This window comes from Vipera berus (genome assembly GCF_964194415.1).
Source record: "Vipera berus genome assembly, chromosome: Z".
Taxonomy (NCBI): Eukaryota; Metazoa; Chordata; class Lepidosauria; order Squamata; family Viperidae; genus Vipera; species Vipera berus.
The window spans coordinates 29,996,654-30,140,832 of NC_138205.1; the positions used below are offsets into that span (position 1 = coordinate 29,996,654).

Below are 144,179 nucleotides of genomic sequence, written 5' to 3' on the forward strand. Positions count from 1 at the left end.
AAATCACAACTCCCCCCTTCACACTATACAGCATAAAACATACTTAGCCAAAGATAAATATCATTCCAAGCTGCAATGTGGGCTCTCATCAACAAAGGGCATAATCAGATAGTAATTTCTATCTGGAAGGGAAACAGTTAAAAGTGCTATAATCTTAATTCATTCTTTCCAGTATTTTTTTCTGTGCATCCAGATCTCTAGTTTATTCAGAATTGTTCTGCATTCATTCATTCATTCATTCTGCCTTCCTACAAGGTGACTCTGCACACTTTGCAAACATCTTTTAGACATTGAAAAATGAGGTACTGTACTACATTTAATTTCTCATGAAACATCCTTTAATACAGGGGTCCCCAACCCCCAATCCATGGATTGGTACTGGTCTGTGGCCTAATAGAAATTGGGCCATGCAAGTGACAAGGTAACGAGCAAAGCTTCAATGCACATGCGCAGTATGTAGGTTGTGCACAAAACCATCCCCCCTCCAGTGTGTGGAAAAATTGTTTTCCATGAAACTGGTTCCTGGTGCCAGAAATGTTGGGAACCACTACTTTAATATATTCTTATGCCCTTCCTTGATCCATTTGTTGCTATTTTCCTTTTGTTCAATTGTGTCCAATTTTCAGAGACTGCCTGGACAAGTTCCTGCAATTTTATTTTTCAAAAGTGGCTCATCATTGCCTCCTTGCTAGGGTTGAGGGGAAGTGACTGGCCAGTGATCACCCAGCTAGCTTTGTGTCCAAGGCAAAGCAAGAATTCATGTCCTTCTGGTTTCTAGCCTGATGCCTTAACCACTATACCAAACTGGGTCAATGGCTACTGTTATGGATTTTGTATAAAACCTAGTTGCTTTTGCAATACAATCTTGCATGTGGCTGTTCAGAAGTCAGTTTTATTGTTTATAATGCAGTTTGCTCCTTAGTACTCACTGCAGGAAGATAGGTTTAATGAGCATATAAGCTCATATAATGAAAAGTGTAACTTTATATTTGATTTCTTTTCTACAGGTATTTGTGCTGATTCTAGTTTTGTATGCTCTGTCAACAAAACTATTCATTACATGAATTTGTAAATTTCAAAACTAACAGAACAGCTTATAACAACTTATACTTTTAATAAGACACAAAGTTCTGTGGATTCTTCAGATTTGATGATCATAATCCAAATTTGGCAAGACTACAATTATCTCAAGTGTCTGGACCAATGTTTCTCAACTTTGACAGTTTTAAGATGTGTGTACTTCCAATTTCCAGATTTCCCCAGCCAGTGAACTCAATGAAAATGCTATGTTGAAGTTTAATGCTACATTATGCTACATTTAAAACATTTGCTAGTGTTTAAAGTGACTTGAGACACTCTGTATATTGCCCAAGTCCAAGTGGTTGGTTTTTGTCCTAACCATCCCAGCCTTTTAAAGCACGGCACAGCACTTTCCACATAAACGCTAGATCAAATCTGCATTATTTGGTCCCAAGTGCCATCTAATGGGTGTTATTGGAATTGCAAGTTTTTATAATTGGTGAAGGGTTGCAGAACGAAGAATATTAAATGAGTCGGATGCTGGGAAGAAGAATTATCGTAACAAGTCTGGTAACTGAATGAGAACTCGATTGCACTTCAAGCTACGTTTAATCGCCGATCCAATTTCTTGGAAGAATAAATTTAAATAGCAACATGGTTGCGGAAAGGAAAGGAGAGGGGGAGGCAGAGAATAGAGATAAAATATCATGGAAACGAACATTTACTTTTTTTCAGATATTGCTAGTCCTGATTCTCCCCACCCCCCTTCATCTAACCGTTGCACTTCCCTCAGTCGAATCAAAGGAAAAGAGCCACAAAACGTTACGCTGAAGAGTTCTGTTACCCGGGCAACCTTTATCACAAACATTCTAGAAGTCCCACCCCTTTCGTGATCTTGTATTCGCCGCTGCCGCTAAGGCAACACTCCATTAGTAACCATGTCCAAAAAGCAGGAGCAAGCATGGCAGACACTTCCTCCGCCTTTCCCTTCGGTTGGGAGGTGGATTCCGGCGCGCTGGTACCTTCCGAAGGCCGCCGACAAGACTGGAGACTGACTAGCAGTGGAGTGGGGCTCAATTACAGCCCATCATTGCCTTTCCCGCCGCCTTATGCGCGAGTAAGCAAGCTGATATTTAGCAGGATAGCTGGTGCAATCCGGATAGTTTGTAAACACTAAGGTTTGGAGAGGAGGAGGCGGCTAAGATCCCTGGGTTCTCTGCGAGAGGGCTGGAGTGACACCAAAAAAAACAGGACGGGATGCTTTGAGGCAGATCCTGTTTGTATCCACGTGGTCCCCACATTTTTTGATTGTCCATTCTTTTTCTGTGTACTCACTGTTCCTCCTGCAACTTTCCATTGTTAGTCCACGATCCAGGAACCGTTGCCACCTGCCTCCCAGAAAGTATGGCAAGATGAAGTCATTCCCCGGCTGGCTACCACTGCACAACTTGCCCACTGCATGAAAACTCATAGGGAACCGCTAGCTCAACCCCGCTACTCTGTCTCTGCCTCACATCAAGACGTCCGCTATAACAAAGATTTGAGAGAGAAGGTAAGAGATTCTGGGGGAACTTTAGCAATTGGGTGCTCTTAGGAAAGTGTCTTGGAAAAGGCATTAAGAAGCAGATTCCTGATTTTACTAGAGAAATAGTTAAGGTCCTATCTGGTTCCAGGAAGACCTTAGTGCAGCAGGATGAAGAGCTGACAATCAGACACAGAAGGAACAGCTCTGGGAACACTTACAAACACTTGAATCATTTAATGCTGGGCTTTGCTTTTTTCACTTCCCTCCTGACCTCTTTTCCTGTGTGCAAGACTCTTCTATTGCAAGCCTGAAGGCAGAGCCTACATACCAATACAGTACAGAGTACAGAGAAGAGCAACCAAGATGATTAGGGGACTGGAGGCTAAAACATACAAGGAACGGTTGCTGGAATTGGGTATGTCTACTTTAATGAAGAGAAGGATGAGGGGGGACATGATAGCAGTGTTCCAATATCTCAGGGGTTGCCACAAAGAAGGGGGAGACAAGCTATTCTCCAAAGCACCTGAAGGCAGGACAAGAAGCAATGGATGGAAACTAACCAAAAAGAGAAGCAACCTAGAACTAAGGAGAAATTTCCTGACAGTTAGAACAATTAATCAGTGGAACAACCTGCCTCCAGAAGTTGTGAATGCTCCAACGCTAGAAGTCTTTAAGAAGAGACTGGACAGTGATTTGCCTGAAATGGTATAGGGTTTCCTGCCTGAACAGGAGGTTGGACTAGATGACCTCCAAAGGTCCCTTCCAACTTTATTATTGTTGTTGTTGTTGTTGTTGTTATTTAAAAATACCCATATTGCTTGGCTTTATTTGCTTTTTTCAAATTTCCAAAAAAAAAAAAGTCTATCTTGTTTCAATTACCATAAAACACTCTAGGGAACAAGTGATAATAATAAAAATAAAATGTATTAGGCACAAGATATTTTGTCACCAAAAGTAAAATCAAGTTACAAATTACCCTATGCTACTCTGATACAGTAGGTGAAACTGGAGCATCTCACAACTTTATTTATGGTAACCTTTTATATAACATTCAATAATAAAGTAACATTGTTTTGCATAATTACCAGCCAATGATGGTTGTAGGACAGAGGGATTTGTGAATAACACAAGTAACCTTTCTATTTTGAACAATAAATATTTTAAAGTCAACTCTCAATATGAATCAAATCGACAAGGATAATCTTAAAAATAAGCAATTTCTCCCTTCCCCGTAGTCTTAGGAACAGTATTAACTTTCATTACATTTAATCATCTGTCCCTCTTTTTAATATAATTTTTAAAATTAGCTTTTATAAAACATATAAAAAACTAACACAAACTAATAAAATGTAGAAGCAGGAAAGAAAGAATAAAGTGAAAGTGTAGAAAGAATTGGAAAGAACAAAAAGTAGCTTTCAATTTCCTTTACAGAAATAGTTACAAAATTCTCTTACTCTGATTACAAAAAAATGTCCTTTTTTCTATTTTTTTTCTAATAATCAAAACCACAAATCACCTATGCATTTTTTGTTTCAGGCAAAAAAAAAATAAGTGGTTTCTAATTGACCATAAATCTAGATTACATTTTCCTCTACTTCGTCAAAAATAAAAAATGAAGTTTGTTCCTTAGCCGTTGAAACCTTTCATAGTTCCTCCCTTAGTTATATTTTTTGCAAATAAATTTTAAATCTTTAAGCAAAGTCTCTTATATTTCCATAATCTAGAAAGACTAATCACAAAAGATAAGACATCACAAGATGTCTTATCTTTACTGCAAAAGAAAATCTCTCTTCAGTTGTAATTGATTACTTCTTAAAGTGATTAAGAGAATGGGGAGAGTAAGGCTGTAAAGTCCCTAATGGTTCCACTGAAGTGTAGGTGAAAGTCTAGGATTCCCAGCAGCTCAACTCCTGATCTAGCTGCAATACCTTCTCTGTTTTTGCAGTTTAATCAGAAGGAGCTGCCATCAAGTACCAATGTAATTAATCTCTCAATCTCTCTTTGATCCAGAGAGATAAAAGCCAGCCAGAAATCATCTCCCAGCTGGCTTTCAAAAGCTACAGCAGCTTTCCTCACTTTGGAGAATATCAAACTGTCACTCCCTTCAGCAGAGGTCCCCAACCTTTTGGGCACCAGGGATCGGTTCTGTGGAGAGGTTTTTTCTACGGACTGGAGTGCGTGGTTTTGTGTGCTGCCTGCATCTCGCAGATGGGGCTTTGCTTGTTTGTGCAGACCGGTTGCTGGCATGCCGCAGCCCGATACTGGTCCATGGACCGGGGGTTGGGGACCCCTACCCTATAGGAAACAACTCAGCTGTCCTTCTACTTTCTACTATGTATTCTGTTTCCTGAACTCTCAACCTGCTCTTGTCACCAACAGCTGAAGCTTAGAGCCTGGAGGTTCCCCCTAACTATGGGCAACCAGAAGAGTGAGATCCAAGCAAATTTTCGTGGTTGGCCCAATCTGCCGCACAACCCCACCTTTCATGCTGGGCCTCAGCCATTCAGGTTGGCAGCTCATCACGCAGATGGAGCATCCAAGGTATCTGGAATTTCAGAGACAAAAGGAGGACACCCACACTTCTTTTTCCTGAAGAGTCAGCTTTACTTGCCAGAGTCAGGATCTCCAAATTAAGGATGTTTCATTGTGCATGTTTTTGCAAAGTTTTCTTGCATACTGTATGTGTCCCCGTCTTTTTGATACTAAGCAAATGAATGTTTAATGTCCTTTAGGCTCTTGCCAGATCTATGTGCAGCTTGTGTATGTGGAGGCACATCAGCTAGGGGTGGCCTGGGGTTAGGGATGACTTCAAATTTGCAGAGGAACAACTTCCAGAGATAGACTTTGGTAGTTTATCTGACAGGGACAATATATAGCTATTTAAATTTCCTACAGTGCATTAAGTCTACTAAGGGAATTGTGGAAATTTTAAAAAGCGGATGTCATGGGGGAAGGAATTAGGTGGCCTTTCTAATTGATGCTGGACCTGACTGAACAGTCATCTTCTTAAAGATATCTTCTGCAGCAGAGAAAATGTTACTTAGCAAATTCAGAAAATCCTGTCCAATAGTGGTCTTTATTCTTTTCACTATAGTTGGTGGTAGCCACTACACAGAACAATGTCCTCGCTGGAAGACCCTTCTACATCTGTGACAAGGCAGTGCTGAAGCGTAATGAACCCTACTTATCTACCACTGCCCAGGACTTCCGGATCTTCACACAGTTAGTGGAACATCTGTGGTATCTTTTCCCCACTCTTTCAGTGTCATATAGGTAGTCCTCAACTTAGGATCCAAATGAAGCCCAGAATTTCAGTCCTAAATCATTCTGGTTATTTTAGAGTCTCAGTGGTACTACTAGTTTACATAACACCTTCAGAATCTGTATTTACATCTGTAAATGTAATTCTTAATTTACAGCGATAATTGGGATTAGATTCTGGTTGTAATTCATTACTGTTATTAAGTTGAAGCATCTATGTGATAAAAACAATTTTATGACATTTTCTGCAGCAGTCATTAAACAAATCACTGCACTTGCTGAGCGAACTTTAAAGTCATACCTGTAAACCCATTCTTTCCACTGAGTTTTTATCAGACAACAGGCAAAAAAGTCATAAATTGTGGTCACATGACCATTGGACCTACAACAGATCATAAAAGCTGGTTGTCAAGCACCTGAAATGTGGTCACATGACTACAGTGTATGGCATGACATTTTACAACAGTCAAAAGTGTTTTACAGACCATAAAGCATCCTATGACCCTGTCATAATTTTAAATGGTTATTAAACGGTTGGTTGTAAATCATGGATTACTTGTATTAGTTGCAGGGGAGCAAAGTGGGAGGCATATGCTCCTAGGTTCTTCAAAACACATAGCTGGAAAAAGGATACTGGACTCCCCAGGATTTTGCTTTCATTCAAAAAGCTCTACTTTTATAAGACATTTCCATTCTTGCTAACCTGAATTTTCGGTATTCTTTTCATTAGCCCACGGAGACACATTTCACTTTAATCACTGTAAGTTCCATTCTGCCAATTGTGCCAAATATGCTGATCAATATATATATATGACACAATTGAGCCCCAAATTTCCATAGCTAAGCAAGATTTTATTAAGTGAGTGTTGCCCTATTTTATAACCTTTCTTGCCACAGTTGTTAAGTAATTCACTACATTTTTAGTAATACAATTGTTAAGTAAATCTGGGTTCCCCATTGATGTCGCTTGTCAGAAAGTTGAAAAGGGTGATCACATGATCCCAGGACATTTCAACAGTCTTAAAGTCATGTCAGTTGTCAAGCATCCGAATTTTAAGTATGAAAAATGGTCATAAGTCACTTTTTTCAGTGCCACTGTAACTTTGAACAGTCACTAAATGATGGTTGTAAGTCGAGGACTACCTATATCTTGTTCTGCACAATTCATCCTACCTATGCTAGTCTATAACCATAGTAAATTTTGATTCATCCTATTAATTTTGCTAAGAAAAAGTGAGGAGCTCCCAATCTCTCTTCTAAGGTAAAGGTAAAGGTTCCCCCGCACATGCGTGCTAGTCGTTTCCGACTCTAGGGGCCGGTGCTCATCTCCGTTTCAAAGCCGAAGAGCCAGCGCTTGTCCGAGGACGTCTCCGTGGTCATGTGGCCGGCATGACTAGACGCCAAAGGCACACGGAACGCTGTTACCTTCCCACCGGAGTGGTCCCTATTTTTCTACTTGCATTTTTACGTGCTTTCGAACTGCTAGGTTGGCAGAAGCTGGGACGAGTAACAGGCGCTCACTCTGTACGCGGCACTCGGGATTCGACCCGCCAAACTGCCGACCTTCCGATCGACAAGCTCAGCGTCCTAACCCACTGAGCCACCGCGTCCCTAATCTCTCTTCTAGAAGCTTGTAAAACCTGTAGGCATCACCCACAGGCATCGCCACTGTAGTCATAGGGACTAGAAATATTTCTTCTTTGAAATTAAAAATTAGCTTCTTAGTAAGCTGAATTCTAAATTTAGTGCTCTATTTAATGCCCTCAAAGCAGCACAAACAGACTTGAGAATTTATTCTTGCATTACTATATATAAGGGAAATATAAGCATCTGCTTCTAGAATGAAATAAATCTGCCGCCCTTGTCTTCTTATAATTGAGTCTCACTCCATACATAACACTGCACATATTTCCTGCTTTTGTCTACCTTCCTGAAAAAAAATGATTTCTTTTGTTCTGTCTCCATTCCTTCATAGGAAAGAATTTCAAGGGTATACTCAGAAGGAAATTCTCAATTTGAATTCTTATCCTCTGATTCGTGAACCTGGGCCTATGCGAGATCTCCAGATGTTTCCAAAGGCTACCCGGGTACCCCACCTGATCCTGAACCCTGCTGTGCCTCACCGTGGTTTATTCAGCCTGGCCCAAGAAACCTACCAACTTCCCAATGATCACAAGCGAACCTGGAACCGCTTCTGCCCTGTGCAGCAGCCACCCACAGTTTCCTGTCGGGTGCCTGTGGTGGAAATCACGTGTGTGCCACACATGTATGAGACCGAATATAAATGCTATGGAAGTGGCAAACCTATGCCAGTGTGAGATGGAGAGATTTGTACTCACTCACTAGTCCCTTTTTCTACTGCATCCAAAAAGAAGAAGAAAAAAAATATTTTATCATGTTTACCTTTTGATCATTTTGTTGAAATAACTAAAACAAAAACTCTAGATGCGTTCAACAAACAGAACATTTTGACTTATACTTTGTTATACTCAGTGCTTTTTTGTAAAAGAAAAGGGTGCCGGAACTCAAAATTTGTCATACAACCCACCTTGCCTACCCTACAATGTTCCATCCAAAAAAGGTGCCGGAACTCCGTTCTGAGCGTTCTATGACAAAAAAAAGCCCTGGCTATACTGCCTTAGCATTTTAGCTTCAGAAAGCTGTGACCAAACTAGGCGTAAGTTCCCATGCATCTGTGCTCACCTGAAGAATATTAGGCCCACAGCAGTAAGCAAACCAATACAGGATTAATGTGCAAGAATTGATTCTTGCACTACTGTATATAAAGAAAATAGAAGCATCTCCAGAGGGGACTTCTGGAGTGAAATAAATCTGCCCTTCTTGTCTTCTTATAAAGTACTTTAATCTCACTCCATACACAACAATACCAGAACTACATGTAGCCCTCAATTTAAGACCAGTTGTTTAGCAACCATTTGAAGTTACAACAGACTTCCATGAGGATACTTATAATCTAGGCTGCATTAACAGAGGGATAGAATCAAGATCACGTGAAGTACTAATACCACTTTACAATGCCTTGGTAAGGCCACACCTGGAATACTGCATCCAGTTTTGGTCACCACGATGTAAAAAAGACGTCGAGACTCTAGAAAGAGAACAGAGAAGAGCAACAAAGATGATTGGGGGACTGGAGGCTAAAATATATAGGGAACGGTTGCTGGAATTGGGTATGTGTAGTTTAATGAAGAGAAGGGTGAGGGGTGACATGATAGCAGTGTTCCAATATCTCAGGGGCTGCCACAAAGAACAGGGAGTCAAGGTATTCTCCAAAGCATCTGAAAGCAGGACAAGAAGCAACGGATGGAAACTAGTCAAGGAGAGAAGCAACCTAGAACTAAGGAGAAACTTCCTGACAGTTAGAACAACTAACCAGTGGAACAACCTGCCTCCAGAAGTGGTGAATGCTCCAACATGGAAGTTTTTAAGAAGAGACTGGACAGCCATTTGTCTAAAATGGTATAGGGTTTCCTGCCTTAGCAGGGGTTTGGACTAGATGACCTCCAAGGTCTCTTCCAACTTCTTCTTCTTCTTCTTCTTCTTCTTCTTCTTCTTCTTCTTCTTCTTCTTCTTCTTCTTCTTCTTCTTATTATTATTATTATTATTATTATTATTATTATTATTATTATTATTATTATTATTATTATTATTATTATTATTATTATTATTATTATTATTATTATTTGGTTCCAAAGTTCTAATGGTTAGGCCATCGACTGCATTTTGGATGTTCAGAAAGTGGTCCACATCTACAGCTGTTTGCAGTGTCCTGCAGCCATGTGAACATGTTTTGTGATGTTTTCTGAAAACTGGCATTTCTAGTTTTTGGCAAAAAAACACCCAATTGTTTGTTTAATGACCACATTTGCTTAAAAACTGCAACAAAAAAGGTCATAAAATTGGATGTTATGTGGGTGACCCATTTTATGATTGTCACAACTTACAGTGATAACGGGCAAGCTCTATGAGGACTACTGTACAATGACACTGAATTCCAAAACAAAAAGTCATAAGGGAATAGCACATAAGAACTAGCATTTGCTAGGCCTAGCTAATTCTTCAGGATTGATAGCCATAGTCATTTGCTTCAGTTACCCACAAAACAACCCCACCCCCTCTATATTGGCTCTTTGCTTATGTGGTTCACTGATGCCTCAAGCATGGATAGGTCCTCACAGTCAGCAACCAGGTTTGTTACATCATGCCTGCTTCAGACCCCTTTTTGTATAGCCTGAACTGTGAAATGTATTGCTATACTAAAGTTTGCTAATTTTGGCTTAGTCTATTATGTAAAGTCTCCCAGTGTGTGGTTTATTTGAATAATGTTTAAGCAATGAATTAGTGCAATTGTTTGAACCCAACCTGAGAGATAATTTTCACATTTATATTCCAACTTACTTGGTTTATATGAGATTTTCCAATTTTCTCTTCAATATCACTTGGGAAGTCAGCTAGAGAGAAAATGACTTGGCTTGCCTGAGTAACAATGGCACATCTCAAGAAAGAGGCATAGGATTATATTGTTCTAAGCAGCTCTATATTTGGATACAACACCCAGAACAGATATATAGGATTCTCAGCAAGAGTGAGAAACCAATAGCTCTTAAAATGATATTTATCTTCAGCCCCATTGTCAATGATTAGGAATGATGGTATCCAATAAATAACATCTGGAAGGCCACATAATTGGGGATTACAATTTTGGATTGACAATGAGCAGTTGCAGATTCAGTTCCATTGCTAAACTGATAGTCACAAGGTGTCTATCTTCCTCTAAAAATACATGTTATAGGATTGTGATATGGATAATATGTGAAAGACAGAAGCAGTATTTATGATGTGAACTTCTGGAAGAGAGATGGGATATCAATGTATAGGTAGTCCTTGATTTTTAACCACAACTGGGACCATAATTTCTATCACTAAACGGATGCAGTTGTAGTCATGTCTATATTATGACCTTTTTTGATGCAGTTGTTAAGTGAATCATGGTGACTGTTAAGGAAATCACATGGTTATTAAGAGAATCTGCAAGGGACTTTGCTTGTCAGATGCCATTCAGGGAGGTCATAAATGGTGATCATGTGATTCCAGTACATGTTTTCCAACCGGGAGAACCCATCCCACTGATCTCTCACATCAGTGGGTGGTAGATAACCAATCCAGACCGCTCTCTCACCGCGGCCAAACCCAGGACACACCGGACTGTCAATAGGGGTCACAGGAGAGGGGACATATGTTCGTATCAGCCCCAGGTCCGGGCTCCAATCGGGCATTAAGGGCGAATCCTGGATACCATAGGAGCGTCCAACAGCCAATGACATGGGCAGGCAAAAAAAAGCAATCAGGGTAACAGCGACTTTCTTGCTAATTTGACCAGAGCTGACCACCCTTTAGCAGCTAGTGATGGGACCAGTCTACCCTGCCTCTGGAGATCTACAGCAGAATTGGTCTCCTGATCTTTAAAAATATCAGTAGTAAACTGTCCTTGCTGCACACATTTCCTGACACACTGCGGCATACTGTCTGTATATGGTTTGGAGATGAGTTTGAAAAGAAAAAGTAATATTAAAGGATTCAAGTGCAGTTTTTGAAAATGAGTCTTAACAATGTCAGTTCATTGTGGCATTCCAAGCAAACATTTGTGAATGTAGCTTTTGTATTGCTTAGTTTATAAATACCCTAGTTTTTGCACATAAAGAAGAGAAAGAAATCATTGTTAATAATAAATATGGTTTTCTTAATTTTAAAAAGAGGCATAGATGCCATGCTAATCTTAATGTCAACTTTATTAAAAAGCTAATAAAACCTAAAATTCTTGGTAGGTATTCGGAGGTCCTTCCCTGAGCCAGGTCACCCACTGCAGAAATCTGAGAGCTGCAGCCTTCTTCCTTCCGAATCCCTTCTCTGCACCGACCCCGATTAGGGCTTCTCACATTTTTCAGTTATAAATCTCGACCAAGAAGCATCCCTACGTATCCTGCGGCCGAGTAACCGAGAGATGCATAAAACCTGGGACGCGCCCGGGATGTGACGTCAGGGAAACCGTTGGCCAGCCGCGCCGGTTGTAGTGGGAAACCGTTAGCCACGAGCGCCGTTTGGAGGCGTGGCCTCGGGCTCAGCAGCTTCTCAGACAGAAGCGAGAGCGGAGCGGAGAGAGGTCAGGGCGAGGACGACTTCAACAGAGCAGCCTCCCGTTTGCGCTTTAACAGAGTCCTTTTGGGCAGCTGTGGGTTAGTCAAATTGGCAAGCAACATCCACACACTAAAAAAGGACGTGTCGACCTGCAGCAGGCCACACTAGCAGATGGCCCCATGAGTGCCATTGTGAGCAACCGTGAAATTATCTCAGTCGATCTCTGCTGGGATCCAGGAAGGTGCGTGGGATAACCGCCTTCCAGAATTGACAATAAAGATTATCTTAAATCCATTCTGGGTTTTATTTTTTTTAAGCAAGCCGTGGATGAGGTGAAGCATGAATACATGGTCTGTATATCTGTGCGCGATATGTTGGAAGTTGTTAGTGATTCCAGTGTAAACTTGTCTTGGGTTTTTAAAAACATTTTTCAGTTATAAAGATGGCTCAGTTTACTTTCAAACGGAAAAGAGAGAGAAAGATGGGAGAAGTGGATGAAGCAGCAACTCTTATAATTCGGCAAAAAGATGAATTGAAGGAAAATATGTGAATAAATTGCCTGGAGTTGGGTTCATTAAGCTGCTCGTCCATTTCTTGACTTTCACCAAGCTCTTAATTTATTCATCCCATTGGTTTCAATATGATCCACAGACCAATTGCTTAATTCACACCTTCACAGTTACCGTAATCTTTTTTGTTTCCTTTTTTCAGTTTAGATCTTCAAATTGTGCCCTGTAGTGCAAAGTGGTAATAACAGGCTTTACAAAAAACTGGCAGATTTTTAAAATTGCTTTGTCACCTGGAAAGGAATTCTTGCAAACTCAGTGGTTGGTTAAGTTGGTTTAGTAAAAATGTTGGTGGAATAAGAATAAAAGTAAAAGTATGATTTGTTCACATAACACAGCCTCAGATCATATTTATTTATTTAGCATATGTCATATCATACATGGACTAGCAACATAAATTCACATTTCAACTAGATTAATAGAACCCAATAAAATATAAATGCCAAAAAGACCTATGTTGAAATATCAATGTCTAGACCAGCAGTCCCCGATCTTTTTGGGCTTGGCAGAATAGCGGCCGGGGGAGGGGGAAGAGGGGATGGTTGTGTGCCAGTGGCAGATGGCCATATGAGCTCATGCAAGTCCATTTGTGCTACTGGCCCAAATGGAGCTTCCTGAGCACAAATGGCTGTGGCTCAAGGGTTGGGGACCCCTGGTCTAGGGCATCTAACCATTGAAGTGCAGCATTGTTTACATTTTGAAAAATCATACTGGACCAGTATATGTCCTCAGTTTATAGCTGGTCACAATGTATAGTTTGATATGGGACCCCACAGTCGCACTAAGGATATTATGCCCTATTTATACAGAGAGGCCCGGCAGATGCCACGTGAAGTATGAATTCTACTTAGGATTGTCCATTAGTAATTCAAAGCTTGGCACCTTTTTTGTGCAGTCATTTATATGTCTTCCTATAACTGGACATTCAGCAACCCATTTGGCTTTCCATTGGGAATTGATGTTAAAGTTGTTGGGCAGATGTGAAGGTGCCAGTGGGGTCTTGCTGTATTTGAGTCTTCCTGCTGATAAATGAGGAAGGTCAGCATGCACCTGTAGCAGTGAATTTTTCATATTTTTTCTGTATTCTCTCACTAGTACATCTTGCCTTCATACTGCTAAGCTTGTAAGCCGCCCTGAGTCTTCGGAGAAGGGCGGGATATAAATGTAATAAAAATAAATAAAATAAAATAAAACTGGCAATGCAATATGGCTCAGAACAGGAAGGCAGCAAGTTAGAATGGTTTTAATACATCTGTTTATAATCCTCATGATTATATCAGGAGTGTGGTGTCTAAATGGCAGTTGTTAGCCATACAGGGGCACAGTATTCTGCTGAGGAGGAGACCAGTCCTAGGGCTGATGACCTGAGAGTGACAGCTGAAGATCAGATCATATGCACATTTATCTGGAAGTTTCTGTATACAGGTAGACCTTACAACCAGTAATTTAGTGACCAAGTGTGCTGCCCCACTCATACACGTGTAACTGGTTTAGTGAGATGATTAATATTCCCATTAATTCCCTTTACCAATACTCAGAATTGTCCCAATAAGTCCAGCCACAAGCAAGCCAAGATTAATCCACAAATTGGTCAGTAATCCATAAACAAGTGAAAGTTGCTCAAAGAAATGGCTCCACCAAACAAACTTAAATCCAACAGGCAAAAATGAAATATACACATGAAAGCTGCAGGGCACAATTCCAAGCAAGGTGAAGCAGGAAGCACAACAAACAAACAAATGGCCAGCAAACCAATACATTGTTCCCAGCAAAGCCTCCTTCTGCCTGCTGTCATACATAGTCAGCTTCCCATGCAGCCCATCAAGATGGGCGGGGTCTTCTCCCAAATAATCTGGTCTCCATTGCTGCTCAATTTTCTCTGTCCTGTGTGCTCTCAGATCAGGTGCAGAAGGCAGTTCATCTTCCTCTTTGCTGGCTGGCTGCCCCTGCAAGCTTTCCCCAGCTAAAGTCCTTTTTGATTCTCTTCCAGCCAGTTGTTTAGAGCAGGGGTCCCCAAGTCCTGGTCCATGGACCGGCACCGGGCCACGTCATACCAGCAACTGGGCCACGCAAATAAGTGAAGCCCCATCTGCTGGATGCAGGTAGCACACAAAACCACACCCCTTTTGGTCCGTGGAAAAATATTTCTCCACAGAACTGGTCCCTGGTGCCTCAAAGGTTGGGGGCTTCTGGTTTAGAGTTATTAATTAACTGAGTTCCTGACATGCCAGGAATGCCATCCCTTGAGCTTATCTCTGAGGAAAATTCTGGAGTTGTCCAAGGGAAACATCACACCAAGTTACAAAGGATTTCCCCGGTGACATCTTGGCACCATCTTGCCACAGCCATGCCCCCACGCCTGCCTTGTTGCTAACATCTTGGCACTGCCATTTTCGTGCAAAACAAATTGCCACAGGAAACTTGCCATGGGACAACTCAATACAACCCCCCACACCTCCCTTCACAGGAGGTGGCTATCAGACACGGTATTATGATAGGCCATGTCTCTCACCAGGCATGGCCAGTTGGTCAGGTTAGAGTGCACCCACCTGCTTGGCTGTCTGCAATGTCATCATCACTGCCTGCCTACAAGAGATGTGTTCTACCTATTGCTCGCCCACCAGTGTCTGTCAATGACTGCTGCTTGGTCTGCCTTTCCAGGGAGGGGGGTTGCCTTCCTTCTCTGAAGGCTTCATCACCTCACTTTCTTGCGCCACCCGTGCAAAAGGCAGGCTAAACAGGAGTCATTGACATTCGCCAGACAGCTGTCACCATCCCTGCTTGTTCCTCTCCCTGCCCAGGACCTGTCAGGGCCCAGCGCAGCACTCCAAAGGAGAAGTTCAAAAAGCCAAGACTGGCATGGATGCCACCCTTCCATGAGGGTAATTGTTTCTCCTCAATACTTTCTTGGAAGGGTGAATTTTATAATCTTTTAAACAACTGCCAGTTTATTTTGCTTTTGTCTCCCTGTGCTCACTCTTTCCCCCCCCAAAAAAGTCCACTTGTGGGATTTTGTTTTTTAATGCCACAAGATTTCCAAAATGTAAGCAAATCTATGGTGGTGGGGAGGATAGAACACTAAGGGTTAATAGGCTGCTCTAATTCCTTGTTAAGTTTGACCCTTAACACAGTTTCTGTCAGGACCCACCTCAATCCACATCTTAGGAAATAAGAACTCTTGGATGCAAGTTTAGTCCAAAAGGAAAATGTTTACTAGGATGGAATTGATTGTGGCAATACAAGACGGAATCTAACAAAGTTACATTTCAATCCTATATAAAGCATTCCCATTTCAGCCCCTCCCCTCATCCATTTGGTCAGATGTCAGGCCCTTCCATGGGAAAGGGAACTCTCCTTGGTTTTATGGTTATTGCTTCCTTTTTTGTTCAAATGTTCCCTGTTGTTTGAAGATGCCTAAAGTCTATCCTCTCCCCCCCCTTCGGAGAGATGGCAGAATCCCCAGAATAAGCACATTGTTCTACCTATACATTTATGAAATGTGATATAAATGGATTCTGACAGTTTCCTTTTCTGCTGTAGAGTATAATATACAAAAATCTCATGGATTGCCTGCCCCAAATCATCCAGACAAAGGGATTCTGAAGGCGGAATGGGACAACTTGCTGCAGCCAACTTACCATGGCCAACTCTCCATGATACAACTCTGTGCAGGACAATTCAACAATTCATTTTAATTATTTAAAATTATTAAAACATTTAAATTTTTCATTCACATTTCACTTGGTCCCTCCTTTGGGATCCTTTAATTATTGCACTATTTCTTCAATATTAGTGTAACTCTTGCCCCATGGCGAGTTGGCCATGGCAAATTGTCCCGTAGTGAGTTGGCTGTGGTGAATGGTTATACACTTTTCTGAGGGGTTTACAAAGATGAAAGAGCTTCTTCTACATCAAGCCATACACAATCTTCAGCCTTTTCTTCTGGGCTCAGCTGCACCAAGCAAATTTTATTTGGTTTCAGGAGTGAAGCCAGCTATGTGGGGAGGAATGCCCATCCCAATTTCCATATTGCTAGTTATCTCAGGGGGAGACCAGACTTCCCTGGGAGTCAAGCCGGTTTCAGATATTTGATGTTAGCAGGCCGATGACTTTTATTACAATGAACGTTGTTGATTGGCCCTACTTGGCCCTCTTTTCTTTTATGTACTCAGTGTTCGCTTTTCTCATGTCTTAGTCCCCTTCCCTTTCTGGAATAGGACAACTTGCCACGGCCAGCTCAGCATAGCCAGCTCACTACTGCCAGCTTGCCACTGCCAAGTCATCTCTGCCAACTCACCGCCATCAAGTCATCACATGGCCAACTACAGGGAGGCAGGTAGCCAGATGGAGAGTCAGGTGAGCAAGCAAGCAAACAGGCAGAGCAGAATGGGGTGGCAGCTGGGGTATCCCATTTTCACCTCCTCCCTCAGCCATCATTGCTGCCATGCTGACCCATGGGCCAAAGAGGATCAGGGACAGCAACTGGTGGTGTGTGTGAAAATGTGACACTCCTGACTGCTGCCACCTCCCTCCCTTCCATCCTGCCTATCGCCATTGTCCCTGGCCTCTGGCCAGTCCTTGACAGCAGTGGTTGCAGCAACCATGGGGTGTGTGAAAATGGGAAGTCCCCGGCTGCCACCACCACTCTGTGCTCTCTCCATCTGCTTGTTCGCCTGCCCACCTGGCTGTCTATGTGGAGTTATCCCTGTGGTGAGCTGACCGTGTGTAATTGTCCTGCGATGACTTGATAGTGGTAAATTGACAGGCAACTTGGCGGTGGCGAGCTGGCCATAGCAAGTTGTGCTGGACCTTTCTTTTCTATCCCTACAATTTAGGAAGGAGATATCATCTAGATCTTCTCCCCAGAGCAATAATATGGCAGTTACAACTTTTGGATTGAGGAGATAAATGCATCAAGACAAAATCTTTTTTCTGACTTGAATTTTGTGAAAGAACAAAGCACCATCCATCCATTACAGCAGATTGACCACTGTCTATTTGGTAATGGCTCCTGACTCCAGTCATTTATGAGAATTCCCAAAAGCTTTACCCAGGATTCTATTGGCTCATTTGCATTCAGTCTGCAAAATTATAGGGCTTCAATAAAGGTTGAGAAAGAGGTTCCGAGTTTCTCAAACTGTTTCCATGTCAACCAATTACATCCACAGCTAGACTTCATCTATGCCCCTTTTAATTTGTATTACAACTGTTTGGCCCCTAGGTGACGATAGTGTGTCATCTTGCTCTTTAAGATTTACTGTTCCCATTTTCCCCTTCATCTGTATCTCTATACTACTAAAAAATCTTGTGCCTGGGTTTTTCTTTTTTTGGTGTGTGTTTGTGCAACTTTGAATTAGACAAAACGGTACAACATAGGGCAACAGTTTTTGAATCAACATGTCCAAAATGGGATAACTTATAGAATGTGCCCAAATCCAGCTCTCATGACTCCTGAAGAATTGGTATTTGGGAAATTTATGGCCAATTCAGTGTTGCTTTGCTGCCATACTGTCATGATCAGCCACGACCAGATGTTTATCATTTCCAGTGGTTCTGACAGTTTCCCACAAGGCCATGGGGAAACCAACAGGAAAGTCAAAAGTTGCATGGCTAACTCCCTCCCATTCGATATTTATAGCTCCTCTGTCCTTGTGCTGCACTGCAATGTTGTACCACTGTGCACTACTAACAACTCTTGCTGCACCCATATGCATTCTCCCCAGCCCATGCATAACTCCTGTACATCCATCCCAACCTGTGCTGCAATGCCTTCCTGCATGGTACCTGTCATGCACTAAGGATGGACTGTCAGGGCATGGGACAGATCAGGATGGCTGTGGAAGAATGTGAGAGAGATGCTACATGGTTTGGGGAGGGCACATGAGAGTACAGTATGAGTTGGCAGGAATGTGCAGTGGTGCAGGAATGGCCAAATGGCAGAGAGGTGCCATATCATTCAGGGAGGGCATGCAGTGGTGAGGCACAAGCCAAGAAAGGTAAATGGGATGCACAAGTGGCCATCATGGTGTGACTGCAGTGGAGTTGTGGAAGTTGCACAGTGGGAGAGACTTGCCCAAGGTACTTGCAACACTCCCTGCTGGATTCCCCATTGCTTTATGGGAAACTGTAAGGGAGCATTGGAATTACGGTTAGGGTTCACATGCTGCAGCTCCCTGCAGGAGTACAGTGGTGTTGCTAAAATTGAAGCAGCTACAAATTTGCCAAAATTCAATTCCCTTGGGGTCATTATAGTGACATTGTGGAAGATTACTTGATTACAAGGAAGGCAGTAACATTCTTTCACTTTCATGGATCAATGCCTTATCATGGCGAAGGAACTTGTGCAGCTGAATGAAGCTATGAGCTATGTTGTGCAAGGCCATCCAAGATGTACAGGTCAATCAGAGCAATTGCTAGTAGTTCCAGAAAGAGTAAAGCAGATGGACCAAAGCCAAAAGGTGCACAGCTAAGGATTCTGTAAAGCAGGGGTCTCCAGCCCATGGGCCGGGGCCCACTACTGGGCCTTGAGCCTTTCAGAACTGGGCTTTGGAAATAGTGGGCGAGCACATGCATGCACACTTCTCCACTCATGTGTGCATGCTCCATTTGTGAAAATGATGGGTGCATGTGCCCACCAGTTGCACAAGTGGACCTGTGTGTTCATGTTTTCCCGCCACATACATGGGACCATCCCCTCTTTCACACACAAATGCCACTGGTCCACAAAACTGAAAAGAAAGTTACTGGTGTTGCTAAATTCAGATTTTAACAATAAAGGACAGGGGAGGAGGGGTTTTGACATTGACGAGACCTGAGACTGGGAGCGACGACAGAAGAGAAAGAGAGCTGGTTGTTACGGCTTTGGAGACTAGTGGCCATCCAAACTTTGATTGCTGTTACTTGTGGAACTTTGGCCACCTAATGAGAAGGAAAGACTTACTGGAGAAGAGCCTAATGCTGGGAAAGATGGAGGGCAAGAGAAGAAGGGGACGACAGAGAATGAGGTGGCTGGATGGAGTCACTGAAGCAGTAGGTGTGAGCTTAAATGGACTCCAGAAGATGGTAGAGGACAGGAAGGCCTGGAGGAACATTGTCCATGGGGTTGCAATGGGTCGGACACGACTTCGCAACTAACAACAACAACCTGTGCAACTTATAGACGTTGTGGCGAGTTGCCCTTGCAGGGTGAGCTGTTACTGCAGAACGCTGACTACCTTTGTTCATGTTCCTATCACTGCCTGGAGCCGGTGTTTTCCCCACCCCACTTGTTTCCAGACAGTCGCTGTGAAATCATTGACTATTGCTGCTATGACTGCCTGGAGCTGTTAAACACCATCACGCATTGACTATCGGGGCTAGAGGCTGATCATCTTTGTTCTTGAAAGCCCTCTCTTTTGACGAGTGTCTGCCACCTCCTCGCTTCGCATGAGCTTCTGCTAGAAGAGATACTTTACTGACACCTTGAGAGCGCAGCTACAGACCACGACCTGTATGTTTAGCTTTTTAGTAAATAACAAAACCCATATCTTGAGAAGTCATCAACAATTATTAAAGTAAATTTGGCCCCTTCCATTGATGGAGGCCAATTAAATCAGCATGCACTAACTGAAAAATCCTGTCAGATTTCCTATTACTTCTTTGATTTGGCCTCTTTGCAAATAGCACAATCCAAACAGTTGTCATAATTTTTATATTTAAACCTACAGTCAGCTCAGGCATTTTCTATATTACTTCAAAGCTTGCATGACCCAGCCTTCTGTGTAATAAACATGCATACCCATTATGCTTTGGTTCATTAGAAAAGATTGTCTACACACTGCCATCAGTTTCCTTGTGGTTCAAAACATATAAATTGTTTAGTTTCAAACCTTATGCACACAACCTCCTATTCTTTATGACCTTGCATTTACCCTTTGCAAAACTTACTTGTATGAATGTGTCTAAGCAAGACACACTCAGCATATTGTGATCTAAATCTGGTAGACATAAAACCTTATCAAACGACTTACCAATACATGGTACATATGCTGTTCCTTGCCCTTGTACTAAATAATAATAATAAAGTTGGAAGGGACCCTGGAGGTCATCTAGTCCAACCTCCTGCTCAGGCAGGAAACCCTATACCATTTCAGAAAAATGGCTGCCAAGTTTCTTCTTAAAAACTTTCAGTGTTGGAGCATTCACCACTTCTGGAGGCAGGTTGTTCCACTGGTTAATTGTTCTAACTGTCAGGAAATTTCTCCTTAGTTCTAGGTTGCTTCTCTCTTTGGTTAGTTTCCATTTGTTGCTTCTTGTCCTGCCCTCAGGTGCTTTGGAGAATAGTTTGATTCCCTCTTCTTTGTGGCAGCCCCCGAGATATTGGAACACTGCTATCATGTCCCCCCTCGTCCTTCTCTTCATTAAAGTAAAAGGTAAAGGTAAAGGTTCCCCCGCACATGCGTGCTAGTCGTTTCCAACTCTAGGGGCCGGTGCTCATCTCCGTTTCAAAGCCGAAGAGCCAGCGCTTGTCCGAGGACGTCTCCGTGGTCATGTGGCCGGCATGACTAGACGCCAAAGGCGCACAGAACGCTGTTACCTTCCCACCATAGTGGTCCCTATTTTTCTATTTGCATTTTTACGTGCTTTCGAACTGCTAGGTTGGCAGAAGCTGGGACGAGTAACAGGCGCTCACTCTGTTACGCGGCACTCAGGATTTACCTTTTACCCCTAATCATCTTTGTTGCTCTTTCTAGAGTCTCAATATCTTTTTTACATCATGGTGACCAAAACTGGATGCAGTATTCCAAGTGTGGTCTTACCAAAGCATTGTAAAATGGTATTAACACTTCATGTGATCTTGATTCTATCCCTCTATTAATGCAGCCTAGCACTGCTTTTTTGGCAGCTGCAGCACACTGCTGGCTCATATTTAAGTGATTGTCCAGTAGGACAATCTTTATGCAGCCATGTTGTTTACTTTAGACAGCTGTTATTTTTCTTCTTCGTTGGTATTGTGCTAAACTGGCCTTTTATAATCTCACTTTTCAAAATTTCCTAAGCTTATTGAGTTGTTTTCCCCTTGAGGATTCTCATCCATGGAATCCTTCCCAAGGTTTCTCTAAGTTTGTCGAAATTAGCTCTCTTAAAGTCCAAGACTAGTTTGACTGTGTTCTATTGTTTGTGCTTGCATAATGTTGAATTCCAATATTGCATGGTCACTCCCCATCCAAGGTTCCTATGGCTTTAACACCTTCTATCATTTCATCTCTGTTAGTGAGAATTAGGTCCAATATGGCTGATCCCCTAGTTCCCTTCTCTACTTTTTTGGGAGACAAAGTTTTCTGTTAGGTTTATCAGGAATCTGTTTGATCTTCCACTTGGTGCAGAGTTTGTCTCCCAGTTGATGTCAGGGTAATTAAAGTCTCCCATTACTATTGTGATGTGCTTCCTACATACCTTAGTTAACTGACTAGCTAAAAGTTCATCTATTTCCTCTGTTTGGTTGGCTGGCCTATAGTATACATCTATGGCAATGTCATTTCCCCACACACACACCTTTATATTGACCCAAATGCATTCAAGACAGTTTTCATCATTGTTGTGCTCTATTTCTATAGAGATATATTTATTTCTTATATAGAGAGCAACTTCACCTCCTCTTTTATTTGGTCTGTTTCTTTTAAATAATTAGAATCTCTCTAGCTGTGTGTTCCATTTGTGGGTTTGATCCCACCAAGTTTCCGTAATGGCAACAATATCATATCCGCCCTCATTTACCTAAATTTCTAGTTCACCCTGTTTGTTGCTCATGCTCTGTGCATTAGTGTATAGACATTTGAGTCCTTTATGACTAACCCTAACCTGTGTGGTGCCTCCCTTATTTTCTTACCACTTCTTTAGCCAATTGCATCATGCAGGAGCCAGCACTCTCCAACCAATCAACTATAATGTGTGTTCTGGCTCATTGTACAACTCCACTTCTACTAAATTTAAATATCTTAACAGTAAGTAACAAGAAATTAATTGGGGCTCCATGAAGCTTCCCATTTTATACTGGTTGAGGATGAATTCTGGCTTTTGAAATAAAAGTCCACACCTCTTAATTTGCTATGGTTGAAAAATATTGACAAAAATAACAGTATTATGGACTTAGGTTGGCCCTGGCATTAATTAGAATGATTTGCCTGCCTCAGGTAGTTGATTTTGGTGGCATTTTTTTCTTTTTATAATGGGAGTGAGAACAATAGTTGCTGAACTTTCTGCCTAGAGGGCCAATATAGCATGGGTAGCCTTGAGGATTATGGATCTTGAGTATGTGTGGTGCTCATGGTAATATTTGTGGGAAGTGCAGCTTCAACTGATGTTATCAATCCCACAGGTTACCTTTCAGGAGGTCTGCAAGGAAGGTGTCTCCCATGATAATCACCATGATTTGTTCACATTTGCATTTCTACCTTTTGCCAGGGGCCTCAAAGCAGCATAGAAAACAGCTCATTTTACCCTCACAATAACCCTGTGCGGTTAGGAAGAAGGACTTGTCCAAGGCTGCACAATAATCCCCAAGGCAGATATCTCTAGGGAGATGAATGACTTGGAACCAGCTGACGCTTGTCCTGATGTCTTAAAATACATTACCCCACTTATCTGACGTAAACAATGTCTCCTCCACCACTCACAGGTAGGAAATTGCTGCTAGCAACCTTTCTGCAAACCTTCACAGGTGTATTGTTTTTCCTTGGGAGAAATTGCCAAGCAGCCAAGGCCAACTGACCTCAGTTCATAAACCCTGCTGGCTTGGCTTAGTTGTGATGGCAGACTTTTGAAACTGTTATGGTACCCAAAGAGGAACCAATACTATAGCTGAAAATGCAAAACTATGTCTATGAAAATGGGAGGAAATTGTATCCATAGCTTAGTTGTCCTGTTGCTCAGAAATACTTAAGTAATTAATCACAATGGGGACCAGAACAGAACTTGAGAATGAGCCCTGTCAGGAATTGGAGGCCATGTGGCTGCCAAAAATATTAGATACAGTTGGATTTGGTAGTCAGGTCCTTCCTTCCCTAGGTCCTACAATTAACTAACCAGCTCTGGGCCTTTGTGGAAGCAAGATTGACATTTTACCTCCTTGGCAAATGTTTACCTGGATCTCAGCTGGGAAACTGTGAATTTGAGTCAATTCTCACACTGAAGAATGGTTGACAGTTAAAAAGAAAAGAGAAAAAAGCTTCTTCCGTTACTATTGTTTTTCTCTTTGAATCCAAGGTGACCCTTATATACTGAGGAATGGTGTGGTGACTCAGCGCTTAAGACGCTGTGCTTGTCGGCTGGAAAGCCAGCAGCCAGGATGAGCTCCCATCTTCACCCTAGTTCCTACCAACCTAGCAGTTTGAAAGAATGCAAATACAAATAGTTAAATAGGTACCACTTCAGTGGGAAGGTAACAGTGCTCTGTGATGTCATGTTGGCCACATGACTGCAGAAATGTCTTTGGACAGCGCTGGTCCAATGGGCTTGAAATGGAGCCGAGCACTACCCTCTATAGTCAGCAATGACTAGCAGAGTAAAATCTGCAGGGACTCCCTTTCCCTTTACCTCATATACTAAAGAAAAATTATGTGGAGGTAATGCCAAAAATGCTGCATGAAGTTTGAGTCTGGTGTGTGTATGGAAATCTGGAAGATAATCTCCTATTGGGGGAAGGGGAACAGAATTTCCCACAATGCTTTAAGTCAGCTTTTCCCAATCTGGTGTCCCTCAGTTCCTCTGCAGCTCTCTGCTAGCCTTGACTATAGTCCCACTGGGTCCTTGAAGCTCAGTTTGGCATCAAGGACACCATATTCAGCAATCCAGGTGGAAAGCAACCAAGGCAGAAAGAGATTTTTCACCTAGCAACACCTGATGTAGTCCAGAGTGGCAGCCTTGGAGACGCAAAAAGCCATGGTTGATGGAAAATACTGCATGGCTTTATCTGATGCTATTGCAAAACAGAGCTTAGGACAAGGCAACCCCACCATGGGAGGGGGAGCAGCAAACTCTGGGCCCCATCCAAGTTCTTCAGAAACCAATTTGTGGCTCTTACAGCCCTTTTCCTGTGTACTGTAGGCAGAAGTGGATTTTCTTTTTCTTCACATTGGGAAGGAATTTCAAGGAAAAAATGATGCTTTAATTACCAAACTCAGAAAAACAGACTGCCTTGTTCCTTTCAGTGATGTCCCATCAGTGATCATGGACTCAAACCAGGGCTCAAAGTACAGTCTGTAAGCAGGAATTGAAAGTCATGATGATTTAATTCACCAAACTCAGTAAAAACGGCCTGCTGTGTCTAATATCCTCTTCTCTTCCCTTAGAACATGGAGTCACCAATCTAAGCATTTAATACATCAAGAGTAGATGGAGTCAAGAAGTAGCGTCAAATACATTTCCCTCGCCAGCACAAGCAGTTTATTCTTATTCCTTTACCAAGCATGGTCATTCAAAGAACGAAATGCAAAATTTCCACCAATGAAATATTATTATTATTTGGACATTTCATCTTTCCACTAACAAAGGATTGAGGCTTCCCAGGGCATTTCTCACTCTGAGAAGACCTACCTCATGCTTGAAACTCATTTATTCTTGTTATTACCACATATCTTTTGATCCTCATATTCTAACCATCTTGATCCCAATTCCTGCTCATAAAACTTGAGTTCTGTCCTAGTCTTCACAGTATCAACAAACTTCCCAGATACAAATCCTGGCTAGAAGACCATTGTGATCTGACTGTAAATCATTACTAGCTAGCAACAAAAAAGACAGAAAACTCTTTTCCCCCAGTTGGTGATCATCAGGATTTTTGCAGCTCAGATCTGGTAGCCCTACTGTAACATACAGTAGTATCTAGGTTACTGCCCGTAGAAGATTGGGAAGCTTAACTTTTCTCTGGGGTTTATAAATGAACTTGGATCAGTTTCTTTCAGCTATATCCACTTCACAGTGTTGCTGCAAAGATGGAAAAGTAACTAGGGTGGAGGGAGAAAGTGCAGCAGGCTGTGGAACTTTCAGATTAAACGAGGACTTGAAACACCGATTGAAGTGAAATTGGTTAAGTGTTGGCTCCTTAATCTAGGAGCCAATATTTAACCAATATTTCCAGAGGGAACTGTGACTATGTTGTTAAAATCCTTTGTTGTTGCATCTTGGTTATTAATTAGATTTTTGCCCTTGAATCTTTTTTATCAGCTGTATGATGGGAGGAGGAAAGCCCTATAAAAAGCAAGGGAGAGGCAGATACACTGCAATTGGATGACAGCCCTGGAGACGCAATGAAGCTAATGCAGGTATGTACAAATGAGGAGGCAGATAGCTGGGTCAGTGATGGTTCCTGCACGTTAACATGATCTACTGAGGTTGCCAATCAAGGGATGTTGCTTTAGCATAATAGGAAATTGCAAAAAAAGGTTAATTGTTGGATAATAGAGGCTTCCCAATGGTTAGGGTCTACCTATATGAAGAATTGGTGGGCTCGCTTTGAACAGAGTCTAGGCAGCCCATTGTTAGGGATACTATAAATACAAAGCCTTCACTAACAGAGCAAAGTTGAACAATTCTTTCCAGCTCTCACATCCAACAAATCTATATTTACTTTCTCCAACTGTCTGCCCTCTGGATGAGCTGGATACATCTAAATTAGCCATGCAGGCTAGGAATTCTGGAAGTTGTGCTGAACACAAAACAGTGGGGAAAGGTTTCTCTACATGCATTCGGCCAAAAAGTGGTGCTTTTGCTTCACTAGGCGCTACTGAGCAAGCATGGATTGGTTATATGAACTCTTTTGAGGAAATACCTGCTTGAGACAATTGACAAAACAGATCTTTTTCAAAGATTTCGGTATCTTATATACCCAGAAAAACTATATTTTATGTTAAATATTTAGATTCATGTATATTAATTCAATTATGTGGTACTGAAAAATCAAATAATAGATAATGGAAGGACAAGTTCAGGAAGGGCACCCAATCCTTCCATAAATAGTAGGATGCAGATACCCTTTGCCCCCTTCCCCCCTTTTCTTAGTGTAAGTATAGAAATACAATCCTGGCACCTTTGTTCATTCATTAAATAATTTTTGTAGTATTTTAAAAAATCAGCTTAACATCCAGGTGTTTTTTAGGCATACAGTGACTTTGTGGTCAAAAAGATCAGGATTTGTTGGCAGAGGTTTGGGCAATGATCTGGAACCTGGAAATATTCACTATGAATAGTCACAAGAAAAATCAGTAACAATATTTGCATATCTAAATTAGATGCTAAATTTAGGAGTCACTATGAATGAACTTTTGTGTAAAAAGCTTGTAATCTGTGCAGTTCAATATTTTTGCTGACAACAAACGTTTGGGCTTAGAATGTGCTCAGAGGTATTGTCTTTTATTTATGTTTGTCTCTTATGACCATGACTCTTATAAACAATAATAAACCAGATCCAGCAGACAGAAGACTACCTACTGAAGCTATAATAATAATTTATTAAACGTGCAGGCTGCCCAACAATTTCAGTCCCATTTGCACAACATCCCTTAGAGCTTATGCTATAGGCTTATGTTTTGAAACTGATGCCAAAGCTATGAAATTTTTCTCATTTCTTCCCTCTTTTACATCCAGGCAAAGAATCCGTTGCTAGCAACATTCTTGTTCCTGGCTGCCACTCACTGTGCCATTCACCAAAGTGGTTTGGCCAGCAGTAACCAACCCTGCCGCCCTGTCAATGCTACCATTGCAGCTGAGAAGGACGACTGCCCTGTCTGCATGGCCATCACCACTTCCATCTGTAGTGGTTACTGTAAGACCAGGGTGGGTAGACGAGGGAGGAGTGTTAGGACAACATTCCTTGTCCCAAGCTAGCACAGATGGCCATGATGTGGGCTAATGTGCCTGGAAGGCACCTAGATGAGAAAGCTATCCCAGCACCCTTTTAAGATTCAAGACAATGCAATGATCTTGTAGATCTAGATTATGCTCATTGGAACTGTTTGTGGTTAATTTGACAAAATGTCTTGTTGGGGATTCTGAGAATTGTCTGCAATTGATGGGGCTGATGAATCTTGCATGAAGTGCTATCTAAGCATTAGCCCAGAAAGGGGATTGGGAGGAGCCATTTGGGGCCTTAGCATTAAGGCTGAAAGGACATTGTAACCTTCATAAAATAGGACCAATTATTTGACTCAAGCAGTCACTACTCTTCACCTGCTTGGCTACCGTACTACTGGGGGAAAAACTACACATGGCCTCTGAATTATACATTTCCTGTTACATATTACAGCCTAGCAGGATTTGCTTTCCATCTTGGAAGAACAGGCAACCTCTTCCTATCAGAGGCTTTGTGCATCCTTAGTTTCCCAGATAGAAGATATCACTTGGAGAGTATTATTTCTTCATTATTTGCCTTTAGCTGACCACTTTGCTGCCCAGTTTGCCGTTTTATCTTCCTACTACTCATTACAAAGGCAGTCAATGTCCCAACCAATTCCTCAGCTTTGATAGCATTGAGAAGGGATCTCTGGAAGTTGCTAGTAGCAGCATATCTGGAGTAGTGGCAAGCCATACACACTCAAATGGGCAGGTAAGAGAAATTAGGTCAACACTAGGCAGAAGGATGGCCCCTGTGCCATTTTTGGTTGCTGCCCCGTGAAAGAGTAGGAAAGAAAGCCTGTCATGTCTAGCCACTCTCTCTTTTACAGGAAATGGTGTGGAAGCCTCTCTTCTCCTCCTTCAGCCAAAAGGTCTGCATTTACAAAGAAGTACAATATGAGACTACACTTCTGCAAGGCTGTCCCCCAGATGTTGATCCATCCTTCACCTATCCTGTAGCTCTCAGCTGTCATTGTGACCTGTGCAACATGGACTCCAGTGACTGTACTGTTCAGGGCACTGGGCCTGACTCCTGTAGCAACCAAAATCGTCTTGCCTAATAAAGAAGGGTGACTAATAAATGCCATGCTAGGCCAATAACAGTGCATATACTTGTAGAGATGCTTTATTGAATGGAACTCTGGCATTCAAGTCCTTTCATGCTCACTCTATCTCCTTTTCAGTCTTCTAACAAGACCATACATTATAGGAACCCACCCTGACTATAATCTTATCCCATCTCTGCTTCTGAGAACAGTGTAAACTCTAAATTAATTGTAGCATCCTGGTCTGATTTATATTTCTGCTCTAAGAAAGCCTGCATTTTAGAAAGCATAGTCAAGCAGTTATGCATTTGGAAACCTAATTTGATTACAATGTATACAGATGCTATGATTTGGACAGTGGTAAACCAGAAGGGTTGCTGTGGGAAATATAAGGAAGGAAGCGATGAGATATTTGAATTAGGGTTCCAAGCTTTTGAACTCCCAATTATTGAGGAGAATGGGACATGTAGGCCAACACATTTTTCCCCTTTGTCCACCTATTAAAATAGCTCCTTCTCCTTTCAAAGATTTTAGATCATTAAATATACGCTCTTTGAAATATCTGGGATCATGGGCCAGAACTTCAGAACATACCTCACAATAGGATCACTTTTACTTTCCCTTTCCTTTCATTCAATTATCTCTTCATACCAAAGTGAAAACCCACTGGGGAACTTGGAAGGCCGGACTGAACTTTTAGTGTACAATAAAGCACAGCAGAACTGGGAGATATTCCTAAAACTGCAGTAGATGGAGTGAGAAACAGAATTAATTTAAGGAAAGACCAACTTGAATGAAAGTGTATAATATTTCTTAACAGAGAGGAACCCAAAAAAAATTACAAACGAGAAAGAACATTCCCCGGAAAGGAAGCATCTTCCCAGTTTACAGAGATGATTTCAGCACTGGGTAACACTGAAGGAGTATCCTCCTCTGTCCTCAGATGAGGTCCCGGAGGATATCATCCTCCATGATGCTGGGAGCAGGAACCTGCTGCAGGCCTGGTTGAGAAACAGGGCCCCGGGGACCAGCATTCATTAGCATTTGACCTGGGAGAGAAGGGACAACACCAAGAAGCTTTAGAACAACAGTGGAGAACTCTGGTTACAGGATTAGCTGTAGTGCTCTGCTTAATTTTACATCCACTGGGGCATTTTGAACAAATGCTTGACCCAGAAGGGAACCCTAATCAAAGATTTGTGCCTTCATTTCTCTTCCATCTCCAGGAATAGCTAAGATATTGTTTCCATTAGTCAATGAATCCCTCTTTTAAGATAGCCAGAACATTGAGAAATAGCATCACCAGAGCTCTTGCCTCACTATAATTACTGTATTTCACATCTGTTGCCCACGTTCTACAGATAATAAACCCGCTCAATTAGGTAATGATATACGGTCCTCTCAAACCCATCTCTTCCACCTCTGTGAATTAATGTGCCTTGATGAAAAAATAGCTCCTTTCTCCAAAAGCAAGAATTCCACCCCAACTCTCAGATGCAGCTGTTTCTGGGGTGGGAGAAGCGCACCGTACCTTGCAATTGTGGCCGTGGTGCCATCTGGGCTGGCCATTGCTGTCCAGGAGCTTGGTGCATGAGAGGCTGTCCAGGAAGCTGGAGCTGTTGCTGTCCAGGAGGCTGATGCCCAAGGGTCTGCCCCATGGGCTGGTGTGGTAACATTCCTGAAGACCCTTGTTGTAGATGGTGAAGGGGCTGCTGGGATTGAGGAACTCCAGCTTGCGGCTGTATATGGAAGAGAGGAGGAAGCCCATAATTCTTTTCTAGCTATTACAAGTGCCAGAGGAAAGCAGCAAAGCTAAGCCAAGCAATGCAGCCACTTGTCTTTGCTCTTAGAAGCAAAGGAGCTGCGATGCTGGACTGCTCTAACATTTCAGCAAACATCTTCCAATTTGAAAAAGTGGAAAAGTATTAGGGAGACCTTGTGGAGAGGGATTGACAGTACTCACCGGTTGTTGACTCAGAAGAAGGCTTCGGAGCTGAGGGTTGGCTCCTGGGTTTTGGGGCCTAAGCATGGTCCCTCCTTGGGTGGCCTGTGGCCCAGCCTGGGGGGGACCCTGTGCTTGTGGAGGTTGGTTGGTAGGTGGGGCAGTTGGCTGAGGCTGCTGCACTCGGAGCTGCAACTATGAAAAAGAGAAGGAATACTTTGTCGCTTGCAAAAATGTAAACAGCAATTGTTATGAGGGTGAAGGTTCATTCTCCAGGTTTGTGGGTTGGTTTCTGAATGTTTCATTACCAGGCTAGGTAACATCTTCAGCAGAGTTTAGGGCAGTGATGACAAATCTTTTAGAGACCAAGTGCCCAAACTGCAACCCAAAACCCACTTATGTATTGCTGGGTGCTGGGCGGGCGTGGCTCATTGGGTGTGTGTGGCCCATTGGGTGGGCGTGGCTGCAGTGGTAACAGCAGACTGGGTGGGACTAAAAAGTTCAATCAATCAATTCCAACTTTGTGGGATTTTTTTTTCTTGCAAGAAGTTGAAATTGATTGATTGAACCTTTTTTTGCACATGGCGGTGGAGGCCTAAAGTGAAAAGGTTTTATAAAACCAGCCGAAGGCCTAGGACTGGGGCGACGGTGCGCGTGCCCACGGGTTTAGGGGATGTCAGTGTCAGTGTTCTTCTGTTTATAAGGGCTTCAGGTGTGGGTGTGTCAAGTGAGGGTCTGTAATGGATCTTGTGATGGGTCAGGTGTGAATCATCAGTGAGTCTTGTGATGGGTCCTGTGATGGGAAGGTTACATCAGGTCAGGGTCATTGGGAGGTGGAACTGCTGGTGGGAGGGGGTCTTGCGTGGATTGGTTGAGGGCCAGTGCTGTCTCTGGTTGGCTGTGTGGTTGATCTGGATTCTGAGGGGTTTGTAGGCTGGTTGTAGTCAATGTGTCTGTTGATGGAATTGTTCGTGGAGTGCCAGGCTTCGATAAACTCACAAGCGTGGTGGGCGGTAGCATGGCCGATGATTTTTGTGTTGCTCCAATCGAATTGGTGCTCTTTGGTATCAGTGTGGGTAGAGATTAAGGATTTGGGATTGTGGCATTTGACTGCCAGCTGGTGTTTGCGGATCCTGGCTTTTAATTAATGTGATGTTTGTCTCACATTGTTTCTTTCATTCTTCTGTTACTTGTCTTTGATTCTGGATAATTCCTGGCAGAGTGTGGTTGTGGGCTACTGCTATTCCTAGTGGTTGGAGAATTCTGGCTGTCATTTTTGATACCCTTTTATGTATGGTATGGTTAGTTTTTGCACAGTGGTTGGCTGTGTTGTGTGTTGTGGTTTGGATGCTGTATGTCAGAATATGAAGTTTTTCAGATAGCTGTTACAGAGAAAGACCTCAAGCAGATGTTTTTCTTCCACTTTTCTTGGTGTTGTGGTGCTGCAGTGGGTTCTGGCCCTTCTGAAGAGAGTCTGGACACAGCTTCTTTTGTGTGCAGTGGGGTGGTTACTTGCGAAGCGGAGGATCTGGTCCATGTGCATGGATTTGCGGTAGATGTGGGTTTCCAGTTCTCTGTTGACTAGTCTCCTTATGTTGATGTCAAAGAATGGGAATCTGTTGTGTTTCCACTTCACGTGTGAATTTGATCCCAGGGAATATGTTACTGAGTAGGTGGTGTGTTTCTTCAATTTAGGAATGTTTGACGAAGCGTGTCCAGAATTTTTGTTAGCTGGTGGATAGAGCTATGAATGACAACTAGAATTCTCCAACCCCTAAGAATAGCAATAGCCCACAAACGGGGTGGTATGGCAGGCTATGTGCAATGTCCCGAGGTCTTAGCTTGTGTACCACTCAGTTATGAAATGAGACTGTTGAATTAACCCAGAAATAAAGTTGCTTAGCCTCCATCCTCTTTTCAAGTTCAAAGCACCATGCTATAGGGTCAAATAAGTGGAGTTGCATGACAATAATGATTCCAGGATGGCATGAATCCACTTCAAAAAAATACAGCAGTTCCTACCTCCATAAGGGACTCACCAAACCCTGCTGCCGTTCTTCCATGATCCCCACCTGAGGCATACCGGGGCTCACCTGTTGCCCACCCATCTGTAAAAAGATAAAAGGAGAGGCAAATCCAACAAGGAGTGACCAGTGAGGCAAGGAGACAGGCAATGCATTTCTAAGTCCAGACATGCTGCCCAAAACAGGTAGGGCAAAATTTGCTCTGCCTAATGTCTTACCTGCTGTTGGACTCCTGGAGTTACTGGCAAAGTGCCAGGCTGCTTTGCCAGGAAGGACTGTGTGTTGGGTGTGGACCCCATAGGTTGAGAATTCCCCATCTGCTATAAAGAGATGAAGAAGAAATAAATTACAGCCTTCCGGAATTAACTATAGTCCTATAGACACTACTTAGTATTACACAATGCCAGTGTTAAATGTTTATGGAGTGCAAAATATTTTGAATGTACTCCCATGCAGAAGCACAAAGACATTTTGTACACATATGAAAATGTTGGTTCAAGAATTAAAGCTAAAGGTGCAATATGCCTAGAAATGGCATGGCTCCAGTTTATTACCAAGCAAAAAATACTGTAAGAAATGTATTAAATGAGACTTGGAACTACTTACAATACAATCTGAGGTAATTTTTCAGTTATAAAATTTCCATCCTGTTTTTTCATCATAACATGCAATTCCAAGGCAGGAGTTTTATACAAAATGGTTGGATATCAATAGGTCTTATCTACCAGTTTACTAATTAAACACAAAACATGCTAACTAGAAGTACAGGGAAGCCTATAATTTTGGAGACAAGGTGGTATTCCTCTTAAGGAACATACCATACCTGAGGTAGCTCTAGAATTCAACAGATTCAGTCTGCTGAAAAGCTTGAACATATAGCTGTGTGTGTCTGTGTGAGGGGGGGAAATAAGACCAAGCGGATCAACTACTGACCTTTTGCTGCTGAACTTGTTTATGGTTAGTGATGACTTGGCGGATCCCGTTGACAAAACCACTCTGGTCATAAGGAATGAGCCCCATGAAGATTTTCTTCTTGGAGGAGTAGAGCAGCATCAGTACTCGCACCTCACAAGGTGTTGTGTGCGGGAAGTGGACACAGCCAGCCTGCTCATGTGACAAGAAAAGTACATCTGCTAAAGGGGTGGGGGGTTCAGAGAAATGTCTTTCTAAGGTGAAATCTTTTGCCACCTTATTATTTGTATTTGTATGCTGTACTGCTCTTCTCTCAGGGATCACAGAATCATTTAGTATCAGAAAAAAAAAATAAAAGTCAAGAAGAAATAAAGAAAACTACAGTGGCCCAAATCAAATGCATTAGGAAAAACTGAAGAACACAGATAAATAGGTATACCTAATGCAATTTATGAAATTGAGTTTCTAATGCATCTCCAAAATCAGAATCTTGAGAGAATACGAGGCCGCACTGATACATTAATAAGATCATGATTTACCAGCTACAATTCCAGGATTTATACCATCCTAGGCAAGTGAATTCAATTTGAGATTTATAACATCCCAGGTAAGTAACTCCACCAACAAACTAAGACATTTTCCACTAAAATCACTTTTTATGGCTACCATAAAAAGAGTCAGTAATACTGCATTAGAAATTTTATATACTGGAGTACCAGTATATACATTTTATACGACGTATCTTGATACTTTTAATTTAATTTAATTTAATTTAATTTAATATTTGCATTTGTATACCGCCCTTTCCCTGAGGACTTTTGACTATTGTATCAGTTTACTCATCAGGCAGATTTCCAAAGAAAACAGACTGCCTTAACTTGTCCATCATGACCAACCCTCAACTAGAAGCTTCTACTTCTTCAACGTAGTTGAATCTCTTTGACCATGCCCACATCCTAGCAATTGTAGAGTCTTACAAATCCATTGCCCATGATGCGATAGAGTCCCTTGAGGGATTCCAAGTCCTTATTGGTGAAATGGAACTGCACCATGCGAGAATTTCGGAACAGGTGACCCAGAGTTGTCTGTGAAGAAGGAATGGATTAATTCAGGTGGAACCAAATCTTTGTATACTCCAAGCTATGCCAATTTGTCAATAATTTCAATTAAGACAAATTTCTGGGAAATCCAGTAATGCTAAAAGCAAAGGTGAAGGATAAAAACTATTCTATAATACTAATTTTATAGATTTAAAAATAACAAGTTATACATAATACAAGAGATTTCAAAATAGCCAGGGAAGAAGTTTCAAACAATTCCATCAACTTAACAATATATCTTTTTTTTCTTCACACATTAGTACATAAGAAAAGCTTTTCCAGAAGAAAAGCTTGCCCACCTGCGGTGTGAATCTGTCATACTCATAGAAATTCCATGTAAATTATGAATAACACTATAACTTCCTGATATTCTTCAGTACAGCAGAAGCAGACCATCTTTTACTGTTTAATCCTTCTAAAAATTATTCAGCATGGCGAGGCTGTTCCCATATCCATAGTTACAACTAAGATCACTATAGCAACAAGAATAGCAAGCCCAATAAAAGCCATAAATCAGATTTGCCAGACACAGCCTCAGTACTGGAACTCCTTAATTTCCATAAATCTTAAGGACTGGCCTCTTTACCCAAATACCCCTCTGGTCAGGAAAAGGCTCTAGAATAAAGACTGGTGGGATGAGGGTAGATTTTAATTTCATCCAGCAAACCTTGCAGGGCAGATTAAGAGACATGGGAAGAGGGTGAATTTAAACCAGTGTTTCTCAACCTTGAGATGCGCAGACTTCAACTCCCAGAATTGTCCAGTTAGCATAGCTGACTGGGGAATTCTGGGAGTTGAAGTCTGCATATTTTAAAGTTGCTAAGGTTGGGAAACACCAATTTAGACCTTGTCTCCACAGTGATCCCTATAGATGAGTGTGTACAGATCCAAGTTCTAACCAGTGCACCCCAGCAATCTATCCCAAACAAAGTGATGGTAAGATTTTGGTAGTATCAGGGTGCCATTCATTCCGCAAAATGTTGCCCATCCTTGTGAAATATTAGCTCACACTTTGCCTTCAGAAATCACATGCATTTCACTTACCAAGAGCTGTTGGGGAATTAACTGCATAATGAGCTTTTGGGGCCACTGCTCAGCCTTCCTACAACAGAGCAAGGAGAGAAGAATCAGCTGTGCATTTCTCATCTCACCTCCGCTTAAAATCATTATTATCTTACACACATAAATGAGAACACAATTCTCCAAATGTTAGTGTACTCTATATATTATGGTAACATACCGCTCTTAACAGCACTTCCATGCTTCACTTTTATTGGTTAGTTTATCAACAAATATTTATGGAAGATAGTTTTTTAAAAATTTTCTGAGGATTACAAGGGACTGCCTTGGGAGAATATAAGCAGGGTCAGGAATATTTCCAAAATAGTATCAGATAAAGCACATCTTAGTCTGTAGATGAATTTAAAAAAAATCTTTGTTCCCTATAGAGGAAGATAGCTCAGAGAGTTTAGGAATGACGATTGTGAAAAGCGACTTAGGTAAATGAGGAAATTGGAAAGAGTATCATGGAGAAAGACATGATTGACTGAAAAACTGATGACGCTGAATACTGCAACATTTTGTTGCATATCTAACTTGTTTCATCTACTTTAATCACTGCCTATTAAAACACTCAAAACTATACACAATTGAAAATAATAATTGGCACACATTTGGAAGCAATTAAAAACTAAAGTAGGAAATACAATAGCAGGTAGCATGTACAGTATGTATTCCTCATATAGTTTTTAAGTCTTTAGCTTAACCGTAGCAACTTTAAGATGAGTGGACTTCAGTTCCCAAAATTCCCCCAGCACGGGACTTAAACCTGGTTTAAAACACTGGCCTAAAGATTCCTGGTGGGAAAGGCTTCCCCCCCATGATTTAATCTGAGACATAATCAGCAGGGTCTTCAGGGGAGGAAGATCCACAGTTATAATCACCAGAAAGGTTAATTTAAGGATTCTAGTAGTTGTTTTTTTTTTTTTTACAAAAAGGAGAGATAGGGGAACTTGCTCCAGTAACTCCCAACTTTTGAAAGTTAAGTTCCACTCCCTTTGTTACTTCCATTCAGACTCTGTATTCACAGAAGACCGTTTAAATTAGAAGGGTAGCCTGTGGCTGGAAGAAAACTACCACCATCCAAATAGACAAAATGGTGATGTATTAGATTTGACTGCTTCCTACTCATTGCACCGCTGATATATTTTTCTGTCTTCCTCCACCATAAATCCTCCGAAATTCAGCTTGTTTCTACTAGTACCAGGACACCAATTTTGATTCCACCTCCCTGTTCTCAAATCATCAACAACATATCTTTTTTTCTGTTAAATGATCCAGAGGCACTCACAAGTTCTCTCCCTGATTGACATACACTTGGCAAGGCAGGGAACGTGTGAGCTTGGTATTGGAATCCACAGAAGTTGGTTTCGGCTTCTGGGAAAAGAGGATGGGATACATGGTCAAAATGCATCAGGATAAAGAGCTCTTGTGAATCTTTCTTCTTTCTCTTCCACAATTCATCTCTCACCTCCTGCCATTCCAGCACTCCAGTCCATGCCATCACTTTGTTTGGGATAGATTGCTGGGGTGCTCCGATTTGTGCCTGTGCTGGCTGAGTCACATTCATACTGTTGGGAGGCACACCGCTAGACTGAGGAAGAAGAAGAGGAGATGCACAAAAGTCAGTTGGCAAGCCGGTCACATCCAGATGAAGAAAGCAAGATTTGAGTGAACGTCAGCCTCCCACTGCCAAAACTATCAGGGCTCATATGTACCATGGCTGAGGCACCAGATTGTGGGGAAGCTTGCACAGGTGGCTGAACCAGCAGGCCAGAGCCTGTAGTTACTGTGGAGACCAGACTAGACTGAGACGAGGCAGGAAGCTTTTGAGTCAGAGCTGGAACTGAGCCTGTTGGAAGGGTCTGCGTAGGAGCTTGGCTGAAAGCTGGTTGCATGGTATTCAAGGAAGGGACTGTTCAGAAGAAAGAAAACAACAACGTGGATGTGTAACCCACCATAATCCTCACCACTTCTGGTATTATTTTGGGTTTTTTTGTCCTCTGTTCTAATATCCTCCCCACCTCCAAGCCTAAACTTTGAAGCACTGCTTTCAGACCCAATTCCGAGATGACACACAGAGACTCACAGCGGGTGCCTAGGCCAGTCTTTTGGTTCTTGGCGGCTTCCACAGCAGACTGAGCAGCTGCCTGGGCTGCAGTGAGAGTAGTGGGTTGTGTAACCTAAACCAGAGAGAAGTAATCAGAAGATTTTGGAAAGGAAAGGTCCCAACCCACTTGTTACTTGAGGGCAAAGGATGTACCTGATACGGCTGAGAAACTTGGGGCAGAACCTGTGGCTGTGCTGGAGGAAGTGGGGGAGGAACTGGGGGAGGCTGGGATACAGGTTGTTTGGGCTGCAGGTTGTTATTGGTTGCTCCTGCTCCTCCTACTGCATGTAGACAAGAGAGGCTGACGTTAAGTTTACACAACAAGTAATATACAGGATTTGCAAGAGATATTATTCATCATCACGAGAGGCAGAGTCCCTCCTGCCAATTACACCTTGTTCACATACATATACAAATACAAACATGGGAAAGGGGTGAAGATCCACAAACCTTATTTCCATCGTGACCCCAACATTATGGAACATTCCATCATCACCTGTGGTTCAGGAAGCCTACCCTGCCAGGAAACCTACTGACTATTTAATCTTGAGCAGGGGGTTGAACTAGAAGATCTCCAAGGTCCCTTCCAACTCTATTATCCTGTTTTTATTTATTTATTTATTTATTTGTTTAATTTATTCCCCCCCCCATCTTACCATAGGGTAACTCTGGATGGCTTACAGTTACACTAAGCTAAAACATAAAAAGTTAGAATCAAACATTAAAACCAAAGTCACATGGGAAGGGCAAGGACGGTGTGAGGGGAAGATGGGATTTGTTATTACCCAATCAACCACCTCCACTGCGCTGATCCCCCAACTGAGCCCCCCAGGCTGACTGGCATAGCCACATCTTTAGGCCCTTACAAAAAGATAGGAGGGTTGGGGCTGACCTCACATTGGGAAGGGGGGGCAAGATGAATCTAGAGGGTAGGAGCAACAGCAGAGAACGCCCTCCTCCTGGACCCCACCAGCCGGAATAATTGGGCTGACGGGACCTGCAGCCATGCCTCCTCTGTTATTTCATTCCGTTAAACATTTGGCGTTTTGGAACTGTCTTCATCCCATTACATCAGTCTGCCTCACCCAGTCAGGCAGGGAAGGTATGTTGCAGCCAAAGAACTCCAACTGGTGGGATCCAGGAGAAGAGGCTTCTCTGCAGTTGTCCTTGCCCTGTGGAACACTGTCCTCCCTGAGGGTGAGGTGAGCTGCCTTATAAAGATGTAAAAAAAAGTGGCTCTGCACCTTTGCTTGGGGCGCACAGATAAGTGCGCAGCCAAGAGGCTGGCTGGTGCCATAAAATCCCCCCTCCTTTTAATAAATTCTTAACATTCCTTGCCTCTTTGAAATTTTATATATTTTTATGCTTTTAATATTTTATTGTACACTGCCAGAATTCCTCTGTGAGGTTCTTAAATATGACAAACAAACAAGCATAGAAATAAATAAGTTACAGTCTATCTTTTTAAAAAATAATTTGATCATAGGTCATTGTTTTTACCAGGTTTGCTGATACATTGGAACTTGGGAACTATTTTCATATTTTTGGCTCTCACTGTTGTGATAAAATGACTCACTCAAATGAGTTTGCTATAACAATATTTGTACAAATAAAGTAAAATAAAATAAGCAAGTCCTAGCTGTACTTGCAATACGTCCTCCAACTCCCACCAAAAATGCTATGGCTGCCTCTTGGCAACAACAGGTTACCCATCCCAATGCAATAATTGTAGCCAATTGAAACATACTAGCATACTAAACTTAAAATTAATTTAAAATGAAGAAAATGAGCAGGATATAAGATGCACCCAATTAGCTGAAACTGAGACCAACCTTGGTCAGTATTACTTGTAATGCTCTTACAAATTAATAAATTATTTCTAAAAAGCTGTATATACCAATTTTTTAAATTGGAAAAATAGGTGTGCGAACGAACTAAATGAAAGCATTAGAGGTGAATAAATACTATAGTTCCTACTTCTCCTCCTTGGAGGGCTATGTATACTTTTACTATGATATCTGGATTTGATGGCTTGTGTAAGTTCAAATATATTTACATAGCCTGATCAGTCTCCTGTTTAAATCTGCTTCTGCTTATCCTAGTAAAGACAAATCAGAAATAAAAGTTCACTGAAACCCAACTTCTACAAATAGCTATTCCTCCATTTTCTAGGATTTCTTGTTTGGCATTTTGCACAGTGAAACAGGGTGCCATAAAAGCTGGTTATGTGGACTTCTGATAAAAGGAAAACCAGAGATTCCTGGGACACTAAAATCTAAAACAAATGTCATGATTTTTTTCTCCTTAAGTTACTTCATGACTGCAAAAACCCTCTCACCCTCCTGCCACCCCACAAAAAAACAAAAACAAAAAAAACCCTAAACAATTCCTGTTCTTGACTCTGAAGACACGATCCCTTTGGAAAACTAATTTGGGTTACCAGGATGACAGGTCACAAAAGTGAAATGCTTGCTCTGGAAAAAAGCATCATGGATGACGACAAAAAGCACTCCCCGTATCTTTCCCCCCACCAGCTTCAAGGACAAGAAAGAAGATCAAGAAGGTACAATTAAATCAATTGGAATTATATTAGCTGTGATTTGTAAGTCCCATTAAATTTTAATAAACCTGATCTAAATACGAGTGCTAATCTAATCAGATGTCCCAAAGCTTCTTGGACAAGAAGTGAAACATCTTCGAGGAAAAACAAAGTCCAGTTGCCTTTTGGGGAAAAAAAATCACCTTTGGGATAACCAGGGCCTGGATGACTGAGAATCTCCATAGAAATCCAATCAGATCATTACAACAGGAATCTAATGAGGCTAATAATCAAATATTTTGTAATTAATTTCAAGTTATAATAAGAAAAGAGTCAGGCAAGTCCAAGGACCAATATAAAATGTCCTCTCTTCCTTGCCCTCTGTGGTATACTGAAAACCTTATATTCCTCTTTTCATTCTTCTCTAGGTTAAACTTGTAACGATCCATTATGATCTATTCTAGCCCTGTCCACATTTCCAAGACCAGCTCTTACCTGGAAGTACCATGCCACGGATAAGGATCATGTGCCGGGGATCCTGGCTGTAGTCTTTCAACTGAGTCTCCAACATGTTCCCTGTCACAGATTTCTCAAAGAGAATACGCAGAGCTGGTAGTTTCCGTGGGGAGATAATAGAAAAGTGAATTCCCCGCTGGAGAAGAAAAACAAGAGTAGATAAAGAGAGAGAAGATCCATACATCTCTTCCCTATTTAGTTTTGAAGTGGAGACAGAAGAGAGATTTCTACAGGCTATTGCTCCTAATGTATGGGCATTACTTCTAGCTACCAGTAGCCTTCTAGCATATTGCAAAGTGACTCACAACAGGAGACAATTTGTAAAGACATGTTGCATCATATTTGTTAAAGCTAAGCTACTCGTGTTCTGCTTAATTCCCAGATTGTAGACCATCTTGAAGGCATCATTGGTGGAAAGATAAGCTACAAGTACAGTACAACAATCTGCCACTTCCCCAACCTGGAAAGTGTCCAGATTTGTGAAACAAATTCCAAAATTCCCCAATGCCATATGGCTGGCAAACTCAAGTAGCAAGAATCGCATAAATTTTGGATAGCTATCTAGTCAGGATAAAAATGTAATCTTGAAAGAAATAAGTTTCCAATAACTGTAGCTAACCAGTTAAGGGGAAATGTTTCTTTTCAATGGCCCCAATTCTGCACTGTGCTGTTTCTGCCACTTGCTGAACTCCTTATCTTCCTGTGCCTAGTCCTCACAGTCTCTCACTTCAAACCACCAAGCCCATGGCTGTGGAATTTGAAACCGACCAACTTGGTGGGTGCCCAGTTTAGACAAAATGAGGAAAAACATCTAGCCTCTACTCCTTCCCATTTTCTTTATTCAGTCTTCCTCAGTCTTAGCTATTTCACAAAATTTTACAAGGTTATTTCAAATGTTTTATCACGTGGTATTTGTCATTCTTAATTGCAAAGTAAATTTTAAGCATCTTTCTAACAATGTTGGAGGCTGTATTAGTTATAGAAGATTTTATTGTCATCTGATGTGATAATATTTAACAGGTCTGTAGAAAAGAACTAGACTTGGCTTTAACGAAAAAGTATAAATACGGTCAATACCATAAAATATTTCTTGTTTAAGGAAACGTTCACAATAGAAAATGCAAGTGATTCAATTTATAAATGAAAAGTTTTCATAACAAAAGGAGAAATAAAATAAAACCTAGAAGCTGTACATATTAAGTTGATTTGTATCATTACTAAAAGTATGCTCTCAATTGAGGATATATTATTTTAGCAACAATTCATTTATCTTCCTCTCTGGGAATACTAGATTCCTTATTAAGAGACAAAAGGAGACTACTGAGGCTACCAGAGGTAGATAATCCCTATAAGAGATCAGTTCAGACATTTGCTAAAAGAATATTTGTCGTTTTCTCACACCCTGATGCTTGAAAGAGAAAAAGGGGTATCAGAGGATTGATATCCCTCATTACATTAGGCTTTGGCCACTGTTTGCCACCAACTATTGCATTTCATCATAATGCTCCTTCAACATACAAAAGTACTTCTCATATCTGGCTGAGATCTCCATTTTCCTCCAAGCCATAATATGTAGATATTTGAGAAGACTCAGATAGAGGAATGGTCGGCAGCCTTAATACGAGGGCAATTCGGAAATAAACCTCCATTTGGTTATCAATGACAGACACTCGCAGATACTGAAGTTTCATTATACACATTAGAAAACTACAATATTACATTGCTTTTTGACATAATCGCACTTGTCATAACATCTTACAAGGTTTGAAATTCCTTAGCAGTAGTCGCTCAGCGCCAAATTTGGGCAATGGTGTGTGTGTGTGTGTGTGTGTGTGTGTGTGTGTGTGTGTGTGTGTGTGTGTGTGTGATCAAAAACATCCCAACGGAACTGTTTCAAATTTTCTTGAGTATATCTAGCATTATCGTGAACCAACATCACACCAGAAGTGGTGCCACAAAAAATCCTGCCAAATGTTAAAATGGCAAAGGAGTTGTTGTTAGTTGCGAAGTCGTGTCCGACCCATCACGACCCTATGGACAACGTTCCTCCAGGCTTTCCTGTCCTCTACCATCTTCTGGAGTCCATTTAAGCTCACGCCTACTGCTTCAGTAACTCCATCCAGCCACCTCATTCTCTGTCATCCCCTTCTTCTATTGCCCTCAATCTTTCCCAGCATTAGACTCTTCTCCAGTGAGTCCTTCCTTCTCATTAGGTGGCCAAAGTATTTGAGTTTTAGCTTCAGGATCTGGCCTTCTAAAGAGCAGTCAGGGTTGATCTCCTCTAGGACTGACCGGTTTGATCGCCTTGCAGTCCAAGGGACTCGCAGGAGTCTTCTCCAGCACCATAGTTCAAAGGCCTCAATTCTTTGGCGCTCAGCCTTTCTTATGGTCCAACTTTCACTGCCATACATTGCAACTGGGAAGACCATAGCCTTGACTATACACACTTTTGTTGACAGGGTGATGTCTCTGCTTTTTCGTGTGCTGTCTAGATTTGCCATGGCTTTCCTCCCCAGGAGCAAGCGTCTTTTAATTTCTTGGCTACAGTCCCCATCTGCAGTGATCTTGGAGCCCAGGAAAATAAAATCTGTCACTACCTCCATTTCTTCTCCATCTATTTGCCAGGAATTGAGAGGGCCGGATGCCATGATCTTGGTTTTCTTACTGTTTAGTTTCAACCCAACTTTTGCACTCTCCTTCTTCACTCGCAGCAAGACTCTTCAGTTCCTCTTCACTTTCTGCCATTAGAGTGGTATCATCTGCATATCTTAGGTTGTTGATATTTCTTCCAGCAAAGGAGTACTGCTAGTGAATTAATTAATTAATTCAGAAATCTAGTATAAAACATTACAAAAACTCAGACGAGATATCCATAACAAGCGTTGGGGCATGCAGACTTCTGGTGTAGTGTTGGTTCATGATAATGCTCACTGACACACTGCTAAACGTGCCCAAGAACTCTTGAAGCAATTCCGTTGGGATGTTTTTGATCACACACACACAAACACACACTCCATAGCCCAGATTTGGTGCTGAGCAGCTACTATTAAGGATTTTCAAATCTTGTAAGACGTTATGACAAATGCCTCAATTTGAATGATGATTATGTCAAAAAGTAATATAATGTTATAGTTTTCTAATGTATATAACGAAAGTTCTATATCTGCGAGTGTCTGTCATTGATAACCAAATGGAAGTTTATTTCCGAATTGCCCTCGTATATCTTACCCAACCCCTTCATGGATTACTGCCTTGTCGTGGCGAAGGGGCTTGCGTAATTCAATGAAGCTATGAGCTATGCCGTGCAGGGCCACCCAAGACGGACAGGTCATAGCAGAGAGTTCTGACAAAACGTGATCCACTGGAGAAGGAAATGGCAAACCACTCCAGTATCTTTGCCATGAAAACCCTATGGACAGTACCAAAAGGCAAAACGATATGACGCTGGAAGATGAGCCCCTCAGGTCGGAAGGTGTCTAATATGCTACTGGGGAAGAGCAGAGGGCTAGTACTAGTAGCGCCAGAAAGAATGAAGCGACTGGGCCAAAGCCGAAAGGACGCTCAGCTGTGGATATGTCTGGTGGTGAAAGGAAAGTCCGATGCTGTAAAGATTTTTTCTCCATAGGAACCTGGAATGTAAGACCCATGAATCAAGGAAAACTGGACGTGGTCAAACAAGAGATGACAAGACTGAACATCGACATCTTAGGTATCAGCGAACTAAAATGGACAGGAATGGGTGAATTTAATTCAGATGACCATCAGGTATACTACTGTGGGCAAGAATCCTTCAGAAGAAATGGAGTAGCCTTCATAGTCAATAAAAGAGTAGGAAAAGCAATACTGGGATACAATCCTCAAAATGACAGAATGATCTCAGTTCGAATCCAAGGCAAACCATTCAATATCACAGTAGTCCAGGTCTATGCCCCAACCACCAGTGCTGAAGAGGATGAAATTGACCAGTTCTATGAAGCACTACAGCACCTTATAGAACTAACACCAAAAAATGATGTTCTTATCATCATGGGGGATTGGAATGCTAAAGTAGGAAGCCAAAAGATAACTGGAATAACAGGCAAGTTTGGCCTTGGAGTGCAAAATGAAGCAGGGCACAGGCTGATAGAATTCTGTCAAGAGAATACGATGGTCATAGCAAACACTCTTTTCCAACAACCCAAGAGACGGCTCTACACATGGACATCACCAGATGGTCAACACAGAAATCAGATTGACTATATGCTCTGCAGCCAAAGATGGAGAAGCTCTATACAGTCAGTAAAAACAAGACCAGGAGCTGACTGTGGCTCAGACCATGAGCTTCTCCTTGCAAAGTTTAGGCTTAAACTGAAGAAAGTAGGGAAAAGCACTAGGCCACTCAGGTATGAATTAAATCATATCCCTGTTGAATATACAGTAGAGGTGACAAATAGATTTAAGGAATTAGATCTGATAGACAGAGTGCCTGAAGAACTATGGACAGAGGTTCGCGACATTGTACAACAGGTAGCAACCAAAACCATCCCAAAGAAAAAGAAATGCAAGAAAGCAAAATGGCTGTCTGAGGAAGCTTTGCAAATAGCTGAGGAAAGGAGGGAAGCGAAAGGCAAGGGAGAAAAAGAAAGATACACCCAATTGAATGCAGAATTCCAGAGAATAGCTAGAAGAGATAAGAATGCCTTCTTAAATGAACAGTGCAAAGAAATAGAAGAAAATAATAGAATAGGGAGGACCAGAGATCTTTTCAAGAAAATTGGAGAAATGAAGGGAACGTTTAATGCAAAAATGGGCATGATAAAGGACCAAAATGGCAGGGACCTAACAGAGGCAGAAGAGATTAAGAAGAGGTGGCAAAATTACACAGAAGAACTATACAAGAATGAGCTTAACGTCCCTGATAATCACAATGAAGTGGTCACTGACCTCGAGCCAGACATCCTAGAATGTGAAGTGAAGTGGGCCTTAGAAAAGCTGAGCAACAACAAAGCTAGTGGAAGTGACAGTATTCCAGCTGAGCTATTCAAAATCTTAAAAGACAATGCAGTAAAAGTGCTACACTCAATTTGCCAGCAAATTTGGAAAACTCAACAATGGCCACAGGATTGGAAAAGATCAGTTTACATTCCAATTCCAAAGAAAGGCAGTGCCAAAGAATGTTCAAACTATCGCACCATTGCACTCATTTCTCATGCTAGTAAAGTCATGCTTAAAATCCTACAAGCTAGACTTCAGCAGTATGTGGATCGAGAACTACCAGAAGTGCAGGCAGGATTTCGAAGAGGCAGAGGAACTAGAGATCAAATTGCCAACATACGCTGGATCATGGAGAAAGCTAGGGAGTTCCAGAAAAACATCTACTTCTGCTTCATTGACTATGCTAAAGCCTTTGATTGTGTGGATCATAACAAACTGTGGCAAGTTCTTAAAGAGATGGGAGTACCAGACCATCTTATTTGTCTCTTGAGAAACCTATATGCGGGTCAAGAAGCAACAGTGAGAACTGGACACGGAACCACTGATTGGTTCAAAATTGGGAAAGGAGTCCGGCAAGGCTGTATACTGTCGCCCTGCCTATTTAACTTATATGCAGAGCACATCATGAGAAAGGCAGGGCTAGATGAATCAAAAGTTGGAATTAAGATTGCCGGAAGAAATATCAACAACCTAAGATACGCAGATGATACCACTCTAATGGCAGAAAGTGAAGAAGAACTAAAGAGCCTCTTGTTGCAGGTGAAGAAGGAGAGTGCAAAACTTGGGTTGAAACTTAACATTAAGAAAACCAAGATCATGGCATCTGGCCCTCTCAATTCCTGGCAAATAGATGGGGAAGAAATGGAGGTAGTGACAGATTTTATTTTCCTGGGCTCCAAGATCACTGTAGATGGGGACTGTAGCCAAGAAATTAAAAGACGCTTGCTCCTGGGGAGGAAAGCCATGGCAAATCTAGACAGCACACTAAAAAGCAGAGACATCACCCTGTCAACAAAAGTGCGTATAATCAAGGCTATGGTCTTCCCAGTTGCAACGTATGGCAGTGAAAGTTGGACCATAAGAAAGGCTGAGCGCCAAAGAATTGAGGCCTTTGAACTGTGGTGCTGGAGAAGACTCCTGCGAGTCCCTTGGACCGCAAGGCGATCAAACCGGTCAGTCCTAGAGGAGATCAATCCTGACTGCTCTTTAGAAGGCCAGATCCTGAAGCTAAAACTCAAGTACTTTGGCCACCTAATGAGAAGGAAGGACTCACTGGAGAAGAGCCTAATGCTGGGAAAGATTGAGGGCAATAGAAGAAGGGGACGACAGAGAATGAGGTGGCTGGATGGAGTCACTGAAGCAGTAGGCGTGAGCTTAAATGGACTCCAGAAGATGGTAGAGGACAGGAAGGCCTGGAGGAATGTTGTCCATAGGGTCGCGATGGGTCGGACACGACTTCGCAGCTAACAACAACATCTTACCCAAGTGAAATGAGAAATGGCTACAGAACATTTTCTACCCACCTCACCAATCTTTTGAACCAGATTTTCTGTTGTATAGCCTGAATATGTGGTACTTTCCACAGCTGGAAGCAGATAGGGAGGTGAGTTGCAAATAAGGATGCAGACTTTATGTGTGGGGCCTCTGTTTGGAGAGCACAAAAAAAGACAACGAATGAAAACTGGGGAATTACACATTCAACACACAGTGCATTATTGTAAGTAGTCTTTCACTTACCTAACACAATTGGGGCTCGAATTTTCTTTGCTAAGCAAGGCAGTTGTTAAATGAGTTATGCCTGACATTGGCTTGGTTGTTAATCATTGTAATTATCAAGTGAATCGCGCAATCATTAAATAAATCCAGCTTCTCCTGTTAACTTTGCTTATCAGAAACCAGCTCAGAAGATTACAAATGGGGATCAGATAACCAGGAAGTTGCAACTGTCATAATTACGTGCTGGGTGCCAATTTTGATCACATGATGCGGAGGAATCATAACAGTCATAAGTGCGAGGACCAGTTAAAAGTAACTTTTTCAGTGTCATTGTAAGCTTTTGAAACATGGGCAACACTGTTACAAATATGCCCCGTTTTGATGTTTCTGGATGGGAGTATCTTGCCTGAAGAAATACCTCACACAAGTGAGGGATCTAACAAACCAAGCATACTATTTCTTTAGTGTGAGTGTGAATGAAATGGAATTTATCTGCATACTGGGTGGTTTTCATGTTTTAAACTCCATTCAATTTGGATTTTCCTGCTTTATAGGTCACAGGAGGTTTACCAGGGGGGCATTTAAAAACAGGGACGTGGAAAATGTATATTTCTTTCCTCATGTAATAACAACAACAATAGAGTTGGAAGGGACCTTACAGGTCTTCTAGTCCAACTCCCTGCTCAGGCAGGAAGCCCTATGCCATTTCAGACAAATGGTTGTCCAGTCTCTTCTTTAAAACTTCCAGTATGGGAGTATTCACAATTTCTGGAGGCAAGTTGTCCATTGTTGAATTGTTCTAGCTGTTAGGAAATTTCTTCTTAGTTCTAGGTTGCTTCTCTCTTTCATTTCCATCCATTGCTTCTTGTCCTGCCTTCAGGTGCTTTGGAGAATAGCTTGACTCCCTCCTCTTTGTGCTATCATGTCACCCCTCATCTTTCTCTTCATTAAATTAGACACACACAATTACAAGAACCATTCCTTATATGTTTTAGCCTCCAGCCCCCTAATCATCTTTGTTGCTCATCTCTGTACTCTTTCTATAGTCTCAACATCTTTTTTACATCGTGGTGACCAAAAATAGATGCAGTATTCCAAGTGTGGCCTTACCAAGGCATTGTAAAGTGGTATTAACACTTCATGTGATCTTGATTCTATCCCTAACACTGTGTTGGCTTTTTTGGCAGCTGCATCACACTGCTGGCTCATATTTAACTGATTGTTCATTAGGACTCCAAGTTCCCTCTCCAAGTTCCCTCTCACCTTTTGAGCAAGGTACCACCTCCTATAATGTACCTGTGCATTTGGTTTTTCTTGCCTAAATGTAGAACTTTATTTTTTCACCATTGAATTTCATTTTGTTCATTTTGTTATGTCTCTGATCAAACTGGTAGCTGAATAATTTTAATTTTAAAATTTTAATTTATTTTTTTTAATTTTTAATTTTTCTTTTAAGTGATTATACATTGGTTCATAGATTTCCTATATCACAATTGTTTCAAGAACTCTGTCAATCTACTTTCACTTCCTCACTGCCTTAAAATTGTAAACAGATTGAATATTACACATATTAAGGCTCCTACTTTCATGGATCAGCACCTGACACTATAAGAGCCCTTTGGCAAAATGGGAAGCGTGTAGCATTACTTTAAAAGAAAACAAATTTGCATGAGGAAGATTACAGCACAGGCAGAAGCACAATTCTTATGCCATAACCTCTTCTTTCTAGACAGTGTATGATTTACTGAAGTTAACATACCTAAAAGATATCAAATAAAAATAAAAAAAATCATTATTTCATCTAATTTGTGGTAGATGCATTTAATTCCAGGTGCATTAAAAATTGCACAGCCACAAAATTAATCTCAATCCTGAGTCATGACCATTGGTGCTAAAATTAAAAACAGATGGACATTCTCAAGCACATTCACTGAATGTACTTTTACACTTTCTACCCTTTGTTCCACCATCATCCACCCACCCCTACAATCACTTACATTTGTTCTCTCATCTTCTTGAAGTCATCAAAGAGTTGTAGGGCAGTACTAAGACCTTCTGAGATGAGGCTGCAGCTCTCACCACCACCACCCACAAACCTGGAGACATGAAGGATATGAAAACCATTTTGTGCTGAAGACCAAAGCCTTATTCAATTTAGATCAGTTCTCTGTGTGATGGAACAAACCAAAAGGCTACCTAAAACCAGTAGTAAATCAGGAAACCATTTAGGATTTTAGATCCTGATTTGTTTTTCAGACTTTGATCAGGCATGAGCCCACAAGTTTAATTCTTCTTTTGTGTATGTAAACCAAATTACAATAATCTGAATGAAACTATTTTTATGCTCTGGGACAAAACTCTGCCATAAACAAAGCTGCTATATTTGATTCAACATTTGATCCAATTTTGTGTCTGTGTGTCCGTTTGAATCAGTCCCTGGAGTGTTCTTGACAACGTTTTTCAGAGATGGTTTGCCACTGCCTCTTTCCTAGGCCTGAGAGCGCGACTGGTCCAAGGGAAGCTAGTTGGCTTTGTGTGTTAGGTGGAGCTAGAATTCATGGTATCTCAATTTCTAGCCTTGTTTCTTAGCCACTACACCAAATCGGCTCTCTTGAGCCATCTAGCTTACTTCAATTTATTTCAAATCAATGAGCTGCAAAGGCTTCAAGACACCATTTTTTACCCTGGGCCAGCTACTAAATTTTTTTAATCTAAGATGTCTGAATTTAAACTTGAAACTTTATATAATACTTATTATGTTTGAATTCCAGCATCTAACTACCCCATAGTCCTTCAACCTGAGTCTCCCAAATGAGCTGCAGTTGAACTTCCATGGCTGGGAATTATGAGATTTACATTTCAGAAATCTTGGAGGCACCAATTAGATATGGTAGTACAATGGTAAGTTTTATCGCTTGCCTTATAACTTACATATTTTTCGGGAAACCCAGAAGTCTTCACTTTTAATTCATTTCTTCCTAGACCGAGACATCTACATGAATTTCTGAATTCATTCTGTTCAGTTATCTAGCCAAAGATACCACTTATCACAGATTATAGGCTAAAACATGTCACAAGCAGAAGAAAATAATCTTATGGCACAGCACTGACTAAATATTTGTTCTATTAGCAAACCAAGATTATTTTTCTCATCTGAACAAGACCGTCATTTAATAATTTAAACCTTTGCACTCAGATAAATGTATTCTATAGAAGAAACAGCATTAACGCATGGTCTTATACTCACTGAATGCTGTCTAGCCATGTAACAAATTCATATGCGCTGCTCGTTGGTGCATGGCACTGTACGTATGATTCAGGAGCGCAGTCTACTGTATTAAACACCACCAGACTGTATTGGGTACCACCATACTGCAGAATAGGTTGGAAAATAGAGCTTGGTTACAGAGTGGCGATATGCAAGACTCAAATTTCACCCAGATTGGGTACCAATACTTTGTCTTCATAACAGAGAAAGTTGGTTGTTAGAATTGAAACAGAAATTTAAAGCAACAATGACATTACCAAGTATGGCAAGACTACACATTTGGCTGTTCTTCCTATAACCAAGGAGAATATACCATCTTCCATTTATATAATATACCATCTTCTCATAAAAAGAAGCTCCAGTCTAGGTTGGCAATTAACTGGCATCAACATGCAAATCACAAGCCTTGGGAATATGGTTTAAATTTGTAAGGATACAGTTCAATATATTCTGGACGTTGTAATTCTGATAATCTAAGAATTATGATCTGAATATTCCTTCTTATTCCTTCTTTATACAAGGGAGCATTACTGTATTCAAAGTGACTTTACTGTGTATTTAGTGATATAAACTATTAGTATTTTATTCAAAGATGTAACATATATTGAAAAATTCCCTTTCTATGTCTAACAGACATATCTAAATATATATATATACTCAGAGAATTCTTACAAACAAATACATCTAGGTCAAGATCTGAAACATCCCAGCATCTCAGAAAACTTGCAGATCCAACGCAGTTTTTAAAAGAAACTTTCCAAAAAAGAGACAAAGCAACTTCATTTCCACCATTAAAAAAAAGAAAACTCTCAATGAATTTCCCATATTCAGGAAAAGAATATTTCTTTTCTCTCTTCAGCACCACCCCCACACCAGGAAATAATAAATTATTTTCTTTTTGCAGCATCCTGTGATCACATGACCAGGTTTTATAATATTTTTATGAAAACCTGGCATTTCCTTCTGATTTTCTGCAAAAATGGCCCATAGAAAATAATGGATTTACTTTAAAATTGTGGATTCAATTTTGGGCCAGGTCATTCATTTAACAAACACCGCAAAAATGGTAATAAAAACAGGGCTTGTCACGTGATGATCTGCTTTACGAGTGTCTCGACATGATTTACACTGCTTTCATCTCCAAAAGATTGCATTAGAATGTGCAGAGATACAAATGTAGAATCCTTTGGCAAGTTTATATAGTTATAGTTAAAAAGATAAAGGTAAAGCTTCCCCCGCACATGCATGCTAGTCGTTTCCAACTCTAGGGGTCGGTGCTCATCTCCGTTTCAAAGCCAAAGAGCCAGCGCTTGTCCGAGGACGTCTCCGTGGTCATGTGGCCGGCATGACTAGATGCCAAAGATGCACGGAACGCTGTTACCTTCCCACCGTAGTGGTCCCTATTTTTCTACTTGCATTTTTACGTGCTTTCGAACTGCTAGGTGGGCAGAAGCTGGGACAAGTAACAGGCGCTCACTCTGTTACGCGGCACTCGGGATTCGACCTGCCAAACTGCCGACCTTCTGATCGACAAGCTCAGCGTCCTAACTCACTGAGCCACCGTGTCCCTCATAGTTATAGTTACTATGTTTCAATTCTCATATACTTTTTGGGAAATAAATTCACAGTTGCCCAGATCTACTGAATGCCAAAATGGCACCGGCTATTCTCATATCTTTGTTTCCCCTCTTTATTTTTCCGAGGAATACATATTCCTATCTCATAGAATTAGAAAAGGCTTTTCAAGCCCAATCCTCTGCTTAACAGACAGCATTTTCCAGCTCCCTATTTGTCCAATTTACAATCCCTAAAATATTTTCATACTCACATCTCCTCCAAAGTCTGTTTCAGCTGGAGGACCACCATTAAAGTACCTGAAAATGAAAAGAAGAAACCCTTAGAAAACAAAAGAAGAGAACAAGTTATCCTCAATAATATGGCACCAGAAATCCAATGATGATAATAATAAAATCATGGTAAAACAGTAAAAGAATTGAAATATCAAATGACCAAATCATCAGGAGCCATCAGATTTCTGGGCATTTTGTAATTAGATAATATCAAGCATGGGCCACTTAAAAATAAGTTTAGTAAAGAATATAGCCAGAGGGTGAGAAAAACTGCTAAATACAAAATTCAACTGTGGAAACATCAAGAACAGGCATTGATGCAAGTTAAAATTGAACTTACTGAATATGCAGGAAACAAAATATGAATATCAAAGTAATGTAACGAAAACGTACAGAATGTTTGGCAAGGGAAAACATTACATGGTCAATTTCTACAAAAGAAAAAGAACTGACAAAAGGAAAATCATAATTGAAAGATTATGGCATAAAAATGGCTCTGGTTGTCCCAGTGGCATAATACGTGCCTGACCAAAAATTTCAGGTGGCACACATAAATCCACATATTGACAAAATTTCAATCTGTCAATTACAAAAGGCTTGTTTGGATCTGCGCACATATATGCCAATACATTACAACATCCTAGATTCTTGAGAAGAACTTGATATGTATGAAGGCCAATAGCAGCTAAAGAACTGGGATTTCATATTTCTGTGTACCTGTAACAGTGATGACAAACTGATAACATGCATGTCACTGGTGACACACCACACAATTTTTGGCGACATGCTAGGCCTCTGGACACTCTGGAAATCACAGAAGAGGGCTTTGTTCTTGGGCAGCTTCTTTGGCATTTGAAATTCATGTAAGCATTCTCATGTGATTTTCTAAGACTCTAAGACTCCAGGCAAGGGCCGCTTGTGCAATTAGCGAGAAGCCTGTTTTGTTATAGGGTGGGTGGGGGATTCACATGCCAGCATTGTCAAGGTAGGCATTTTTTGAATTTTTGACATGCCAAGCCCCAAAACATTTGCCATCACTGACCTATAGTAATTTATTAAACTTGTATGCTGCTCAACTCTCAAATGACTCTGGGCATATCACAATAACAACAAATACAATAAAATAAAGATAAAAGGGATCAAGCATGATGAAGCATTATGGTCTTACTTTCCTTCATCAAAAGTCTGAGTGAATGAAGATCCAGATCTTCAGACCTCTTCTAAACAGCTGTGGGGACCATTTGGATTTCAGGGGGAAGATCCAGATCTGTTTTTTTAAGAGTGCAGGCACTGCTACATAGAAGGCACCCTTATAGGGTCCTGAGAGGTCACTACTTGATCAAATGCACCAACCCTGAGCAGATTTTATGGGAGCCAGGCAATCCCTCAATAATCTGGCTCTATATCATGCACGGCTTTATAGACAAAACCCAAGTTCTGATTTTTTTTGCTTTTATTTTGCTCAGGATACTTTAAAATCATTAAACTGCATGAATGGTATTCTGGTTCAGTTATCGCCTACCAGTTTGGTAGAGCTAAGAATAAAATTGTAAAAGCTCTTAGTGCTACCTGAAGACCATTTTCTTATCTGAGGCATATAAAGTGATATTATGCCTTCCTGGTTTTTACAGCAGGAGTTGATTGGAGAAACTTTATAACATTGGTAACAAGATAGTTGGTTTAGATTAGGCTACAGGCTTAGCATATGGCATACAGTTTGCATGGCATACAGCTGGAACGCTCCGTATCTGTTATCTAAGAAGATCTCTCACTTTGATTAATGGTAGTGATTACTTTGACACTGCATATATTGTTTTATCTAATTTAAATGTTGTGAATCTATTATCAGTTTGGGTTTGTTAATTTAATCTGGGATGTTCATTTTATTCTCAATTTACCTTCTTCTAGGCTGCCTGAGACTTCACCATTTGCAATCTAGAAGGTTATTCTTTCTATACACTTGAAGTTCTTTTCTTCAACTAGGAAAAAATGGGCCCTCTATTTTACTAGCAACTTTGTTCTAACATACTCCAACATAGAAATGCATCACATATATTTCATCAGAAGAGTTTCTACAAACCATGAATACATAAAACTAGGCTTACTAAAGTCAGAATACAAGTTGTATATACAAAATAAGTCAATCACATTTTACTAGCATTGTTTTCTATCTGCAGCTTCCACTGACAAAATCAAGGGAAGCAAATGATACCCTAAGACTCTGAATACTCACTCAATTGCAGGAAGAAGATAATGCTTGCGCAAAGACTCAAAGTAAGGTCCAAGATTGGCAGTGCCTTCAATAACAAACACAACATCAGCAACCATCCCGATAGGTTGAGCAGGCATGTCCAGCATTGGTACGACCATCTCCTTCAGCTACCATAATGTGAGAACATAGAAGAGTAGTAAAAAAAAATATTAAAGACAAAAGCTGGTTGAAATAATGAGTATTTATTCACTATTAAGAGGACTGAATGCTGTACAACATAAGTGAAGTATCTCTAGACAAAAAAATTATTTACATTAGACTAGTGAAAGAAAAAGAAAAGTAGATTAATAAATGAAAATGGAATGAAAGCATATGTAAGAAGAGGAAAAAATGGACTATCATTATCCCTCATTAGCTCAAAGTAAAAATTCCTGCTACCCAAAGCTTTACCTCTAAATGTTGCTTTACTAACTCCCAGCAGAACTAGCCTTCTGAGCCTAAGATTATGAGAACCCCAACAAATTGATCAGTTCCAGTATTTTTCACTCTGTACGTTGAAAACACACGGAGGGCATTGGACAATGTTGATTTAGACCAACATTTAATTCCCAGGGCAGCTAACAGATATTTATAGGAAGCCTCCAAGAAGGGATGAACACTCCCTCTTATACTTCACCTTTACTATCCTCATCAAGAGCTATTCCCATAGCCACTAGCTAGTTGCCACGCCCTTTAGTTGTAAGCACGACGCTCATGGATCTACCTCTTTAAAAATCAACCAGACTTAGTTGTACAATGAGTACAATGTTGTTACATTGAGTTTCGTAAATTAAGAAACTGAAAAACAAATATTAATTCCGCGACACCTTAAGCTTTGTTTGCTCTCATTTTAAAGCTTAATTTATTAAAACCAAAGCCACGAAAAAGGAAGGGGGTTGTTTTAGATTTGCTGAAATGAGACTATGGAGGAGAAGCAGGAAGGTTATTTGTGCCACGAACTCGGATCTTCTTTCCCCTTTCCCTCAACACTTCATTAAATGCCTCTCCCACTTTGAATTCTCTCCCCCCTCCCATTTGCACTCCCCACCCCCATCTCCGTACCCGAAGCAGACATCCGGCTTCTAGAGTTCGCTTGTTTTACAGGAAACGCTTCCCTTCAGGTCCGCTTAGGCACGCATGCGCACATGAAAAAGCCATCAATTTATCTTTCATTCCCTCTCGATAATTAAGAGTTCTTTTACTTACTCCCCGGAAAGAATGAACGAATCACAGACCGGTGGGAGGGGGCAAAGAAGAAAAGAACCAATCATGCATGAGCACTTGTTACCATAGCATCAGCTGTGCTTACATCCCGGCATACCGTGGATTACTCAATATGGCGGCAATGAGTTCGGATAGTAGGAATGTGGTGAATATTAGGCAAAAAGAATAGAAAGAGCGGAGTCTTACATTCGGTAGAGTTGCTCCCACTGCCAGTCTAGTGTGGAAAAAGACTGCCAGTCTCAAGATGTGGGAGGAGGCGGAGAGTTCCGTGACCTTGTTGTGCCTTACTGCCAGTAGTGGAGTGCCGTTATACTGTAGGAGCAGAGGAGGGTCTACAAAGCAGCAGGTGAGAGGTATCCATCCTGCTTTTTGTTCCAAATGATAGCGAATGAGTTTAAGAAATATTTATTTTGTGGAGTTCTCGGTGTCTTGAGAAGGGTTGTTTGCAGTTACCCAATAAGTAACATCAGTGGTAGTGAATGTGGAGCTTATTCCTTGTTCTCCAGCATCCAACACTTAGATAAGCAGGGATCAACATCAAACAAACAATCAAGCAGAAAACAATATCCTAATCAAAGAAAAAACCTCACACCCACCAACTATGGCAGGGCAAGTCACTGTATATTAAAAGGTAGCAAACTCCACCCTCACTAGCACATAGGACATAATGAAATTGGCAAACAACCAAATTCAAAGAGCAACAAGGACTTCCACAGTTCAACTATGAGCTACATATGTTCTCTTCTATTGAAAATATATGCTTGCCGAAATTTTGCATTAGTCCAACAGTCTAAGAAGTTGTGTAGTTTAGTTGGGAACAGTCATAGTTCAGTGCTCAAACACTTCAATTTTTTAAAATTAAAGTTTTTAAAGCTTAGCATGATAAAAAAAACCTCAGAAGAATTAAAAATGCTAGTCATCCAGGTTATGAAGATTGGTAAAATGATATGATTAGGGGACTGGAGGCTAAAATTAAATTGTAAGCCGCCCTGAGTCTTCGGAGAAGGGCGGGATATAAATGGGATTAAAATAAATAAATAAATTAAAAAAAATATATAAAGAACGGTTGCTGGAATTGGGTATGTCTAGTTTAATGAAAAGGAGGACTAAGGGTGACATGATAGCAGTATTCCAGTATCTCAGGGGTTGCCACAAAGACGAGGGAGTCAAGCTATTCTCCAAAGTTGGACTAGAAGGCCTCCGAGATCTCTTCCAACTTACGCTATGCTATGGTATGTCCCTGGTTTGGCAAGGGCTCTGCCATAATCCATTTTGCTAAGAGTTTTCTGTTAAGAAAAGTGAGAGAAAAACAGTACCAAATACCTAAATAGGTAGTTCAATTGCTTGGCTGTCTATTGTCATTTTATATGATCTTGTATGAATATTAAACTGATGTTTATCTCTTCTTTCCCAGTTACCCTTTTCTGTAATTGGCTCCCTGAATGGGGTTCATATGTTTGGTTCCAATTTAGATGTCCAGCTGATAGCAGCCCGTACAGAAAATACTCACGTGATGTGGAAAGTGTTTCATAATAGGTATGCAGAATCAAGATTATGCATGCCCCCAATTGCCATGTTGCTAGCAGGTGGTCTGTTTCTTCAGTAGGCATTAATGATTATTGGCTAATTTTTACAAGAATTAAAGATCTTTCAGATTTTATAACTTGTCCTTAGCATTAACAATTTTAGAATACTGAAAAATTCAACTATTTTTAATTGGTTCTGATTTCCTGAATTTCTCTTAGTATGAAGTGTTCTAGCCCTCTCCATACCAAATCAAATTCTTGAAGGAGAAAATTGTGTGATAAGGAATTAAAGATGCCTGTAACAATCTGTTTTATAATTTTTGCTGTTTTCCCATTGGCTGTTGATAAGCATGGAATTATGTGAAATAACACATGATCCTAATTGTACTCAATATTTATTTTCTGGAATATTGGCTATTACATAACTACTTCTGATTTGAATAAACTAAAATCAAAACATTGATATACAAAAAGCCACAATTCAGTTTATTTTCTTATTTAGATTTTCCAACTCATTCATGATACAACATTGGGCCTTTTAACTGAAGCAGGCATTCTAACATATTGATATTATTATAACTTTTATTGCATGGTGAGACAGCCTAGAGAAAGGTTTTGTTTCATTCCACAACTTTGCTTAGGTTCAGGGAGGTTCACTTTGCTATTTCTTTCACCAAAGTGCAATTATTTCAGTTGAGGAGGAATTAGAAAAGGCTAGGGTTAAGAAATTTGTTCTTTATTCTTGTGTCTCGAGATATATGCTGCCTTTTTTTTAGACTTCTGACATCTAAACTGGAATGGCTAAAATGAGAAACAGCTGAAAACAAGGGTAAACAGGGAATCTTATTTCATTTTCCAGTTCTATTAATCTTCAAAATGTATTTTATATTCAGAGAAATTCTTCCAACTATTTCAGCTTTACACAGCTTAACACAGCTGAAATCAGCAGTTTTTATTCATATTTTCAACTAAATATGTTTCCAGAGCTCTTAAATATACAATATAAAAATGGGGAAAGATTGGAATGCAGGAAATAAAAAACAACTTGAGGTATAAGTTCTTATTTACAGAGTTGTTGTAAACATTGTTCAGAGAGTAGATGGAAAGATGTTCTAACAGAATTCTTTTCCTACTTCCATATTCATAAAGCTATTTTTACTGACTGTGGACTTTCCAGCTGAGTTAAAGTATTCCTACAAATTATCAGTCTCTTGCAGCTATCTTATCTATTGTTAATGATTTTCAAGTTCCAGTAAGTCTTGGAGAAATATTGGGTTTCTTCTACATAATTTGAAAACCTGCAAAATACGGGAAAGATATATATCTGTCTATCTGCTGTAAATGTTTGGCACTCAAACACTCTCTTCAATTCTTCTTTTGTTTGTTGTTCCCAGCATCACTCTCATTGCATTGTCCTCAGAAGAAGATGCCAGTGACTTTAGTCTTGGAAGGCTTCTTGAGAATGTTTTCAATGCCATGGTGAGTGATCAAAAAATGATCTCTGTACAGGAACCTGGAAGAAAACCTAGTCTATTGGGCAAATAAATAATTCCAAGTAAAACAGTTGAATTATATGCACGTATATGTTTGTGCATATGCTTAAAAATCCTATGAGCTTGTACAAGCCAGATTTTTCTCATCATGGTAAATTAAATGTGATGTAACCGGAGTTTCTTTTTCCAGTGATATAGAAGATTGGCAAGTCTATTTTTACAGGAAAAGTTTGTAAGATTAAGGATAATTATGAAAATTATCTTTCTTCCTGTGCTCTTATTCTCCCTTCTAAACTCACCTGATTTCCCGAGGGCTTGTTTCTACATCTGAATGGCATGATGTATTTTAATACAGGTACTAGTACTGGGCCTGGAGGAACTAACAAATATTCACAACATTGAGCGTCTCAAAAAGGATTTAAAGGTAATGTCTGACCCAACTGTCACTAGAGATATGAACAGAGGAGTAGGTGTATATCATATTATGAAAATGGAAGGGAAGAATGTGGGCTGCAGAGTAAATTTTACTTAGGAGATAACGAGGGATTCATTTTTTAGGAAATGTTTGCTTTTTTTGTCTATAAGAGACTCTTTGATCAGTTGAGAGACTTCTTGTGATGTTGCTTTTGTATCAAATCTTATATAGAGGAACTTTTTATGCCTACTCTTTGCCCTTAGAATGACCCGCCTTTAGCTTGCAGCTTATATCTTCTGCAGGCGTGCAGGACTGTATTACATCAAGAAATTCTAGCAATGGAAGACAGTGAATTAGTGGTAGCAGATTTTTCACTGTTCATTTCACTGCCTAATAAACTAAATGTTTGGTATATTTTAATCCTTGGCCATTTAATTATTTCTTGCACAATTCTCTAGTCATGTTATAAACTGATTGACAGTTTCCTGGAGCCAGCCAAAAGCTGTGCTGATCTGACCCAGTGTGTGGAATGTGCTGTGATGCCTTCCCGAGCAATTCTGCAGGTGAGACAGTCTAATTTTCTCTTCCTCCTTCAGCATGTCTCAACACAGTCAGTCTTTCAACCTGGGATTTTGGAAACTGATGGAAGAATACTTCTGAAAAAAATAAATCTATGAACAATTTCTCCCTCAAAACACTTATTTCAAATTAACTTAGAAATGTGGAGTGTTTCAAATCTGAAGCTTTAGTTCAGGCATGAACATAGGTTTTACACCTGTTGTTGCATCCTTGCCAAAGCAACAACATTTCTGGATTTGTACAGTAGCTGTTTAATCACAATAAGATATAAGTGGAAGTAAAGGAAGTGTTGATAGTGTCCACTCTAAAGTCATTTCCTGCATCTTATCATGTTTGTATTTATATCTCATAATGGATGATGAGTTACAAATTGAGAGATAAGGGAAATTTGGAGAAGTATCTGAAGGTGAGGCCTCCTATTCTGGGGAAAAAAATTGTTTGAGAGGTGGAATGTAGTCATCCATAACAGAAATGCAGCAGGTCAATGGCTGTTCAGAGTCACTATATTTATACTATTGGGAATAGTCCTGGCAACATCAGGCACTGTGCAACTAAGTACAGATTTGAGATACGTGTCTGAAGATAAACACCATTGCTTTGCTATGCAATGAATCCCGTGTTAACCTCTGTAAGCAGACTAGTCTTTTAATTTATTCTAGAATTATAAGTTACAAAGGTGCTCATTCCTCTTTGCCTGCCTGTGTCCCACAATCACTTTGTATTATTAAGGCAAGAGGAATTGCCTTGTCTACTGACTAGATTTCCAGCACTAGCAGGAAATAGTATTTTGCTTACAATCTTATTTCCCTTCCAAAATAAACCAAGATAATTTGAAAGTAAATGGAAAACTGAAGAAAGTGGATAAAAGATAATTAGGAGTTAGAAGGAACTGTCCACTTTTCTAGATATTCCATCTAGTTTATAATAACAAGGCCTGGCTTCTTATCTTTTCTGTCAGTGTTTTTAATTATTCTGACTTATATCTATTACTTTGCATAGATAATCTTAGTGCTGTCTTGTTCTTTTCCTGATCCAGGAATGCTTAGAAGCCTTTGCCTCTGCAGCAGAATCCCGGTTTGGTTGTCTGCTTGTGGGTGGTCATATCTTATGTGCAACTGAACAGTGGTGGCAGCTTGCAGCCCCAGAGGCCATGCTGCTGGTGTGGCTTGTACATTCCCTTCCTCCACACACTTCCCGCGATCTGCCTGTTTACCTTCCCCAAGGCAGCCCCACGGTGAGCAGGTTAAAAATTTGAGGAGGAAGTGAAAATACACAAGTCCGTATTTCTGATTTTTCCCTCTCCCTTTGTTCCAGTAGATTCCCCACCGTTTCCTGACTTTTCAGCTTGTGCCTGATATGGAAGTAGTTTTGCTCTGTGGGCCTAATCCCTCCTTACAACGTCTGACTGATGAGGTGAGTGTGCTGTATCTCAAATGTATCTGATCTGTTTATCTAGAAGAGCAGTTTTATCACCTTTCCTAAAGTACACTGTTGATTAAAGTTACTGTTCTATTTGTGGTCCATTGCTGATTTACATGATGGGCTTAATGAAGTCAGGCTTGGTCAGTAGCATGCAGCTCAGCTCCTTCAGATTAAGGGCCACAATACAACACCCACCCACCCACCCCCAATTTCTGGGGGAGAGATATGATAACATTTTTCATCTGACTTCGGAGATTTTAAGAATGGGAATAGGAGCATTTTATTTCTTGGTGGCCTTTGCTCTCACTCATACCCTTTAAAGTCCAGACAAGTAAAAAAAATCAACATTAGTGGCCATTTGCTGTTGACTTTAGTGGCGATTTCAGTGTGCTGGGGTTGCTTAAGGGATAGCAAGATGCCTGTTGATCTGCAGAGTTGGGGCCAAATATCTGTTGAAGCTTTTTCTTTCCATAGCTAGTTAATCAGTTTTGGCAACCACTGCTGGATCTGCTGAAGGCAAGTGCCAGAGACCCTGCTAGATGCCTACCACCTGGCATTGTCCTTTCTCCTAGTGTCCTGGGGTGAGTTTCAAATTTCTGGCTGGTCCAAGAAACTGATTTCATTGAGGATGTGGACTCTTAAACCACTTTCTGTCCTCTCTTTTTAAAATCTCCTGTGGCATTCAGGGCAATACTTTTACCATTCTGTCCCCAGATATAAACCATGGGCTTATTTTTTACAGGTTACTGCTAATTAATCAAGACCAGAGGAAAAGCCTCTTTACGGTGCATCCTCATGGGGCTTCAACTGAAGGTATGGCTCAGTCTTATACTAGGAGAGGACAAATTAAGGACCCCTTCTATTTTAATAACTGAAAATCATAAAACACTGACAATTTATGGCATATGAAAGGGTGGCCTACTAAAATCTCATCCTGATTTCCTCCCTTCTTACAGGATCTGAAATGTCCATGAAGAATCGGCTCTGTGCCCTCCGTTCTTTCTATGTTTTAGTTACTTCCTTATACTTTCCTGGTGAGAAACAAGAAGAAAACACAGGTATGTTCCCACATTTCTGTTGAGAGAAATATTTGCACACTGAGATTTTAAACATCTGGCTGTTCATAAAAATTGGAAGAACTCCTGTGTGACTAAAAGAATCAGTAGGCACCAAGTTATTTCCCACCTTGTGCTTGGAGTGCACATGACAAATTAGTCACTACATTCTTTTAATAAAACTAAAATAGTTGAACGTTGAGATACTTTTTGGAGTAAATAGCAGTATTTTTTAATATCTAATAGTGCATGCTACAGTTGATCTTTTTGTTGCATTTCTTCGGAGTATACCAAACCTGAGAGGTTCCTGTAGAACATAATCAAAAGACCTCACAGGGTGCTGTGGGGAAAATACGATGTGGAAAATACATTGGATGTGTTCACTGTCTTGAATTATGTGTAAAAGTAATAAAGGTGGAATATAAATAAAAGAATAAATATTTTCTTTTCTCCAGTCCCTCTGCAGGAGGACTTTCATGCTGGTTTCTCCCACTGTCCTCAGCACTGTTATATGGTCTACACTACGCACAAAGCCTATGTTATCCATGGGAGGCAGCACCAGCTCTTCTTAATCTTGAAGACAGATGTACCTACCTTTGCTTTACGATCTTTAGCAACCTGCACACTACAGGCTCTCACAGCTGAAGATTCGGCCTTCTGAGTTGCCTTGTTGAACCTGATGAAATTTGGAATGGTGAGCTAGAGCCCCTCAATATAGTTAGAATGAATTTTTTTCATTCAAATGTTGTGATGAAATTTTCTCTGCAATTGATAATTGGGCTGCAGAGAAGGAGTTTGAATTTATGGAAGTACTTTCAAAAACAAGAGAAAGTGAACAATCCTATGCAGTTCCATTCTCCTTCCACCCTCTTATGTAAGTAGGAGACAATACAGCTAACAATAGCTGTAGGTAAGAATTTTGTCTCTCATAACTTAATGAACATTATGCACTTGCATAATTTTGTCTTCTATAATAACTTAGTATACATTATACATCAAGAAAGGTGCTTGGGCCAGTCTTAGCCATAACCATGATGTGTAGAATACAGCAATTAATCTTGAGAGCCAGTTTAGTCTAGTGGTTAAGGCACCAGGCTAGAAACTAAGAGAGTGCAAATTCTTTAGTCCTGCCTTAAGAATGAAAGTCATCTGGTGACCCTGGGCCATCCACACTCAGCCTAATCCACCTCACAGAGTTGTTGTGAGGAAAAGAGGAGTAAATACTATGTAAGTTCACCATCTCGAGTTATTTATAAAAATAATAAAGGTGGGATATAAATAAATAGGAATGCAAGCTGCACTGTGAAAGTTAAGAGCTATAGAACTAAATTTTCCTTTTAAGTTTCAGCATAACAAGCAAGTACACTTAGATTTGTATATCATTTCATAGTGCTTCACAGACTTCACTAAGCGGTTTTACAAAGTCAACATGTTGCCCCCCAACAATCTGGGTCCTCATTTTACCAAACTCTGATGGATGGAAGTCTGAGTCAACCTTGGGCTGGTCAGAATTGAACTACTGGCAGTTGGCAGAATTAGCCCGCAGTACTGCATTCTAATCAATGTGCAAACTTTCACTTACAAATAGAAGAAAGCTCTATGTATTAATCGGTGGAGGAGAGGGAAGAGAGTTATGTTAACTGAAATTGGTACTACCCTTCTTATTTACAGCCAGCTGTTGTACACTATGCATTTGCTTCTGTCATTGTTTCATTAGGACATGCACAGAGCCTTGATCATATACAAGTTTTTTTCACCGTATAATAAAAATTATACTGAGTAGGGCCATTTTGATCTACATACTTTAAAATATCCTAATGAGCTTTGAGGGAGTTAGGCCAACCAAACCAGGCGGCCAGATGCAGAGGACTCTCATTTGCATCTTGGACACTGAAGTGTATAGGGGGGGGAGAGTCATCATAGTGAGTAGTATTTTTTTCTCTCCAAAGACTTTGGTCATGATACTGTTTGTGTTTGGCCTTAGGTGTTGGAAATCTCAAAGGGCAAAGTAATGAGAAAGTGGAATTTTGCAAAGACTGTGCTTTCTAAGAGGAACGTAACTGAAATGATTGTTTTCCATTTTAATTGTTACACTTTTTAAAACTATGGTGGGAATGGAAAAAGCACAGACTTTTCAAGATGCCTTCCTCCACTATTGCAGGTAGTTCTCACACTAATTGGGATTGGAATGCGGTTGTAGGCAATATTTGTAAATATGACATCATGCAAATTGAGGACCAGTCATGAGTACCACTTATTCAGTGTCATTGTAAATTTCAATGGTCACTAAACAAGTGACTTATGAGGACCATCAAGTGAGGAAGACATTATTTTCTTCTGCATACATAGTATAGAATAACAGAGTTGGAAGGGACCTTGAAGGTCTTCTAGTCCAACCCACCGCTCAGGCAGAAAACCCTTTATTATTTCAGACAAATGATTGTCCAATCTCTTCTTACAAACTTCCAGTGTTGGAGCACTCACAACTTCTGGAGGCAGGTTGTTCCACTGATTAATGGTTCTAACAGTCAGGAAATTTCTTCTTAGTTCTAGGTTGCTTCTCTCTTTGATTAGTTTCCATCCATTACTTCTTGTCCTGCCTTCAGGTGCTTTCGAGAATAGTTTGACTCCCTCTTCTTTGTGGCAACCCCTGAGAGATTGGAACATTGTTATCATGTCACCCTTATTTCCCTGTTTTTATACAAAGGAAGACAGGATTTCCATACTTTCCACCGCATGGAGAAAGGAATCCTGATGAGGCTCAGTTCTTAAGCTTATATGTAACTAGTTCCATACAATTTAGCTGAACATCCTATTGCAAATGCTAGGGCCAGGCACACTGAAAATATAATGTATGGTATGGAACTATTCTCTATCCATTTCTACCCTGTCCACATATAAAAAGCAGTATGCAACAAATCAGTCAGCGGTGTGGGGGTGACCCAGCCTGGCTTGATTCTGGCTCTCCCCCACTCTCACGGTTTTATTAGAGTCACATGGAGATAGATACAGGCATTCAAAACCCAGATAAACTAAGATGCGCTAGTTAACACCTACACAGCAGAGTAACATGGAGCCCGGGCCAGCATGGGAAGCTGGGACACCCCCAAACTAACATGATCTCAACCCTTCCCCTCCCTCTCTTTTCCAAAATGCATGGAGGGCAGCATTCAAGAGTCCAAACTCTTGTAACTGCTTGAGGCACTCTTTCCTGGGAATTGAAAAGATGGCGAGTGGAGGCAGAGAGGAAAGACATTTTCCTCTCATTTTCAGGTAGTTTCCTTCTAGAGCTGAAGAAAGAGGCAGGTTGCTGTCAAAATTACGTTCCCACAAATACACGTAACTGTAACACTGGAATGATCATAGCAAAGGAAAAGGAGAATTTACATCCCCATCCCTGGGGAAAACACACAAGGCAAATAAACACAAAACAACTGCCTACAAGAATACCCCCTCCTTGCCATATACCCACACAATCCTATTTCCCCCCAGCCAGCTCAAGGGGAGCCAGAGAAAGCTATCCCTTTCCTCAGCAGAAAGGAGAAAGTCCATGGGTGAGAAAATAAAGATACATACTGTAAACAAAACTAAAATGCCAGCTTAAATCATATAAAAATAGTGGTAATGGGTGAAGAATTAAGACCACAGATTTCAGCCTCATCCCAAAATGAGATGGACCAGTTTATAGCATGGGACGAAAGCTAGCTTTCTTCCAAAAATTGCCCTTTTGCCCAAGGGGGATGATTACTACTGAAAGAATGCCCTGCGCCAATACCCAGCATCCTTCCCCTAACCCAATTTGATTTTGTCCAACCAAGGGTCCATACTTTTGCTCCCCCCTTGCTTATCCCTCTTGATGCTGGCCCGGGCTAGGCAATGAGAACACAGAGGTTATCACAATAACAGGCAGGGAGCGGTACAGTCTTTCTGGAGGCCCCTGGTTTGGAGAGGGTTGGGATGAGATGGACAGAGGCATCTAGTGTGCAGGAATGGCCTCCCCTTCCTATGGTGTGGCAGATGCTTCAGAACTGCTGGGAGAGCAGCTCACAAAGGTGCTTTGAAACGGACTCCTTACTGGTACGAAGGGTCAGCCGGTACATCTGCAGGATGAAGGAAAGCTGGTTTTAAAAAAAAAGAGCTTAAACATGATGTCCCTTCAGTTCTCCATCAGTAGTTTGGTGCTTTGGTACGCTTTCAGCTTTTCATCTTCTTCAGTTTTATCTATATTTCCTAATACTTCCTTAGAGCTCACAGAAACCTGTTTTCAATTTTTATGCTTTTATTTCAGTGCCTACTTGTATGCCTGAATTCAGGCCTTCAGTCCCAGAGGTCTCAGGAGCCCTCACCTGTGCCTGAGCATTGGGTTCCAGTCGCAGCAAGCATCCGACCTGTAGCGCTTTTGTCTGGATGATCCCAGCTCCTACGTAGTTCTCAGGGTTTGGATCCACCTTGTCCAGGAGTGCACTGCCAAAACCTAACAGCTGTTGGAGGAACAGAATGGAGCTTAATACGATTCATACAATCATAAGAGAGGATCTCACTGCAAGTTACGCCCCTCATAGAAAGCTAATAATGGGAGAAAGGTACACTTGCAAAACTGTTTTGGAAGTCTGCAACACAGACATTTATACAACGGCTGCCTCTTCTAGCTTGAAGTTATGCCAATTTTCATAAGATGAAAATTGTGGAATCAGCTTCCCCTTTCCGGATGGCTCCGGATCTCCGGTCCTTTCGTCACGACCTCAAAACATTTCTTTTCCATCAGGCTGACCTGGACTGATGATAGGGTTTTGTTTTTTTTAAAAAAAATGTTTTTAATATTTTATCACTGGGGCTTGTTAGTTTAATCTTTTTTTTAACATTTGTATTATTGTGTTTTATTGTTGTTAGCCGCCCTGAGTCCTTCGGGAGATAGGGCGGCATATAAGTCCCAATAATTAACTAACTAACTAACTAACTAACTAACTAACTAACTAACTAACTAACTAACTAATAAAAAAAATCTGGTGATCAATGAAAAAAATCAACAATCCTAAATATAATACACTAATATTCCCAATCTATTACTAAACAATTGAAGGAAATGTGTTTCATAATTGCCCTGGACAATCACAGTATCCAAAGCTTTTAATCTTCACTCATCTGAGCAAATTACTAGACATAACTCTAATCTGAAATTAAAATAGCTGAATTAATTATGCTGAAATAAAAGCTTGCAAGTTTTTCATAGCCATTCAAAACAACCTACCTTTGCTTTTGTCACTTCTGAATCCATGGGGTGGTTTGCCTTGAAGATTTTCTGAGCTTCCTGCTGTGGCCTGCAGAAGAGTATCAGATCAGTAATTCAGGTCCTATCTTTCTAGTCATCCATCCTGTTACGTGCGTTCTGTACCTGAATCTTACATGGTGGTGATGGAACCATTCATTCAGTCAACAGTGGCAATTTTAAAAGGCAAAGATTAAAAAAAAGGCAGAACTTTGCCACGGTCATGTGATTATTATTCACTGATCAGTTATTCACTGATTATTCAGCTGAAGAATTCTAAATATCCCCACCCCTCCAAAAAACAAATCCACCTCATGTCCCCTTTTCTCTCACAAATACAGGTAGTTCTCGCTTGATGATCGGTTGCTTAATGACCTTTTGAAGTTATGGTGGATCCTCCAAAAGTTACTTATGACCCATTCTGAAATTATATCCATTGCAGTTGTTTGCCTTTACAACATGCCGACATCAAGCTCCCTTCGTCCTGTGCGCTCCCACAGGGAGGGTCTTCTCAGGGTACCGCCGGTAAAAGATTGCCGGCGGACAATACCCAGGGGGAGGGCCTTCTCTGTGTGTGCGCCGGCCCTCTGGAATCAGCTGCCTGTAGAGCTTAGGACTGCCCCTGACCTTCGCTCATTCCGCCGGGACCTGAAGACCTGGCTCTTGGAGCTCTCTGGTCTGGTCTGAGCATATTAATTGGGATTTTAACTGTTTTTTAACTGGGGTTTTATTGCAAGGTTTATATAATTCTTTTAATTGATTTTAAGTTTTGTAACTGTTGTATCTGTTTTTTAAATAACCTTGTGAACCGCCCTGAGTCCTACAGGAGAAGGGCGGTATATAAATTGAATAAATAAATAAATAAACAAACTGACTACAGGGGTGCTGCAACACTTCCACCACCTATCTCCAGGTCCAGGTCCCCACAGGCCTCCACCCCCGCCCCCCCCCCTCTCTATCTCCTGTCACCCATCACACACTTCCCTTTTGAAGATTTCAGGAGCTTTCTGGAGCACTGCAATATGAATGGCTGCATGGTGCATTTTTTATTTCCGTTTTCTAAACGGTTGCATCGAATTCTAGTTGCTGAAGAAATTGGTGGCTACTTCTGGAATCACCCCCCATGGCTGCCTGACCTACTGTGGTTGCACAGCACTGCAGACTTTCTAATCTGGTGGATGGGGTGGGGGGGGGGAAGGCCTATGGGGACCTGACGGGGAAAAAAAGGACTTTGGGAATCCAGTGGGAGGAGAGAAAACAGGGTCAAGGATTGTGGGGATTTCAAGGGCAAGAAACAAGAGAATGGGATATCTCGGGAAGGGGGAGATCTTGGGAGGCCAGGACAGGCAGACTTGGGCCTAGTCTAGGCCTCCCTTGATTTTGTCCACTTACAAAGCATCTCCTGCTCCACTTAACAACCTTCACATTCGTTTAACAGCCACATCAGGAAGAATAAGGTTTGTTAAGCAAGATCATCTCACTTAATGACCATGTGACTGTAATGGGCAACCTCCACTACGGTCATAATTTGAGGACTATATACAGACTATAATTTGTGAATCCTCATTTCCAGATATTCCATATTGTGAAAACTTACAAGCTGAGTTGTTTCCAGCGCTGGAAAAAGTCTTGCGACTGCATCTCTGTTGCCTGGAAAAACTTGTTGACAGTGATAGGCAATTTGAGAGTGAGATTCTGCAATGTCCCACCATAGCTATCAGAAATAAGAAATGAGGACAAACAGACCCATGAGTTCATATTATTTGATAACATTAAAAGGGGGATAAAGGCAAGAAGAATGAGGTTAGTGTTAACTACTGGCTATACCCATTTCCTAAGATTAGGGGCCCCTGACTATCAAAAGTGGAAGCAGGTTTTGGGGATTGTTTTCTGTTGGGGGCTTTCTAGAATATTGACCAGTCTAAGCATATTTTGAAATAATTAGCAGAAATATAATAAATTTGTGGCTGATGGAATTTTACAAAATGCAGCTCACGGAAATGTGGGGGACAGGGATGAAGCAAAGCAAATGCTTTGTCAAGGCAAAGATTAAGATGCAAATTAGTGATCATTGGAAGTATTGCTTGTTTAGTTTGGCCCACCCTCTCCAGCTTTTCAGATTCTGACTCTTCATTATTCTCTGTTCAAGCACAAAGGTCTGACCATAGCCACTTTGGAATGCCTTTGATTACTCAAATATAGAAACTCTTTCTTCCTTAGAATTGAAGATTAGGCTGAGATGTCAAGCAACAATACCGGAATTTGATGTTGATAAGGGGGGCCTCCGTGAAATCGCTCAGGCACTCAATGTTCAGGACCTGTTGAACTTGAGCCCCTCCCTCCACCAGTGGCTCCACTGCTTTCGTCTGAATGTTGAGCTGTGAACTGGGCTAAGGAAAAGGTTAGCAGAGCTTCTGAGCAGTGCACAAACAGAAAATCTGAGGACTTGGAAGCCACCCCAGCAAATTCTTCTTTTTCTCACTGCTAGCACCACACATAAAAGGATATGGTTCTGCAGGTCACCAGGATAGCTGACTATTGGGGTGAAACTCTGGAACTGGACGGATGTTTTGTTCCCATAGAAAAGGTACATGCGGCCTGGAACGATGGAAATATATTATGGGATATCTGTGGCCCATACATTGCATTACATCATAGTTTATTTAATTACAAGTGTCTGAATTCAGACAATAATCAAGTCTGGAGTGGATATTGCAATGACTCTGGTATCAATCAGAGAACCCCCAAACCAAAGTAAATGTAAAAACAATATGGTGTGATTTTTGAGGGACTAAACATCTCACCAAAAAAATCTAATTATTCTGAGATTTTAACTATTATTAAAGTATATTTCTGTGGTGCCACCAAAGATTACTGCGTTCATTGATTAACTAATCTACAAATAAAAATGGCCTAATTTAATTTAAATAAATCACACAAACTGTTACAATTAAATAATTTGTGAATTCAGTCACATTTGACTAGTGTTAGACTGGAAAGAATACATCCTTCTCACAATCCATCAAAATTAGGGCTGTGCCATTCCCCCACCCACCCCAACCTATCTTTGTGCTAGAAACTGTCATTTCTATTTATCAGTTCCTTTCCTCATTTTCTCTCTTTTGCTTACCGCATATACTTGAGTATAAGCCGACTCGAGTATAAGCCGAGACCCCCAATTTTACCCCCCAAAACTGAAAAAAGTTATTGACTCGAGTATAAGCCGAGGCTGGGATCCGCCGTTCTGCAAGCCTCTGCCACCGGCAGAGGCTCGATCCGCCGTTCTGCAAGCCTCCGCCGCCGGCAGAGGCTCGATCCGCCGTTCTGCAAGCCTCCGCTGCCCCATTCTCTCAATGGGAGGCTTGCTTCGGCTGCTTTTCTTTTGGCAGAGCCATCCATACTGGAGGTGGATGGGGGCAGGGCTGGTGCACGTTTTGCCTCTCTCGCCCGGTGGAGAAAAGGGGGCAGCGGGAGCCTCTGGGTGCCCAAGCCACGTCGGAGGGTCTCCAACCTGTGTGTGTGTGTGTGTGTGTGTGGCGGGGGGGGGGAAATCAAATTGGATCTTTTTATTGATGTATCGTACTTTTATTCGGTATTAGGTTTTTATGGATCAATTATGAACACCCGGGGTCCCTCTGCGACTTACGGGCGGAATATCTAACTTCAGAGCCGTCCTCTCCGGCTGCGGTGGCCTGGGGGAGGGCAGCGCGGGGCTCTAGGAGGTACTCAAGATAGTTGGGGGGGATCCAACCTGCCGCGGGGGGTGGGAGTGGGACTTTAGTTACGGACGGCGAGAGGAACCTTCGGAAGGGGAAGCGGGAACAAAGAGAAGATGAGGGTGGAGCGATCGGGGAGCCGGTAACTCAAGTTCCCCGAGTGGCTTTCAGCACTGAAGAAAATGCAAAATCGCTCGAGACCAAACTCGAAGGAATCAGCTGCCGGTGGGAGCGAGGCGATCCGTGCGGTCCCGTGACAGCCAGTCGGGCAAGCAATGCGAAGAGCGGCAGGGCTTTATTTTTGCACCGTGGAGCTCCCCCTCCCCCTCCTCCCAAACTCCCCCTCTCTCCCCCTTCCCCCCACTTCCCAAAGCTGAATACAGGGTATTAACCGGCGGCGGAGGCTTGCAGAACGGCGGATCAAGCCTCTGTCGGCGGCAGAGGCTGGATCCGCGCTCCGCAAGCCTCTGCCGCCGGCGGAGGCTGGATCCGCGCTCCGCAAGCCTCTGCCGCCGGCTGGATCCGTGCTCCGCAAGCCTCTGCCGCCGGCGGAGGCTGGATCCGCGCTCCGCAAGCCTCTGCCGCCGGCTGGATCCGTGCTCCGCAAGCCTCTGCCGCCGGCGGAGGCTGGATCCGCGCTCCGCAAGCCTCTGCCGCCGGCGGAGGCTGGATCTGCGCTCCGCAAGCCTCTGCCGCCGGCGGAGGCTGGATCCGCGCTCCGCAAGCCTCTGCCTCCTCTTCTCCAAAAAGGCCTGTTGGAAAACTGCACAGAGCAGAAGCGGCAGCCAGGAGCCCACCATCTCTCCTCTGCCGCTCGTTCTCGCCGCTCCAGCCCTGGCGAGCCAAAGAGACGAAAGGCCCCGAGCGATAGGAAGGGGATCTCTGCCCTAGAGCGGGAGGGGGGAGGGAAAGGGGGGGGAGGAAAGGCCCGATCGCTTTGTGTTACCTGCCGTGAAACCAGTCCTTGCAGGCGTCGCACTCGATCATGAAGCGGGTTACATCGTAGGGCAGCCAGGCAGCGGAAAGAAGCAGGCAGGCAGGGTGCGGAGGTCCGGAGACCTGCCGACGTTTGGGGAGGTTTGGGGAGGTGCGCGCGCACCTCCCCAAACCTCCCCAAACTTCGGCAGGTCTCCGGCTTGGGAGAGGTGCGCGCGATCCCGGAAGCACCGAAGCCTTGGCCGCGCGCAAGTCCTCGGTAAGTTCTTTTTTTGTTGTTCACTGGAGTATAAGCCGAAGTGGATTTTTCAGCCCAAAAAGTGGGCTGAAAATTCGGCTTATACTCAAGTATATACGGTAAGTTTATGAAAGTTAGGCAAAATGTTCTTCTCTTTTTTCAACTGTTACAGTTAAAGACTATGGATTCACACAAACCAATAAGACACAAAAAATCTTAAAATGCTATTAGGCTTCATTCATTTTTGCTACTTGTGGCTTTGTGAGTTGTATGAACCATTCTGTTTGGTTCCTGTTCAACAGATTGCGCAAATCCAAAAAATGCATTAATTCAGTATTAACCCATTATTGATTAAATGTGTTTGTGCAGATAATGGATACAACATGCAGAGTAGAAAACCTTCCTGTCTTAGGGCACTATAACTGAAACATCTGATAAGCGGTATCACACAATAAAGTTGATTTAAAATATTTTTTTAAGCAAGATGGGGTACAGTTATAGAGTCTGGGGAAGGGCTGTAAAGATCAGGCCAGACCTAGCAATGACCGCTGTACCTTTTTGTAAGGGGAAAGTATTGGGGTGCTTAACACTGTAGGGGGACTGCCTCTCTCCAATTAATCTACCCATCCCATCAGGTCTATCAGAAGGGGCATGCTTTGAGTCAAGGAGATTCATTGGGCAGGAGTCAATAGAGACCCTTTTCTGCCATGGCACCCACCCTCAGAAACGTTATTAGTCCCCAAGATGAGAGAGGCTCTAACTCTGCTGGCCTTCCAGAATACTCTGAAAACTTAGATGTGTCATTGGGCTTGGGAATCTCATGGAAATGTGAAGCCGATTAAATGATTTGTGCAGTGTAGAAGTTTAGATTACATTCTCTCTTATCTTTTTACTGTAGCTTTTAACTGTAGTTTTTAATTGGTTTTTAATGGCTGAACTTAGTTTTGATTATGTGTGCCTACCAGAATTACATGCAAATAGTATGGGCAGCCATATACATTGTCTGCCTGACTGTCTAGAACAAACAACTTAGCGAATACAGAAGATTTTTTTCTTTAGTTTCATGGCTGTGTGTGGACTAGAAACTGGGTATCACAAAACTGTTCACCTCATATTGGCTCCTCACAGAAATATTATGTTGAGACCAGAATATATAAATATATAAACCTAATATCCACCTAACCATACAATATGTCTTCCACTCTTCCACTCAATTTCTTCTCTATAATGTATCCATTTTTTAAAAAGAAGGTTGTCCTCATATAAGGACAAAGGACATGGTTGTTCAGAGTCTTGAACAAATCTGAACTTGCCTATTGTACTCAACCTACTAGAAATACTTACCTAGGTTCTGCCGGAATTCTGACTTCACCCCAATTTGCAACAGCTGGTTCTCAAAGAGCACCCCATTATTCTTACAGACGAACCTGTGATAGTTCATGAAGATTTGATTAGAAGCAGGCAGAGACTACCTATTATTTGTAAACGTACATGACATTTCTACTGGTAATGTCAGCCACTTTCCCCACATTTACCAATTATGATATAAAACCATTCACTCATCCCTTCCTTCCACTAAGATATCGAGCTCAACCTGTTGATTCCTTAAGCTCATGCATTAAAATTTATCTACTAGGCAGAGGTGATCAATTTTTCCCCAACCATCCCATCTGGAGAATGCTTGCTGGAGGTGAAGTTTATGCAACAGGGAATGATGTCGACTGAGGTTTCTAGCATCAGTGTTTCAGGCCAGAGGAAGCCATACCACGCGTATGTCAAAGGGGAGCGGCACTTAGTCCAGTCCCCACCCCAAATCCCAGCATCCAGGAGTCGCAGTCCAACCCCAGGATCTTACTTGTGAAGCAGCTCATCGGCCTCAGCAATAGGCAAAGCAGAGTCCTCAGAGACAGAAGCAGCACCCCCTGAGCTGGTGGTGGTGAAGGGACATAGCAAAGGGGCCAGCAGTTGGCAGAGGCAGGGAAGAAAAAGAGCAGAAAAGATGAGTCACCTGGTATAGCACCATGTTAGTATCAGAAAGTGAAAAGGAAGAGGGAATCAAACCACACGCATCTAAACATAGAGAAAACATGCCACGGAGCAGGTACCAAGGCAGAAGGAGAACTGTGGAGTATTCCTGAAAAATACCAGAAAAGGAAAGGTTTCCAAATCCTAGCTTTTCAGATATTGTTTGATTCCTACTTGCATCACCCCAGACCAGGTTTTAGGGAGATGATTGAAGCAGTAATCCAACAACATCTGAACTCCTGACCCTGTAAAGCAGGGGTGTCAAACTCAATTTCATTGAGGGCCTCATCAGCATTGCGGTTGCCCTCAGGGGGCCAGGTGGATATGGCAAGGGTGGGCGTGGCCTACTGGGTGGGCGTGGCCAGCTCTACATCGTTCGCATCAAGGGTGCCTATGGGGGCCTGGGCAGGAGTGGGACAGATCTGAGGGTCTCTGGCAGAAGGAGGGTCTCTGGGCCAGGGCCAAGGCAGTGGGGGCCGTTCCCTCACTGTTTCCAAGATGGCTTCGTGGGCCGCATGAAACCACTTCACGGCCCAGATCTGGCCCCCGGGCCTTGTGTTTGACATGTCTGCTGTAAAGGATGAGAGCCAAGCTACCTTTTATATGTTATGCTTTTATATTTTCACTAAAGAATACAAATTCACATTCCTCACATTTAAAAGCCAGTGAAAGAAAAGTCCAACATTTACGGGGACCAAGAGTTTTTCCAATATATGGTACATTCTCTATCATTCTGTACTGACCTAATTAAAGTATTGCTTCAAATGGATTCTCATCTAGAAATCCTTATGCATAATCTGGATTTCCTGAGTTCTTCAAATACCACAATTTATTCTTAATCCTAAGAAACCCAATTCTGAATTACTGTCTGACTCAAGTCCCTTGAAAGAGATTTCCTATGTCTGAAATCCATAATCTGCCCTACTTCACACTGAAGCAAACCAATGGCTCTCTCATTTCTACTCAAAGGCGCTTGACTTTCTAGTTTCCATGTTCTGGATTCTGAAGTTCTTGGTCATATGAAGCACAGAAGGAGTTTGAAACAGTTAGGGATTAGGATTAGATCAAATGGTGGTTTAGGAAAAGCTTTAGATTGCAAACTCTACAGGCTATAGCAGTGATGGCGAACCTTTTAGAGACCGAGTGCCCAAACTGCAACCCAAAACCCACTTATGTATCATCAGGTGCCGGGTGGGCGTGGCCCATTGGGTGGGCATGGCCCATTGGGTGGGCGTGGCTGCAGCGGTAACAGCAGATGGGTGGAACTAAAAAGTTCAATCAATCAATTCCAACTTTGCGAGATCTTTTTTCCCCCTGCGGGAAGTTGAAATTGATTGATTGTTTAAACCTTTTTTTTTCTTGCACACGGTGGCAGAGGCCTAAAGTAAAAAGATTTTATAAAACCCAGCTGAAGACCTAGAACTGGGGTGACAGTGCACATGCCTACAGAGAGGGCTCTGCGTGCCACCTTTGGCACCCATGCCAAGGTTTGCCACCACGGGGCTATAGCATCTTTCTGGTAGGTAAGGATTGTTCTTTATGGGGTGAGAGGCAAGGAAGCACTTAGTAAATATGTGGGTATCACATAAAATAGGTGGCCTCTTTTTTGTTACTATAACAATGTCAAGACTGTTTTAGGAGTACCATTATGTAAAATGTTTATTTTTTCTCACCTCAAGTAAGAAGAAACCTGCTGATGATTTTTGGCAACTATGGTTGACTTAGACATTCCATATGGCCAGACTGTCTCCTCCTAATCTAGCAACACACCAAGAATGCCCTGGAGTGTTTCTCACTCCACTCACCTCTTTTCTAGGTAAACCATTATTTTATAAGTGTATCATAGTTTCTAATATCCAAATGGACAGATTCTTGCTCCTGCAATCTTAATTCTAAATTTCATCTTGGAAATCATAAAGAAATCAAGGGGTAAACAGAAGCAAAATGCCAAAGTTATGAGTAGCACATGCTTACATTTGGCTATTTCCAGCTGAATATGGGGAATAGAAAAATGTCCCCAATGTTTCTTAAAAAAAGGATTCTGATGCAGAATTTGGAAAAAAGGAAGGCATGGAGCAGGTATTCTGGGAGGTAGTTCTAAGCATATGGGTGAGCAGTGATACTGAATAGAGCAGAAATGGGACAAAGTTAGAGCACATTTATAAGCTCTTGTATAGAGAATCTCTACACATCACGAGAGAGAGAGAGAGAGAGAGAGAGAGAGAGAGAGAGAGAGAGAGAGAGAGAGAGAGAGAGAGAGAGACAGAGACAGAGACAGAGACAGAGACTGATTTTCAACCCCTTACTCTGTGTCAGCCTCCACCAACAGGGATGCAGGATTCTCAGGAGTTGCCTCCAAGTCACTGTTTCGTCCAAGGTTAGAAGTGTGAAAAGGAGAAAAAGAGAGAGGAAACCATTCCAAAAAGGCAGCAGAGAGAAAGAGAAAGAGAGAGAGAGGGAGGGAGGGAGGAAGGGGGAGACAGAGAGAGAGATACAGAGAGAGACTCACACACAAGACAGAGAACAAGGCAAGGCCGTGAGAAATGACATGGGCTACTTGCCCATCTTTACAAAGGAAGCCCCAAACTCCCAAGCTACTTGTAAGTGAACACCCGTAGTTCAATCTTGCCTATTCTTTCCAAAGATGTATGTATAACATGGTAATTATTACAAACACAGGCACTTATATATCTACCTACTTTGTCCCTCTTACTCTTGGATGAGGATCTCAAGCGCAAGAAGCGCTCCCATCAACGGCTACTCAGATTAGATAGCAGATGATGATTTATCCTTTGAGCTGGAACTATCTCCATGGAATAAGGCACTCAACCACTATGATTCATTCCTCACCAACGTCCATGGCAGTTATATAGATCAGAATCTCTATTCTGGATAGATAGAGCAATCACTCTTGTATCCTCTGAGCTCCCAGAAGTTGTCTAGAAAAGACTGGCACTCTCTCGACAACAAGATGTGCTTAGGCTGATCCAATGCGTCGATCCCTGTTCTGTTTCTTAGGAAGTTTGGGGCAAAGACAGCCTGGACCTGAGTCACCATCTCACCTTAGGAAATTTTCTTCTGCACCAGAGGCCAGGCCACTTGTGGTAGATGGGCTGTCAGAGAAAACATCCACTAGAAGGTTGCCAGTGGGGGCAGGGGCACCAGATGCAGTCGCTGGTGTGGCTCGGAGACCTAACAAGTCGGCAGATGGGGATGGCGTTGACTGCAAGAGGAAGAAAATAGTAATGGGCAGAAAAAAGTGTTTTCCTGATCCTAACTTAGAAACTGAACTCGGTTATCTATCTCTACCTTAGGGACAGGAATAAAGATCAGCTCTTGGGTTCTTTACTCCTGTGCTGTGTCAAGATAAAATATCTGCAGTTAAAGTATTCCTGGAAGTTCCATACCAGTTTCATTACAGTTCTTTACTCTGGGATTTAATGACCCTGTTAAAATGTTTGCAAAAGTTCCATGTTCAGTCGACATGAAAGGCAAGGGGAAACAGTAAAAAGAATAAAAAAAATGCAAACTAGACTTGAAATTAAATCTCAGATAACACAACTCATTTGTCTGCCCTCCGAGATATGAATTTAGCTTTTGGCAAAGACCAAGCAGGAGTAGAAAGGAATGCTACTATTGGCGATACAATAAATTACATATGACAATCAAAGAACATCTACTAAAATTTCGTATCGTACCTACCAAAATGTTGGTGTAATTGAAGGAAATGAGTAGGGCATGAAAAATCATGTTTGATAATCTGACAGGGGTTGTGAGAGATCAGAACTTATAATTCTTACTTCCTGTGCTTCCCCTTCCCACAGACTTCACATGCAGCATCCTTTTTCTTTCTACAGAGCCTTCCAAGTTCCCCACTCTCCATTTCCACCCTTGTCTTTTTTTCCCCTGCACTCACAGCAGTGCTGGCTGAGGGCTCCATGCCTCCATTGATTTCAGAATTTGAATCTTTCTTGCCATCTTCTAACTCGCTGCCAACCCCAGGACCCTTTTTTTTCTTCAGTTTTGCCAAGATGGAAGATTCACGTTCAGGGAATGGTGGCATTTCCTCCAGTACTGTAGCCTAAAGCAGTAAGGGTGAAAATTGGAAACAAGTACCAACATGCCCTGTCAATCAACCCTGTACTTATGAGAAAAGACTGGAACTTGGGAGTTACACAAAATAAAAAAAATCCTGAAGACAATGTGACCACCCACTGCATGAGAACTATCTGCTTTATTATACTGGCCCTGTGTAGCCATCCATTTTCTCTATGATGTTTGTTCTGCAATGGACTAATCATCTGCTTGGAACTTCTGTAATGAAAGAGTAAGTGGCTTGAAAGTCACAGAGGTTCCCCATATATCTCTTTTAGACAATCCCCCTCCCTCCAGCAGTGTGATTTTGCACTTTTTAAACCTCCAAACATTGCAAATAGTTGCATTAGGTTTTTTGGGGATGACACATATTGGTTCTAGGCAATGCATTTCAATCCCAACTCTGCTCCTTAAAGGAAAACAAATAGGCTAGAACTTTTAGTTCCAATTCCTTTGGAGGCATCACTGTAATGCACTTCTCAAAGGCCAATATTCAACTGAAGTTCCACCCTAGCCCATTCCACTTTCAGGTAAAAGGGTAAAAACTAAATAATTCACTACAGGCATAATTATAAGAGCCTTGGTGGAGCAGTGGGCTAATGCCTCCTTAAGTAACACCAGCTGCCTGCAATTAGTGCAGGTTCGCATCCCACCAGGCTCAAGGTTAACTCAGCCTTCCATCCTTCCGAGGTAGGTAAAATGAGGACCCAGATTGTTGGGGGCAATTAAGCTGACTTTGTAATAATGCCGCTTGGGTGTGTGTGAAAGCCCTAATAAGCAGGCATATACATAGAATGAAGGCTACTGCTAAGCTTGTAAGCCGCCCTGAGTGTTCGGAGAAGGGCGGGATATGAATGGAATTAAAATAAATAAAATAAATAAAATAAAAAAAACCTGGCTTTGGACCAAGTACAAAAATGCAACACTTTGTTTCATTCCACCAAAAGAGAAGTTTCATGTTTTCTCTTTTCCAATGCTCTCTGAATCTTCTCAGATTATGGCTGCAACTATTTATAAGGGGGGAAAAAATAAGAATTTGTTTTCCCTGAGAGATGGGGCTATCGGTACCCCTCTCTCAGTTCTTCCCTCACCAGGACATCAGTGCTGGCAATAGAACTGAGCTTGAGGTATTCAACAGCACGTTGCTGCAGTTCCACATCAGCATTGCGGATCTGGCTGTCTGAGCGTAGAACTTCCTGAATGGTGCCCTTTGTTTCAGGGAAGAGATTTATGAATTTGATGTAGGTAGAGAGAAGTAGGGCCCGAGTAGAAACACTGCAGAGATGGAATTTGGAGTGGAGGAGGTTGAATTGAACCAGAGGGCTAGTGGAGAAAGGAGAACAGAGACAACATGAGTCAGAGCCCCTGAGATCTTCAGGTGAGGAAATGTGAAGGAAACATTCTCATAGGATTTCCTCACAACATCAAAGAACAATGGGACAATCCTCCTTAATTTAAGTGCCCCATAATATGTAAAACAAGAGAATGATGAAGCCCTCCAGATGTCCTGAGGCTGCAACTTTTGGAATTTTCTTTAGTCAGGCTGGTTGGGAATTCTGAATGCTACAGTCCCAATACAATCCCAGCATCTGTTCTCTCCCCTCCCTCCATAGAAGCCACTCTTATCTCACCTTACTCCACCCTACCCCCTATCCCAGGTCAATCCATTTCCTCTCATATTATCCACCTGGAACGGGGATCTCCAGCAATGAGGTTCCCAAATTCCCCAAGGATGTAGCCTCCAACTTTCACCATGTTCTCATGACAAGCAGGAGCCTGGAGGGCCTAGAAAAATAAAAGCAAATACAGTGCATGGTGGGCAGTCGGTAGATGCAACTTGAAAATAAACCCCTATTTTTGTTTATTATGACATCATTGCTTTTATAAAGAAGAGCAGGTTGGATATTCTTTGAGCAATTTTCCTAACCAATCCCATGAGATCAAAGACTTAATCAAGTTTTTCAGACTCTTTTAGACTGACTGATAAACTCTGACACTCCAGAATCATATACATTCAGCATCAAACATACTGCAAAACTATATGTGTATAAAGCTCAATAGTTATACCTTCCAAGTTCATAATATTGCCTTGACAATCAGCCGTAATCTACTTTAGAACACTTAATTTCATTCCCTAGCATCAATAAATATTTGTAGACACTGAAGAGGCTCAGTCCTTATTTCTTATCTATGGTCACATATGTTTGAACAATGAAATAAGAATGGACAATCCATCTAGTTTTTATAACCAGACTCACATACTCACAAAGGGAGGGAAAACTCTCCTCAAAACTCTAGAGAGGTAAGAAGGGATAGCCAATGTCCCAAGTCAAGACCACCCACCTCAAAGACTGTCTTGGCTGCATAACCTTGCACATCATCCCGGTTAATGACAATCTGGATGACACGGTACCACACCTCCTCACTCACATAGTCACCAGCAATGCGGATCAGATTGAGGATGGTATCTACATACCAACTATAGTCTACTGCGTACTTCTCAGCTAAGATGGCCACCTTCAGTACCTGACAGAAGAAAAAGAAAATGTTGCTGCCAACTCCCAACTGGTCTGCCCTCTCCATATCAGTTTCCATGTTGAGGCAGGCATTTTGTTTCTCTGCAATCTAATGAGATGAAAAGACCCAGGTTCCTCTTCCCAATGAGTTGGCAACCCCTACTCACAATCTCTTCGCGGATTGAGTAATCTGCTGTTTCTAGATAGCTAAGCATCTCTGAGACGATTTGCTTGGCATTTGTACGGTCGCACATCGCATAGAGAAGGTCGGCAGCTCGCTGGCGCACGCTCACATCCCGCTCCGTCTGTGAAAGGAGATGGAGGTTAAACAGAGACAAGACCTTTTTACCTTCAGCATTAATTAAGTACCAATTACACCTCCAGTTTAACTCAAGCAGATACAGGTCGCAAAATGCATTAATGAGATCAATGCAAAAGGAAGAAAAGTATGTCATATTTAAAAGATAGAACCAGCCCTTTCAATAGGATTTTCTCTTTCTTATTTTCTCCCGTTATCTCAGTTTTGTAGTCCATTACTGATCATTAAACTAATAAGAATTCCCAAAAGACAACAAAAGGAACAGAGGTTATGGCAATGCAGCAATGTGGTTCCTAAAATCTAGACACTGTAAATTCTGTATATGAAACAGAATTTTCAGTAAGAAAGAAATTTTTAGTCAGACTCAAGTAGTAGATAGTTGTAGGACTCAACTAGCAGCGCTCACTATAGACTTAACTTTTTCTGTTAAGATTCTGTTTCTTCTATGACTTGTGCAAACTGATTTCCAGTTACGTTTCTAGGTGAAATCAAAGGACGTTTACAATCAATAAAGCACCACATGTCTTGGCAGCCAGGTACTTGCAGGACTGCTTCTCTTATTGAAACCAACACTTCTGATGCATTCTTCCCAGAAAAAGCTACCGGTAGTTCTCCTATGAGATGAAAGGGGGCTGTGTCCTGAAGACACGTTTTTACACTTATGTCTCTGGAGTAATGAGACAGTCTTACTTTAGAAGTTAGAGCAGCTTGGTAATCTTGCCATAGTTGATTAAAACTGAGTTCTTCAAAGTCATTTGGGGATTAACTAGAGCTGGGATTTTCAACCGGTGGTACGCGTACCACTAGTGGTACATTGGTACCTGGCAGGTGTTACGCATATGACAGGTTAAACATTCATTCCGCCAGGACCTGAAGACCTGGCTCTTCGAGCTCTCTGGCCCAGGCTGAGAATTTTAATTTTAACTGGGGTTTTTATTTGTTCAGGGATTGATATAATTTTTTAATTGTTTTTAACTTTTGTATTTTTCGTTTTAATCACCCTGTAAACCGCCCTGAGTCCTTCGGGAAAGGGCGGTATATAAATATAATAAAATAAATAAATAAATAAACAGCACTGTAAAAAAAAGTGTAAAAGTGGATGAGGTGAAGCAGCAGCAGCGCCGCACAGGCTTGTGGGAAAGTCAACTGGCCCAGGATCAAAACGCGCAATTCCAGCTGATTGGGGGTGGCAGGTGGCCTCACGCAATCTTCAGGCAGAGATTCAGCTGGAACTGCGAGAGGCATTGCCTGCCTGGGTCCTGTGGAGAGCCCAGGATCAGCAGGATCAGCGCATGCAGCTCCAGCTGATTGGGAGTGGCCTGGGTCCTGCTAAGGGGGAGAGAAGAGAGGATAATAAAGGGGGGTGAGAGAAGAGAGGATATTAAAGGGAGTGAGAAAAGAGATTGATATTAAAGGGGTGAAACCAAGAGTTAAATTTAAGATTTTACAAGATGCCAGGGAAAGAGAGGGACTCAAGGCGCCGAATTTGAAATTGTACTATGATGCGGTTGCCTTGACCTGGGTTAGTGATTGGCTTAATTTAACTAACAAGAGAATACTTCATCTTGAGGGATGGGATTTGGTATATGGATGGCATGCATACTTGCATTACGATAAGAAGGTAGACAGGGCTTTTAAATCCCATATTATTTATTTATTTATTTTATTTTAATTCCATTTATATCCCGCCCTTCTCCGAAGACTCAGGGCGGCTTACAAGCTTAGCAGTAGCCTTCATTCTATGTATATGCCTGCTTATTAGGGCTTTTGCCCCCCCCCCAAGCGGCATTATTACAAAGTCAGCTTATTGCCCCCAACAATCTGGGTCCTCATTTTACCTACCTCGGAAGGATGGAAGGCTGAGTCAACCTTGAGCCTGGTGGGACTCGAACCTGCACTAATTGCAGGCAGCTGGTGTTACTTAAGGAGGCATTAGCCCACTGCTCCACCAAGGCTCTGTTCTTAGAAGTGCTTTATTGCGTGTCTGGAAAAAGTATTATTATAAGTTAAATTATAAAATACCGATTTGGGGAATTCCTGGACACGCGATAGAGGCCGTATCTATGGGAGTGAGTATGGATATGGTTTCTTATAAGGAACTACTTAGATTGCAAGGGAATGATTGGCAACTTAAACCAGTAGAGGAGTTAAGACAAGAAAACATAAGTTACTCTTGGTTTCAATATACCCAATTGAAGGCTAGGTGGAAGTCAGATCAAAAGGTTGGCATCACAATTAGAGATCAAAATTTAGTAAAGCAAATTAGAGATTCAAATTGTGCACATATAAAGAGGATATATAATGCTTTAATTGAATTGGATTCGGAAACGGAACTGGTTAAAGACTGCATGATAAAGTGGGCACAAAATATTCAGGAACCAATTTCGTTGGACACCTGGGAGATAATTTGGGTCAGAAATGTTACATTTACCCAGGCTCAAAATTTAAGAGAAAATTTTTATAAAATGTTTTATAGATGGCATCTGGATCCCAAGAAGTTGTCCAACATGTAGCCTAATTTACAGTCTAAATGTTGGAGGTGTGGTAGTTTAGAAGCTACTTATTTTCACATGTGGTGGACTTGTAGAAATATAAAAGCTTTTTGGATTAAAATTTGGTGGAACATTCAAAAGATTTTTAAGAGAAAGATAAAGTTTTCCCCGCAATTGTTTTTATTGGGTATTGTTGTAGATTGTGATGTTAAAGAAACTAACTTGATGTTGAACATGATAACGGCAGCACGGTTACTGGTAGGACAATATTGGAAGAAGGATAGTTTGCCCACTGTAGAAGAATGGGTGTTTAAAGTTTCGAATCTTGCAGAAATGTCTAAGATTTCTGCTTATTTGAAGGATCATTCACAGGAAAGATATATTTCAGTTTGGAGGAGATGGATAAATTATATTCAAAACAAATATGGGACTAAAAAGTTCCATTTAGCTTATGAGTAGATTTTAGTGGGATATTGTTATTGGTACGTTGTTTGTAGTTATGTTAAAAGAGAGTTAAAGCGCATTATGAATTTGGTTAATTGTATATTATGCATAATTTTTATTTAGAATATGATTATTGTAACTATAATCCTGTATTTAGCTCTGGGAAGTGGGGGGGTTTGGGGTGGGAGGGATTTGGGGATATATTGTAAAATTTTGTTTTTGTAAAACTCTTTAATAAAAAAAAGATATTAAAGGGGTGAGATAAGAGAGGATATTAAAGGGGGTGAGAGAAGAGAGGATATAAAGGGGGGTGAGGACTACCTGTACTACATACTTTTTTCCGGGGGGGGGGGTTGGTCATCAAGTTTTTGACACCTTGCTAGGCGACTGGTGGTACTTGAATATTGCCATATTCTAAAAGTGGTACAATCGGTGAAAAGGTGGAAAAGCCCTGAACTAGAGAACATTATCTTCAGTTAACAGGAAGTAATGTGTAATTTGTTTTAGTTTAGCACTTGTAGACATTTTAATTTTCGTTATAGTTGAATTATGTGTTAACATCTAGGGATCCCTGTAGACTACAGCAGCAATATGTAGATGTAATAAACAAGTGGCAAATAAATGCACATATGATTTAACTCCACATACATATCTATTTTTAAAAACACTGACCCCATTGCCAATATTTTCTTTACCAGGCGTCTGACATTTCATCAATGTATATTGAAGTAATTAAAATGACATTGATAATGCTAGAAAGCTGCTTTGTAAAACAATCAAATAGATCAAAATGAAAAGTACAAACTTTGGGTTTCTAACTCCAAATGCCATATTTGACAAAATGACTGTAAATTCTACATAACTACTGAGTATTTCCTTTTGACTTCAATTGAGTTTTTCTTAGGTTTCTTCCCAATGCTCTACAGCAGAGATGAGCAAGCTTTGGGCCACATTTTTTTCATGCACATATATATGGTAGTGCTGAGATGGCTACAAGGAGTGTTAAAGAACAGATGCATTTTCACCTATTATTTGCTGAGAAAAAAGCTAAAAATTGAATGACTGAAAATTCTGCCAATGAATTTTAGTGGTGCAATTTGGAGGCTGGGGTTCCTTATGCAACCCAGAATTCATAGTTTGTTCCTTTTTGTAATTTAAGGTTGGAATGGAAACCTCTTTTAACCATGCCTACCTACCATCAATCCAGGATGAGGTGCTAAGATTGTGACACATAGTATAAATGTTTCATTCACTGTTAATAGAAATTACATTTAATAGCAGAGAAGTTACTAAGGAACTTTGTTTGGGAAATGGCTGTGTGACTGAGCTTGCCTTCTCCCTCACTATCTGGAAACAGAACTGAGAAATTTGGGGAAGTCACTCTCACTCAGTCTTACACCTTCACTCCCCATGAAAATTGCTTTTCTCATTTTGCTCTGCATATGCAATTTCAGAATCTGACCTTTAGAGCATTGATGACTGTTTCAATGTGGGTCTTGACAGCTTCATGTGAGAATTCAGAGCTGGCTAAGGTACACATGCTCTCCAGTGCTAGGTATCTAAGGTTGGTCTCTCGATGTTGCAGGAACTGGCCTAGTTGATTGCATGCACGCACCAGCAGGTTAGGTTCACTGCAGAAGAAGGCAGGATTAATTGCAGAGTAGGTGCAGCAGGGAGTATTCTGTATCTAGCTCAGCCTGACTATGAGTCTCTCCACTTTTCCAGTGTGCCAGCAACCCAGCTCATTCTATAAAACCACTCTTTCTTATTTTTTTCATTTGGTTTTAATGGTTCTATTGGTTTCTCTGATTCTGCTCGCATTTAATTTGAAACTCCTGAAAGTCACACAATATTTTCCCCAGAGGTTTGGATCAATCAAAGCAATACTGAAGAATTTTGGGTCTGTGGGCTAAAGAGAGATTATGTTGTTTCTGTTTAGCCTACTGATGTCTAAGCCAGATCTTGTTCCTTCTGCACAAATTGGGAAAACTCACAACTGATCAGATTTTTTAATCTGCTTCTTTGTAACAATCAATTGAAACCAAATTACCTTTATAAAAAAAGATCATCTGAGATGAGGGGCATTTAGGAGAATTCTTTTGGTTAATTCTCCCCTCCTCAAATGTTGCAAAGACACGTATCCTCGCCCCACCATCCCATTGCAACTTAGCTTTCAAAAGGTCTCCAATGTATCAACAGTAGCAATGGAGCTATTCAAAAAGTTAGTTGTGCAACAAGATGAGCATTTTTGAGGAGAAGCAGAGTATTATGGAGAACAGGATATGAATGCAGCTCTGGAGGTGCAGGGAGGACAGGATTAATTGCCAACGTGGATGCCCTTGAAAGAGAATGTATTTCCCAGCTCCAATCTAATAGACTTTTAGTACTCGAAACCAACTTAGATGCTTGCCTGTCATAGTGGATGATGAGACTGATAGCTTCAAAGAGGATGGCATTCTTGGCATTGGAGTGCTGGACTTTCTTGGACTTGGGGGGTTCCTGAGCCTTGTTGAGGATAGTCTCCAAGCATTCAACCAGGCGCCCTTTCACTGCTGCATCTTCTGCAGAGAAAACAAAGTACGAAGTAGAAGAGTAGCAACTTTGGAGGGATGCGTTAGCTTAATAAGTAAGAATCCTAGTGTTGTGGCCCTGACCCCCGAGCCTGTCCTACCCGAGGAAGAGGACTCTGAGGATGGGAACTGGCAAGGCCTCCCTCTCCGGGACCCTCCCCTCTGGCAAGGCCTCCGTCTCCATCTGAAGGCCGATAGGAGCAGCCTGTGATTAGCCAGGCTGGGAGTGAGCCAGAGCAGCTGCAGCAGATGGAGAGCAGCGGAGATGAATCATGGCTGGATCCCCAAGAACGGCGCAGAGCCAAGCATTTACAGCAGCGTAGGAAGAGTAGGAGGGTCAGAGATTAGCTGAGTCACTGAGCCACCACACCCCACAAGGTACAAAAGGGGGTGTGGCTGCACTCAGGACTTTGTGACGAACAATAAGTTAATCAACTTCTGGTCACATCTTCAGAAGTCTGTCGGATTTATTACCTGTTTGAAACCCTGGCCTGAATTCTTGACAACGCTTCTGTACTTCTGTTTCTGGACTGTTTGCTTGGACTTATTTTGAGTAATTGTTTGGAAGTTATCTCATTCCAGCTGACGCTTGAGGTAACGAGCTTATTTTGGCTGACTGTTTGTATTTTGCTGCCAAGGCCTTATCAGAAGGCAATTACTAAAGCCTGAGGAATTAACCCTTGCTAGTCATGCCTGCTTGTCTGTCTGTTTGTACCCCGGGAGGGGGGGGAACAGAACACCTAGTCCCTATAAGTCGTTCATCATATCTCTCCACCCACCCCCTGAGGATCGATATGGCCATCCGTTCTGTTGTTCTGAAAGTCCCCAAAGGGCAATGCAACCAAAGCTCAGTGGTTTTGGAATACTACAAAAATAAGAGGTATTATCAGGATCTCTTCCTTCATCAAATGCCAAGGGAGAGGAGAATAGGAAGGGCACGAGCACCATATTTGTGCAGGCTCATTAATAGAGCAGGAAAAAGGGATGTCCTTAAACAGGCCTAGAAAAGAGATTTAAGTAAAAACTTTATTTATTAAATTCATATCCTATTTGCCAGAATGCATTCAAAGCAGTCAATTATCTGAATGATAAATAAAAATTGCTGTTGTGATGAAGAGGTAAAACAGACTAATAATAAAAGGATGTGTCACTTCTGTGCCTTTTACTAAGGAAATCAGCAAGAGGTTCAGGCAAATATTCTACACCAGGAAGCCGGCATATTCCAGTGCTATCGTTGACTTCACTGAGCATTCATTACCTGGGGGAGGGTAACACTGCAGCAGCCGCAGAAGCTTGACTGAGAGCCAAGGGGCTGGCACAAAGTAATAGGTGTAGTCCTGGAGGTCTGTGGAGGCCGAAGAGACAATCTGAAAGGAGAGGATACAAGCAGGGCAGTCCAGAGAGCCAGTCAGAATCTCTACATCTGGTCTATCAAAACAATCATATTCCCCAATGATCACTACGCCACTATCACAAAGATTTGTGGTTCGCAACTCCCTAAAACTAGCTATATCACAAGACTCAGGGGCAAACTGTAGGACGATAAATGGCCCTTATACCTCTACTCCCAATTCAAGGCCCCAACTTCCCAAGCTACTATTATGGTCAAAAAAAATAAGGCAGGCGTGTCGTTCAGCAAAAGAACAAAGAACGGTGTGCTTAGCTTTGTCAGGAAGAAGTTGGAGAACACAAAACTCTACATATCCATATGTACTGTTGCTCTACCATTACGTTGTATTTTGTCTGAATAAATATTGCATATACTGCAACATGTTAACAATTTGCACAGTCTTAATTAAAAGAGCAGGAGGGAATGGAGGAAGCTATCAGCCAGGAAGAGAAGCTGCCATTAATGGGAAAAACGTATGAGAAGCACCAAGAAATCCTCCTCCACATCCTATAGGCAACTGTGCATGTTCTCAAGGTGCTGCTCTGCTCTCAAGTAGATATTTGCTCCAAAGCAGGCAAGCTCACAGCTCTGAACAAGGGAAATGATTAAGGCTCCACATCAAAGACCCCTTCCTTTTGTCCCTCCACCATCCAGTGACAGGAGGACAAAGCCATTCATCACAGCCATGACTAGGATGCTGTCCTCTCTGTCATCCGCCCAAGTTAGTCTGCAATCCTCACTGCCTTCTTTTGGGTATCTAAGCTCAACGTCTGTATCAGACAATCCACACCCAACAAATAATAGAACGCACAAGGGGGAAAAAGAACAGTCACTGTATTTTCTTTGTAGAATTAAGATGTTGCAGCCTCATGCACAGACACCTTAATTAGTCACACAGGAGCATGCCAGGTGTTGTTTCCACTTTTTATTAAATAAGCTGTTCGTTCTGATTTGCTTTATCTTAAAATGCTATTATTATATCTCTCTGTAGACTCCATCTCTCTGTCTACAGTCAAATACTACTCAGTGGTCTCCATCTGATGCTACAGACTTGCTTCTAAGCCCCCATAATATTTTAGACATTCTAGAATATTTATGTAATATTTATTTCCCTTTTGTATTTTATTTTAATTAACTGTGATTTCTATATTCTCCTGCTGATCTATAACCGAATAAAGAATTGTTACTGTTAATTAGCCACAGTGGATTCCAGGATCGTTATGGTTTCCCAACCAACATAAATTCTATCACAAATGTCTTTGGAGATTCTCAATCATCCAGATCATGGTTGTCCCAAAGGTGCTTTTCTAAAAGGCAACTGGACTTTCTTGGGTTTTTTTCTTGAAAATATTTTGCTTCTCATCCAAGAAGCTTCTTCAGTTCTAATGGTGGAAAATGGAAATTTATATTTTTTTGCAGCCATCCCCTCACTGACACACTGTGGGTCAGTTGTTTGCTCTCTGAAAATTGTTGAGGCCACTTGGGGGTTTATCTGTATCCTCTGAGTCACCTGAATCAGAGTGTCATGGGGTCCCGCATTGTGGCCAATCTCTACATGAAAGAAGTAGAAACAAAAGCCCTAAACACCTTTATACGAATTCTACCCACTCACTGTAGATATGTGGATGATACTTGGGTCAAGATTAAAACATAAAAAATGGAAGCCTTCACCAAACACATCAACACTGTGGACAGGAACATTAAGTCAAAGAGGCCATCTATGTTAAAATTGAACAGCCCTAACTCAAAAGAGGAGAAGGAATACCACACCACCTATCTTCTGTTTCCAGTCCTTTCAGTAGTCCCAAGAAGTTCCACACTCATTTGCATTCTGAATCAGGTGCCTCTGAGGATACAGATAAACCCCCAAGTGGCCTCAACAACTCTCAAGAGAGCTAACAACCGACCCTTAAAGCGCTAATGACCAGATGACTGCAAAAATATATATATCTTTCCATTCCCCACCATTGAGTTAGAAATGAAGAAGCTTCTTGGATGAGAAGAAAATTGTTTTCAAGGAAAAAAACCAAGGAAGTCCAGTTGTCTTTTGGAAAAGCACCTTTGGGTTTTTCACAAATGTTAAAATAATGCTGAAACAACACATGGCAGTGCAATGATACTAAGCAAAGAAATGGATTCTTGGCTCTTCTCCTTTCTTCACTCACCCTGCTGAGCCTGGACACTGCTAGAGAGACACATGTCTTGAAGTCATCAGGATTTTTTTTGCAGAGACAAGCAATGAGGCTGACAGCAGCTGTGACCACACCCTGTATTGTGAGGAGGTGTAGGGAGAAAGATGGAAAACTGAGACCACGTCTATAGGAGCTGTAACAAGCAATCAATGAAGAAACTGGCAGTAAATCACAGACTGTGGTCATGTAATGTCTTGCTTAATGATCACAGGTGAATTGCTTAACTACTGCAAAGGAAATAACTACAGTGGAATGACAAGATTTTTGCTTAGTGACCTATTGCTAAGTGAGCCAGGCCCAACTGTGACCATTATGTGAGGACACCAGCTAGGATGGGAACGATGACAGCTGAAGACCAAAACATCTGAAAGGCATCAAGTTGGAAGAAGGTCAATATAAAAGTCTGACTATTGTAACCTGTGTTCTTATTAATTTAATCTTATTAAATTAAACCATTTTCTGTAACCATAAAGTACAGTATGTCAAACCATACATTAACTAAATAAACTTGATATTTGGAATACAATAAGTCACAAAATTAGGAAGATTTAACTTTATGAAATTTTCACATATATAGCATGACTACACTTCTTTTAATAGCTTGGGTCCTGAATTTAAGGGAGTAAGAATTTAATATTTAATTTTAATTTAATTTAATAATATTTATATACCGCCCTTCTCCCTAAGGACTCAGGGCGGTTCACAGGGCAAAAGTCAAATACAAAGTACAAACATTAAAAAGAGATTAAATAATTGCCCAAGTTAAAACAATTAATACAATAATAAAACCCCAAAAATAAAATTAAGAGTACAAAAAAAATAAAAACCCCACCAATCCCATCAGGCTAGGCCGGCTTGTACAAACAAAAACGTCTTGAGATCGCGACGAAAGGAGCGAAGATCGGGCGCCATCCGGAGCTCTACCGGCAACTGATTCCACAGCTCCGGAGCGCCCACAGAGAAGGATCTCCCCCTGGGCGCCACCAATCGACATATTGAAGGGATTCTACTACATGATAATAAATTGGGAGGACATACCCTATGCAAATTGCAAGGGTGACAAATGACTTCATGTCCAAAGAAGGGAACTCAAGAAAGACAACATACCATGTGCTGGTCATTCAAAAGATGCACCACACGTGAGGTCCACTCTCCCATGGGCACCAAATCAGGTGAAGTCTTGTAGAGGCGCAAGAGGCAGAGGGCAGCACTCTGCTTTACACTGTCCATAGTATCACTAAGGTGTAATATGGACAAACAAAAGGGTCAGATAGTTGGTATTTTATCAGAGAAATGATAATGTCTTGCTAATGGGAGATTTTAGGTTCAATCTCTGACATTACCAGATACAAGAATCAGGCAGCTGATAATAGAGAAAATACTTGTTGCTTGAGGTATTGGAGAATCTCTTGTAATCTTCCTCCATTTGAGGTATGAGCAACTGAGACCTTTCAGATACTGCTGAACCACAATTCCCAAAAGCTTCAACTGAGAGACCCTTGGTGTTGTACTACCTCCAGATATTACAGAACATTGCTAAAATCTGCCCAAACCCAGGCTTTTGGGGTATATCCAGGCTACAATTGCTGAGGTTTTCACTATTCCTTTTGGATGGAAATTCTGGGGATTTTAGCTTCAATGAAACTGGAGGGTCTGGGATGGGGTCAGAATAGTGTAAATAGTGCCGTGGTAGTGGATAACATAATAAACCAGCCTCTGATATACCTAAATACCATAATGAAAACTACCCGTCTTACTCCATAAGTCCTTCCTGTACTGACTCTATCTTACCCAGCCACCAGTATTCGGGGAATCTCGGAAGCAAAGGCCTCTGCCATCTCACGGCTGCCAACATTGGCGATGCAATGTAGGGCCAGGCACATGAAGGTGGGATTGCGACTTGCCAAGTCATTCTTGATAGCATTGTTGATGAGACGGATCAGCTCACTGTTGGAGTTTACCAGCACTGAAATGAACAGGTATCCCTAGAGGAGTAGATACAAAACGAACAGAAAGAATAAAAGATAAATTAAGCACTGTAAGAAAACCAGGGGCATATCTTTATTATAGGAGTAGAAAAATCAATGATCCTCCAAATCTTGTTGCACTACAAATTTCAGCAGGCCTAGCCAGTATAGCTGTGATCAGGAATGCTGGGAGTTGTAGTTAGGAAGAATTGCATTTCCCACAATCCTGCCTCGTTGAGGCAAATGGAATGCCAAGGATCACTTTGTTCTTTATCAGACAAGGGTTGTTGTAAGGTTGGCTAGATTAATGTTGATATCCTCCATGGAACACAAGTTTGTAGAGGCCCTTCCTCTGGCACTTTCATTAGCTGCCCGACTAAGCATGGGGAGTATTTTTTTCCTTTTTTTAACTTTCAACAAGCTCATCTACAACTTTATTAGAGAATAATAATACTTCTCATCTTCTTATCAGAATGGCTCCTAATTCAAAGACAAAAATGCATCTTGTTACACTAGTAGGAAAAAGGGAAAAATCTCAAATCTCCTCTGAGGCCTACTTCACATAAAGTAACAATCAAGATGGGAACATTGATTTTGGATGGCAACAATCCATAAGATTATGAAAGTGAGGCTAGAAGGAGTTGTGCATTTGCGTGCTGTAACTTGGTTTTTTGCATTCAGTAACTTGCAGAAATGAAGGCATTGCCATAGTACATGTAAACTAAGCCATCACATGAAATCACAATATGGTTTATTTAGGCAAATGTATATGCAGCAGCTATGTTTTGTTTACTTAAATTTTAGGCAGAGCATATTGCAATAAACCCAGACATTTGACTGTACATTCCTGGAGCTAGTATAGTTAGAAGGTCAGACTAGATTTAGTAGAACCCAGACTGATCATGTGCCAATTATCCTCTCTGCTTCAAACTGAAAGATTTGTTGGGAGAATTAAATAAACCTCAGCATAACAATATTGGGGGATGAATAGGATAATCTATATATAACACATAATTCAGAATCAGAATTTTCCAGATAAATTTACAGATTTGTTAATAGCCTTTTCTCTCCACTGAAATCTATCAGGTGTCATTTACTTTTCACATGGAAAATCAAAATAATGAGCGAGTAAAATTCAGGATTGTTTTTAAAGATCGCACTACCATTGGGCTTACTCACAATCTGTTTTTCTGTATATTTGTTGGAGCTGAGTAAGTTGACTGCCTCCATGTGCCCAAAGTCGATGTCATGGCCCAACAGGAAGATGAAAAGCAGCTTGCAGACATACTTCTTCTTGCTGTAACCATCCAAGGCTTTATCTCCTGAGAGGAGAGAGAGACAGGTGGGAAGTGGGGCAGGAGAAGATCACTTGCCCTGCTGAGAGGAGAGAAGCATCTGCAAGGCAGCTACAAGGGAGGGGAAAAGGACAGCTACAACAGTACCTTGGCCTTCTGTTACAAGCAGAAGGCCATTTTTTCAGCAGGAGTCAAGTTCACAGGAAATATCTTCTGTTCTTTTTATGTGGCCAAAATTCCTGATAAGATTACTTTTCTCTATTACTCTTCTACATAACCAATTTGGAGGAGGCTAATATAAGCTAAAGATATGCAGATGATCCCACTCTAACGGCAGAAAGTGAAGAGGAACTAAAGAGCCTCTTGTTGCGGGTGAAGAAGGAGAGTGCAAAAGATGGGTTGAAACTTAACATTAAGAAAACCAAGATCATGGCATCCGGCTCTCTCAATTCCTGGCAAATAGATGGGGAAGAAATGGAGGTAGTGACAGATTTTATTTTCCTGGGCTCCAAGATCACTGCAGATGGGGACTGTAGCCAAGAAATTAAAAGACGCTTGCTCCTCGGGAGGAAAGCCATGACAAACCTAGACAGCACACTAAAAAGCAGAGACATCACCCTGTCAACAAAGGTGCGTATAGTCTTCCCAGTTGCAATGTATGGCAGTGAAAGTTGGACTATAAGAAAGGCTGAGCACCAAAGAATTGAGGCCTTTGAACTATGGTGCTGGAGAAGACTCCTGCAAGTCCCTTGGACTGCAAGGTGATCAAACCGGTCAGTCCTAGAGGGGATCAACCCTGACTGCTCTTTAGAAGGCCAGATCCTGAAGTTGAAACTCAAATACTTTGGCCACCTAATGAGAAGGAAAGACTCACTGGAGAAGAGCCTAATGCTGGGAAAGATTGAGGGCAAGAGAAGAATGGGACGACAGAGAATGAGGTGGCTGGATGGAGTCACTGAAGCTGTAGGCGTGAACCTAAATGGACTCCAGAAGATGGTAGAGGACAGGAAGGCCTGGAGGAACGTTGTCCATAGGGTCGCGATGGGTCGGACATGACTTCGCAACTAACAACAACAGCTATAAGCCACATAATATTCTATTCTGATTCTCTGCCTTTAGGTTGGGATGCCAAGATTGGGAAAGTTCTAGTTCATCAGATATCCCAATGGCATAAATGAAGCCCCCAATGGGTTTAGAAGTTCTGTTTACTACAGAAGTCACACTGGGGAAACAGCAAAGGCCTTGATGAACACTTCCTGTCAATTCTTAGCTACTCTGATCAATGAAGCCGAGAACACAGAGTTCTCCTTTTCTCCATTCACATTCTGATAAAAAATGTGCTTGCTTCTATCTATAGACATCAGTGAATGCATTCATATGGTACACATCAATGAAAAAATAAGACTATTTCCAGGAATATTATAAAACACACTTCCAATGCAATCTATAGACCGATTTTGGACAGCAACTGGATCCTTCACACTCTCAACCCCCAACAATGATTGAAAGATTTACAGTAAAAGAAAATGAATGTAGTATAATTTGAACTTTGGGGTAAGAAATCATTCTTGTGTTCCATTTTGACAGTTGTCCTAAATGTTTTTATGAGTGTAAAGGAAAGGTTGGCAATCAAAACATTTGAAAGTGGAAGCATTGGGGATCAAAGGCAACCAAGAGAAATCACAACCAAGTGTTCTTTCTTGAAAATGATTTAGATGCAAATGGGTTAAGAACTTTGGACATAATATACTGATGAAACAATAAGAAAATATGTGACTGAAAGATTTATATTATGTTATAATTTAAAAGGTAATTTTTATGATGTCACATTAGTTCACCAATCCAGAAAAATTATCCAGAATGTATTAAAGTGCTTCAAATCTATGTTGGAAATATGGGAAATATGAAGGGTCAATTTATCCTGCCCAATGGACTTGTAAAAAAGGCAGAAAAGTTTGAATTTAAAGACACATAAATGAATTATACCCACAATGGAGGAATGGCTGGTGAAGATGACACAATTAGCACTGATGGTAAAAGTAACTTGTCTGATAAGAGAAAGGATAATAACTACATTTATTAGTGACTGGAAACTGAAAGAAGAAAAATTAACATAATTTATGTGTTTGATGATTTAGAATGGATAGATTATGGAAAAAAGATTATGTTATAACCTTAGAGAGAGGATAAAATATAAATGTACATGTGACTGTGACAAAATCTGGTATGGAATTAAGAGGGGAGAGTAAAGGGAAACATTAGACTTGAATCGATGCTACGTAGGAAACAACAGAGGATCCCCCTAATTTCTTCCTGGCATTAACAATGCTTTAGCTTAGCAAGATTTTGTCTAAGGGCAAGCGTACAATAAAAAAACTGATTGATCTTTTATACATGTCATTCTTGGCTTTCCACACCTGAAGTAATTGCTAACAAGATCCAAAGATCTTTATAACTTTTTCCTTTCTATTTCTTTTCTTTTTTTAATGTTTACTAAAATAATTTTATATATAATAAGAAATAGAGTCAAAGAAAAAAACTACAGTAAATGTGGAAAAACAAAAAAAGGAAAAGCAGACTAAAAAATAGAAAAAAGAAAAATAAAAGAAGAGAAACATGAAAAATATAAAGAAGTGGTTTCTGATTTTACACTTGGCAGTTATTTATACAATTTTAATCAAACCTCTTTCTCTAAGATTACATTATAATTCCCTTCTTTCTATAACTTGTTCTTTCTAATCATCAACCACAAAAGCCATAAAATCATTTTCCTTTTTAAAGAAAAAGTTGATAAGGGATTTCCAGTAATTGATGAATGTCAATATAGTAACAAATCTTTCTCTAATTAAAAAGTTAGTTTAGTTATCTCAGCAGGTTTTGTGAATTTTCCCATCTGGTCTTCCACAGTGGGAAATGTTCAATCTTTCCATATTTATGTATATAATAATCTGACAGCAATAATTATATATTGAAATAAACTTTCTGGCAGTTTTTTAAGTATGCATCCATTGGTCCTAAAATCAAAGTTCTGTCTTCTGTTGAATATTAATCTTTGTTCATATTTCCAACATACTTTGGAATGCCTTTATAAATTCTAGGTAATATCGCTAGAAATAGCTATATATACTATTAAAGATTTTTTTAAGAGAATAACTGTAACATGGTTATGATCAGTTTGGAAGAAGAATAAGATTTGCAGAGAGGGACTACATAAACCAGGAATCTCTTGATTTTTGAACTTCTATGGAGACGGATGTTTGGAACCAAAACTCTGAAATAGATTCAAACACAGAGGGACAAAGACATTGTGTTATTTGGAAATCTGAAGACTGAATTAGCATATGTTTGTATGTATGTATGTGTGTGCGTGCATGTGTGTGTGTATGTGAAGTCAATTCACTCTGTGTTGGGCTAAGAGCAGAGCTGTCTACTTTGGATAAGAAAGTTTTGCCTGAAGTAATTGAACTTGCTTCTCCTTTGGAGCTCTTATTCTCCCTTTTAGCTACCCCTTTGGCATAAGCAGTTGAAGTGTGCATTCTAAGAAGCCAGTTCCCTGATTTAATACCTTGATCTTAAAATAAGAGATAACAACAAAATGGCACTTGTTAAATCCTGTTAATCCAAGCTGAAGCGCTTGTGCCTTATTTTATATAGAATGATGAAGGAGGAGATGGAGAAGGATTTCCTCTCCAGAACAATATGAATTGTGCTGCAAGAGTCCAGATCTATGGAAATTGAGTCAATATTGAGATCAAGGAGGGACAGAGTTGCATCTAATTGGCTAAATGGAAATGGCTTCTGGGAGAAATAACTCTTTGAGTTTCATTAGATGGGAATTTACTTTATAGTGCTACTGGTATGTAGAGTACTAACACAAACAACTCTTAGACTTAGAAGAGACAGGAAACTCCTAGTTCAATTTGAGAGCTTAGAATTACAGGCATCCATTGGAAGAGCAAATGATGGCACATATGTAATGGTGTCATTACACAAAATACACAAACTACTTTTGTCAAATGTATGACACAAGCAATTAGAGCACGTGCAAGATGATGTTAATAAATGCATGTCGCCATTTTGACATCATTGTTTTTTGTTACAGTCAATACTAACTAAAATCAGATATTTTCTACTTTACTTCATTGTTCTAGTTGGAACAGGTTAGCTTTTCAGCATTTCAACCTTGAGTTCAGGGCCATTCTTCATCTGCTGGCCACAGACCTGCTACATACAGTTGCTTTCAACGAAGCATCAGTGACACGTATAATACAAGATAGATGATAGTGCTTAAACCAGCCTGAAAAGTGCTAGAGAGGAGCCTGGTTGTCAAGGGAGTGAGAGAACAAAAACAAGAGACAGTGAATAAACTGGACTGAGTCACTGATAGAGCTGCTGCAGGAATTTGTGGTGAGAAAAAGCTGGATTATATTGCAAAAAAGTAAAAGGGGGTTTGGAAAAGGGAGAAGGAGAAAAAATACAGTGCAAGAACTCACCCTTAAATTTGGATCGGATATTGGCCAACTCCTTGTTAATTCGTTTAATTTCAGCCTCTTTACTCTTACCTATAAATGAGAAGCAAGGAATGAAACATGGACAATACCCAACCTCCACACACAATCATCTGTGTGTCTGCATAATGCTCATTGCATGAGACAACAAAAATAAACATGAGGAAAAAAGATAAATGCCAACAATTGATGACAAACTACCACATATGCTTCTTGAATAAAACAGCGTGAAAAAGCAAAAACTTCCCCAGCCTATTCTCCTCTAAAAGAGTTGGTCTATAATTCCAGAATTCATAGCCATGTGCACTTCCCACATATCTGGAAGTACCCTCTCAGAGATGGGTGCTGTATACTAAAACCAGGAGCTACAGGTCAATCAGGGGACTCAGATTTTTGATCAGAGCAGGAGGCGGCAGTCTGCATTATTGTACTGTTTTTCTTCAATCAAAATACATTCTTCTCAAGCCACTGTTTGGCAATAGCTCATGAAAAGATATTTAGGTGGAAGGAATGGTATAATTTGCTTCTGGTACCAATTTAAGGTGTTGGTGTCTATTCTTGCAAACATTTATAGATGTGTATGACAGTGTACAAAGAAATCTCTTTCCATATATTCCTTCTCATCTACTAAGACCATCCTCAAAAGCCCTGCTCCAGGGACATGCTAGTCTGCAATTAGTAGATGCCCACTGCAGTGATTCTAGTGAATCCCAGTAGTTGTCCCAGACTATGGATGCCTACCAAGTAAGTCAGGCCTGGTATCTACTGTTCTTCTGGGCCAAAGATGCTTTAATTCTTTTTCATACATGTGATTCATGACCATATTCATATCTGAAATGTTATGCTATGACACTTTTTTAACCAATCTTTATCTGCTGTCCATGATGTTTTGTTTTTATGTTGTATACTTTTCTTCAATTGTTTTCATAATAACTTTTAGAGTGTGTTAAGCTATTGTAAAAAAATTATGTTAGGGAGGCACAAAAGCAAAATAAATAAATAAAATTCAGAGAAAAGTCTTAGTGTGTACACATCCCTGGAGGCCATTTTTCAATTAAAATCCATTTTTTCTAGCTGTGGATCTTCTACATCTTAGAGTCCCTTGGTATTTTCTGAGGTGATAAGCCCCAGACATCAATCCAACAGAGCAGTGGATAGTGCACCCATTCTTGGATGGTTGCAAAAACCACTGCAACATTGCTACACAAAAGAGAGAAAACAGATCTACATCTAGCAAAGCTGGAGAATAAATGCTCCCAGGAGGCTATGGGAACATTTGCCCATTTAACAGGCAGAAGGTGATCCACAATTAAGTTAACTCAGCAGGATGAGGGCTGAAATAAATAGATAGTATGCATAAATGCTCCTAGGATGGAGCTGCTTTGTACATGAGGCATATTGGCTGTGGGACATGGGGGGAAAAGTGATTTCTTGTCCAGGATTTAAACCATTAAATAATAAGAAAGAAGTCTTTGGAGAAAGCTAGTACTTGATTCAGAGAAATTGATTGTAGGAGGCCACATCGGTACTTCTATTTTAAGTTAAAAAGTACAATTTTAATAAACCCAGGTGCTAGTAGAGACTGGTAACAATTCTATTCATCAATAACAGAACATAATGTCCTTTGGATTTTCTTTAAATGAATGTAGAAGAAAATTAAATTGCTAAATTCTACAATGGAAGTAAAGCTTTGAGCCCTTTGCTTTAAATAGTCTAGCAATATCTTTTCTACTGAATTAGGATTGCCAGGTCTTCCCTTCCATTTCTTCTATTAGGTTTCCTTATTTAACACCATGCAACCAATAGGTACAGCATGACCTGTTTAATAGTGGGGAAAGCTGTGCCTAAAATAAGTGAAGGATCCAAATGGGAGGGAATATTATTTGATTTGAGATTTCTTCAGAAGAGAAAAATAATAATTTAAGAAACAAAAATAATTAAAGAAAGTAGATCCATCTGCCTTTAAGTGTGAAATAACATACTAGTATATTTAACCCATTCATTCCTCTCTCAGTGAAAGCAAAAAAATACACACCCTATCCCAGTGTTTTTCAACCACTGTTCCGCGGCACACTAGTGTGCCGTGAGATGTTGCCTGGTGTGCCGTGGGAAAAATTGAAAAGTAATTATAAAATACTTTCTTTGTGTTTATTTGATTCCTATTCAAGAGAATTACTTTATATATAGTCAATATAGGCACAGAGTTAAATTTTTTAACATTTTCTAATGGTGGAGTGCCTCGTGATTTTTTTCATGAAACAAGTGTGCCTTTGCCCAAAAAAGGTTGAAAAACACTGCCCTATCCAATCATAGAATCATGTCTTAAAATGCCAGTTCAAACCAGAAATAAACTTTAAACCATAATTTAATAAATCAGCCTCTCACACAAAAAACAAGAATAATGAGATGCACGCATGTATTAGCTTGCAGTGTTTTCCCTATATTAGTTCATCAAGCCCTCATCTTGAGTTTCAAGTTAACTGACAATGCGATTGGAGTTATCACAAGGTAGGTGCTATTATTTACATCATACCATGGAAGCAATCCTCTCAAGGCTATTGTATTTCTTTATGTTTATATCCTGGCATGCATATTCCAAAGATAAAAGGAAGATGACCAAAGAAGACATTAGAACCCAAAACACATGCTTCCTTCTTCAACCTGCCAAAAGCAAATGATCCAAACACTACTACTTCTATTCTCTATCTTGGGACAGGAAAATTGGCCTCTAAAAAGAGAAAGCTATGTTTCCTCACACTCCTTCCTTCCTTCCTTCCTCCCTCCCTCCCTTACTTCCTGGATGTTCAAACAAAAATTACACTCATAGGGGTCTCTCCCTTTGTCCCAGTAGCACTCTGTTGAGGGAATCTGAGGCCTGCCAACTTTTATTTGCTTAAGAATTGCAGTTCCTTAAGAACAGGCAATGTAAGAGCTCTTTGTTCATCTCTCTGGGTAGCTGCAACTATATTCAGAAGTGGGGAAATTCCTTTTCCAGAACATGTTAGATTACAACTCCCATAATCCTTGTATACTAGCTTATAATCATGCTTATCTGAGTTAGAATTCAATAATATCTAGATTCCTCTTTACAAGATCAAAGAACGTATGAATGCATATCTAAAGAAATCCATGCCACAGGAATTAGCGGTCATCAGATCTGTAAAATGTGTTTTTTGTATTTATCACATCCTGCTCTTCCAACAGGAAGTTCACAGAAGCTTTCAAGGGCCTCAGTTTCACCATAACTATGCTTTCTTGCACATCAGAAAGTTCTAAGCCCTGTTTGAAATTCCTTAGTTATGTGGCCATCAGATCTCATGCAATTTTGTTAGAAGGCCTCTTGCATCTCCCTCTACCCAAAAAAATGTGTTAAATAAAATTAAGATGCAGCCTTCTCTCTAGCTTTTTGAACTCAAGCATAGCTCTTCCCACGTATTCTTCAGTGCTTACCTGGCATCTTATTGCTTCATTTACTGCTGCTATATAAAGTCTAAATTAATCTGATCTGTAGAAATTTCTCTCTACTCTCATAAATTCCAGCACCCATTTCTGCTAGTTTAGTGACTGAAAGATCTTTCTTATCATCCTAAAATGTGGACCCGAGGCTTTGAAAAATATATGCCTGACTTCTACTGATTATATCTACTACACTTACAATAACAAAAAAATCCAGGTATTATTCATTTATAAATATCTTTATAAACAGAGTATTTCTGAAACTTGGGATGGGCATTGGACAAGAAGGACATGGTTTCTTCATTTTTAATTGCTGCTTTTACAAAGAAATGTTGGCAGCAGTAGTCTATGCATAACAAGCTGCATCTAACAAAATATCATTTTCCCCACAGCTGTTAAAGCTACAGAACCTTCCTTTCCAAACAAAAACTTTGGCTGTTTTAGGTTTAGGACACTACTTTTCTGGAAGTGTGTCACAATCCTTTCCAAATTCCCATAATTCCTGGCTGGGAGTAATGGGAGATATCTCCTGAAATCTGGAGACCACAAGAATGCCTAATCCTACTTTAGCTGAAACTTTCAGATGTAAAGAATGTGCATTACCACCACAATGGAGTTAAAGCATCTTCTGGTAATATTTTCGGAGATGTTAAGGCTAGCTGGCACTAAGGCCAAAAATTCTAGACATGGAAAGCCTCCCTCCAAGCAAATTGGCTTATATGGTCTGCTGGTGCTAGGCCAATTCACATGGACTTTAGCTACAGAATGATTTCAGTATACAGAAGTTGTTGCAACATAATTACAACTACCTAATCAAATCAGCTTTTAATGTTCTCCAGAATAGTGGAGTTATCGAGCTTACATCTAGACTTTTTCATTGAACTGCAGGGATGGTTTAAAGCAGGGGTGTCAAACTACCAGCCCGTGGGCCAGATGTGTCATGCTGAAACCACACCCACCCCATTGCTGGCAATGGCAAAAAAAATCACGATATGTCACGACACGTCACGTGACGTGACGTTGCAAGTTTGACACCCCTGGTTTAAAGGAAAACTAGCCAGCCAGAACCTAAAAAAGATTGTGTGAGCGCTGTTGATTCCGCTCCACAGAAAACTGCTCTTGCAACTGCTACTTAGTTTTAGTGCATGTATTATTCTTGCAAAACTAACATTGCTGAAAAAAGGAAAGGTGGGGGCAATGATTAGGATTCCTAAGAAGGAACTAGAGGGGTTGGCAACCTTGGCTCTTTTATGACTAGTGGACTTCAACTCCCAGAATTCCTGAGCCAGCTATGCTGGCTCAGGAATTCTGGGAGTTGAAATCCACAAGTCATAAAAGAGCCAAGGTTGCCTACCCCTGAAAGGGGAAAAAAGATTGACTCAAACAAATGTAATATTAGTTAGTATTCAGCCACAATGAAATAACCATACCAAATGGCTTAAATAGAAAACTCTAGATCTGATTTAAAATCTCTGCATTTAAAATATACTGTAACACCGTTGGGTCGCCTGATCATTAGAGCTTTTTCATGACTAAAGAAGCACTTCTGAAAAATAAGGACCTGAATGTTTGCTATCAAAACCAATACTTGAATATTTTTTTCAGCATTACTGAAGGAAGCTAGAAATATATGCTTTTCAACCACACTCTATCGGGCTCACCCATTTGACTTAAATGACAACTAGAACTTCTCCAGTTTCAAACCTATATTAATGGGACATGAATGCCACAGAAAAGCTAACAATTTATAGTGATTAGAAGCCTTCCCCAGTTTAATTTGTTTTCCACAGGACAATGTGAATTCCTCAATCTTTCTTACTCTTATGCAGATTCTGACCAACAATCTCTTATTTTGCAGTAACATCCCTGCAATAAGGCTTATAAATACAGATTACTAGCAATGAGAAAAGCTGTACAGATAAGTAATTTCAAGGAGTTTTGTATCAAATATAGTAAACCTACCTTTAAGGCCTTCTGCAAAGGTCCAAGGGCTCTTTTTTAAGACTTCACACACAGACTCCCAAATACATACAATCTTTCCCCAAATTTACATGCCCTAGAGTCTATGGCAGTTAGCAAGCATACTGTACTTATCCATCTGTCATGTGACAACTGTCTACCTCCAAGCAGTATCTTTGAATATATTTATAAATGGAGGCAGCAGGAAATAGGATAGATGGAAACCTCAGGACCCTTTTCTTATTCTCCACCCACTCCGGTTTCCCTATAATGGCCATGATCCTCAATTTCCACCTCTCTAAACAACTTTTCTGCTTCACTCCCCACCACCCTCTTTAAATAATAAAAATTTCCGGCTTACGCAAAATAGCCATAGCAGACACAAATCTCAGGTTCATAGGGGGACAACTTCAATTAACCAGTATCCTTACTGACTGTGCCATCTTTACTCAACTTGTATCCTCTTCCAATTACTGACAGACCTCTACCTATCCAAACGGCGGGCATGTCTGGTGACTGGCAGTCTCGTCCTTACCCGGACATTAGGTCGCCTCCCCCCAGCCTACCTGCCTTCTCTTTTCCGAAGCCCCGCTGAGCAGACAATCGGGCTGCAAGAGTCTCTCCCCCAGGTTAAAGTCTTTTGCCTTCACTCGACTAGCACCCCACCCTCCACTAAACCCATCACCACGCTTACTCTTCCGCCGCCGAGCACAATCATGGGCCGTTTCCACCCTCCCGTTCAGGAACCCGCCCGAACTCTCCCCAAGGTCCAATTCCACCCCGCACCCCCTGTGCGCATACAATATTCTCTCGGTTCTGAAGGATCCTTCTCTGCCTCCCAGCCTTCCCCATAGGCGCAATCACTTACAGTTTCGGATATCGGAGATAAATACGGCCAGGCCCCGCATCCCGTCTCCCTTGGAAACGGCCGGCATGGTGACGAGATAGAGGATCGGGACCACGGCGATGCTCCGTTCCGCGCCCGAACCTGGCCCAGCTGCACCGAACCGACCCAAACATATCCGATTGGTCCCTCGTTCCGTCCGTCACGAAACGTTTTCACTTCCTATTGGGCAGAGGTGCCGCTTTTCAAACCTGCGGTGCTTTCTATTGACAGAAATAAGTCAGCCTTCTAAGGGATTGGGTAAATAGGTTTAGATCCCGCCTGCTCTTCTCCCTATTGGATCTGGTGAATCTTAATGTCAAGTAAGTCCCCTCTACAGCTCTGCATTTTCCATCGGGGATAGGTTCACAAGAAGCCCGCCTAAGCATGCCTCCCCCTGCGCCCCTTCGCTTTGAATATCTTGATAGATTTTAAGAAATGTCATTCAAAGGCCGCCCCGCCCATTTCCTCCTCGACTTGAGGGATGCTTCTTGCGAAATCAGCAAGCGGAACCTCCGCTCGGTGCTGGGCGGGGGACAGTTCTTGGGAGCTCTTATTGGGCAAGAAATCCACGTCCCCCAAGCCCATCCGTGGCTCATTGGCTGAAAAGGCTGACGGTGGAACGGCGGCAAAAGAAAGGCTGTGGAGAAGAGGCTTGGAGACCGAGCTGCCTTCCTGGGAAAGAGCGACGGGCGCCGTCAACAAATTCCAGCCAATTGGCTTTGAGAGTAGAAGACACAACGAGCAAGGGCGGCCGGGCGATTTCTGTCTTTCAGTTCCTCAGAAGATTTTTCTTTCCCCTTTAAGGGCAGAATTTAGTTAAGGAAAGAACCAAATGTAACTCTTAATTCATTAGGACTAAAACCACAAGTATATTCCGTTTTTTTAGGGTGGGCCACAATATCCTCCAGCGTCTACATCTTTGTTTCCATTCCTTTCCCATTCTTTTAGGTTTTTTTTTACCTGTGGGAGAAATGTTTTCCCAGTAATACTTTTATTAAATCATTTTTCTCTCTTTTCCGTGTGAGTATGAGTTTAGGAACTAAGAAAACTGAAGGCGCGAGCATTGTTTTACCATGGCACGTGTAAACCTATGGCTTAGCTTATTTGCTACATAGAGCCTTTAAGTTACCTGAATACAGCTTCGAAAACTGACTGAAACAGTTTGATTAGCTCCTAACGCTAAGATGAAATGTTAAAGCTGTGTTTGACATAAAATGGCATGGTCTGTATATCATGCTAAGATATAGGCAGATTTTCATTTACTAAGATAAAAGAAGTTACGATTTAGTGTTATGTGGAAACTAGCCAATGAATATATTGCATTCATATCATTCAACACCCCCCTCCTAGAGAAGGAAATATTTGGGGGATATTAAAAAAGGCAGAATATTATATTTCCCCAAAGGAATAATAGAAAATCTTAGGCAGAAATCACCCCCCAAGTCTCTCTGCTCCAACCAGAAACTAGCTTTTAGAAATGCAGATTTGGTTATTCATTCAGGAAGACGGGCCAGGAACCTTGAAGCTGATGGGATCACAAAATCCCTGAAATCTACATCCCCCACCCAAAATCTAAAGACATGGCCTTTAGGATATAATAGGATTAACCCACCACCATTAGAATACCAAAAGAGCACACTGAACCTCAGGTCAAAGTTCATTACATAGGAACAACTCCAAACAAAGCCCAAAGGAGGTATAAAATCCCCCACTCCCAGCTCCATTGTCAGTCACCCCAGAAACATGCTGCTGTCACTGAAGTTTCTGGCAGCAAAATAAACAAGATCTTTCTAAAGCAGTCTCCATTTTGTTTATTCCTGGATTGGATTTGGACCCTGATTTTTATTTCAACACTGCCTTTTCTTTGGGAGTACAAATTGGCATATATGGAGCCCTGGGGCAACTGTTTTGAGGTCATGACAGCAGCTGGAAGATCCCTGCCCTACCTACAAGTTGGCTTGTAGATAATAGATGTTTCCTAGTGGGGTGCAGACAAGGAAATTTGTGCTTATATTAGATATTGGCCCTGCCTATAATGGCCAACGTGGTGAAGACCATCTGGCAGTCCAAAGAAATAAATGAGGCTGGAGACACGCCAGTAGGGATTGAGAGCACCAAGAATCAGCTGGGAAAGCCTACTAGCATCAAAGGCTTCCCCCAAAAGAAAAAAGCTGTCTCTTTCAATGGCTGGGTCACCTGGGAAGGTAAAGGGTGGAGGTAGAATTCAATAGCTTCAACATGTGAGAACATACAGGAAACAGGATGCATAGTAGCACATCTGTTTTGTATTCAGAAGGTTTCAGATTCAGTCCACAACATTTCCAGGTGAAAAAGCCTGTAGTAGTAGAAGATGCACAAAAAATAAATCTTTTTCTCCTTCACATCATGGAAAATTGCTGCCCTCAGATCTCAGCTTTCTTGGATACAACTCCCAGAATTTTTAGGCTGTATAGTCAAGGTTTGTAGTCCAACACTGGACTAAGTAGGCAGTTGACCTTATCTGATCTAAAGCAGGTACTGCAATAGTGGTTATTGCTATTAACCAAGAGATAGGAGAGACCATCTTGCCTGGAGGTAGTATCTCACATCAGCATTGTCTTGTTTCTAGCATGGTCTGGTTTTGAGTTCTAACAAGATGCAGAGGCACTGCTCAAAAGCCAGTCAACCCTTCTGCATACATTGCCTTGATTCAAGCCCAGGAATTCACACTCTCGGTTTACTTTTGGGGACAAATATATGAGTCTGCTTTCTCCCTATGCTTTGTCAGGATGCTTTTTGTTGACTACAGCTCAGCTTTCAACACCATTTTGCTGAGCATTCTCATTGAGAAGCTGACTGACTTGAAATTCTCCCCCGCCATCTGCGATTGGATTCAAGACTTTCTTAGGGATTGGTTACAAACAGTGAGGGTCGGGTCTGCTTTGTCCACCCCACTGAAGCTTTGCACCGGCACGCCACAGGGCTGTGTGCTTAGCCCCTACCTGTACTCTTTATACACTTATGATTGTGTATCATCTGACTCATCCACTGCAATAATCAAGTTCGCAGATGATACAACTGTGGTGGGTCTTATTACAGGTGGGGATGAGACAGCATATAGGGCGGAGGTACAAAAACTATCCATATGGTGTAGTAACAACAACTTGCACCTAAACATCGGCAAGACGAAAGAGATGGTGTTAGACTTCCGGAGAAAAAAGGAGGAACCTGCCCCACTTTACATCGGGGAGGACTGTGTGGAGAGAGTTTCCTCCTTTAAATTTCTGGGAGTCTACCTCTGTGAAGATCTGACCTGGAAAGTTAACACAACCCAGGTGACTAGAAAGGCCCAACAGAGGCTTCACTTTCTTAGGGTCTTGCGGAAGAACAGGGTAGAACAACGGCTAATGACCCTCTTTTACCGGTCTACTATAGAGAGCATCCTCTCGTATGGTATTGTGGTTTGGTATGCTGGTCTGACAGCCGCGGACAGGAAAGTATTACAGAGGGTAGTGAGCACAGCACAAGACATTGTGGGCTGTCCCCTGACACCACTAGATGACATCGCCAGGGCTCGTTGCCTTGGAAGAGTGAGGAAGATTCTCAGGGATGACTCACACCCTGGACGGTATCTCTTTACTCTCCTACCATCCGGTAGGAGATATAGGAATATAGCCAGCCGTACCAACAGGCTGAAAAATAGCTTTTATCCGTGGGCTGTTAGGCTTTTAAATGGGACATAATCTCTGTGAACTTGTGCAGAATTGACTTGGGAGGCCGGTGTGTGGTGTAGTTGGTTCACATGGTGTGGTAGGATGGAGGGTTTGTTGTCACTGTGTGTTGGGGGGAGAGAGCACGGGGGGGGGGGAGGCTCAGCTAATCTCAATGTACACATGTTGTACTTTGACAATAAAGGTTTATTATTATTATTAAAAACTCATTTCTGATTCCAACCCAAGCAAATGGGAAAAAACCCTTTCCATTCTCTTCTTCATCTTCTGGTTCCTAGTATAGTGCTGAAGAAACATCGAGGTTTTCTGTGTACATGGCTCTTAATACTGCTTAAATAAGATATTTGTCTGTTCAACTAGATAAGAAATTGTACCTTGAGATGCATGCCACTGACATTTCAAGAATCCTGGCTTTGTATTTGTTTGATTTATTTTTTCCAATGACTTTTCCTAAAGACTTTGAACTAACTTAGACTTCTTATGGGTTAGGGTTCCAACAGTGGCTGAGATAGCATCTAAAAAGATCATTTGAGGCTTGATTTGAACTTGTGAACTCTGAGGTAGCAGACAGGGTTATCCGTGACATTAATTTTGCCGTCAGCAGCTTGAATTCATGCTCCACTGGTTCCTCTGTATGCATGTATCTGCAGTTATATTTGAGAGGGAGTTAATGCTACCTTAAGGGAGGAAGTGGTGTCCTCCATCTCCTGAAGAAGGTGGTTCATGATCTGCTTGTATTGGATAACTTCTGCCAGGTTTCCAGACTTCTTTTTTCCCCAGGAAGGTTATGAAGAAAATAATGGGGTATCAGTTGCAGAAAATATTGGATAAAGTGGATAATTGGATCTCTTTAATTCCACTTTTCTCAAATCTGGGTGTGGTACAGAAACTGTTTAGTTTTAGTTTTAGGAAGGAAGGAATAATGAAAGGGAAGGGAAGGTAGGTAGAGAGGGAGAGAGAGAGAGCCTGCCGTGGGGAGCAGGGGATGAAAGACGGGATCCTCTGCTTCCCATCAAGCCAGCTTGGTCAGAAGATGAAGATGATGCTCCTAGCCAACAGGTGAGGAAATAAGTCACAAGCCCACATACCGTACCTGTTGCTGCTTTGTCAATTAAGTATCCAGCCCTGAAGCATTATTTTAGTAATAGACAAATAATAAAAAAATCCCTCACCTCTCCCCAGAAAGTATCTATGGCACTTTAAATAATAACTTAAGTTGCTAGAGCTACTTTTATGCCATAAATTTTGTTTTTGAGGTGCATAAAACTCCTTTTAATGCTATAATAAACTAACAGGTACTCCTACAAATTCCCCACCGCCCCAAGGTTTGTATTCTTGATGGGCTTTGAGTCTACATATCTTTTCAGTCCACATTCCACTTTAAATATATTATTTCCAAGTCTCTCATCTTCCTTAGTGAATAGAAAATGTCAATCCTGCTGGAACTTCTTGTTTTGTCTATATCTGCTATTCTCTCTTCCAGCTTCCCTATTCAGAGGAAAATTAGATTAGTATTAATATATAGCAACCAAGGTTTAAGCCAAACAAATAATCCCTTACTGATCCCCTTCTGCAAATTCAGGAATGCTTCCAGAGGGTGTCTTGGATGTTTGGTCAGAGGTTGCAATTGATTCAAGAACCAGAGGATTGTAATACTGTGTTTTTAGCAGCACAGTGGACTTTCTAACATCCCAGAGAATAATTGTGGGCTTCCTATAACATTCTAGAAAATAATTCCTATTTCTTTATGTTGGGATTAGCATTTCTTTGGACAACCAATTTGGATGTTTATCTTAATTTGCTTTTCTTTTAATTTGCTGTTAACTTCATGTTCTCACCAATCCTGAACTTAACAATGTATTTTTTTTCCTGAAAAGAGTTTTTCTTGAAGATTTTCTTGCAGTCCTCCTTCTATACTGATGTGTTAGTGCCATTCCTTTTTCTTCATTTACTTTCTACACCTAAGCATGACCTTTTATATAGTTCCAAATATTTCTTTGTCCCCTTTGCCTCGATCCCCCAGCTATAAAAGTATACAAGCTTAATTTCAACTTTATTGGCTCTTGCATCACTGAAAGATTCTAACTGTCAATAATGAACTCTTTAGGTCCCTTAAAAACCCTTCTAGGTCTCTAAGATGTTGAGAATGTTTTTCAGATGATGCTGAAGAGCAACTGTCGCAGTTGGGAGGCGGGCTCAAGCAGGGAATTAGCTTGGACTCATTATGTAAGCAAGGTCTAACCATATCTCTCATGCTTGGAGCCTTGTCTTTCCTAGGCAAAGCTGCCAGTCTGGGGAAATTCCTGTGAAATACACATAGAATAATAAAGTAGTTAGTTTGAACTCTATATGTGTGGGTCTGGTTGTGCAAGCCTGACAGTTGCCCTCTTTCCATTTCAAAGGCATTGGAACTGCAATAAATTTTGGGAAGTGTGCATTAGTCAGAAGTAAGTGGTAATTGTAATTTGCTCGATCAGCTCCCTGCTACATTCTCTCCCAGCAGGAAGCAGGTAATAGTGATCTCTTACTAGCCAAGGATTCTATCACCAGCCTTAAGGAGAAGACATCCAGGGTCACGTGCCATCTCCAGAATCTGCAGGTCTGGAAGCTGTAGGTTATTTTAGACCTGATGTTTTAGACTTCCAGGTTCACTATTCTCTTTCTGTTTTTATAGGCAGGAATATAGAATCGAATTAGTCTCTTTCCCAAGGCTACCAGTGCAAGAATGCTTCAATCTGACTCACTTGGCCAATTTGAAGGAAGAAAAGCTCAATTCTGTCCATCCTGTGAAATCAGATTTAATTTGGCTTCATTTGGTTGGCTTTACTCTTTGTGGTCTGCTTGGAAAAGCTGGTTGCTGGTGTCCAAGCAACCTGGGAGCGAGTTCTGAGAGCAATTCAGCTTTGGGTGCATAAGCTGTGGGCTTGCATTTACAAAACTAAAGTCTTGTTAGACCCTGCTCCAAAATTTGGTCAAGCTCATACCTGCTTGTTTAGGTGGAATGATCTGGCTTTCTATGTAAAATCTGTCAGGCTTTCAGAGACCAACCTGGAGCATTGTGAGATCACATTCTGGGTTTTCCGCTGCTTGATCCATTGGAGTAAGTCCCCAATTAATACATTACGTGTAAATACAATAATTCATATACAGTAATAACACAGTTATCCACAAACCAAACATAATTGTTCCAAACCAATTTGTAGGCACTTCTTTTCTCTAGGCACAAACCTTCCTGGTCTATCTTCCAACAGGAGCTGTAGGTCAAGGAAGATTCCTTGACTTTTGAGTTAACACCTACACCATCTTGACTGCGTTCAGTCTGAGACTATTCTCCCCATCCAGCTTCTGACAGCCTACAGGCATTGTCTCAGAATTATTGCATCTACATGCAATAATTATTTTATTTATTTGTTAAATTTATTTGCTGCCTATCTGCTGTGAGACCACTCTACACAGCTTACAATAATAAAAAAGAAAATGAAAGGAATATAAATAGAACAGAAGTAAATAATAGAACTCACGCAATAAACGATGAAAAAGGAGCACAAGGAAAATACACATCAATATGATAACCAAAGGGATGTGGTGGCTCAGTGGGTTAGGATGCTGAGCTTGTCAATCAGAAGGTCGGCAGTTTGGCGGGTCGAATCCCGAGTGCCACGTAACAGAGTGAGCGCCTGTTACTTGTCCCAGCTTCTGCCAACCTAGCAGTTCGAAAGCACGTAAAAATGCAAGTAGAAAAATAGGGACCACTCCGGTGGGAAGGTAACAGCGTTCCGTGCATCTTTGGCATCTAGTCATGCCGGCCACATGACCACGGAGACGTCCTCGGACAAGCGCTGGCTCTTTGGCTTTGAAATGGAGATGAGCACCGGCCCCTAGAGTCGAAAACGACTAGCACGCATGTGCGGGGGAAACTTTACCTTTACCTTATGATAACCAAAAAAATGGGTGAGTGGAGAGCAGAGGACAAGGGGGAGGAGAGGGGGAGTCTGCCATCAATTCAACAGCCACCAACAGCATGGAATTCCCCCCATTTGGTCCCAAGGCCAACTGGCAGAACCAGTCTTCAGGCTCCTATGAAAGGATAGGAGGCTGGGAATAGATCTTGCCCTAGACAGTAAGATGTACCAAAAGATGGGTGCTGCAGCAGAGAAGTCTCTTTGTCTAATCCTAATAGAGTTTTTTGACTGGTGGGGATCTGAAGTAGGCCCTCTCTGCCAGCTTGAGTAGGATGGGCTTGTCCTAGCAGGACAAGGTGTTTCATCAGGTAGCCTGAACCTATGCAGGTTTTATCATAATTTGATATTGTTTGTAAGAGGGCATTGCTCCATTGTAAGCCAGTTAAGATCAGACTTGCAGAAGCAGATGGCTGAAGCAGAGCTCCTTGCCAAGTACATTTTTTTCTCTAGAAGTAAACAGTATAAGGAAATGCTTATGGGCAAATGCTGCCAGATAGCTCAGAGCACACGAGGCAGGAGATGCAATGCTTGCTTTAGAATTGCTGAAGCAGAATTTAAGATTTATTTTTGCTTTTATTATATGTACAGTGAAATGACAGGGACAATTTCAAATATTAAAATAATTTTCCTTTTAAAAAATAATCCCAGATTTGGGTGTGGGAGAGAGTTATTGAGGTGCTCTGTTTTTCCCCAATGCTGTAATAAAATGGATCTTGAACTATTTCTTTATTAGAGTTTCAAATAATCAAATTTATTATTTAAAAGAGAGAGAGAAATGAGATAATTTTCAGCCTCCTCCGTGCCCCAGTTTCTTGAAAAGACTTTTATAGAAAAGGAGATGCACAACATTGAATGCAAATTCATGTTAGCTCATTCCTTTTGCTTGCTTCCTTGCTTGGGCCACCTGATTTTCTTCCCCCTCCTGAAATTTCTTGAAAGAAAGCTGCCAAAAGGTGACAAAATGTGTGGAAGATGCCAAAATTAAGACCAGCATGCAAGAAGAAAACTCAGCCCTCTTGGAGGCGAGACAGAGGATGCCCATTTTTGCCCATCTCTTTTTAAGCCTTTCCCTTTTTTTAATCTTTGTCAAGGGATTCTGTTTCCAATATAAAAAAAAAGTATGAAGCTTTTAGCAAAAGAGAGCTATTGACTACCAGGGATTAAGGAGATTGTAATTCAGATCCAAGGTCAACCATTAAAACTCTCTCAGGCTTACCTATGCACAAGATGATTGTTGGAAAATTTAGAAAAGGGAGAGAAATAAGCACCCTCAATAATTCTCGATTCCTTATGGCAAAGGTTTTTCTTAGCAACAATATGAAACAGTTTGTTATTACCTTTTACCTTTTCTGATATTTTAATTACTCAGTCTCACAAGCATTATGGAGGTGTTAACCTTGGACTGGCTCTGAAGAGACTGTAGACCCTCACATGTAGACACACATATGGTTGGTTTCTTCCAACCATATCTCTTTGAGGGGCTGGGTTGACAAAGGGAGAGTCTGGGGTTTTTTCAGTCCCCTGAAAGGGATACCATTAGAAGAAACCAGAAGAGTTAGAACTAAACCTGTCAGCTTGAGTTTCTCATTCAAAGATGGAGTAGAAATCTAATTAACCATCATGGTTATTTATGCTCATATGATTTCTTAGTGAGTTATCTTGAGTATAATATGATTGACTGTCAAGATAGCTACATTCAGTTAGTTGCTATCCTCTGTAGACTTCTAAATAAAATGTGGGAGGAGGAGAAGGAGGAGGAGGAGGAAAGGATGCAAAATCTCCATCTTGCCCATCCTCAGATTTTTGGCAGAACTGTCCCTTTTTTAAAAGGCTGTAAGTGTTTCTGCAGTTTGTCCCTTTCATTTACCTTTTTATTAAATTCAAAAGGTTTGTTTGGATTTCATCACAAAGAAAGGAACACAAAACCACATTCTTGTGAGGATTTGCTGAGTTGTATTTTCTAAAGGTTCACTTTGAGGTGAAGGATGTCTTTTAGATGAACAATATGTTCCTCCTCTTGCTTTAGCCCAGTTGTGTACCACATCTGCAGCCAAGCCAAGGTGACCAATTGTTCCAGCAAGCCCATTCGGCAGGAAGGAAAGGAAATGAAGAAACAGAACACTGAAGATCAGCCTGCTAAATAAGATAGTTGGAATCACATAATTGGAGTCCTGGCCCAGTTTTAAGCTTGTTATAATGCACATAACAAAATGGACAGGATTTAATCAAGTGATCACAGCGGCCACGTTGACATTTGATCCATGACCCCAAGGGAAATTAAAGTAATTGACACACACACATGCCCACAACTGCCATCAAAGATAACTTTTTCTATTTTAGCTTTTCTCAGGCTAGCATTTTCCAGGTGTATTGGAATACTACAATTGGAGTTCCTAACTAGCCAAGTTATATGGTTGGGAATTAAGAGCATTGTAGTTTATGACATCTTGAGGATGCTAGGTTAGAGAAAGGTATTTTGTTGCCTCTGGTGCTCCCTTTTTAAAGATAAGATAATCTTTATTATCATTTTTTACTGTGGGCACAATGGCGCACATCAAAAATGAAATTTAGTTGTCTGCTTTTCTTTATGGACGAACTCTATAGAGTTTTAGTGTATCAGATTGCTAATTGGAAAAGAGAACAGCACATACATTTACTGAATACCCCCAAATTAATCTTATTCTTTCCCTGTCGCTTCCCCTACTTTGCTTAGGAGAAACTGCATAACTTGCAGCAACAGGTTCAAGTAGAAGACTTTCGTTGGTAAGACCTCATGTTAATTGCTGGAACAGGGGATGGCGATTGGGGTCTCCAAACAACTTTTGTAGATAAGTAGCTTGGAGGCAACATCCCCAAGGTTGCCCATTTTGGGGGAGAGTGAACTTCAATAGTGCATCGCTGCTCTTGGTATCTCTCTGAGATGAGATTGGAGGGGTGGAGCCTTGATTTTGCTAGAGGCAACAAGATGTCCTCCAACCTGGTCTTTTTCTATCACACCTCACTTTAGGAAATGGATGCTGGAGCTGGCCCAGAAGGAGGTGTTGTTGCTATTGGCTGATCTGGGGGTACGCTTGGAGGGAGTGCTTCCCCAGCGGGAAAGGACACAAGTGGAACAAGGCCAAGCACTCAGGATGCTGCGGGAGGAACTGGATGAAGTTTCTGCCACGTATGTGCCTCTCTTGAGCAAAGAGGCTCCCTTTTCTTGAAGCTGGATGGCCATATCTCTCCTCCCGTCTCCAGTCCTCCTAAGTCCTATTGAGTTGTGGCCTCTTAATCCCAGTGAAAGAAGTATCAGATTTAAGAGATGATGGTGTCAAGAACTTTTATATAGTGGCTTAAGTCAATAGGCAAGGAACGACACAGCGTCAAAGCATCTCTTTATTGTCTCAAGAAAACAACTGCCCACCTACAGGTAATGGCCAGTATTTATACACATAAGACCTCCGGTATTCCTCCAATTACCTGCCTGAATTCTCCCACCTCAAATACAAATGTTCCCACCAAAACTGTTGGGACTGACCATTAAGCTAGCCCATGAGGGCTAGCCTCGGCTTGGCAGGAAATGCGTACTTAGCTTCTCCACAATAGGCTAGGGTCCATGGCTTGCATCATTACATTCCAGTACATAACGAGAACAATCCACTGTTTACTGTTCCATAGAGCTAAGTTTTTCAGTACAACTAGTGTTTTAATGAAATAATGATAGCAAGTTTTTGTAGTGGTGGAATTTACTCCCTACATATTTATAATAGGGTTTTTTCCCCATAGAGGTATGATTTAGTAAAGTTGACTACAAATTCCATTATTCACACTTTGTATTGACGAAGTATTATAGCCTAAACATCTGTAGAGAATATTAGTGTATTATTTGTTAGTGCTTTGTTGCCCTGTAACTGATCACTGTATTTTTTTATTTTAAAAAGTAAATATCTAATTTTTGTGGATCTTCCAAGGGGAAGTTTCATTAATCTGCCAATGATCCCTTGTCTCTGCCTTTTTCCTCAGCAGGTCTTCTTCTCTAACAATGTACATCTAATTCTACCTCTCTTTGCTTCAAAAGTATCAGATGATAGAAAAATTCAAATATCAGATTCAGAAAAAACAGGGCGTATGGGAGTCCTCCAGTGTATTTTTTGAGAAAAATACCAATTCCAGATGAAATCCCTCATCCAGCTCTCCCCCCATTATAATGAAGAGTAAAAGAGAATAAAAGCCAGAGAAACAGGGAGTCTGCAGCCTCTCCTGGAACACAAATACCCCAAACCAGGAAATCACTTTTCTTCTGCCAACCTATGATGTGAAAGGATTGTGTAAAATGATGTTGCTCCAATCTCAAGACCTGCTCCAGAGATAAGAAAGCTTACTGTTCTACGTGGCAGTCAAACTTGCATCTCTCTGCACTGTTACAGGGCTATGAATTTGGAAATTGTGGAAATTTGCCATTTCACTTACAGCTGCTGTCTTTTCCCTTCTATGCCAGGGCAAAGCGGGCATCGGTGTCTTTCACTCAAGTCCAGTCAGATCTGGATGGAGTCCTGGAAGACATATCACAGCACCTTCCAACACGGAAGAATATGGAAGTGTCTGACCAGCCTCCTTCTAATTATGCTGGATGTTCCAGGTATCTTGTCCAAACCTCTGAGTCAGAATGGAAGAATACAGGCCAACTTGTTAATGAGAATCAGAAGTCTAGACTACAGAAGGATGTGGAGATTAGGACATAGGTTTGATTCCCTTGATTTCACTTGGGACAATGTCATAAAAACAGCAGTTATTTGCTTAATTACAATTTATTAAAAAAGCATTACAGATTGTCCTTGATTCATGCCTGTAAGGCATAAACCACAGGTGGGCCTGTACTGTTGCTTGACTTCCAAGCCCGTTGGTGGTTGCAGGAGGTCTTCCAGTGACTTGTTTATTCCCAGAAGAGGTATGCTATACCAGAGAGGTTTCCTTTTGTTTCTGATCGGAAATTGTTAAGAGTAAAAATGTATTTCACCTATTGCAGCACTGGCTTATATTTCCAGATTTACTTTCCCTTTTTGACTCAAAAAATATACCATAGAAATTTGGCATTCTGTCTTTGAATTGTGACAGTACATTTTGAAATGTTTTTGACATGGCAGATGAGGTGCTGGACTGGGTATAAACTAGATAAAACCAAACATATCATATTATGACTTAGCATGATAGATTGACTGATTAAATTAATTTAGTAGCTTCCCAGCTGACACAGGGCAGTGTATACTAAGAGAAAACAATGTGTGATAAATTCCCAACTTTAAAATTCCCAAAGTAAATTCATCCAACTGTCAAAAGAATTTCCCGGTTTGTTTCCAGGTGGGGAAAGCCTATGATGAAGAAATTTGAGGACAGCAGCTACCGCAAAGCAGGTCTTTATTTCAGGAAGGCAAAAAAGTGACAGCGAAGTGACCTCAGCGTTCCTGCCTTGCAAGGTGGTCTCCCAGTCCTGAGTTGTGATTTTTATATGCTTTTTGAGGCTATGTATGCAGATGCAGGAATCACCACGTTTGGGAACTTAAACAAGGGTGCCACTCAGTGGCTGAATATATAAGCACATTTAAGTTAATTTCTAAGAATTTGATAGAGTAATGCTGCACATATCAATTTAAAGAAGGTTTGATAGATGAAACTTTAAATGATCTAGCTAGCTAGAACTGAATGTCCAGGTCTCTTGAAAGAACTAATACAGCTGTGCCTTCATGTCAATGGGTGTTTACAGTAGATCTTAAGCCAACAACATGTTGTCAAGCCTACAGTCTCCCTGCTGATTGATGCTTATCTCTGAACATACATCTTCAGAGATAGGTTAGGAGGCTCACCCTAACCTGAGTTGTGATTTTTATATGCTTTTTCTGCCCTAGGGCTGTAGGTTTGCTAATTCGTTCTTTTGTGCTTTAATGGTTGTTAAGTCGGGTTCACGGATCGATGAGATGCAGGCGTAGGTGTGTGTATAATCTTTATTAGTGGTAGCGTGGTCTGAACTGCCGGACAACGGTTACCTGGGCATGCTTTATACCTGCCCAGGTGAATGCCTGACCAATAGGTTTGAACCCTGGTTTCCCGCCGGCCAGGCAGCCAATCCCTTTAAATCTGGCTTTCCCGCCGAACGTAGTTTCTGCACGGAGCTGGACAGCTCCGCGCTTCCTGATGCGGCTGCTACATGTGTATGCCTGCCTAGCATACACTACAATGGTTGTCCAATGTTCCCTTTCTTGTCTGAAGTGATATTTCTTATTTCCAGTTTCTATTTTGGGAGTTAATCCCATCAGGGGCAGGGCCAGGAGTTCTTGGTGGCTTTGCTATCTGATTTTTCCAATTGCTGGCTTGCCTCAGGCAAGCGGGGGGGGGGGGGTTGCAACATTTTATGAGGTGTCACAGAAGTTCAGCAAAAGGCTTTTACAGAAAAAAGTGTGTCTGCATGTTCTTCTAATGGGGATGAGAATATGGGAGTTTTGTCAGGGTAAATCTTCCAACACAACCAAAGCCAATCTACAAACAATCAAATGGCACAAAATCTCTCACCCAGTATTTGGGCAAAAAGCCAGGTCTTGGCAACTTTAAGCTGTATGGACTCCATTTTCCGGAATCCCTGAGCCAGTTCACAGTTTCTGAGCATGAGTTGAAATCCATGTATTTTAATGTTACCAAGGCTGAGAAATGCTTTCTTATTGGATGGCCATGATGTATCAGAATAGCTACAATCCTTCTATTAAGGATTATGCAATTTTTTTTGGTCAAGCGGTCCATGAAAAGTACGTTACCTAGAAATACTGACTTGATGTCATAGATTTTCTTTCATAGACCAGCAGGTAATTGCAGTTTTCACAATTCACAGAAGAGACGGTTCAATATTACAAAAACAAGTAAATTGACTTCTCACATGAGCAGTTAATTGGCTGCTGCTGAAAAATGCAGTTTTCTACAAAATCCAGTATCTGGCATTGGCTTTAGATTCCTGAGAACATCTGTTTTCATTTATTTAAAAAAAGTTCAAGTTGCTACAACTCATGTTATTGGCATGCATGTTTAGAAGAATCAAGAAGAGCTGGGTTTTAAAATGGCTGCTTTTTAAAACTCTCTTTCTAGCTTAGATGTTTCATACCTATTGCCTACCTCCTCTCTTTCTTCTAATGATATTTTGAGACACACACACACACACACACACACCACTTCGCCAGTTCTGGAAAAAGGGGAAATTGTCCTAAAGCAATATTAAGTTTGACAGTGCTTCTTTGCTGTCTTTATGTTAAATAAGCTCACTTCCTGAGATATCTTATGTTATTTTCAGTGCAGTAAATTGCACTCTTCTGGCATTTCACGGAGGGAGTTTCCTTGATATTGTACTTGGCTGTTTCTCTCTCTTTCAAGTCTTTAAACAGTCATATTTTCTACATTTACTGACTGTGTAAATGACATTCCTTTTCTTTTTTTCACCTCCTGATTCCCACCTACAGCTACAGCATTGTGAATACAGAGGTGCTGCGAAAGATGTTTGAGCATGCGATGGCACCCATTTTGGAGGAGCTGAAGCAGCAGAGCCAATCAGAAGGCATATGCCCCAGCTGCCAGCGTTTGCAGAAGACGATGACACAGCGAGGCACAGAGTAGACTAAGCCCAGACCCTCCTGCCCCCAATAAAATGTTTCCAGAGTGAAGCCTTTCTGGAGCATTTTTATGACCCTAAGTGAATGCAGGCCAGATTGAGACGGCCTTGTACTGGGAAGTCTGGAGGCAGATTCACCTTGGCTATGGAAGTACCATCTGCAAAGCTGCCTCATCCTGAATCTTGTTCCCATTCTACTCTGACATCAGTTCACCAAAACCTCTTGCAGAAGTTTGTCTAAACACTACTAAAATAGTTTGAGAGATTGGAAGATGAACCTGTGATCTTCAGCGGGCAAGGCACAATTGCTTTGCCACTAAGCTTTTCTTCCTCTCACCTTGGCTCATACAGGGAATTGAGTCCATAGTCCAAGAGTTAAATGCAGCCTCTGAAAATCCTGCGTGTGCTTTCCTGAGCAATTCTGTTAGTGCTGAATGGTAGATTAAATGTGACTGAAAGTCATTACATTGACAGGGAACAATCAGTGATATTAATTGTAATGATAAATGGAAATTAAATTTTGTTTTGTCCTGGCTCTGTTGATTTTGGACAGTGCAGTCTGTATTTTTTTCCCCAAGTCTAAATGTGACTCAACGCTGATTAGTGCCACATAACATTCAGCTATAGTTTTTGCACCAGGTCCTCAATGAGTGATTTTCCTGTGCACTTCTATGTTGCTCTTTTTTATCATTTGTATCCATTTTCCTATGAATAATTGTTCTCATATTTTATAGGGAGGATAATAGCAATAATGTTTGTGTAGGACAGTAAAACAACGTGAAAAATGTTAGCTAAACATCAGGCTTTGCTCCTGGACAATAAATCTAAAGGCATTGAAGGGAAAAAAAATCTTACAACCATAGTGAATTCTGTGTGATGCAATATATTCTCTCTGTAAGTTTCAGATTTTTGGATATGGGATCTCAGAAGATGGCATGGGGTTGTTTTTTTTTGGGGGGGGGGTTGCGAGGCCACTACTGAGCCTCTCTGCTGGACGAATTGCCAAATTCATTCATCAGTTAGAGGCTATGTATGCAGATGCAGGAATCACCACGTTTGGGAACTTAAACAAGGGTGCCACTCAGTGGCTGAATATATAAGCACATTTAAGTTAATTTCTAAGAATTTGATAGAGTAATGCTGCACATATCAACTTAAAGAAGGTTTGATAGATGAAACTTTAAATGATCTAGCTAGAACTGAATGTCCAGGTCTCTTGAAAGAACTAATACAGCTGTGCCTTCATGTCAATGGGTGTTTACAGTAGATCTTAAGCCAACAACATGTTGTCAAGCCTACAGTCTCCCTGCTGATTGATGCTTATCTCTGAACATACATCTTCAGAGATAGGTTAGGAGGCTCACCCTCAACTGACTGAAACAGGAAAAGCTCAAAGGTGCAGAGAGAGTTGTATTTATACTGTGAGGTCCAGAGACATCTAATTACCACATGCCCTGCCAAGACCATTAGCTTGGCTTTGCCAATTACTATAGAAAATATATACATTATTTTGTAGTTTTCACTGCATCTCTGGCCCTGCCCATTCCTCAGAAAAACGTCAATTTGGAATGAAGATGCACAACATGCTACTGGAGCTTTAAAGACTGCTTTTGCATCAGAATCCATCCTCCTACAGATATGGCTACGGGGTGGTACTAGTAGACCATTCAAATATTCAACATTTGAAACATGGAAACATATCTTAGAGGAAGCATGATACCCTGTATAAGTATGCACTGACCACTAGAATTTGAGTATGTTTGTAGATGCTCTAAGTTCTGGTGGTCAGTGCATACCTGCTGCAGGCCACTTGGTCTCTTCCAGACCATTTAATTTTGAGATTTTGGTCACTGTGAATCAGGATGATGCAAGGTGGCATGTCACTTCCTGCTCAGCTTATCATAGAACAAAAGACATGCCAGACAAGTAATGAGGACTTTTGGTGACACTATTCATCCCAACACATCCTTGGGCCATTGTATCCTTAGACCTATAACATTTACCAAAGGCAAAAAGGGCCACAACAGTTTTGGTGATGGTGGACACTTTCATAGTCTGCTCAGGGCTGCCTTCAATCAAAGACACAGCTCAGTATCTTCTGTTTACATGATAACTGATCACTTGGTCTCAGACTGTACCCCACAATTTACTGCCAAAGACAGCTTATTGAAAAACTGGACAACCAAGCAATAACTACAAAATTGGATACGACCTCCTACTTAAATCAGAAGATACCAGAGGAAGGAAGAGACCAGACTGAAGAGAAGATAAAGATATTAGAGCAAATACAGAGATTTCAACCATCAGCACAACAATTCAATGATTATAAATGGTTTAGCTTTTCTGGGTCATTGATGGCTAGACGGTCTCCCTCGATTCAAGCAATATGTGCTGGAATGAAGGGAGACCTATCTGACAACTCAAGGTTTTTGGTCTGGAAACCTGGTTGGCAAAAAAAGAAAGCTAGAGTTAGGTTTTAAGTACTACTAAAGGCTATTCTTTTAGTAAGGTGTGATCTATTAGGTTATGAAATAGAAAATATCTATGAGATAAAACTAGAATATGTTTATTTACTAGGCTTATTTTAGATATTATAATTTGTGTAATGAAACAATGGAAATTTGGGTTATGGATGATATTATGGATGTTAAAGGTTAAATTTAAATACTAAAAAATTAAGAATTAGATAGAATTCAAAACAGAACATGGATATGCATAAGTAAAAATAGATTGACAAATCTAGGTTACTGTATTAGTAAGCTGTGATGTATCAGGATGAGAAATAGAAATGTTTAGGAAATAAAACTAGAAGTTACCTATATAGGTATTAGGTTTATATTAAATGTTATAAATTTTGTGTAGTGAAATAAGGGAAATTTGGGTTATGGATGCTATTATGGATGTTAGAAGCTAAACTTGAATACTATAATCAAAATTAAAAATTAGGAAAAACTTTAAAACAGGATATGGATATGTACTTATAACTAAAAATAGACTGATAATTGTTTTAACTGAGCATATTATTGTTAGAAATTTTCTAGTTTAAGCATGTTATATTAAATGTTAAGGGAAATAGAGAAGGATATTCTGATAATGTAACCTGAGATAGGTACTGAAAACTGTTATTGAACCTTTGATTACCCAGTCACCATGATGCTTTCTAAATATTTTGATGTTAAATTGGAAAACTAATAAAACTTGTTTTTTAAAAAACTTACAATTCATTTAGTGACCATTTGAAGTTACAGCGGCATTGAAAAAAGTGACTTATAACCATTTTTCACACTTATCACCATTAAAGCATTACCATGGTCATGCGATTTATATTTGGATGCTTGACAACAGATGCACATTTATGATGGTTGCAGTGTCCCAGGGTCATGTGATCATCTTTTGTGACCTTCTGACAAGCAAAATCAATGGGGAAACCAAATTCACTTAACAATTGTGTTACTAATTTAACAACTCCAGTGATTCATTTAAGAAATGTGGCAAGTAAAGTTGTAAAATGGGGCAAATTTCTCAATTAACAACATAACTTTTGGCTGGGAACTACCTGTACTGTATGGAAATATTCCTGCTATATTGAAATTCAGAGTGCATATTACACTGGATAAATATATCATTAGGGCTGCCCAGTAAATAAATGACCAATAGCCTTGCTTCTTTGTATGTGTGTCTTAACAAACCAGATGAATATCACACAGAAATCAGATAATCTGACTCTTCCAACTCCAAGTTGCCCTATAATAATAACCTACTGCCCACGTTGGCTGTCAGCTGATTCACAGACAACATCTTGTGCATAAACATTCTCCAGCCTGTGCCTTCAGCTGGCACAGTGGAAGCCTTTAGGAGAAGGAGCCAGGCAACCAGGCTCTTTGCAAGGAGAGAGCTGCTTGTGCAACCCTGGAATTCTGCCTCTAAACCCTTGGAGAGAGAATTTTGGGGCTGACTGTTGAGTGTCAAAGCATGGCAGATGGAGAGACTGTCCACTTACTAAGGGAAGGTTCCTTGCAAGACGTCTGATGTGTCATTATGCTCTTTCAAGATGTATGAAATTTTGCTATGGGCTTTAGAGAATACAACCTACTGACACTAATCCCCCATCAATAGTGGATATTAATCCAGACCCAATTGTGTGTGCTCCAAGACTGGAGGCTTTTAAGAGATTGGACAGCCATTTGTCCAGAATGGTATAGAGTTTCCTGCTTGTGCAAGGGGTTGGACTAGAAGACCCCCAAGGTTCCTTCCAACACTGTTATTTTGTTATTTGGACTAACTCCAAGATTAACATCAAGCCAACAATCAGGTAAACAATACCCCAATCAAGGAACTGCCAAATAAGTCAACAGTAAACAACCCAACCAAAGAAACTCCAAGACCACCCTCCACCAGCATGACAGTGCAGGCCATTAGAACATAAATTGAGAGTAAACCCTGCCCCTTAATAGCACTGGTGATGTTACCTAGTTTGGATAATGAAATGTCAGCAAGTAAACAAGCTCCAAGAACAAGAAGGACCTTAATTCCCATCTGCCACTTCATCAGTGCTGCTTACTCCTCATTGCCTTAATATAGTTTACTTAAGAGTAGAATTTGCCCAAGGGCTCCATGGAGGTTGGGAAGAAGCCCAATACCCTATCCCAATCTTCCATCACTCCTTCCATTGAGAACATACTATCACAAAAGAGGATGGATCTTGGCTGTGAAGTGTACAATGCTAAAAGCATGACTGTGGGTGGCTATCATAAATGCCCAAAGTTTGCCAAGTGCCCAGATCATGATTATATGTCTGCAGAGGTGCTGCAAGAATCAGAGTATAACTGGAAGGGACCTTCAAGACTTTCCAGTCCAACCCCCTGCTCAAGCAGGAGACCGTGTACCATTTCAGATAAGTGACTGTCTAGTCCAGACATGTCAAATTCACGATGTCACGTGATGTTGAACAACATATCGGGAGAGTTTTGCCATTGCTGGCAATGGGGTGGGCGTGGCTTCCGCATGACGCATCTGGCCCATGGGCTGGCAGTTTGACACCCCTGGTCTAGTCTCTTCTTAAAAACCTCCAGTGCTGAAGCACCCATAACTTCTGATGGCAAGCTGTTCCAGTGGTTAATTGTTCTCACTGTTAATTCCAGGTTGCTTCTCTCTTTGTTTAGTTTCCAACCATTGCTTCTTGTCCTGCCTTCTGGTGGTTTAGAAAATAAATTGACTCCTCTCCTCTTTTTGGCAATCTCTCAAATACTGGAATACTGCTATTATATCTCCCCTAGTCCTTCTTTTCTCTAGTCTAACCAAATCCTACAGCTGTTCTTCATATGTTTTTGTCTCCAGGCCTTTAATCGTTTTAGTTGCTCTTCTTTGCACTTTTTCCAAAGTCTCAACATCTTTTTTGTAATGTGGTGACCAAAACTGATGCAGTATTTCAGGTGTGGTCTTACTAAGACTTTAGAAAACAGTACCAATACTTTATGTGATTTTGATTCTATGCCTCTATTTATACCGTACAACCAAATATTGTATTAGCTTTTTTGGCTGCTGCCATACACTCATAATATGAGCCACACCGGCTCATATTAAAGTGATCATATACTAGCACTCAGAAGTCCCTCTTACAATTACTGATTTTGAGCCAGGTTTTATCTAATCTGTACTTGGGCCTTTGGTTTTTCCTGCCTAAGTGTAAACTCTTCCTTTTTTCCACATTAAATTTCAGTTTGTTGGATAGGGCCTATTGTTTAAGTCTGTCAAGATCTTTTTGGATCCTGAGCTTGTCTTCTGGGGTATTGGCTATTTGTGCCAGCTTAGTATCATCTGAAAATTTGATGAGTTTCCCCCTTTGTTCCCTCATCTAAGATATTTATGAAGATATTGAAGAGTCCTGGGCCTAGGACTTTCTGGTGCTCCACTGATTATTTCCCCCCATGTAGATTAAAGATGACTTGTTGAGTATGGTTTGTCACCTAGTTACATATCCATCTAGTAGTGATTTGGCTATACCACATTTTTCCAGTTTAGCAAGAAGGTGGTTGTGGTCTACTTTGTCAAATACCTTGCTGAAGTCCAAGTATACTATATCCACAGCATTTTGCTTGTCTACTAATTTAGTCACTTTGTCAAAGAATGAAATAAGATTGGTTTGGCATGATCTGTTTTTAACAAACCCATGCTGGCTTTTAGTTATAACTTTATTTGTTTGTAGATATTTGTAGATCTGTTTTTTTTATTATCTTTTCCAGTATTTTCCCAGCTATTGATGTTAGGCTGATTGGTCTGCAGTTTCCTAGGTTTTTTTCCCCTTCTTTTTTGAAGATGGGAACCACATCACCTCTTTTCCAATCCTCAGGTAATTCTCCAGTGTTCCAGGATTTTTGAAAGATATGGTACAATGGTTCTGAGATAACATCTGCCAGCTCCTTCGGAACTGTGGGATGTAATCCATCAGGTCCTAGTGAGTTATATTCATCAAAATCAGATAGGTGTTCTCTAACCATTTTATTGCTTATTTTAATTTTTATTTCTTGTCTGTCTTTTACAGTTATGCTTTTGGTACATTGGGCTGTGGTTTCTTCTTGTGTGAAAACTGAGTTAAGAATGAGTTAAGCAGTTCTGCTTTCTCTCTGCTGCCTATTACTTCCTTGCCATCTTCCCTCTTAAGTGGACCTACTATTTCCTTGACTTTTTTCTAGTTATGTATATGTTGAAATAAACTTTTTTAAAATTATCTTTGACTTTTGTTGCAAGTCTTTGTTCATTCCGAGCCTTTGCTTTCCTGACTTCATCTTTGCAGAGTTTGGCTATTTACTGATGTTAGGCATATGGTGTTAGCCTACAATGTTGGGTTGAAAATATATTAACCATAATGCTATGTCTTTAAGTAGTTAATTGGCCAATGGGTGTGTAAGTGTTCTCATGGCCATAAGAGGAAGCTAGGAACGTAGCTTCTCTCTCTCTGAATTCACTGCTCTCTACTGTTACTGTTTTTGCTCTGCTGTTGGTTTACTACTGTTGTAAACCTAAACTGTGGTTTACTACTGTTGTAAACCTAAACTCTGGACCGGTAAGAAGACTTTGTAGTTTGGATTACTCTTTGGACTGTTGCTATTGTTTATGACCTGGACTGTTTATTTTTGACTGTGCATTTTTGTTTTTACACCACCCTCAAAGTAAAATACTTTTTGTTTTTACAACTCAGTGTACTCTTGTGTGACTCTTGCTGCTCTCAGTACCCTTCCTTGTCTGTGCAACTCTTTGGTAGCACAAGGAGACCTCTGCACAACAAATTCCTTAAGTGGACCTACTATTTCCTTGACTTTTTTCTAGTTATGTATATGTTGAAATAAACTTTTTTAAAATTATCTTTGACTTTTGTTGCAAGTCTTTGTTCATTCCGAGCCTTTGCTTTCCTGACTTCATCTTTGCAGAGTTTGGCTATTTACTGATACTCTGCCAATTCCAGCAACTTTCCTTATATGTTTTAGCCTCCAATCCCCTAATCAACTTTCTTGCTCTTCAGACTCTTTCTAGAGTCTCAGCAGCTTTTTTACATCGTGGTGACCAAAACTGGATGCAGTATTCCAAGTGTGGCCTTACCAAGGCATTGTAAAATGGTATTAGCACTTCATGTGATCTTGATTCTATCCCTCTGTTAATACAGCCTAGCACTGTGTTGGCTTTTTTGGTAGCTGCAGCACATTACAGGCTCATATTTAGGTGATTGTCCACTAGTACTCCGAGATCCCTCTCAGTGTTACTACAATTGAGCAAGGTACCACCTATACTATACCTGTGCATTTGGTTTTTCTTGCCTAAATGTAGAACCTTACTTTTTTCACCATTGAGCACTGGGCCCATGTAGATGCAGTTCCATTGAAGATCACATACTGATTGTGGCTGGTCAGCCAGCTGCAAATCCATCTGGTGGTGATGCTTTCTAACCCAATTTTTCTATCTTATCAAGTAGTAGGTTGTGATCTACTTTATCAAATGCCTTACTAAAGTCCAAGTAAATTATATCTACAGCATTCCTCTGCTCCACTAATTTTGTCACCTGGTCAAAGAATGCAATAAGATTTGTCTGGCATGATCTGTTTTTGACAAACCCATGTTGGCTTTTGGTAATGACTTTGCCTCTAGGTGTTTGCTGATTCATTGCTTATCTTTTTCAAGCTCTTCCCAGGTATTGAGGCCAGGCTGATAGGTCTGTAGTTTCCTGGATCCATTAGAAATATAAGTTAAAATAGGCAAGAAAATGGTAAGTGAGCACCTGTCCACTCTAGACTAGCTCAAATCGCCAGGACCAGATGGATTACACCCCAAGGTTCTCAAGGAACTGGCAGATGTGATCTCAGAACCACTGAACTATATTTTTCAAAGATCCTGGAGCACTGGGGAACTATCAGAGGACTGGAAAACAGTTGATGTATTTCCCATCTTCAAAAAATAAAGAGAGAGAGAGAGAGAGAAAGAAAGAAGGAAAAAAAATAGATCCAGGAAACTTCAGACCTATCAGCCTGACCTCAATACCTGGGAAGATTCTGGAAAAGAAACAACAAATCAATGAACACTAGAGGCAAACAAAGTCATTGCTAAAAGCCAACATGGGTTTGTCAAAAACAGATCATTCTAGACAAATCTTATTGCATTCTTTGACCAAGTTGCAAAATTAGTGGACCAGAGGAATGCTGTGGATATAATTTACTTCGACTTCAGTAAGGCATTTGATAAAGTTGGTATAGGTTTTCCTGCCTGAGCAGGGGGTTGGACTAGATAACCTCCAAGGTCCCTTCCAACTTTATTATTATTATTAAATGCAAGAGTAAAACTTTTCCAGCAGATGAACTTAAAACATTCCCTCCTGCTAACTTTGGGCTGTTCTTAAGAGTACAGAGAGAGAAAGGGAGAAGAAAAACACATTTTTCTTCACTCTGTTTGTTGGCCAGACAAACAGTGAGGTTATTTTCCTTTTGGTAGCTTATTTTAAGCAGAATTTCTAGCAGAATTTTTAAATTCTTTTCTCTTTGGGTTAGAAACAATTAACAGTCACATTTACCTCACACACAAAGACTTTGACACACACATACACACAAAGACAAGGAAAAGAGAACAGAACAGGGAAACAGAAGACTTAGTTTTACACATCCTGGTCATTCCCACCACAAGTCTCAGATAACTCAAATTAGGGAAGGCCCAAATCTTAAACATACCACGTGGTGGGAGGGAGGGAGAGAGAGAGAGAGAGAGAGAGAGAGAGAGAGAGAGAGAGAGAGAGAGAGAGAGAGAGAGAGAGAGAATCACTATTTCTTATTTTTTTAATTTCCCTTTGAGTATCTTTATTTAGCCAAATTGATTTCCCAGCAAAGCCCTAGCAAAGTCCATTTTTTATATATAGTTTCTCTACCTATCTCTTTTTCATACCTGCCTGAACGGGTAGCTGATTTCCATCCCAGGCCTCAAGCAAGTTTTACTGGGGAGCCTATCTCGACCCTTGAACTAGAACACCCCATGATTCAGGGGTTCACTTTGGTTCTATCGGGTCCGGCGCACTGAAGCCTCCTAGTGAGACTTCTGCCTATCACCACAGTTTTGGGTCAAAAAAGAACCCATCGAGCACTCTGGATCCCTCACAGAGAACTGGGACACTCCTTTAGGGATCAACAACCACGGTTTCAGACCAAAAAGGGGTCTGTTGAGAACTCTTCTGCTCCTCTGCAGAAGGTACGTGGACGCTCTCTTACGGCTTTACCTTCACTTTTCACCACCACTGTTTGCAGACTTCAAATGTCTGGGAGGACCTCTGCTTGCTTTCCAGAGGTAAGGGACGCTCCTTGCCTGGGGCTTAATTTCTTAACTTTGCTTTGCTTTGCTTACAGGGCCTAACCAGCTAGTTGCCCAAATCCAAATCTCTCATTCACTCATTCCACACAGCCTCTCCCTTTTCCCTAACAAGAGGTCCTGCACTCTGGCCAAACCCCCATGCTTTCCAGGGTCTGCCACTTGAACAGATCCTTTCTGCAGCTAGGTAAGACCAAAAGGAGCAAAATCCAACTGTGATTAGGGAAAAAAGGGTTTTCTCACTCGTACAGAGAAACATACGCACATTTCTTTCACTCCCATGGGCTTTAAAGTTAAAATTTAGAGATACTCACCTTCACCTTCTTTCCAAAGCAGCCCTTGAGCTCAAACCCCAAACTCCCTTTACTACCCTGTCTCCACATGGGCAGGGCCTGGGAAACCCATCACAGACACAAGGGGTCTGCTGCCAGCAAGATGGGGCTTTCCACTCTCAGTCCATTGGAGAGGTTAGCTTGGAGTCCCATTCTGGTGTGCCAAAATTGTAGGAAGAAAAGTCTTCATCATGGTTCCATCCAAGCCGGGGATAAACAACATGACGACTGCTTTAGGAAGAAGGTTACAGTTTATTTCAGAGAAAAGCCAGACAGAAAGATGGATCCAGCAGAAAAAGGACTGAGCACATGTAGGGAGTGGGTTTTATACCCCCTGGAGTCTTTTGTTTGGAGTTATTTCCTATGTCAGGCTTTGTATTTCCTGTGTCACATATTTTGACCTGAGTCTGTGTGTGCCTTTCTGGTATTCTTGATGGTTGTGTGGGTGTGCCTTTCTGGTATTCTTGATGGTTGTGGGTCAATCCTAGTATGTCCAAAGATCATATCCTGCTTCCCTGGGGCTGGAGTATATAGATTTTATGTCTTTTGTCTTCCTAGGCTTCTAGCTCCAATCTTCCTGATGGTTTACATTTGCATGTCTATAGAACTGGTTTTCTGCTTGGGGGAAGGAGACCTGGGACTATTAAGAAAACTGGGCATGCTTTCCTGGTTCTTTTTTTTATTATTATTAAAGAGTTTTACAAAAACAAGATTTTACAATATATCCCCAAATCCCCCCCACCCCAAACCCGCCCACTTCCCCCCCCACTTCCCAGAGCTAAATAAAGGATTATAGTTATAATAATCATATTCTAAATAAAAATTATGCATAATATACAATTAACCAAATTCATAATGTGCTTTAACTCCCCCTTAACATAGATACATACAAAGTACCAACACTAAGATCAATAACAATATCCCTCTAAAATCTACTCATAAGCTAAATGGAACTTTTTAGTCCCATATTTGTTCTGAATATAATCTATCCATCTCCTCCAAACTGAAATATATCTTTCCTGTGAATGATCTTTCAAGTAAGCAGAAATCTTAGACATTTCTGCAAGATTCGAAACTTTAAACACCCATTCTTCTATAGTAGGCAAACTATCCTTCTTCCAATATTGTCCCACCAGTAACCGTGCTGCTGTTATCATATTCAACATCAAATTGGTTTCTTTAACATCGCAATCTAAAACAATACCCAATAAAAACAATTGCGGAAAAAACTTTATCTTTCTCTTAAAAATCTTTTGAATGTTCCACCAAATTTTAATCCAAAAAGCTTTTATATTTCTACAAGTCCACCACATATGAAAATAGGTGGCTTCTAAACTACCACATCTCCAACATTTAGACTGTAAGTTAGGATACATGTTAGACAACTTCTTGGGATCCAGATGCCATCTATAAAACATTTTATAAAAATTTTCTCTTAAGTTTTGAGCCTGAGTAAATTTAACATTTCTGACCCAAATTATCTCCCAAGTGTCCAGCGAAATTGGTTCCTGAATATTTTGTGCCCACTTTATCATACAATCTTTAACTAATTCCGTTTCCGAATCCAATTCAATTAAAGCATTATATATGTGCACAATTTAAGTCTCTAATTTGTTTTACTAAATTTTGATCTATAATTGTGATGCCAACCTTTTGATCTAACTTCCACCTAGCTTTCAATTGGGTATATTGAAACCAAGAGTGACTTATGTTTTCTTGTCTTAACTCATCTAATAATTTAAGTTGCCAATCATTCCCTTCCAATCTAAGTAATTCCTTATAAGAAACCATATCCAAACTCACTCCCATAGATACGCCCTCTATCGCGTGTCCAGGAATTCCCCAAATCGGTATTTTATAATTTAACTTATAATAATACTTTTTCCAGACACTCAATAAAGCACTTCTAAGAATATGGGATTTAAAAGCCCTGTCCACCTTCTTATCATAAAGCAAATATGCATGCCATCCATATACCAAATCCCAACCCTCAAGATGAAGTATTCTCTTATTAGTTAAATTAAGCCAATCACTAACCCACGTCGAGGCAACTGCATCATAATACAATTTCAAATTCGGCGCCTTTAAGTCCCCCTCTTTCCCTAGCATCTTGTAAAATCTTAAATTTAACTGGTTTTTCCCCCGCCCAAATAAATTTATTAATACCCTTCTGCCATTGATCAAGGTTGGCATCCTTTTTCAATATCATTTGAAACAAAAAGAGAAACTTTGGCAGAACATTCATTTTAACAACTGCAATTCTTCCCAATAAAGATAATTGTAATTTTTTCCAATTATTTAAGTCCCTTTGTACCTTCAACCACAGTGTTTCATAATTATTCTTATACAATTTTACATTTGAAGCTGCAATATATACTCCTAAATATTTAACCTTTTTCACTATTTCAAAACCTGTTAATTTAGATAACATATCCCTTTCACTCATAGATAAATTCTTAGATAATATCTTAGTCTCATTACTTATTATTTCCTGGTTCTTCAATATCTTTTTAGGAAATATTTTTTTGCCCTTTTAATATTTCCTTCTCTGGGGAGCTGACTTCCCACAGTAGCTTTGCAGATTGTACATAACAAAAATGGATCTGCTCCAAATCTCCCAGATCATGATCTGGCCTGCATCGACCCAAGGTCAGAATAATGCTCTAGAAAGGCTTCACTCTGAAATCTTTTTATTGGGGGCAGGAGGGTCTGGGCTTAGTCTACTCTGTGCCTCGCTGTGTCATCGTCTTCTGCAAATGCTGGCAGCTGGGGCATATGCCTTTTGATTGGGTCTGCTGCTTCAGCTCCTCCAAAATGGGTGCTGTTGCATGCTCAAACATCTTTCGCAGCACCTCTGTATTCACAATGCTGTAGCTGTTGGTAGGAAATGAACCAGGAAGTGAAATAAAAGTGTCAGTTCGAAGAGGGTTAAAAATTACTGTTAGCAGGAGAAAAGAAAGAGGAGAGGAGAGCGTGTGAAAATTCTAAGCTTAAAGAGAATTTTAAAAAGCTATTTAAAATCCAGGCCCTTTTCGTTCTTCTAAACATACTTGTCATTATCATAAGCTTTAGCAACTTGACCTTTTCCAAAGAAATAAAAAAACAGATGTTGTCAAGAATATAAAGCCAATGACAGATACTGGATGTTATAGAAATCTCCATTTTCAGCAGCAGCCAATTAACTGCTCATGCGATTAGTCAAATTAATGGCTTCTCTTTTGTGAACTGGAAAATTGAAATTACTTGCTGGTCCATGAAAGGAAATCTGTAAAATTAAATCAGTGTTTTGGGTTAACATACTGTTTATGGACTGTTTAAGGGGTTTTTTGGGGGGTAGCACTCGATAGAAAAATCTTATAGTTTGTAACTGTTCTCATTCATCATGTCCATCCAATAAGAGAGTGTTTCTCACCCTTGGCAATGTCAAGCTGGATAGGCTTCAGCTCATGTTACAGATTCTCTTGCTTGAGCAGGGGGTGGACTAGGTTAGAAGACCTCCATGGTCCTTTCCAGCTCTATTCTATTCTGTTCTGTTCTGTTCTGTTCCGTTCCGTTCCATTCCATTCATAAAAAGTGGAGAATTCTAGGAATTGAGGTCCATACAGCATAAAATTGTCAAGCTTGAGATGACTGCAGTAATACAAAGGTAGTCATGCTCAGACACCCCTCATTTAAGTTACATTATTTGGAGCACCCAGGACTACTTTTTCACTGTGCCTGCCCTCTTACACAGCACTCTTCCCAAAATTCAGGTGGCCCTGAGACCTGGCTTTTCAAAGGCCTGAGACCTGGCTTTTCCGTAGACACTGGGTATGCAGGTTTTCTCCCAGTTGACCATTTCTGGATTTATTTTGGTTGATAAAGTTAATTTTATTGTATTTTAATGTTGAAGGGTTTATTACTTGTTCTCTATTGGTGTAAACTACTCTGGTTCATATTTCAACTGGAAAGCTATTAAATTGATTTAATCAGTCAGTCGATCATGCTAAGCCATAATATGGCAAGTTTGGTTTTATCTTAGCTTTTGTCAGCCTTGGGGACTACAAAGCATAAGTTATATCAAGTTCAGCACCTCATCTGCTTTGCCCAAAACATCACAGAATGTCACAATTTAAAGGCAGAATATTAAATTTCTATGTTTTTGAGTAAAAAACAGCAAATATGATGGGAATGGGAGTCTTAGCCCAGAAGATGAAATACATTTATATTTTTAACAATTTCTTCTGTCAGAAAACCTCTCTAGAACATCCCTTCTTGGATAAGCAAGTCATTGGAAGAGTTCCTGCAGCCCACCAGCAGGCTGGAAATTTAAACAGTAATTCAGGCCTACCTTTGATTTATGGCTTAACATGTGTGAATATAGCCAGTGCAAATAGTCATCGTTAATGATATATCACTCATATTTATGAATGCTTGCAGATGATTTCCTGAGATTTTCTTTTTGCAGATTTCTGGCATTTACTTCTGGTTTCTGGTAAAATGCCCATTGAGTAAAATTGGTTCACTTAACAACTGTGGTGTTTGCTTAAGAATTGTGGTGTTCGCTTAATAGCCTCCACAAAAAATGTTGCAAAATCAGGTGCCGTCAGATGGTGACCTGCTTAATGATTGCCATGACTATAATTCCAGGCTCAATTAGTCATACAGTATGTCATGAATTATGCTTTGTTTAATAAATTGTGATTAAGAAAACCATTGTTTAGAGGCTTTATGTCACTGGCCTCCATGAAATCAGGGAAATCAAACTTAACATTGCCCTAATCTACACATCCTTCCTTAGTCTAGCCTTCTGATTTTCATTATCAAGTTGGCATATATTCTTCAATTCTGACCCTGAAGTTTGAACTAGGTACCTGGAACATCTAGCACAAGTAGAAGGAGGCCAATTGAGTGTTTCTATGTTCTTGAGTGTTCCAAGATATTGGGATACATCTTCCAGGAGTGGATTAACCTGCCAGAGCCCATCCAGATCTACACGGAGCTGAGTCAGAGATACTGATGCTCGCTTTGCCCTGGCATGAGAAGAAAAGAAAATGGTGACAGTGTCAACAAGTAGAATGACAAACATTCACAGATTACAAATTCAAAGCCCTATAACAGCTCAGAGAGATGCAAGTTTGCCAGCCAAATAGATCGTAGCTGTAGGGAACAGCAAACAGTGGATTATTCTTGACTCCATCATCTCTTAAATCTGATACTTCTTTCACTGGGAATAAGAGGCCACACAACTCAATAGGACTTAGGAGGACTGGAGACGGGAGGAGAGATATGGCCATCCAGCTTCAAGAAAAGGGAGCCTCTTTGCTCAAGAGAGGCACATACGTGGCAGAAACTTCATCCAGTTCCTCCCGCAGCATTCTGAGTGCTTGGCCTTGTTCCACTTGTGTCCTTTCCCGCTGGGGAAGCACTCCCTCCAAGCGTACCCCCAGATGAGCCAATAGCAACAACACCTCCTTCTGGGCCAGCTCCAGCATCCATTTCCTAAAGTGAGGTGTGATAGAAAAAGATCAGGTTGGAGGACATCTTGTTGCCTCTAGCAAAATCAAGGCTCCACCCCTCCAATCTCATCTCAGAGAGATACGAAGAGGAGCAGTGCACTATTGAAGTTCACTCTCCCCCAAAATGGGCAACCTTGGGGATGTTGCCTCCAAGCTACTTATCAAGTACAAAAGTTGTTTGGAGACCCCAATCGCTATCCCCTGTTCCAGCAATTAACATGAGGTCTTACCAACGAAAGTCTTCTACTTGAACCTGTTGCTGCAAGTTATGCAGTTTCTCCTAAGCAAAGTAGGGGAAGCGACAGGGAAAGAATAAGATTAATTTGGGGGTATTCAGTATATTTGTATGCTGTTTTCTTTTCCAATTAGCAATCTGATACAGTAAAACTCTATAGAGTTCAAGTCCACAAAGAAAATAAAATGGAGCACCAGAGGCAACAAAATACCTTTCTCTAACCTAGCATCCTCAAGATGTCATAAACTACAATGGTCTTAATTCCCAACCATATAACTTGGCTAGTTAGGAACTCCAATTGTAGTATTCCAATACACCTGGAAAATGCTAGCCTGAGAAAAGCTAAAATAGAAAAAGTTATCTTTGATGGCAGTTGTGGGCATGTGTGTGTGTCAATTACTTTAATTTCCCTTGGGGTCATGGATCAAATAAGTCAACGTGGCCGCTGTGATCACTTGATTAAATCCTGTCCATTTTGTTATGTGTATTGCAACAAGCTTAAAACTGGGCCAGGACTCCAATTATGTGATTCCAACTATCTTATTTAACAGGCTGATCTTCAGTGTTCTGTTTCTTCATTTCCTTTCCTTCCTGCCGAATGGGCTTGCTGGAACAATTGGTCACCTTGGCTTGGCTGCAGATGCGGTACACAACTGGGCTAAAGCAAGAGGAGGAACATATTGTTCATCTAAAAGACATCCTTCACCTCAAAGTGAACCTTTAGAAAATACAACTCAGCAAATCCTCACAAGAATGCGGTTTTGTGTTCCTTTCTTTGTGATGAAATCCAAACAAACCTTTTGAATTTAATAAAAAGGTAAATAAATGAAAGGGACAAACTGCAGAAACACTTACAGCATTTTTAAAAAGGGACAGTCCTCCTCCTCCTCCTCCATTTCCCACTTTTTATTTAGAAGTCTACAGAGGATAGCAACTAACTGAATGTAGCTATCTTGACAGTCAATCATATACTACTCATGATAACCCACTAAGAAGTGCCCAGAAACAAAGAAAAAATTGTTCCTTTGAATTGCAAATAACCTTGAAGACAGCTGGGAACAAAGGAAGAGCCAGCTATAAGATTAACAAGTGTTTGAAAGAAAAATAAACAAACACATGGACTGTTGCTTAAACCTAAGAACTGTTTATGGAAAAGAAAAACCTTGGCTTTTTAGCTAATCTTTTAGAGGAGAATTTGCAGGAACGATTTAAAGTGGCTTAATATACTGAATCTGTAATTCTGACTGACTGATAAATTTGACTTTTGAATTAAAATATTGATGAATGATTATTTGAAGGGGGGAGAGAACATGGATATCAGATACATATCAAAAAATGACAGGAAGCCACATTCAATATTTTCTCCTGAAAAATCAAGGGGCTCCAGAAGCAATACTTCAAGGTAAGATAAATACTTTCCTGGAGGAAATATATGTAATGTTAGGAGAAATACAAATGACAATAGATTCAAACCATGTCGAAATTCAAAACAACTTTGAGGATTTAAATGAGTATATCTCCAATCTACAATTAAAAAATACCCAGGAAATAACGACAAAGGAACAAACAAATCAGACAGCAGATTACAAACTAGAAGTGTATGATCAAATTGATGAAATAACAAAGGAAAAAAAATTACAATTTGACACAAACAGGAAAAAATCTACAAGGTTCTGATACAACAAAAAAAATGGAGAACCATTAAAGTTTGGGGGACAGAAAGAATTTATCTTACTTACTTCATCTTTTGTATTCCCAACATTTGTAAAAATACAGGAACTGTTGGGTAAGTGGATTACAACAATTTGGAAAATTACTTGGCAAAAGAAGATCAGAGACAGATACAAGAGATTTGACTCACCCTACCAGATGGACTATTACATGAATAAACATTTGTTTGAATATGGCTAAAAGAACAGAGAATTTTGAACATAAAGGGGCCTTATAACAAGAATGATAATGAGATTTAAGTAATATAGTATGTTTTATAATATATTAAATGTTAAAATAATAGGTTGATGTAACTCAGTGGGTTAGGACGCTGAGCTTGTCGATCAGAAGGTCGGCAGTTTGGCGGGTCGAATCCCGAGTGCCGCGTAACAGAGTGAGCGCCTGTTACTCGTCCCAGCTTCTGCCAACCTAGCAGTTCGAAAGCACGTAAAAATGCAAGTAGAAAAATAGGGACCACTACGGTGGGAAGGTAACAGCGTTCCGTGCGCCTTTGGCGTCTAGTCATGCCGGCCACATGACCACGGAGACGTCCTCGGACAAGCGCTGGCTCTTCGGCTTTGAAACGGAGATGAGCACCGGCCCCTAGAGTCGGAAACGACTAGCACACATGTGCGGGGGAACCTTTACCTTTACCTTTTAAGTATAATATAAACTGATTAAAAGGGATGTTATATCTAGATACTATAAGTAGATAAAAAGTATAGTATTTTTATAATGCATGACATAAAATATTGGGATGATGTACCTAAATGGGAAAATTTAGACAATGAGATGACTAATATGAAGAAATTATGACTGATAAGAATTGGATTGAATATAAGGGAATCTAATCGAACAAAAATTATAAAAATAGATGTATGCTGAACTAATGAGATGATGATTATGAGAATAATATAAGCTGAAAAGAATGTTATATAGAGAGATTATTATTATTTGTATAAATATAAAAAATGCCTATACCTAACCATTTATATATTGAAAATATTAAGAATTATATTTTGGCTAAGGTTGAAGAAGGAAAATAAAAATGGGAGAAGGGAAGATCAAAGAAATGTATTATTAATTTATTAATTATGGAATTATCAAAATTAATCATTATTGACTGTTAATTAATTAATGTCCTTTTTTCTTGTTAAAATATAAACCAAGACAACATGCTGTACACCAGGCACTGGAGATTGTTAAAAACTGATAAAATATCTATAAAAAAGAAAAGAAAAGCAAACTAAGATGAGCATCCAAGTTGCTTGACCAAACAATTGCTAGGCCCAACAAAAATACATTGGAATTATTTTATGAGTATTATAGGAAGCCCACAATGGAATTATTTTCTGGGACCTTACAGGAAGTCCACCATGGAGCTAAAAGGTACAGCCTCCATGTATATTACTATGATTCTTTGGCTCCTGAAGCAAGTGCTCCTCAGGCAGACATCCAGCATGCCTTGTAGAAGCTTTCCTGAAATTAGAGGGGCACCAATAATGGATTCTGCGTTTGGCTTAAAGTTTGGCTGCTGTACCTCAATACCAGCTCACTTTTCCTCTGGATATGGAGGATGCAAGAGACAATGTGATAAATCTGAAATAATGGACACAGATAAGACTAGGTGTTTCAACAGAACAGACACTTTCTGTTGACTAGGAAAAGATGAAAAGTAGCATCTTCAAGTGGAATATGCACTCAAATGACATACAGACCCCAACTACATGAAGAGTGCAAATGTTTTTTGGGGAAATTTGCAAGAGAACCTGTTAATCTACTGTAGCACTAAAGAGACTAGTGTTTTATGCACTTAAACAAATAACTATCATGGCATACAGTAGCTATTGGCATAATCACCTTATTATTTAAAGAGCCATAAGAGTTATTTTGGGGGGTAAGGGGAAAAGAAGCATTTTTTATTTGTTTATAATTAGAACAATGCTAATTCAGAACAATATAATGATATAGTAAAGCAGCAATAAGTATGTGGGCTTGTGACTCATTTCCTCACCTGTTGGCTAGAAGCATCATCTTCATCTTCTGACCAAGCTGGCTTGATGGGAAGCAGAGGATCCCGTCTTTCGTCCCCTGCTCCCCACGGCAGGCCCTCATCATCTGTGGACTCATTCTCCGTGGTGTAATCATCACGTTCCCCATCAGTAAGATTCAGGAGAGAAACATTAGTACAAGCAGAAGAACGCTTCAAGTTCAGATTAAGGCTTTCGCTGGTAAAATGGGGCTCAACTCTGGGTTGGGAAAAAGTACATTCATTATCCTTAGATAATAGTAATGGACTACATTTTTCTTACATAATATATTACAGAATATATTTATGGTAGTTTTGATAATTTACTACAATAAAGACCTTGTGATGCCTCAATGGCTAACATATCTCTTGGCAACCTAAACTTTTGGGGACCAAAAACAATCCTTGGCTGGTAGCAATTTTATCATTTTTCTGCCATGTTTTCTAAACTCCCTTTACGAGCAAACAAATGTCAATACATGGAGTTATGAAAAAAATGACAGACAAAATCCTAGTTCACCTCTCCCAAACATGATGCTTTCTAAGTTTGTGTTTGTTGTTAACACCCCCAATTTATGGGATTACTATATGGAAATTCTGGAATATTGCCCTGGAAATTTTGAGAATTGAAATCCAATGCATTGTTAGAGCATCTGGTTTTACTTATGTATTGCATCATTTATATATTGCAGCCAAGTTAACACATTTTGGGTGACCCACATACTATCTGTTAAATATTGGGTTCAGGAACGCAGGAAGGACGCAGGCAGCAGAGTTCGGCATAGCAGCTCTTTATTGGTGTGAGAACTGAGTTGGGGAATAGGGGTTACCTGTACCCTTTATATACCTGTCCAGGTACACACCCAACCAATCAGCTTAAACCTCCGTTTCCCGCCGAAAGCTTATCCCGGCCACAACAGTTTCGGTACAGCGCCACCTGGTGGTATTGGCTATGCCGCTGCTTAAGGTGCTTCTTTAAACCCATACATAACACTATCATATCCCTCCACCAATAAATTTAAGCAACAGACTATTCCAAAGAGATAGGGCAACTATAAAAAAGGCTCTCATCTCCATCACTTCTTAAAGTGGGGGGGAGTGGATTCCAAAGAAGCCCCTCCCAGGTAGGACCCACAATATCTATGTGAAGAAGATGGTTCCTAAAGTATCATAACCCAACAGGGGGAAGGTTTTATAGAATAAAATAAGGATTTTATATAGGAAAATTTATTAACCAATACATAGTTCCCAGGCCAATGCTACCCTGCTGAAGCAGGTCTCAGCTCACAGCCTATGAGCACCAACTTGAGTTTTAAATAATCTTCAAAGGCAGCCCATGCAAAGTATATTGGACTAAACAATGTTGAGGCAATGAGGATAAGAGTGTCTGTCAATGTCTTCCAGTCCCAAAGGACACAACGGGAACACTAGACAACACTTGGGAAAGGCTTTCTTGGTAATAGAATCCACCTGCTAATGATCCCTATTTTTATCCTAACTCTGTCAAGGAATGCGAACCTGTCTAAAGCCAACACTGGGGCACAAAATAAGACCAATTCTTTCTGAACAAGCAATAACATCCTCATGCTATGATTCAGTTTAATCTAGTTTCTTGCCATCCCATCCAGTCTCTCACTTCACACCCCACGTGAAGATCACCTCTGCATTTCCTGCTATGTTCAGCCATAAAGTTTGGTGTCGTTATATATAATGTAGTACATACTGTTGAACTCTCCTTTCAAACCAACAAATGACCTTTCCCAGTGGTTTCTTTAAATAACAAAAAGGGGTGAGATAAGAGGAGAGAGAATCAAATCCTAGAGCATTGCACATTCAAGTGCCCTATGGTGTCACTTCTGTTGTCTTCTCTTGACATTACAAATATAACCAAAAAATGGGACCCCTGCAGAATAATGCCACCCACCCACCATCACATCTATCCATCTCTTAGATAGTCCAAAAAACTTTCATGGTCAGTGCTACAAAACAGAGAAGTTTAATTGGACGAGGAATTCAAGCCGCTCGTGGCAAAATTAATGTCACAGAGGACCCTGTCTGCTACCTCAGAGTTCACAAGATCAAACCAAGCGCAAATGATTGTATAAGATACTGTTTCAGCCACTCTGTAGGATTCTACCCATAAGGAGTCTAAGTTAGCTCAAAGTCTATAGAAAAGGCTACATTTAGAAAAAGTCACCAGGGAAAATAAATCAAGCACATACAAAGCCAGGATTTCTGAGATATCAGTGACAACCATCTTAAGGTGCAATTTCTTATCTAGCTGAGTGAACAAATATCTCACTTAAGAAAGCAGTATTTAACAGCCTTATATATGGAAAACCTGGATTTTCTTCAGAACTATAATTGGGACCAGAAAATGAAGAAAATAATGGGAAGGCTTTTTTTCTCCTGCTTGCCTGGGCAGAAATCAGAAATGAGTTTTTTAAAAGGAGCAATGATTCATATGCTTTGCTAGAAAGGGTAAACTAAAGTGTAAGTTCCTGAGCCTGAATCAGCGCCATGTATGAAGAAGGGCTGACTGGCGTTTAAGTTGAATGTTATTGGAACCAAAAACCAATTTGATTTAATAGAATCACTTTTAAACACTGATGTCAAACTTGCCACTACACGTGATGTGCCCTGACGTATCGTGACTCTTTTTGCATTGCTGGCAATGGGGTGGGCGCGGCTTCAGTATGATGAAACCAGCCTGCGGGCTGGCAATTTGACACCCCTGCTCTAGAAGATAAAATCAATCCGGAAGATAGGCTTAAGATAATGAAGGATCTTAACAGACTTGAACAAAATGAAATTCAATGGTGAAAAAAGTAAGGTTCTACATTTAGGCAAGAAAAACCAAATGCACAGGTATAGCATAGGTGGTACCTTGCTCAATAGCAGTAATTGTGAGACGGATCTCGGAATCCTAGTGGACAATCACTTAAATATGAGCCAGCAGTGTGCTGCAGCTTCCAAAAAAACCAACACAATGCTAGGCTGCATTAACAGAGGGATAGAATCAAGACCACACTTGGAATACTGCATCCAGTTTTGGTCACCAAGATGTAAAAAAGACGTTGAGACTCTGGAAAGAGTACAAAGAGCAACAAAGATGATTAGGGGACTGGAGGTTAAAACCAGGGCTTTTTTGTCATAGAATGCCCAGAATGGGGTTCCGGCACCTTTTTTGGATGAACCTTGTAGAGTAGGCAAGGCGGGTTGTATGATGTCAGTTCCAGCACTTTTTTTTTTTTTTACAAAAAAAGCACTGATTAAAACATATAAGGAACGGTTGCTGGAATTGGGTATGTCTAGTTCTGTGTGCCTTTGGCATCTAGTCATGCTGGCCACATGACCACGGAGACGTCCTCGGACAAGCGCTGGCTCTTTGGCTTTGAAACGGAGATGAGCACCGGCCCCTAGAGTCGGAAACAACTAGCACGCATGTGTGGGGGAACCTTTACCTTTACCTTTACCTAGTTTAATGAAGAGAAGGATGAGGGGGAACATGATAGCAGTGTTCCAATATCTCAGGGGTTGCCACAAGGTAGAGGGAGTCAAGCTATTGTCCAAAGCGCCTGAAGGCAAGACAAGAAGCAAAGGATGAAAACTAATCAAGGAGAGAAGCAACCCAGAACTAAGGAGAAACTTCCTGACAGTTAGAACAATTAACCAGTGGAACAACCTGCCTCCAGAAGTGGTAAATGCTCCAACACTGGAAGTTTTTAAGAAGAGACTGGACAGCCATTTGTTTGAAATGGTATAGGGTTTCCTGCCTAAGCAAGGGGTTGGACTAGATGACCTCCAAGGTACCTTCCAACACCATCATCATCACCATCATCATCATTATTATTATTACTATTACTATTATTTAATAATAATAATAGTGACAATATCTATAATACCATCAAACATCCACCTGCCTATCCCAGGTCCTTGGTAAGGACTCGATAGGTAGACAAAAATGGCAAATCCAGTCTGAACATCTGGCTGACTGTGCAATGAATAATAACAATAATAACAATAATAACAATAATAACAATAATAACAATAATAACAATAATAATAATAATAATAATAATAATAATAATAATAATAATAATAATAATAATAATAATAATAATAGCAAATTAGTGCTGGTGTGAAATACCTCCCCTGAGGCTTAGATGAATTCTCACAATACCTAGCCAGTATTGTTAGTAATAACTATTGTTATCATACCTGCTCTAGATCAGATGCAATTGATTATCTACTTAGCCTAATGCTGAACTAGAAACTCATTATTCTCAGACTGACCATGAGGCCACAAATTCTGGAAGCTATAGTCCAGCAAAGCTGGGATCTGAGGGCAGCAATTCTCCAAATTCCGGAGGAGAAGATTTTTTTGCATCATCTGCTTTGGTCTTTCAACCTGAAGAACCCTGGGACTGAATCTGAAAACATTTGTAGGCAAATAGATGTGCTACTGTCATACTCACACCCCTGTACAAAATTTGCTACAACAAATACACTGAACTCCACCTCCATTCTTTCCCTTCCCAGATCACTCACC

General features: G+C 40.8%; 5 protein-coding genes across 13 annotated transcripts; 3 read left to right on the forward strand and 2 right to left on the reverse strand.

Annotated features, from left to right (window-relative positions):
- Positions 1 to 1,981: 1,981 nt before the first annotated feature.
- Positions 1,982 to 8,124, forward strand: LOC308677795 (stabilizer of axonemal microtubules 3-like; the record flags this gene model as incomplete). The annotated part of the gene is made up of 5 exons (XM_081344491.1): positions 1,982 to 2,137; positions 2,384 to 2,572; positions 4,925 to 5,086; positions 5,640 to 5,767; positions 7,782 to 8,124. 5 exons carry the CDS (start codon positions 1,982 to 1,984, stop codon positions 8,122 to 8,124), a joined length of 978 nt encoding a protein of 325 aa, XP_081200617.1.
- A 4,017-nt stretch (positions 8,125 to 12,141) lies between these two features.
- Positions 12,142 to 28,999, forward strand: LOC308678935 (lutropin subunit beta-like; the record flags this gene model as incomplete). The annotated part of the gene is made up of 3 exons (XM_081346164.1): positions 12,142 to 12,203; positions 27,111 to 27,339; positions 28,227 to 28,999. 3 exons carry the CDS (start codon positions 12,142 to 12,144, stop codon positions 28,455 to 28,457), a joined length of 522 nt encoding a protein of 173 aa, XP_081202290.1. The 3' UTR covers positions 28,458 to 28,999.
- Positions 29,000 to 29,231: 232 nt separating this feature from the next.
- On the reverse strand, positions 29,232 to 55,801 carry MED25 (mediator complex subunit 25). Of its 4 annotated transcripts, none has more exons than XM_081344009.1 (20): positions 55,766 to 55,801; positions 54,686 to 54,831; positions 52,431 to 52,476; positions 50,582 to 50,706; positions 49,332 to 49,430; positions 47,142 to 47,262; positions 40,624 to 40,780; positions 37,743 to 37,870; positions 37,569 to 37,662; positions 37,198 to 37,394; positions 36,951 to 37,073; positions 36,771 to 36,853; positions 35,465 to 35,522; positions 34,298 to 34,405; positions 33,342 to 33,512; positions 32,627 to 32,728; positions 32,424 to 32,492; positions 30,406 to 30,579; positions 29,974 to 30,181; positions 29,232 to 29,491 (listed from the first exon to the last, which is right to left on the reverse strand). In XM_081344009.1, exons 2-20 carry the CDS (start codon positions 54,820 to 54,822, stop codon positions 29,382 to 29,384), a joined length of 2,310 nt encoding a protein of 769 aa, XP_081200135.1. In that variant the 5' UTR covers positions 54,823 to 54,831; positions 55,766 to 55,801; the 3' UTR covers positions 29,232 to 29,381. The 4 variants fall into 4 exon arrangements, with proteins under 4 accessions (XP_081200135.1, XP_081200136.1, XP_081200134.1 ...); XM_081344010.1 differs by having other exon boundaries at positions 36,795 to 36,856; XM_081344008.1 differs by having other exon boundaries at positions 32,627 to 32,725; positions 36,771 to 36,856.
- Positions 55,802 to 56,043: 242 nt separating this feature from the next.
- FUZ (fuzzy planar cell polarity protein) lies at positions 56,044 to 69,322 on the forward strand. 4 transcript variants are annotated; one of them, XR_014028397.1, is made up of 13 exons: positions 56,069 to 56,273; positions 57,342 to 57,463; positions 58,848 to 58,932; positions 59,302 to 59,370; positions 59,820 to 59,924; positions 60,977 to 61,174; positions 61,258 to 61,353; positions 61,837 to 61,943; positions 62,105 to 62,175; positions 62,319 to 62,420; positions 62,873 to 63,111; positions 66,706 to 67,000; positions 69,257 to 69,322. XR_014028397.1 is itself a non-coding variant. In XM_081343121.1 (12 exons), the coding sequence occupies exons 2-11, from the start codon at positions 57,381 to 57,383 to the stop codon at positions 63,076 to 63,078; spliced, it is 1,122 nt and encodes a 373-aa protein (XP_081199247.1). In that variant the 5' UTR covers positions 56,044 to 56,280; positions 57,342 to 57,380; the 3' UTR covers positions 63,079 to 63,111; positions 66,706 to 67,652. The 4 variants fall into 4 exon arrangements, 3 of the variants coding, with proteins under 3 accessions (XP_081199247.1, XP_081199246.1, XP_081199248.1); XM_081343121.1 differs by lacking the exon at positions 69,257 to 69,322 and having other exon boundaries at positions 56,044 to 56,280; positions 66,706 to 67,652; XM_081343120.1 differs by lacking the exon at positions 69,257 to 69,322 and having other exon boundaries at positions 66,706 to 67,652.
- AP2A1 (adaptor related protein complex 2 subunit alpha 1) lies at positions 65,348 to 104,807 on the reverse strand. 3 transcript variants are annotated; one of them, XM_081343119.1, is made up of 23 exons: positions 104,670 to 104,807; positions 98,372 to 98,440; positions 93,763 to 93,905; positions 92,408 to 92,601; positions 91,724 to 91,853; positions 90,590 to 90,691; positions 88,293 to 88,401; positions 86,875 to 87,025; positions 85,927 to 86,095; positions 81,377 to 81,514; positions 81,037 to 81,219; positions 80,381 to 80,478; positions 79,785 to 80,016; positions 78,515 to 78,679; positions 77,661 to 77,821; positions 74,429 to 74,500; positions 73,918 to 74,000; positions 70,191 to 70,281; positions 69,940 to 70,062; positions 69,281 to 69,397; positions 67,666 to 67,735; positions 66,764 to 66,898; positions 65,348 to 66,517 (listed from the first exon to the last, which is right to left on the reverse strand). In XM_081343119.1, exons 1-23 carry the CDS (start codon positions 104,734 to 104,736, stop codon positions 66,440 to 66,442), a joined length of 2,880 nt encoding a protein of 959 aa, XP_081199245.1. In that variant the 5' UTR covers positions 104,737 to 104,807; the 3' UTR covers positions 65,348 to 66,439. The 3 variants fall into 3 exon arrangements, with proteins under 3 accessions (XP_081199245.1, XP_081199243.1, XP_081199244.1); XM_081343117.1 differs by lacking the exon at positions 74,429 to 74,500; XM_081343118.1 differs by lacking the exons at positions 74,429 to 74,500; positions 81,037 to 81,219.
- Positions 104,808 to 144,179: the final 39,372 nt, after the last annotated feature.

Bases quoted from the DNA above. Each gene is read 5' to 3' on its own strand.
- MED25 (XM_081344007.1), bottom strand. From the start codon at position 54,822: ATGGTCGTACCAATGCTGGACATGCCTGCTCAACCTATCGGGATGGTT. The intron at 49,431-50,581 runs GTGAGTATAAGA...TCATGTCTCCAG, and splicing joins ACATGGCTAGACAGCATTCA to GTTTGTGGGTGGTGGTGGTG. The intron at 35,523-36,770 runs GTGAGTGCCTCT...GCTCTGTTGTAG, and splicing joins GTCAATCAGGGAGAGAACTT to GAAGGCTGAGCAGTGGCCCC.
- AP2A1 (XM_081343119.1), bottom strand. From the start codon at position 104,736: ATGCCGGCCGTTTCCAAGGGAGACGGGATGCGGGGCCTGGCCGTATTT. The intron at 81,515-85,926 runs GTCAGATTCTGA...CTCCTTTCACAG, and splicing joins CAGTCATCAATGCTCTAAAG to ACGGAGCGGGATGTGAGCGT. The intron at 74,001-74,428 runs GTAAGATCCTGG...GAACTATCACAG, and splicing joins GCCGATGAGCTGCTTCACAA to GTTCGTCTGTAAGAATAATG.
- FUZ (XM_081343120.1), top strand. From the start codon at position 56,172: ATGTGGGAGGAGGCGGAGAGTTCCGTGACCTTGTTGTGCCTTACTGCC. The intron at 59,925-60,976 runs GTGAGACAGTCT...TTCCTGATCCAG, and splicing joins CTTCCCGAGCAATTCTGCAG to GAATGCTTAGAAGCCTTTGC. The intron at 62,421-62,872 runs GTATGTTCCCAC...TCTTTTCTCCAG, and splicing joins GAAACAAGAAGAAAACACAG to TCCCTCTGCAGGAGGACTTT.